Source organism: Channa argus, chromosome 19, assembly GCF_033026475.1.
Source record: "Channa argus isolate prfri chromosome 19, Channa argus male v1.0, whole genome shotgun sequence".
Taxonomy (NCBI): Eukaryota; Metazoa; Chordata; class Actinopteri; order Anabantiformes; family Channidae; genus Channa; species Channa argus.
This window is the reverse complement of record NC_090215.1, coordinates 16,246,551-16,390,729: the sequence shown is the minus strand read 5'-3', so window position 1 is coordinate 16,390,729 and position 144,179 is coordinate 16,246,551. Positions and strand designations below refer to the sequence as shown.

At 40.5% G+C, this 144,179-nt stretch overlaps 3 protein-coding genes across 9 annotated transcripts; 1 reads left to right on the top strand and 2 right to left on the bottom strand.

Annotated features, from left to right (window-relative positions):
- Positions 1-15,134: 15,134 nt before the first annotated feature.
- LOC137104985 (carbonic anhydrase 1-like) lies at positions 15,135-19,712 on the bottom strand. Its single transcript, XM_067486913.1, has 7 exons — positions 19,517-19,712; positions 19,056-19,253; positions 17,572-17,690; positions 16,905-16,997; positions 16,732-16,794; positions 16,485-16,640; positions 15,135-15,563 (listed from the first exon to the last, which is right to left on the bottom strand). The coding sequence occupies exons 1-7, from the start codon at positions 19,545-19,547 to the stop codon at positions 15,444-15,446; spliced, it is 780 nt and encodes a 259-aa protein (XP_067343014.1). The 5' UTR covers positions 19,548-19,712; the 3' UTR covers positions 15,135-15,443.
- Positions 19,713-19,872: 160 nt separating this feature from the next.
- Positions 19,873-25,850, top strand: rbis (ribosomal biogenesis factor). 2 transcript variants are annotated; one of them, XM_067486915.1, is made up of 5 exons: positions 19,873-19,898; positions 20,905-21,013; positions 24,622-24,737; positions 24,870-24,986; positions 25,074-25,850. In XM_067486915.1, the coding sequence occupies exons 3-5, from the start codon at positions 24,627-24,629 to the stop codon at positions 25,140-25,142; spliced, it is 297 nt and encodes a 98-aa protein (XP_067343016.1). In that variant the 5' UTR covers positions 19,873-19,898; positions 20,905-21,013; positions 24,622-24,626; the 3' UTR covers positions 25,143-25,850. The 2 variants fall into 2 exon arrangements, with proteins under 2 accessions (XP_067343016.1, XP_067343015.1); XM_067486914.1 differs by lacking the exons at positions 19,873-19,898; positions 20,905-21,013 and adding an exon at positions 21,509-21,661.
- A 20,591-nt stretch (positions 25,851-46,441) lies between these two features.
- Positions 46,442-135,442, bottom strand: LOC137104739 (RNA-binding Raly-like protein). 6 transcript variants are annotated; one of them, XM_067486373.1, is made up of 10 exons: positions 135,246-135,442; positions 98,277-98,550; positions 60,292-60,367; positions 59,221-59,268; positions 57,174-57,355; positions 52,156-52,272; positions 50,924-51,093; positions 49,994-50,039; positions 49,312-49,350; positions 46,442-47,966 (listed from the first exon to the last, which is right to left on the bottom strand). In XM_067486373.1, exons 2-9 carry the CDS (start codon positions 98,530-98,532, stop codon positions 49,325-49,327), a joined length of 921 nt encoding a protein of 306 aa, XP_067342474.1. In that variant the 5' UTR covers positions 98,533-98,550; positions 135,246-135,442; the 3' UTR covers positions 46,442-47,966; positions 49,312-49,324. The 6 variants fall into 6 exon arrangements, with proteins under 6 accessions (XP_067342474.1, XP_067342473.1, XP_067342475.1 ...); XM_067486372.1 differs by lacking the exon at positions 135,246-135,442 and adding an exon at positions 134,506-135,199; XM_067486374.1 differs by lacking the exons at positions 52,156-52,272; positions 135,246-135,442 and adding an exon at positions 135,048-135,223.
- Between the last annotated feature and the right edge of the window lie 8,737 nt (positions 135,443-144,179).

The window sequence follows — 144,179 nt, the reverse complement described above, 5'->3', positions numbered from 1 at the left end:
CTTTCAGAGACTGTGACTGTGTGTTAGCAGTGAGGCTTTGGATTAATGCTGCTGTGGGCTATATTAAGATAATGAGATCTGCTTTCTAAGGACGGATCTTGGAAACAACCTTGACTCATAGGTGAGAGCGTGACAAGCTCAACCTGTTTATACAATGGTTTTCATTGTGTCTTTTGGAATCATTCAGCAGCGAAGGAGTGTTACGTTGATTCAGCTTAGCTTCCCAGGAACAATAACTAAGCCTCAGGTGAAAAACCACCACTGAATTAACACAGTTCAGAGCTTTAATTGTTGCTTTAATTATTGATAAATGCAGACCCTTGTTAATTCATAATCATCTTAAAGAATATGCGGGTGGTTTAACTAGAAGAAGTGGCCTGCTGTAATTCCTATAAAACGGAAATTAGAGCTGTGTTGCAATGCAAAATATTGACCTCTGAAGCAATAATTTATATTGCTGCTAGGGCATAATAACAAGATCTTTGTTGGATGATTGAATGATTACTACGATTATGCCTTTATTGGCTGTTTGCAGGAAACGTGCTTGAAGGTGATGTATCTCATTCAAAAAGTTCAGACAGATTTGATGTAAAAAGTAATTATTACTAAAGTAATACAAAAACAGATATTCATGTCACCGTTATTGTTATCCTCCGACCCAGAAAACAATTTGCTGAAATAGCACCCACGCATGTGGAGGACCAGCAACTGATGAGGTCGTTTTTCACCTTTTATCACATGTGGTGGTTTTGCTTCAGTTCCTGGTGTATGTCACATGACTCACTTCTTAGTTTCACACTGGACTCGGAATCCGGTCTTCTGGTGGAAAGTCTTCTGTTTTGTCGACCCATCTAACTGCCCCACTGACCTATTTACAGAAGGACAGTTTATCACGCACAGTGCTTATACATCACTTTGTGAGGGTTTGTTGATGACAGACAGATTGTGTGTTGTTGCATAATGAGGCTCCAGGAGGCACATGCACATCGGTACATGTTCGCAGGTGTTTGCAGGCATGTATGGAGATACATACATCCTTTAAAAATGAGTGAAGGAAACAAATGTGATTCTTAAAGCAAGGCAGTTACCAGCAGACATTCATACACCCATACAAAGCTCCCATATCTTATGGTAACTTGATTTTAGTCCTTAAAATGTGCAGACCTCTCCCTGATATAAAATGGTCTCTCACTTGTCCAAGATTACACTGATCATTACGATAGTTCTTCAAGTCCAACTACAACTGCAAATGGTCTTCATTGAGCGAGGCAGACTGTCCAGCGCGGAAAATGCAGCAGGTTAGGTTCGTGCAGTGGTGCAACAATGCAATAGTGATTAGGTCCATGTGGAGGGCTGGATTTTTATTTCTATCTTGTCGGATGCCAAAACGCAGTGACAATGCAGTGACAAGTGAGTTAACAAAAAAAAACCCAAAAGAATCCAAAAGGAATGTGTGATGTGTCATGACCTTTCCATTACATTTTACTCATTTAGCAGAGGGTTTTATCCAACACACAAACATTCACACACACGCACACACACAGAGGAGCAATGCAGTGTTGGGCCAGAGGGGCTTAGGTTTGAACCTCCCTTCACAGCTCTCTGGGGAGGAATTGTATGACAATCTACAGTTTTTACTTGGAAAGATGGAGTTGTTTGTGTTTCCTTTGCCAGCACTGAGACTCAATCAGTATCTGCTCTTTGAGCTGAGCTGATAAGGCATCTGGTGACGTCAGTGTAGACGAGAAAAATGTCCCACAAAAATAAATACGCTTTCTATTAAAGAATCAGTTAACTGAATGTTGAATACATCTAATCACCTGTACACACTGGAATCGTGCAGCTTTTAGCGGAAATAGGAGCTTTTGTTGCTGACGAGAAGCTTCAAGTATTACGTGTGTGTGGAGCAAGAAAAAAAAAAATCTGAACGCAGAATTCATGTCAGCAGCCTTGTCGGTGGAATAAAGAAGTACAGTGCAGTTTGAAGCAAGCTCCACCCAAGCAGTTTATTACTGCATGATAATTAACTGCAATCATCATTATCTGCAATGGGATCAAGGAAGCACCAGAGAGGAAACACACGGTTCTGCCTTGCATAATTTTTGATGCTCTCATTTCGTAGCACCCCTTATTGGTTTGCATCCAGTCGAGATTTACATGGCACATAGGCAGATTAGTAACATCCAGTCTGGCTCAGTGAAATGTGTGAAACACTGGGCCTCATGCGAGAAGGTTTTTGTATTCTAGTCCTGGATTTTTCAGGTTTTCTCTGTGAGATGTGTTTGTACGGGTGTTCCAAGAGAGATTCATCTGACTCTCTAAGCTGCTCAAGTTCGTCCTCTAAATTGTTCGTTTCAGGCTGATTTAGACGCACATAGGTTACGTCCATGCGGCGAAGCAGTTGACAGCTCAACAGCACACTCACCGTCTATGTCTCTCATTCACTCACAAACACGCCTGCAACAACATCCCGCCGATTTACAGCAAACCCCCGAGGTCCTCCCCGTGTTGTGCGATTTGTCAGAAAAACAACAAAACTGTCATTTCGCATTCACTTGCACAGGCACTGCAGGCGAGGGACTTGTAGATGACACTTCACTTGCATTCACTTTTTGCAAGACTGCACACACATCCTGTGTTATCCCTTCCAGTGTGAGCACACATTGCAGTTTTAAAGCACAGCAGAATGGAAACGTTTGCTTTCCCCCCGGTGAGGTAGTGAACTTGCTGCCGCTCTATGGACACATAGTGGAAAGAAAGTAAACCAACAATAGCAAGTTGTGTTGTGCATATTCAAACACCTTTGATTTACATAACAAAGCAGCATCTCACATACAGTATGATGAACGAATAACTGAGATAATAATTCCTGGTTCTTTATCGATGCTGGTAAACAAATCTCACCATAAGATCTCTTTGCTTTCGCTCCCGTGAGCATCACATGAGCTTTTGTCTCCTGAGATTCTTGAGATAATTTCGCTCTTGAGAACATCAGGCCTTTGTGTAATTTGCCGTAAAGAAACTGAAATTTGAAACTCCACCTGCTGAAGAACAGTGATGTGTTTAAAAACTCCTAAATGTGACCTTGTTTTGAGGTTAAGTTGGTGAATTTATGTTTATGAATGAATTATGTTTATGTTTCAATTACAGAAAGCAGTGATAAACATTCAAAAGCATATTTTGTTGGATAATTTAATTCATTTGATCCCAACGCATATTTCGCATTTATTTTATGCCCCAAAACATCCATCACCCATGTGCGCAACCCTTTGTTTCACGTCCCTCTAGATGTCCAACGAGATCAATCAAACATTTACACAATTGTTCCCATTCAGTCTCATTCACACTGTCATAACTGTGCTGCTCTCAGCATCAAATGAGATGCAACTCAAATCCAGCTTAACTGCATTCTGATTATCACAGGTGTGTGAAAAAGTCGCACTGAGGAAAGTGTTTATGTAACAAATATCCGTAATTTCTCAGTGAGATGCAAATGTCAAATGTCACCTCAGTTCCTCATACACTAATTACCGAGAATAAGTGTGGGTATCAGTTTTAGTACATTTAACAAGAGGCTTATCTCGGCGGATGGCACACTTGTGAAATGGACCCCCCCCCCAACTTCCTCTGAGGCATTAGACACTTCTGCTTCTGAGTAATGCTGAGTGTTGTAACAATGTCGCAGAAATAAACAAAAGTAGTTGCAGATGATAAATGAGGGGCTGTTAACAGTTCGTACTCAAACATTTAAGAAAATAAGAGTAGACAAACATTTAATGCAAATGGATGCACAGACATGTTTTTACAAAAATCATCCACAACTACAGAGCCTCCGATGTTTCAGTGAAACCAATCTGTTCTTACAAGACTTCCAGCACAAATTTTAGTGTTTAGTAAAAACACATGTTGTGATCCTTCCTTCAGTGTTGATGGGAGGCTGATTCAGGCAGCAGAGTGTACTCTTTGCTTTGCTGTGGGTGTCAATAAAAGCAGCCTGAAGTGTGTTAAGTCAGTCAGCTGATTTATGAGAGGATGGCACAGATCAGAACACAAGTTCACATGAATACTGGACTTAGATAGGGGCTCATGCAGCTTTTGACTGTATACAAGTCAGATATTACTTCCAAAACAAATTCAATGAATTTCAATAAGCATTTTACGTGATGCTTTGAACACATTCCTGTACATGTTACATGTACTGGGGGTGTGTGTATCACCTGTCGTGGGAACTCAGGCACTGAAGCTGTATTTTAGTCTCCGTACACCTTATGCAACTTGTCATGCAACCACCCATCATATGTATCATTCCCATCATTTCCAGGCACCTTAGGGCGGCCCAGACGATAATGTCTGCCTTTTTTTCCTCCTGATTTAGACCTGCCGGGACTCATCTTGGTGGGTGAATACCCGCGTTCAGTAAACAACCAGCCAATGAATTGGTATGTAAAAAAAATAAAAAAATAAAAAAGCAAAACGTGAAACACTTTTTAAGCTAGATGTCATGTTTTCATGCTAATGAGGGTTAAGTGTTTGCGTTTTTCTTCTTTTTAGAAAACTCCAAAAAGATTAAAAAAAGAATTTCACGTGGCACCGACAGATTTTTCTATCAGTTCTAATGGTCAAATAATCTGCATGAGGCGATGATGACTAAAACAGTAGATTACACTAATCTCCTGATAGCTGGAATTTAAAAGACATAAATCAAACATGAGATCTTTAATATACAACCCAAAACAAATACATACACACCTTTAAATATCAAAGGAGGTCAAAGTCCGAGCTTTTCACACAAAAAATAATCAAACATTAATAAAGCTGGAAAAATCACCAGAGAAGGAATTTTTCTGTCATGTTGATGGCCTGACCAGCTGAACGGCAAATGTTTCTCCGCTCTCACATCACTGAAACACTTCTTTGCCTTCATCGCTAAAACTTTTTAGGTGGTAATGTGAGAGACATGATCTCCTGAAGCTCCAAAGGCAATATTAGTCACATGGGTAATGCTAGCTGCATACCTTTGAGATGAAATCCAGCCTGTGTTTGGTTTAATTTGACTGTGGTCAGGAGCAATGAAAGGAGGTAATGGATCCATGAAGAAGTTTTTTTTTTTCTTTCTTTCTTTTAGGTTGAGTGACAGAGAGGAAAGGAGTAAAGGAAGTGAGGACTGAGACGCTCAATAACCCACTGTTGTTATCTATTCAGGCGAAACATCCCTCCACCGCAAGAGGCTTACATTTCTTGTGTGAGGAAAAAAAAGTGAGGAACAAACAGCAAGGAAAGAGTCAAGAAACGAACAATCATATAGACAAAGAAATGACTGGGGCTGGTGCAGAACTGGCACCGTCTCACTGAGCAAACTGCCAGGCTCACTGAACAGGCTTGTTCTACTTATCAGATTGACCAGTGGAGCAGCTGCAGGAGAAGGCGCCGAGGTTCTAGATAAGGTTTTTTTTTTTTTTTCTGTGTGGAACGCCTTTCTACTCTGTGGAAAAAAACGACCCGCTCGGGTGATGCACGGTTAAAAAGGCTTAAGAAATTACTACGACAATTCAACATGAAAACATGTGCGATGAGGGAACTGTTACATGATCAGAGCTCCACAAAGTCAGTAACTGCATTTTAACACCATTTATTGGAGATAAACAGCATAATGAATCCTGAATCCATCATGAATCCTCACCACCTCACGCTTTGGCATATCTGACTTACCACAACGGCTGTATAGTTAATATAAAAGACAGAAATTACAACATGCAGAAGAAGCATGTGCATCTCTGAGTGGAAATTAGTTCAGGTGGACCCACTAGCAAAGCTGCTGTGCTATGAAATGCAGTGGGAAAAAAAAAAAAACAACACAAAACAGTAAAATACTTTGCCACACAAATGTCAGCATGAATAAACAGCCTGAGGATTATTACACATGCAGGCTACAGCAGCAGGCTCATATTCAAAATGCCCAATCATCATCATCCAGTCTGAACATGACAGGAATGAGTAATTAACAAAATATCAACAGATGCTAAGTAAAGTGTGTCAGTGGACAGTCCATATGTCACAAGAGTGTGTAATGACCCATGGGGTAATCGTTGGAGATAGTTTAGTTCAGCAGGAGCATGACCCTGCCGTTAACAGGGATTATCCCATGATCTCATTAAAGTTAGAGCTACAGTAAGTAGACTTGTTCTACATCGTGCACAATCATGGTGAAGCAGAGCAGCAGAAGAACGTCCTTGTTTGCTTTTGTGCTTTTTTTCCTCTGCATCCATTTATAGTTTCTTTTCCCTCATATTTTTATTGCTGGCTCCCATGTCGTGGTTCATTTCTTGGTTGGAAATAATTCAAGTTACTATATTTAACAACAAAGCCGGACTATTTGGCAGTAACACATTAGATGAGTGGAGACAGAAAAAGGCCACAACGGGAGATGATTCATTTCGAGGCTAAATATTGATTTTAGTTAATGGACAAGACAAAATAAATATTTGTCTTATTTTTTTCCTCATGAGTAATTATAATGGTTTGTTTATTGACAGAGAGCATGTTTTCTGTCCACCAGCATCATCCCCATGGAATTAACATTTATAAAACACTGTTGATGTTTAAAGGAGATATCCGGTGGTCCTACAGTGCCTTGGCTGCAAAAGAACCCCCAAGAAAACTTTGTATTTATGTCTGAGATTTATAGTTAGATACATTTACAGGGAAATAAGCTATAGATTTCCAATTAACTTAGAAATAAATATGCGCTTATTAATCGTCCAAAACGTTTTACATGTTTGTTTTCATTCTCCCATGCACTCACACACACACACACACACACACAAACAAACACTGATGGCATAATCTGCCATGCAAGACGCTTGTCTGACCCACTGGGAGCAATTTGGGATAAAATGTCTTAATCAAGGACACTTTGACATACAGACGGGAGCAGCCAGGGATCAAACTACCTCACTATCTCCTGAGACGCAGCCGCCGACAATTTTACCTATGAATGATTTAGTGTTATTCTCATTCCATTTCCACTCACTTGTTGAATGACACACTCACTTTCCCTGTAGAGGACATTTTTTAAATGTGCCATGTCCTGTACAAACACCCATGCCATAAGAATATATTTGTTTAAATTAGATCTTTCTCGTGCATCATATGGTTGGTTTCAAGGTACAGTAGCTGTGTGTTGAAACGTTTATTTCCCAAACAAGCAAAAGAATAACGGAGAATCAAATAAAACACACTTTGGCCATATCTGGAGAACTGGATATTTACATAACATGACAAGAAAATGGCAAATTTGATGGTGATCAAGGTGGGAAATCCGAAGGAAATTTGCTATTAAAATGTTTACTTCGAACAACAAATCAACAAATTGGAACTACAAATTCTTAGTGCAAAGTGAAGGACGTCCTGATTGCTAGATTTTGCACGTGAAGGCATGAGAAAATCTGCTTCAGGAGCAGATGGGAAAATAATGTGACATGTTCTATTTCAACATGATTCCCATCTGTAACAGCAGCAAACAGGAGGAAACGGGCTGGATTCACACATACATCTGATGGCTGTTCAGGTTCATAAAATGAAAAGTGCACTTGGAGTTCCTATATGTCTGCATGTATGTCTTCACTCTATTTTAAACCACGTTAACTCCCTCCACGTCTTCTTTTATAGCGGCTCTCTCTAAACCAGCCATAGAATGCAAAACACACACTGTTTAAAAAAACTGCTGTAAATCAGGTGTTGGACCTGATGGATTTGGACCATCAAGTTGCTACAGTGAAGCCCTGTAATATAAAAAAAGCCTTTATCATCACCCATCAGGTTTCACACACTCTGTCTTCTTCAGGCTATTTCCCAGCACACGCCTTAAACAGACACAGATGTTGTATGACTTCCTCAGCATAACATGATCAACACCACGTGACCCCTCAGCACACATGCTCTATATACGTTCAAAAACCTCACAGTCCTGCCAGGGATGACTAACATTTCGGCAATAAATGAACATCATGCTAACAGTGCCATTATAGATTAATAATAATAATGTGTAACCACATACAGTAAGTCTGAACTGGCAAGTAGCAGAGGAGCATGAGGAAAGAGAAACATTAGTGAACCGAATCTGATTAATTATTCGTGTTGGTTTTGGAAGGTACAGACGTGACGTTCCGACAGCTTAGGTGTCACAGAGAACACATTTGTTTGTACCATCCTGGAGGACCCACACAGTGAGTTACCCTGCCACTCACTTTGGAAGACTTTAACAACTCAGCTTGATTCCCTGGAGTCACTGGGTATTTTAAGGTCTTTCACCATCACACACCCTCACCCAGGCAACCGAGTCAGGACTGTTCGGACCCCAGCTTGTGTCCCAGGAGCTCTGGACACGCATAATACACAGTTAACAAGTGCCACAAGCTAAAGTGGGAAGACGAAGTGAGTGAACTATTTGGAGTGATTCACATTTCTGTACAAATGGATCTTAAATCCGTTTCACAGGCGACGCGCGGTTTAGTGCTGTTTTAAATAATAAAAAACAAAAGTGAATTTGCCATTTATTGTTGACGTAAAATGTTTTTCTCAGCCGAAGACCACAAGAACTTGGGCAGACTCTGTCTGCGGGTCCCCAAATCTGCATTGGTGCAACTGTCCTGACTGCACCAATTTCGTGCACTGCAGTTAACGTTAAGTGGTTATGTTACCGTTATAGTTTAAAGGGTTGCCTTGGGTTGTGGTGTGCATGCATAAAACGTTTTTTTTTTTTTTTTTTCAATTCAGTGGTTAATTATCAGCTCTTCTCAATCCAGCCCAGAACTGTTGATAGATAATTCTGCAGTTTCCGACAGATCTGTTTGACTGAAGAGTTTCGGAAGCATTGAAAATTATCACATCTGTGATACTGAAGACGTCCTAAAAAACAAATTAATCTAATGCAGGTTCTGAAACGTTCTCATGCCTTTGAAGTCCCGTATCTCGTAATTACCAGCGCATTTCTTGCAACCACAAGATAAGGATCTCGATTTTACGAGAAACAACTCGTAAACACAAGATAAGGTGTCAAATTTTTTTTTTTGGTGAATGCATTGTGGCAGTGCACTAGTGATTTAAATGGCACTGAATAGTCTTCAGTAGCACCTATTAGGTTATGACATTAGTTTTATCAAGCACCATGCTGCACCCAACCAATGAATGACCGTGGAGCAAATACACTGTCAGCTTTAGGCACAGAAGCATCAGGGACAGGTTTAGCAAAAGATCATGATGTGGCAATGTCACTTTGAAGCGGGAAACAAACTGCTGTCCCCCTAAAAAAGTCAAGTTCTCTGCCTTTAAAACAAAATACTTCTGCTTCTGTAATACTGTGACTGCTGGATGTTGCCTCCCTATGGCAGAACATTGAAAGATCACCTACTAAACCATAAGTATGGTCAGATAAAAACAGGTAATGCCCAGTGTGAAAAAATGCCAATTTGTCTTCCCAATGCAAATCATGGAACATGGTCATGTCCATGGAACCATGCAGAGAGAGCCCACCCTAAACAAACTAACAAGCCCATAAAAGACATCACTGTGCTTCAGGTTAGGAATGACCTTTAGAGGGCAACTCACTGCAGACATATTAAAATGGCTGAATGAAGCAGCAGCTAGAGTTAGTACAATCTGTATTAAGTGCAATAAGAAGAGAAAACATTTCACCCATTTTATCTCAATTGTCCTGGTTATCAGTCAGACCTTACACTGACCTCTTTTGGTTTTCAGTATTCTCCACAGTACCCACATACCCACATTCTCAGGCCCGCGTTCACTTCCAGGCACCTGCAGATCTTCTGATAAATTCCTCCACATTGTGCTCACCCCAATCTGAAATCCAGCCGCAATCAAATGTTCTTTACTGTGCATTTAAACTCTTATCGTTTGCCCACACAGTTTCTTTATAACTTTCTTTATAAGTTGTCTCATTTCCATACATTAGTATTTTGTTCCAATGTCCCTTTACCTTCTTGGTTACTGTTTGATGCAGGTTACTCTTCCTTTAATCAGATGGGCTGTACCGCACGTTGGCCAGCGCTGCGTTGTTTTTAAATGCGCTCTACAAAATGACCTGACCTGACTTGAAATTTCTATTGTGCAAAGCGTGCAAGTCTGATCCACAGCTAGAGGAAGCCCATATTTGAGGTCGCTGCTGTCAAAGCAGGTCCGACCAGTTTTTGCAATGGCTCGCTTACTTTTTCCGTCAGCACCACGACTGTTTAATGTCCGTGTTTAGTAAAGACATTGCACTGCACTGCACATGTTTGAATGCATTTTACGCCTAAATGCAGTTCACTTGCCACTTGGTGCTTGGTGCCTTCAGGCGATCAAGGTATCAAGCATTGATCCAAAGATAGCTTCCTGAACAACAGGACATTGACATAACCTTCACTCTGAGAAGGTAAAAACAATGCCAAATCAATACAAACTGTGTGATGTCACTGCCTGTGCTCCCTGCCCTAATAACTATGCAGTGCATCCTCTGCATTGCATGTTGCCCTTCATTTCCATTAACATCTGAGTAACTATTAAAGGTCTTTAAGGTCCTCACTAAATGGAATTAAGTAACACTGTGCTCCTATAGTAGGTCGATGCAGCATTTGCTCTGTGGAAATTGACGTCACTGCCCTTGACTAGAGGTCAGATCCCACCCTGGCTCTTTATCACACAGAAGTGCAACGTCAGAGGCATGAACCGCATACTGCAGCAGTGTGCATTTAGATTGCTTCCTCCTCCGACTCCCTCACCCTCTCCTCTCATAGATTATCTCTAGCCCTTGTCTCCTTAATGTATGTCGCCCGCCCGCCATGGCGGATTATGCAACAAGCTGCGGCACTGGACAAAAGCCTGGAGGAACAATGTGAGACACGCTGACCTCGGTGTGTGTCAAATCTCTGTTACAGGCTGACCATGAATGTTTAGTCCTGATTTATTCGCACGTTCAATACAATCCATTTTAAAAACGTGCATTCATCCTCACATGTGAGTCACGTGGGGCTCAGACCAGTGCCATTATTAGAAATCGGTTGCCACATCGACGTTTCTGACCTTGACAGTCTCATGCTGCTTAGCGATGTGCTATACTCTCATCGGTTTAGGAAGGCATGTGTTGATGGAGACAAAACGTGTTAATTAGCGTCGACACATCTGTGTTACGTGATGGCAGCCACCAGGAGCTTTTTTTTTTAACACAGCTGTCACAACACTAAGTGAGATGAGGACAGAACACCAAGGCAGCACCGGAGAGACAACAAGACTTTGAAACAGGAAGCTGCAGTGGAATGGTAACGAAAATGAAGGTAATGAATGTCAGGTATTTAAATAGCCTGGCAAGAAATCCGGTTTAAATCTCACCTTTGTAAAACAATCGACTGTTCACTAACAACACTAACTAACCACAACAGAGTGTGTGTGTGCTCGTATTTTTATTGTTTTGTTTTGCAGCTTTTCTAAAGACACAATTGACAACGTGTAGAGTACTGAGAGTACTGCATGGGTGACGAGGTGTGTGTACTTGCTCTGACTTAATCCCCAATTTTTAGATTCGTAGTGACCAAGAATCTTCTGTAATGGCAGGAACCGCAAATGTAACGGATGATCGAAGCCCCTTTCAGGATGAACACCGTGTGTACAAAACACAGCCACAAAGTAGACAGCTCTGAATTCTCAAAGGCCTTTTATTGAGTCCTCTTTGCCTTGTTTTTTGGCATAGTGGTGTATGAAGGTGCTTTTTTTTAATGTAAATAAATGTTTACTCACTTACTTGAGATAGTTACTGGACAGAATTTAGCTTTCGTGTTTTTGTTCTGTAAACTGCTACACTAAAGATCAAGAACGACCTCTTGCAGCTTGAGCATCTCTATTGCGAGATAAATCTGCTGCTGTTACTGTCGTAAACTTTGACAGGCGTAGCAACAGTACCTATAGGGTAGGGCTTAGCAAACAAGTTCATTTAAGGATACAACTCCTTTTTGAAAGTTTACCTCTTAAGGCGTTTCTCATGCTTCACAAAATAGAATGATGTTTATTTTATGGGTTTGTGGCTGGTTTTGCTTCCACTCGAGATAAATGATGGGAATTCATGCATCGCTAGCAACCGTTTGTCACCTGCCGTCACCTGCCGGCGCCAAAATGGCTGGTGGACTAATGCATCTTGTTATTAATCTACTCTCAGTCACATGTGACTCCAAACTAAGTGTTCAGTTTAGAGTTGCATCAGAGGCTTTTTCACTAGATAAAGGCCATTATTGATTGTGACTGGCCTAGTCAGACACTGCAGCACTTACAGTTACTTAGTATTTTATTGATATTTTGAAGTACACGTGCTACATTGCAGTGACTGAGGCCACATTAGGGTCTGAGGATGTACAGGGAATGAAACCAGCTTTATTCAGACGCCTGTGTCATGGTGCCAGTTTGTCCTGTTATCACAGACCCACATTCCCCCACAGAACATCCAAAAAAAAAAAAAAAAAAAAAGATAACACTTACTCTCTAGCCAGTTGATTAAAATCTCCCTCGTCTTCTTGTTGAGACTTTATAAGCAACCTGAGAAGTGGTGCTTGGCTCATTATGCACTCTGGTTGTTTAAATTAACACTTCAAATTGAAATTAAAGCATAAAAGGTGCTCATAAGATTGGGATTAGTTTAAACAAGCTTGGTTATGATGAGGTCGCAATGCTCCTGTGCAGAAAAAAATACCTTCGCTATTGCCAAGAGTTTCATTCAGCACGGAGGAGCAAACATTTTCACAAGTACTTACAAACTCCCAACAACCGGAGCTGCTGTTTCTAAAATACAGTGGCTGCATAGTTGTGGAAAGTTTAACGGCATTTCAATGTGGTTCGTCAAATCTCGTACTCAAGTTGAAATTTTAGGTTTTACAGCTATAGCTTTGTGTCAGATCCGTTCACCCAAATGATTTTAAAATCATATAATAAAAATTGTTCATTGTAAGAAATTACATAAGTAAAGTTTTAAATGCAGGGCTTTTTGCTTGCAATGAAGTACTTTTACATTGTGGTGTAGCAATTTGTACTTACAGGAAGTTTCATACTGTGGGGAAAACACTTATGTATTACTAATGCACACTAATATGAAGTTACAATAAAAGCAATATGACCTCTCCATTTTATTCAATCCAAAAACGAGATGAGTCAGATTAAGAGCAGCAGCTAGGTGTATCCCCTGAGCGCTGGGTCTAAGTACTTGCCACCATGGATGGATTATGATAAAATGGTCGCCCCCCCCCCCCCCCCACACACACACCTCCTCACCCTGTTTTGGGACATTTTGTGTCTATTTTAGGATGTTTGGGTGAATTTATGGTCATTTATGTCTGGCTTTGCTTCTTTCGCAGCCCTTTTATTCTAACTCTTTCAAACAAGAAATTTGAACAGTAACATCCTGAACCTCTGTCCTACAGGCACCCTCACCTTTTGTGTCAGCAACACAATCACACTTTCACTACTGCAACAACACTGCATAGGAAGAGGTGTTTGCATCTATTAATAAGTGAACTGGCGCAACACAAGCATGGTTACACAGAATTTCTCTGTTATAAAAGTGCAAACTGCACATGAAAACCTGCAGTAGAGGCAGAGTCTGTGTCTATTTCCCCAGATTTCATTTCTTCTACAGCCTCAATTTTCAGGATTACAACTTTCCAACTAGCTGTCCAACTGTTTCCCTTCCTATTTAAATTTAATTTAGCTGAGATTTTTTTTAACAGCATGACGAAATGCCACAGTGTGATAATATGGAAGGAAATTTTTTTTTTTTAAAGTTTCAAAACCTTTAAGCTAGAAAAACACACGGTAGGGCAACGCGTGAGTAGGTGTAGAAATAGGACAAATAAAATTATTATCTTGCAGATTAGTGTTTGAGCAACGTTTCATTTACACTTCTGAAAGGCTAATCCTGCTTATGTTTCAGGTGTTGACAGGTGAACACAGAGTGAAAAAAGAGCTTTAACATTTTGAAAGACAGAAAGCACAAGACACATGTTAGTCATAAAATATATTTATTGTACTAGTAAAATATATAGTTCCAAAACAGAAAAAGCTAAATATTTTCCATAGAGCCCCTAATAATTACTCACATAAGGCGTTTTTCTCTTTTAAACTAATTACAATCTTTCTAGAAATACATCACTTTTGTCTTTCATGTTACAGAACTACTTAAAAAACCTGAGGTCCCAAAGCTGAACAAATGCTCACATGGCTTTTTGTTAATTAGTCTCCTATACTGGGCCTGACACCAGGCTGACACCATAATCTTCTCTTTTGGCAGGTTCTTTTCTCCCTTGGCTTTGTGCATTAGTCACTATGGCATCGCCCACAAGGCGACTGTGCGTTTTTGAGCATTAGCACTTGACACACTGAGGTTTCAAAACAAAATGTTAAGGGATTTTTCTTTACACAACACATCTCAGTTTTACAAGGAGGATCATTCATCTGTATTGCTATATTATCAGGGCATCAGAAATGCAAAAAGCTTGCGTGTAGGAATTACTTAAGACTTAGTTTGCATAAGCTGTCAGGATAACAAAAATCCACAATAATGATAATAATGAATAAAAACAAAAGACAGAATGACAAACACATGGAAGATCTAAAGATTAAGCTGTAAAAACAAAAATAATCTGTTGCCCTGATGTTCAGTTGCTAGCACTACCAGCAGTCTGTCCTGATGTCCTTTTGTTTTTGCTGTACATTAACTTCAAATCAGTAAGCAGGTCAGCACCTATAGGCATCATGTCTGCATCAAACTGTGCATGCAATCTCATGTGTGTCAGTGCATGTGTGTGTGCGTGTGAGTGTGTGTGTGTGTGTGCCAGAGGGGGATTTTCTGACCCAGTTGGTTGTGATGGAGGCGGCTGCAGCGTTTCATTAAGCTGCTGTTGTGCAGAGGCTGTCAGTCAGTCAGAGATTACAGACTAGGAGTGGGGCTGTGTGTATCCTGTGTGTGTGTGTGTGTGTGTGTGTGTCTATTATCTGCACCTTACCCTCCCCACAGATGGTGATATAGTTTTATCCTCCTCCTGCTTACTGCAAGTAGCTTGTGCTTCCTTCTAGCTTCAGAGCACCATTTGGATGATAATTCATATTTATTTATTCATCCGTTTTTTTGGGGGCAAAATTTATCTCACTATAATGTGAAAGCGTTTGTCTTATAAAATAGATTTGGACAGAGAATCTGTATTGGCTTATCCAGATGTAGAAACAGAGATGCATATCCTGAAAGTGCTTCATCTTGTAGCTAGAATGCCCTGCACAGAAAGCAAGGGAATTTCATTTATTTCAAAAATGAGATATATGCACTCTGGAGCTCACTGCAAGAAAGGTCACTCTGGGAGTGTGACTAAAGGAAGGGGGCAACAGAACAGAAAAGGCAACAGTGGAGGGGAGGGGTATTACTTGAAGGAAGCCCGGACGGTGCGACCATTGAGGGGCTGCGGTGGGCGGTAGTTGTCCACCATGTGGCACACGGCCTCGCCTTCACCGGAGAAGTGCAGGGTGCGGAATTTGGCCATCTGTGAAAAGGGAGAAGACGGTGTCGGGGTTAGTCATTCCTGCTGACCTCCTGTGACTGCCACTCACATAACACATCGGTAGCCTGGCCGCTGACTCACTTGTATGAATTTACAGCCTTGTAGTGTGGAGTTAAGCTTGGTGATGCTGAAAGGACCATGTTTTTTAAATTTGTTACAGGAGTGAACTCACACCGCACTCATGTCTGTGATGTAGCGATTGGAGTGAACTAATGAATTAGACCATGTAATAACACTTGAACGTGCTGTGCGCTGAGTAACTATTCACCACTGTAACACAGTAGGTGCCTCCAATTACAATTAGACAATGACCAATCATTAACTAACCACATGTATAGCTGTTTATGAATGACTTCTTCATTGTTTACTGCTTAACCAGTCTGGGATGGCACTGAGTCTAAAGGTTATATTCACATGTCTCACATGTTTGCACTTGAAACACCTGCCTGTTACCATGAAACAAACATTTGATCAGGCGGTGTTTATTTTCACCTGGCCTGAAGGACAATCACAAGAACAAGCCTCACGAGTCAAATAACCATTTCTGTGGTGAAGGATTAGGTGTAACATTAGAAGAAATATCTTTGCAAATGCAAAGTGTGACGTGCCAACATACTGTGTTTGCCCTGTGTAAGATCACACACACATACACACACATCCACACACACTGAAGCTTCACCTACTGGATGTGATGCATGGTTGAGATGGACATTTCCTGTTAACTTCCTGGTACTGCGTTACAGAGGTTTATTCTTGTTTCAGGTGTGCAACTAATCTCAACAATTAATCCCCAAGATTTAAATAGTAGGGAAAAGAAAGGATTTGCTGACATGGCTATTCTAGACTGCAGGCACACAGTCGGTACTTGTGCTCCCGCTGAATGGGCTCATTGATGAGTCATACCTGTGTGTGGCTGACATGGATTGGCTCCTTGCACACAATCCAGGTAACGCATTCGTTCAGGGGTGGTGTGGTCAGAGAGCCCTCATACGTCCAGTAGGCCAGACACTCAGGGAGCAAAGTGGCTGGGTTGAAGTCGGAAAACGTGGTCTGCGTGTTCTGAAGGTAACACAGAAAGTGAGGAACAGAACGGTCAAGAACCTCATCATAAATCAAAAGAGTGGAAAATGTGTTTTTTCTAGCACAATACTTTGTTCTGGATGCCGTTAAACGTGTCTAGAAGCTTGTGGAGGTGGGGGTTGTCATGACCGATCTGCAAAACAAAAATACACACAAAGATTAATTCTAAGAGAATCAGTAAACAGTACTACCTGTACCACCTCATTACTCTGACTGCAACATATTTGTATTGCTGCCTCTGACCTTTAGGAAAACTCCAACAACAGCAAGTCCATCGGGTTTGTTAACAGCTTCACCAAAGTTTGCATATTTGGTGTTCCAGTGCACCAGATGGAGCTGCAAATTAATCCCACAGTTAAACAGAAAGTAAAACACGTCAAAAATAATCCACAGTTACGAAATCTTGTAACTTCTGATCTAATAACGCTTCTGATCTAATAAAGTGCAGTTTGTGTGGACTATTTAATGACATATAATAAGACTGTGAAGCTGACAGACAGACTAATTCCAAATGTTTTAATTAAATACAATATTGTTCCATTACGTTAAATACTTTTTGATGCAGATGGCGGCAAAATATGACACTTGCGCTGACATTTTAGAAACATTTGTTGCATTTAAACTAATTTAAATTGTCTTATAGCCTCATTTAGAAAGAAATAAAATTGCACCAAATAGCAAAGGAAGCCTGCTACTTTATGAGTGACAACTAACCTAAATCCCAGAATCACTGTTTCTTTCCCCCCCTCTCCATTAACCCAATCATTACGAATCTTTTTCTCTAACTGGAGCTGCTATGCTCCTGAGAAATGTGGACAGTCCACCATATAAATAAAAAAGCTTTGGCCTTTTTCTCTCTGTCAGTATGTCTAAGTGTCGTGACCGTGGTCAGGGCTCAGCTGATTCTGACCTCTGCAGGATGCTTATGCCCGTCCACAGTGTGCTCAGAGCCTTTGTGGTCAGTGGCTCCCCAGTGGAAATGAAACTGCTTGAGCCTGTAGGTTCCTGAGATTGGTCCCCCTGTCAGAGCTGCAGAACAAACACATACACACATCAGATCAACCCACACTCAGTGTGAGAAACACTGCAGTCGGCCATGATGAGGCTTCGATCTGCAGCAGTGTTATAAAATGAAGCATCCTAAGTGGAGGAGAACACTGTAGAGGAAGTTTTTTAGCAGCAGCTTAGCAGCAAATATGAGAGCACACAGCACTGGTTTACACACGTTTGTCACCACTGCATGACTAGGTTCCAGTTTCCAGTCAAACTAAGATTCAGTCTGAAATAATCTCCAGGTACTGTTAACATCAATCCGCCTTTCAGTGTTACATAATGGATCTATTTGCAGTTTAGAAAGTAATTCAAACGGCCCTGGATATCAAGTGCTGACACATACATAAGCACAGAACGCCCACCTCAAACAGGATATTTGATTCTCAGGCTTCAAATGATAAGAAGGAGCAGGAGTAACTTGAAGTATGACTTTACAGCAGTAACCACCCAGCAGTAACTAAAAAGACGTTTCATGAGTAAATGTTCATCAGGGAACACATGATGCATGACAGTGTGACAATGACACGCACACTGTCATTAGAAGGGCAGAGTGGAACAACTACCAAAAGAAGACTCACAATAGCAGCCCAAGCCTCATTTTGCTCACACTCTTAAGTTGATTGAGTTATGTTGTAGGCAACGTCCGACTCCTTAAACCTCTAAACATGCAAATAGAGGGGAAACCATTTAATCTGGGGATTAAAACCCAATCAATTTTTCACAATATAAGTCAATGCAACTGATCTCTAGATTACGTTACAGTCAGGTGTTTTGGTTTTTTTTTTTTTCTTCTGCTAACTCAAATCCCATTCAGGTTCAGCGCATTAATTGTTAACCAAGAGCGGTCTCTCTTTGCAGAGCAGCCTTCAATTTGTTCGGCTTTTGACCTCACTGTCAGCAGAGAGGAGTCAGCGTGGGAATATGTCTACTTACCAAGGGTCATGTTGCCAATTCAATTACTATCTGCGTGTCTTGTGCCTGGCTTGTACCTATCCATTTATCAGTCAAATTACAAAGTCTCTCTCATTAATAAAATTGTAGATGATGTATAGGCATCAGGGAATGACTCATCTTAATATTAGCATATTGATAAAGAGTTCTGTATTCTCTATGATTGCCACATTTACTGCAATCCTGCAAATAATGATCACAACTCTCTTCGTTTTGCGAATTACTTAGTGCTCTGTTATCATATCTGCAAACCCTGCAATAGTAAATCTGCACAAATGTGCGCTTTTTCAAGGTTGAACCCACATTTTACAATGTGCACAATTTCAGCCCATGTAACGTCTAGTCACACGGGCTGCTGGTGCTGTTTGCACACAATATTCTCATACTAACTTGAGGAGTCGGTGTCGTCCGCGAAGGACACTTGGAAGGAATGGCCGTTGTTGATGATTTCAAGGCAGGTGGACGGGTCGTATTTCAGCTGGAGCGGCTTCAGCGCCGGGTCGTGCACTGCCTGGCTTCGCACGATGTCAATGGGAGACTGACGTGGTCCGTTGGCGATGGGAAAGTCATGAGCCCATGTGCTGGGTCCTAAAATGAGTGAATGAGAACAGTGTCATTGGAAGAATGGTTTTAATTCATGACATAAATTGCATCCATCATTTCATTTGGGGGATGACGGTTCTCTGTCTCTCTCTCTCTCTCTCTCTCTCTCTGTGTGTGTGTAAAAGCTTCACATGTTGAAGAAAAAAGAAAAAAAAAATCTCGGCAATGTCCTTCTATTCAATCAGCGCACTGACCGCACAGTAATGTCACCTCTACATTATAGCGCGTACATGGACAGTGCGCCTTACCGTTGTCCTTTTTGTATCCCCAGTGAGGCATCGTTACAGGTCGGATCTATGGGTATTTAGTGCTGGAATCCCAGTAAATCGAGTCGTCGCCCAGCGCAGAGCAGCCAGTGTCTTTCACCTGACAGCTGCAGAGTTTATATAGGGTTCCCAGCGTGCGGCGGATCTGTCAGGCTGGTGTTGGCCACATGATGTCCGCGCAATGACCGGGAGGAGTTTAGATGCGCCGCAACACTGTAATACCGTGGATCAATGATTCTCTCTCTCTCTCTCTCTCTCTCTCTCTCTCTCTCTCTCTCTCTCTCTCTCTCTCTGCGGTGGTAAAGTCTTCAGTATTCCTGCATATTCCTTTTCTTCCCCACTAACCGGTTCATCTGGCTAAAGCGTGAGTAATTGCATGGGCGCAAACAGCCGTTCACCATCAGACATTATTAAACGTATATTAATAGCACATCACTGACACACCGAAACTGAACATCCCACACTGTAGGCATATGCCTATGTTAAATGGCCAAGTAACCGTATATAATAATGTGGAACTACTTATACAAGTTTTATCATTTCTCCACAGGCCTACTAATAAGTGTGGCACAGAAACGGTTATTCTGTCCGTTTGGCTTCGTTATGGCTTCGTTCAATTTACAACCAAAAACATGATCAAACAATAAGTGACTGGGTGTGTGCCTTGCTCAAGGGTATCTGGAGATACATCACAAGTAATAGCACCGAAGGGACTGTAATAGGAAGTTATGACTAAGTGTGTGATTATAAAAAAAATCTTTTTTCCCTAAGTACAACAAATATAGATCATATGTACAAATACACGCCTACTGTACAAGTTACTGCGTTCAAAACACACGTCTTTGCACTGTAGGGAAGTTCAGTCCACTTATTTGTGCAGTGTTTTTGTGGTATTCGTGCACAGCTCTGCAAAGCAGATAACATGGACTGAAGCCTGCATTGTGCATGATTTGCCTATCGGTGATGATCAATCAGTGATAGTTGCAGGCCATACAAACAGTAAGGGACACAGCTTTACGTGGTTTCCCACCAAAACAAATAATATCCAAATATTTGCACGATACCTTTGCTAAAATTTCTAGATATGAGAAAAAAATAATGTAGCACAGGCCCTTAGGCTTTGCACGCTTTCTGATACACACTGTATTTTAAGATTAGAGGTTCAGTAGTTACAGTCTTATAAATGTTGAGAAGGACGGAGGTTAGTGTTATAATCGAAGGCAAGAACCAAGTGCTGTGTAAATTGCAGCTATAATAAAGAAAATCCATCCTAATGCGGATCATTTGACGGCTGTCAATAAGGGCCATGTCTTTCCTGTAGCTGGGCTGAATCCTAGCGGCCAGTTCAGCTCACTGTGTTTTTTACTCAGTGTTTCAGACACCGACAGCCTTGTAATGAGCACAATTACAGTGGTATTAGGACGTCACCTGCTGTTGGCCGATGAGACTGCAAAGCAAAATGGTCAACGCTCATAACAGGTAAGTGCGTCTTTTTTGTCCCGTTCCCTTTTTTCCGTCTTTGACATGCAGACACACCCGGTAACAAAGTTGATTTGGATTCCATTTGAATACAGTTATCGTCTACAATAAACGTCGTTGGAATTTGAACGCAAAACAAAGGCAAAAACAAATAAAATCGATAAAAAATGGACCTGACACACATTTCAGTATTGGTATGTGATGTCAGACAGTGGGTGTGATATCCATGCTCATCATCACCTCTGTTAAAAATGTGCATAAAACTTTGTGCTTGTAATCTTGGACATACACACCGGAAGTCTTGTTGTCGTTTTTTCCCGTTACTTTAGCGCAACTGTCATCTCCGAAAATACAAACCTCGATCTCATTTTAGCGTAACGACTACAAATTAATCACAGTCCCTTTAACGATTCAACACTGTATGTAGACGAACACTGTGAAACACTGTGAACACTGAAACACTGTGTCCTTGAATATTTACAGACAGTTTCATGCAACTCGATTTCCGTCACGCCCTCTTTCGAAATAAAAGCCCGTACGCTGCTCATGCTTGACGTCGACTGTCGCACGCTAATGACGTAGTAGAGAGGGGACGTCTGCAGCACACGAGGATTAAAAAAACCCATCGACAACATTTGCCACGATCGGGTATGTTTTTAACCATCTTTACAGTTACTGTGGTAAATATAACAGCCAGCTTTGAATTTATTGTTTTACAATCATCTATGATAAAGAGAAAACCTCCATTTTAGAAGCAGGGAATAGTAAAAGTGTGACGTTTCTGTTTAAAATATTACTAAAACAATTACTCTATTTGCCAAAGTAGTTGGTAACTAATGTGCAGCCAGTTGATTAATTGCGTAATAATCAACTGCAGTATTTTGTCTACTGCAGTTTATAAACTTTCATCTGTTTACTATTAGCTAATACTAATATGTTTACTAATATGCTAATAATTTTACATACACGTGGAAGCAAATTTTCAGTTCAGTCTTCATAAGAAACGCATTACAGTCTTTTTCCAGGAAAGTTGTTAAAGATATGTAGATAATTGAATTTGGTGATTTGTAAATCGTTTGCTTTTGTGAATTGGACGTAAACATCATATTAAATGTCAAGACTGAGAAATTTGATAGTGTTTTGAAACATATTAGCTCATTTTCAATTTGATGCCAAGAACATGTCTCAAGAAAGTTGTGAGAGGATCATGTTCACAACTGTGTTGCATTGTGTCTTTTTTTTAAGCATTTGGAAACTGAAGATGCCAGTTGTTTTAATTTTGCCAGCAAAATGTTTCACATTCTTGCTTGATATAAAAAATCACTTACTTCAGCAGTTTCTCCTTTGTTATGTTTTATGGCACAATATGCCAAATATTTTCCATGGGTTGACAGGTTGGCTAGTTTAGTAGCGTCTTACTATACAATTGACTACAAAACTCCTTTTGAAATGGCCAAACAAATAAAACAAAGAAATGTTTTTGAACATAATGTTTAATGCACATCTAGCATCATCAGAAACAAAAAAAGAAGAATCAAGGAGTGTGTTGGGTTCTAACAACAACAACAGCGCTGATTACACCTGGAGATACAGTTCAACAACGGTGAAAAAACAAAACGAGTCGACTTTTGTCTTTTAGTTGCACACGGGGAGCCCGGCGGGGTCTTCGTGACTTAACACTTCACCCGAACTCAGCCAACTCCACCGGGCTCTTCCTTGTCCACACTACTTATTGGAAAACAGAGATCAAAGCAGATAGAGAGTTCAATGCAGAAACCAACTCCTTATAAGTACAGGCCAATGAAAAATGCAATTCATCCACATAATGATAATATAGCGTTGCACTGTTTCCTTGACCACTGGTCAACAGACTTTAAAGGTAAACTACAAAGGCATCTATCAAAGGCAAACTATCAAAGCTATATGGTGTCACTAATGACATCATCAGTACACAGACACATCACAAACATACATTACACACAGGCAAACATTACATTTAATGTTGGCAGCAATTAACAAACCCTAACAGAGTGTAGCTTCAAATCTATCCAGGCAAGTCTGTAGACTGGAAAAGCCACAGTGAAACATTCACCATTTTTCCTTTTTAAAACATTCCTGAGTTGACTTTGCTTTGGATCAAAATCCTGTTGCAGGATTCACTGCCTTTTTGATTTGTAGCTTTTTGACCGATGGTAGGAGGCTTTACTTGGGCTGCAATCATTCTTCCTTCCACATCATGCAGAGCTCCAGGGCCTGATGTTGACATACTCCCCCAAAACATCAGCCTGTCTCCACCCTGTTTGACTGTGGGAATGCCTTTCCTCTCCTAGGAATCATTTTTTTTTCTTGCCACACACGTATGACCAAACAATTCAACTATAGTCTCAATAGACCGCATAATCTTGTCTCGAAACTCATTTTGTTTGTTTACATGCTCCTTAGCAAACTCCAATCGTCCTGCCTTTTGTGGACTTTTATCTCAGTCTTTACGGATTTTGTCAGGTCCCCTGCTGTTTGTGCTTGATTCTTACGTAGCTCTTGAGGAAGTGTCTTTGTGTTGGTATTGCTATCGCTAAATGCTGTGAAATATTTTTATGTCTCATTACAGCTTTATGAGCGTTTACCAATTTCTTTTCGAGGTCTTCTAAACCCTCTTCATCTGAGAATGCAATCATTGTCACTCAGCTGCATGTTGTCTTCAGTCTTTTTTACAATCAAAAACACTTTTCAAAAGATTAGTATTCGGTTATTACTAGATTTAACAAAACATCCCAAGTTTTCTGGAAATGAGGTTTTTACAAAATAATGCTAATGCTATTACTCCGTTACCTAAAGGACAACTAATACTGTGCATATTCAAAACTCGACATTCACAGTATGCGGCACACACGCACACACACACACACACACACACACACAAAAACAAAAAGAACCTAGGTTTCTAAAATCAAAGTTGTGTAGATGGAACCAAACAAACAAATAATTAAGTAAAAGATATTTATACTCCTATTAGCAGTATTACCACGGTGATAAGAGTGTGTGCGTGTGTGTGTGTGTGTATATAAACTCTTCCATCAGTCTCTCTAAGTCTAAACTAGGATGCACAATTTACTGTCTGGACTGTGGACAGATGAGTGTTTTTCCACTCCAGTTTTGGTTCTCACATTCCCACTGTAGCTTCACAAACTGCAAGCTGACAGGAGTAAAAGGCAGGAAGATGTGCTTCGAGCCAGAAGCATCAGGTTTTTAAGAGCTGTGTTATTTTTCTTTTTCCTTTTTTGTGATACCAGTCACCAACTTCCCTGTTTTTCACCCTACGACTGAGATGGTTTGTTTTTTTTAATGGTTCAGCTCCTCATCACAGTCTAGACAGTGTTGTGCAAGAAAATGGGAAGAGGTCAGCTGGAAAACTGTAAAGTGCCTTAATGTTTTTTTCCAACATTCAGTATAACTTCAGATTTTGTTCAGACGTTATCTGAACCTCTTGACCCAGTTCAAGTGCTCTGACTCACAGACTCAAGCAGTGCGATTTTAGCATAAACAGCCATAGAAATTAAAACTCGTATGAATGTACCCAAGCTGACTGGTGTTGTGTGTTCTCTCTTCAGAAAACATGGCTAAGAACAAACAAAAAGGGAAAAAACAGAAGAATGTCTTTCAAGTGGCAAACAAGCACTTGAAACAGAAGAAAAAAGCCAAAGCTGTCACGACAACCCTCAAACACGTAATATCTCTTTCTCGTTCTTTTCTTTCCTCCCTGTTTTTTTTATTTCATATTTTTTGTACACTGCTTTTGGATTCTCTCTTGCATGGGGTGTTGGTTGCACCTGCTCAAGCACAATTTGTGGCTCCACAGATAAATGCCGTGAAAAATGAGAAGGTGGACAACCTCAATCAAATCTTCACACAAGTCCAGCGGGATGTCAAGAGCGTTTCGAAATCTGTTGCTCCCAAGCCAAAGAAACAAACCCAGGTACAAGTTTGAATTTGAAGTGGACATTTGAAAGTCCAACCTTTAAATTCTCTTGACGTAATTAAGATTTTTTTTTTCCTTTTTAAGACCGTCAGAGAGCCACCGAAGGAATCCGTAAATGTCGACATTGCTGCTCAACTCTTCTCCCAACTATGAAAGGCCAAGACAGAAGGACTGTCAGAAACACTTGTGACAGACGGCAGTGAACTGCTCCTCTTCGTTAGTGTTTGAAGCAATAAAGACTTGGAGGGGCTGTCAGTGGGCTTTCAATACATTTACACGTCATGTCAGAATGAAGACTGCAGATAAGACGATGGCACAACAGTATAGTCTGTAATTAAAGCATCCTGTGTACTGATTGGAGGGATATGCACAGTTTACAGACTTATGTCCTGTAATATTCATTCTGCACATATTTGTTTTTGCAGACATATATTCGCCTTATCTTATCGCAGCTAATATTTGCTGATAATTGTCTCGATTCTCCGATTCACTGGTGATGGATGAAATTGTGAAACCTTGTCCAATATAATAATGGATGCATGACTGAACAGCCAACAGGACGCAGGCCCAGGGCCAGAGCCTCTGAATTACCTTCATATTTCCTGTTTCGAAGAGCTCAAAGAAAAGAAACAAAATAACCACAGCAATCACATGTAACCAGGCCTACAACTATCAAAAGAGTTGCATAATGGGCAGAAAAAGACAAAAATATGACGAAGCTGGGATCAGAGCATGTTTGCTGTTTGGAATTATCTTTCAGCCGACGGTGGATTGACTGAGTATTTGTTTTAGTGTAAATACGTGCACTTCACCATCTTGAGTCTGTATGCAAATAAAGGCAATCTATAAATAATTAAACAACACATGTTCAAAAAATTACTTAAGCATCTGTGAACCTGATCACACCACACTCCTGATGAGATTTGTTTGCCAGGCAGCAGCTCAAGGTCATGCTTTGGATGCAGTGTACACGAAATCACAAAGGAAACCATTTTAAGTGGAGCTGTAAATGATGAAAAGTGTTCGCTTTGAAGAGCTCTGTTACCTATGGTTTTTATGGAAATTTAATGTAGAAACTCTGTTGGTTGTAGAATATTTTGCAAACGCGAGATTCATTTTAAATATATTTAAGCAGTTTTCTAATGTAACACCAACATCCTTCAGTATATTGGAATTTTAAAAATGCTATAAGTTCACTTTATTTAGCAGTGTTTATCCAACAAATTTTTAACTTCACATTTTGTGCTGTTGCTCTGTTGCACACATTTCCTCCCGTGTACAAGCTCAGTTTCAGGGCTTCACACTGTCATTTGTAATAGAAGCGGAACCTGAGGATGAAGTATAGATTATTGGAGTCCTCTTATAAGCAGCAGACAGACTCGAGTAGGCGGCTGCTGCATCCTGCTGTAGAGATTTGACATCGGAGGTCACAGGTGCATCAGTACCTGTCTCTGTCCTGACATCTGACTGAGGCAGTCGGTCAATAAGTCGTAAGAAAGTCCAAAGCATGTGTGAGATAAACGTGACATTGCTGGCATAAAGAAAACAATGAAATTCCCAATGTCATTTAAGGTTTTAATCCATTTTTTACTTTTTAGTTAACGTCACTGGAAAATCTTAACCCTGCAAAAACACATTTTGGCCACATGGGGGCAGCAAAAACAAGCCTAATTATGTGACTCTGGTTGCTGATGTATATTATATATGCAATAGATATCAGCTTATACTTCTGCTGACACACACATTACATATTTATACATACACACACACAGACAGATAAGGCATAACTATGACCACCTGTGCAACTGAATGCAATCCAATACAGTGGCTCTGCCATGAATTCTGCCTAAAACCAACACCTCTTATAATCCACACTTGTACAACTCCAACTACCCTCTTTGACCCCAATAATAAACGCATAGTATAATTATCACATATCACCTGACAGTTTCCATTTAAAACCTGAAAATTATATTAATCTTGTAAAAGAATTCATTGCAGAGCCACTACTTGGGTTGCATTTTAAATCTTCTGGAGGCTGCTGAAAACATGCAGCAAACCCCCTTTAGCTCCAACGAAAGTTCAAAGAATGACAGCAAAATCATGGCAAATCTCAGCAAAAATGACACATCTGAGAAATAAATGTTTATACGTTTTGGAAGAAAATGCATTTCGAACACAGAGAAAAAGACTAATGGCACTGGAAGTGACTGGTGAGGAGAGAGTAGCAGATGCAGAGGTAAGGTGTCAGCCAGCGTGCAGGTGCTACCCACTGGGATCCAGATGGCTGCACCACAGCACAGGCAGTGGGGGTTGCACCACTATACACCCCAGAGAGACATATCAGATATGGTGGAGCGAATGGTGTGTGTAGTGTGTTGTGCCAGCATGTTTTTAGTAATGCAAGAATTACTACGTAATGTCTACATGTTGCTTTAACACATTCACATTTGAAGCAGCTTCAGACTTTAAAATAAATCATATCAATTGTTGGCTCGGTGTGTTTCAACAAAGCAGACAGACAGATCTAATGGTGTTTTGCTCTATAATTAAAAGCAAGTAAGAGAATTGGTCTCATAAATTACAATCATTGTGTTTTTAAAGCGAGGAAAAACAGACTCCCAGGTACTTTTGATTGAAGCTGATTAGTCAGTTGCTTAATTGAATGTAATCAGAATTGACATTTTAGACAAGCACCCAAGATGGAAATGCCCACAAGATGGTGCTCTGGATGGAGCTATCAATATGCATGGTGACAAGCAAGGAAGTGGATCTGTGTGTGTGTGTGTGTGTGTGTGTGTGTGTGTGTGTGTGTGTGTGTGAGAGCGATGGGGATGGAGTCACAGAGAGAAGTGTTCACTGAATGCCAATAAGAAGCTGAAGGCCTATTTGCAGTATATCATTCCCACGGCACAGCTGGGTTTTTCACTCTGACAGGAGTCACAGCAAAAGGTTACAGCACCTGCCCTTCTCCCAGTGACAGAAATGAGAATCACGGGTTTTGTCTGGGCAAGAAAAGAGGGACAGACGCGGCAAGTGTGTGTTTGTTGTGTGCCTGTGTTTGCCTATGCAGATTTGCTATTCACAGCCATTTCGAATCACAGCAGTCTTCACCACCCAGACACCGGTGCTTTTCGGAGCTGTGATGGTTATGTGCTCATCCTTTAACTTCTTCACATCCCCGCCTTTTCTAAATAAAAACGACTGCAAGATGGAAAATGTCAAGGATATACATCATTAGCTGTAATGTCCAACTGAACACAACAAAGCCCACCTGACTTTGGAAAAAGCCAGCTGACTATTTGGATGAAATCATTCCAATTAAATGATTTATCATGATGCAAATGGTAAAAATCGCAATAGCTCTGATTTCTCACAATGCAGCAAGAGCTAAATAATGAATAATTCTGGTTGAGATTGGAAACATTGATGTGTATTTATTCAGGTTTTATTACTAAGACACATTTTTGTTGAGGACTGCTCAATGATAACCAGCTATTGCGGCTCTTTTCCTACTCATTTGAATATCTGTTTAAAGTCTTTAAAGGCAATTTGCCAAAAGGTTAGACAGCCAAGATTCAAATTATGATTAAAGTTTCTCTTTCGACCACAGTAACCAAATATTCCCCTCACGCTCTCCAGCCTGCAGATTTAACTCATGTGACTCTGTATAGTTTTCCTCAATCTTGGTGTTGAAGTCTGGGCTTTTCGACTGCTCCTGTGCCCTCGGTGCGATTTGCTGTTTGATCGAGAGTGTGTCCCCCTTTCAACAGTAAGATTAAACCCAAGCCTTTGGTACTTTCTCAATGAAACACCAATACCGTCACAGGCAGATGTGATAAAGCTGGCACAGAGCTAGCACTGATTTTCCTATTCATGTTCGAAATGAAATCTACGAGAAGCAAAGAAGAGCAGAGCAGATAACCTACGTTGGCTGCTTCATGGTGCGATTTGAGGTGTGTGCAGGAATCATTCTCAGATCATGATCCTGAGGCCAATACCTTCAACATCCTTAAACTAGTTTATTTACAACCCCAATTCCAAAGAAGTAAAAACAGAATGCAATGATTTGCACATCTCATCAACTAATTAGCAACATATCAGATGTTAAAACTGAGACACTGAAATGGTAAAATTTCACGTCATATCACACTTTTTGCATCTTTTCAAAAACTTTCTTCCTGAGCATTTGTGATTATAACTTCATTAAAGCTTCCACATGTGTCGTTCCTAAAACCTGGGGTACGGTTGGAAAGTCTTGATTAGGAGGGCTCCTCACTGAGTTAATTAAAATATATAAGTGGTATCTGTGATTAAAATTTCAGAATTCTCTTAATGCCAGCAATGAAAGGTAATGGACTGTTTCTTTTTTGTCTCGTTTGGCTTCAGGCATGCAGAGGGAGGTTGGTATCCTGCAATTCCTCCCTCCAGAAATATTCCAAAAACAAGGTCTTTGCAGCAAGGTCAGGCAACACAAAAGGCTACACACAGACTTTAAGCACATTTTGAGATTAGGTGGTGTTGTTTTCCAGGCAAAAAATATATAGTGTTTATATATGGGGTCAATGTAAAACATAAAAAAACAAAAGTTTTATAATAAAAATAGATATTTTACTGAGCTCAACAAAAAGTAGAAAATATGATCATTTTTGGCTTGTTGGAGTATCATAAAAACCAAACATGAAAAAGTACAAGTGAAACGCAGGAGATGTAGTGAATAAATTATGACGTACAAGAATTAAATGTCAATCAAACTTCTGCTATAATGAGGAGACTGTAATAGTCCGTGAATTCACATTTAATCAAAACTAAATGGTTTCATGTTTACTACATGGCTTTAAATTGTGTGATTTTGCTATACCCTCTTCTTCATGGATACTTAAAATGCATCTGACTGGGGAAGTGGCATCGCCAGCTGTTTATTTCAATAGGCCCAATTTGTATAAACAGCTTTTTTTTTAAAATAATGTTTTAATGGGTTGAATCATTCAGCTTCCCTTAAACTTTCGTGCTTCTTCCAGCCTATTACTTCATGTGTCATTTATGCTTCAAAAGGGTCTATAGAGTTGGGACTTGATGCCGTTTATACATTTTGACTTATGGTGTTCACAATTTTAAGCATTTTTTTCAGGTCATCTTCTCCACCGCTGTATGATGCCTAGTGATCTAGCTTAGCTTTAGTAACTTTCCTTTTGCTAATATTCTTGAGCTTTGGGTTCAAATTTGACCACTTCTGCATGGGAACTGTTCTGTATTTATAAATGAAACGTTTTTACACAGAGGATATTTTAACATGAATCCTTTCCTTTAATAAAAACTCTACTTTTTTTTTGTCATTCAAAGGCTTATTTATGATGATTCATAAACTCTTACAATTTGCTGTAAGTATTAACAAAATCCCAAACTTGTATTTAGGACTGGTCAAAGTCTGGGACTGACCCCTGCGAGTTTATAGGTACGAGCTTCTATTCTTAGCCAAGTCAGGAACCCATCAACTTCACGCCACATCTGGATCACAATCAAATGCCAAAACAAACAAACCCGAGCCTCTGCAGCTCCATTTTCCATCTGCAACAAACCACCGGAGCGGCAAGCGACTGCAAGCTGTTTGGCTCATAGGGAATGAAATAGGCTTTACACTTGAGAGAACACGGCACACGCGGTTGCTTTTTTAATAGGATGCTGGGCACGTTGCTCGAGTGGCCGGTGAGGTCCCACCTGCAGCTGCTGTGGGCTTGGTTTATGGCTTAGGGAGAGCAGAGGGTGGAGAGAGGCGTGCAGCGCAGCGGGCTTGCTTGTCGGTGAAGTAGAGAGAGCTCTCTGATGCACCTGTCAGGCACATGAACAAAGTACATCTGTTCATTCCCTCCTCCTAGATGTCACTGTCTAAAAACAGGGCTTTCTAAAAACACAGCACACTTATTTCTGCCTGCTGCCTCTGTCTCTTTGTTTTTTCACACGTGCATGAGCACAAAAGCAGACACACACTTAGAGACATGCTGGAAAATGTGTACAAAGACACAGAGCCACAATGCACACATGCAGACTGTTAAATACAACTGTAGCTTTATGGATTTTGTCCTGTCACCAGAGGGCCACCGTCCCTCCTCTCTGGTGCTGTCCTGGTTCTACATTTACTCTAAACCTTTTCTTAGGAATAAAATAGACATTGCACGTGACATATTTAGCTCGCATCATAATAGTTTGTGTGCTTTCTTGGTTCGGTCACTGCATTTCATAATATGTATGTGACATTTTCACATTATTAAAAAGCCAACTGCAAAAGAAAATATACCACTGCATCAAAAACAAAACCTCTCCACATCCCATTGTTGGTTCCTTTCCAGGCATAACAGTTCCAGCTAAAGCTCGTCTAGAACCAGTCCTTAGCTCTCTAAAGCAGGATTCGAAATGCGGACTGCAGTTGCAAGGTTGTAAGAAGATGAATCAAGCAGCATAAAGTGCTAATGAAAGGGCTTCCAGGAGAGAAAACCCTGTTCAACCTTCACATTTCTCGACACGAGTCTGCGGGAACGTGTTTTGCTCCACATTTACTGCAGCAATTGCACGCACAGCAGGGTGAATTTGAAAACTTGTGATCTGCTGTGCCAACATAGAGGAGTATCGAATGCTTTACTCGTGTTTGCATAGAATAAAAAAAAATAAAAAATTACACGAACAGGTGGTGCAAGTTTACATCTTCAGCTATTTAATGTAGATTTACTTATTGCATTGCAGTTTAACTGCTCACAGGTTTTACAAAAACATCTCTTATTGTGTTTAAAAAGTAAGAACTGTTTCTATTGGTTTTATTTTAACTGCTTAACTGTTTCTGATCAAACCGCAGGTGATGAGACAGTGTTAACTCTTAATATTACACAATACTGTTTTTTTTTTTTTTTTAAGTTATATAAATTCTCAAGATGTAAAATCAAGCTTTAGGTAAAGATTTTATTTTATTTTTTATTTAAAAGTTTTTTTTTTTAATTCATGTTTTTCAAGATGTTAACACTTCACATTAAAAGATTGAATTATATTAATTAATTATATGCATGCTGAAAGACTGTTATGTTTGAAAAAAAAAATCTAACAAGATGAAATTCATTTGAGATTGTTTTGAGGAGACCAGGTTAAGGTTATCTCATATTGAGTTTTCACAACTTTTATAACACAGCAAGTACATTTTACTTTTAAAGTTGGCTGCAGTGTTTGGCATACTTAGCCATACTTTAATATCAGAACATTTATTTCAGATTTTGGCCACCGGTAAAATCTGTTTCACCACCCCAGGAGCCACCCTGTGTCAGGGTGACAAGGTGGTAACTGTAATAGAAAAGCATAGACAAAACTTTTTTATTATGTACTTTAAAAGTAGTTTCATATATTTTAATCACAAAAAAAGTTTTATAGCAGTTTAAACCAGGCAAATTGTCCCCGCAAAGTTCATTGTTCATTATCATTCGTCCATGACTATTTGGGGTTAAAATGGTAGGTACTGTAAGAACAAACGCTTCATAAACACACTGTTAGTCTTTAAATATACATTTCATTATTTATTTGTTTTATTTGAGTTTAACACCTTTTATACAATCCTCCAAATGTGTAGCTACATCTTGTGGCCCAGGTTGGCCACCCTGACAAAAAATTCTAGGTCTGCCCCTGGTTGTGCATCTGTGTGTTTAGGCTTTAGTTACATGCATTTAATCCAATGTGAGTTTCTCATTGGTGCTTCTGCTGAATAAAACCTCGGATCTGTGTGCTAAATTCCCCGATGATCTACAAAAACCTACAGACGGGAAATGTGGGATGTTTCTTTGCCTCCAAACAGATGCCATAAAAGCATCCCTGAGTACAGAGAGTGCTAGTTGGTGGATCATTTTAAGGGCAGTGCAGTGGATAACAAAACAACCATAGGGAATGTACAAATGAAGCTTGTGAATAAGAGTATGCAATCTCAGCAAAAGCTTCCCGAGTGTACAAAAAGTATAAAAACCTCCTCATCTCTGTCCACCAATTCGTTATAACAATACACGCGCAGTTTATGTTGTGCGTCAAACATTTGCTGATGTGGCAGACGAAATCGGACTTGAAATCACCTCAAAATGGTTGGTTTGTGAACCAACGGAAAACTGATGGCTTTTTAAGTAATCGCCAATGCCAAAATTACGAGCAACCAGCAGTTTGAGAAAAACAGACAAGCTGTGTGCAGGAAAGGGACAAAGGGAAATGTTATTCATTCACTTCCGTAGAAAGACATTTTCAGTGTTAGCAGTGGAGGGCAATAAGGGAGCGAGGTCTGTGATTCAGGAGAGAAATGGAATGACGTGAAGTGCTTGTTGATTGGATGTCTCAATGTCTCAGTGGTTAAAAAAAAAATAAAATAAAAAAAAAGGAGACTCTGCTGTCTCAACTGGGATGAGCAGGCCAGTCTCTGCTGAGGATCCGGGAGGTTGAGGTGCTGAGCCTCCTTGAGAACAGAGGGGAGGTTACAGCAGGGAAGGGGAGACTGAGGAGCCTGGCAGGAAGACAACACGGAGCTGGGCCTGGACTGTAGCCTGGAGGTGATGTGCCAAAACTGAATTGTATTGCTAATATAACGGTTCATTTTGAATAGAAATGATTACCGAAGCAACAAGAGATTATCTGGATTAAAACAAACTGTGAGATGAAAATGAAAAAAAAAACTCATTAAAGCTTCTGTTGAACTAGTTTGTAAGAGTGTTGAAAAAGAAGTAAAATACAAAAACTATGTAATGTCTCAAACATGAGATGCACATATTCAACTCAAGAACAAATATGATGTATTATAACTTGAGTTTTTTTACCTGTAACTCTCTCACTGTTTTTATTTGCTCTAAGGCTTTTTACAACCATCTCAAAGTCTCATCTTATGCCCTTAATGACCCAGCTTCCGTATAATTAGACACATTTTTTGCCATTTGGATGAGATTTATTTCAGGTTATTTTTCTTCAAAAGCTTGCATTTGTTACCTCACTGGACCAGTTTGGATATTATCATGATAGCCAGAGCTAAAATAAAGCGCTTTGTTCTAATGCGTTAGGTTTTTATCGTTATCTTTAAACTTGTAGATTAAGAAAAAAGAACAATTTGGCTGAAAATGTTTTTCCTTTTTTTTTTTTTTTTTTTTTGAGGCTGCAGCATTCTTTGTAAGAAACAGATGGAATCGAGCCGTCACAGCCACCTACAAAATCTGGGAAGCAGAAAAACAGAGGGAAAATGGCACAATATTACACATAGCATTTGATTGGCAGGCGATACACTGCAAGTGATTGCTTGGCTGCTATGTAACCAGGATGTCACCAAAATAACTTAAATAATTTCAGCACATATGTTGGTACCACTGTTCTACACTTGTATATTGGGTGGAAAATGTGTGCGTCTGTCTTGGATGATGTTGACTCCATCAGTGAGATCTATAATCCTGTCTTTCTGCCTGCTGTTTAGGCCTCTTCAGACCCTATAGTTAAGAGAGGGATGTTTTTGACCCACAGACAAGCAGAGAGGCGATGATGACAGCAGGGCTCAGCTCACCCCAGGGAGGTGAGGAGTCCAGAGGAGTTGTGAAGAAATGGATTTCAGGGGCACAGCTGTGCCCTGAGGAGAGGAAAAATGGAGGAAAGTGAAGATGCACACAGGTAAACATCAAAGACCAAATAGGAGGTGCAGCCAAGAGTCTGAGAGGGGGAAGAGGAGAAGAATAGGAAGAAGTTTCAGATCAATACTTGCAATCAGTATCCTTTCCCTCTCCTTTCCTAAGGAGAGGGAAAGAGATGCACCAGCAAAGAGCAGAAAGACACATTTGAAGTTCACAAAAAATGAACAACACTCTCTAATTTTTCATCAGTCTTATCTTTGAATTGTTTAAGTAGGCCCCTAAGTCCTGTTATGTTAAACCTGTGTTGATTTGTCTTCTGTAGACGTGTTTGGGGAGTGAAATCCACACTCCCAGCTTCAGCTTTCCCTTTTTCAATGACTAACACAGAATAGCAGCTATTCTGTGTTAGCTTTAAGTGATATGAATACTATGGAAGCAAACATAGAGCTGCTCAATGGAGCTCAAAGTTATGTTGACCTTACCTTTATCGGCAGCACACTTGTTAGCTAAAGTGGGGTCTTAAGCCAAGACTTTGTGATTGGGAGGAATCTGCTGTCGAATGAGCCACAAGGAAAACAGCTTTCACACCTGCAGCTTACAATCTCCTGAGAAGTCTAATCAGCTCAGTGGCAGACACCTGTGTCAGCAGCGAAAGGGAGAATGACTGATTTTCAAAAGATATAACTTCTCTTTTTACATTAAAATGCATCGCGAGTAGCTAAACATAATGATATGCAATATGTGTAACCAGTGTTTAAATTAATGAGGAACGTTTGAGTGAAAAAGGGCTTTTGGCATTCAGTTTAGGTTCTCTTTCCTTTTAATTAAGAGTCAAAGCTCTTAAGCTCAAATTCCAGGATATAATCAGGGTCTACGGAGACTTGTTGGTGGGTTCTGATGTGTAAAATTTGTGTGAAAAGTAAAAACTGTGAGCCTGCAGGCAGTTTGTTCTTAATGTCTTATTAATTACTGCTTCCCACTTTGTCTCGCGTTAGGCGAAAACAAAAAGAGGCAAAATGCAAACGGTGTAAAAAAAAGCAGGCACCTGAACGCATCTAAAGCTAAAAAAGTTTCTGTAGGTGCAAAAGATGTATCCAGTGGAACAGGGGAGAACAAATGTCTAAACGAAGCAAAAACGCACTTCACTGATGCAAACACATTAAAGACAAAACGGACGTTTGTAGAGGGAAAAAACACATTTCACTTTTGATATAACTCTGTATAACTTTAAAAATTGAAGGTTTCGTTTAATCACTCTGCAAAATTGAACTGTGAGATATAAAAAGGCTACGTATTCTTGGAAATTAAGTGTTTACTTTATATCAGATTGACCTTTTCGTCTATTCTTTTATAACATTCAAAATCAGCTCTCAACAGTTCCAAAGTATTAGAAATGCCAAACATACAGCAGGGTGTTTAGAAATGAACTAAAAATTTCTTTTTGCTCTTCAAATGGAAGCTGCCAGACTTTTGCTTGTGAAAAATGTGAAAAAACGAAAAAAGCTAAAATCACTCTCAAATTATTTTATTTCTTCTTTGTGCCTTTATGGCTCCATGGTACCGATTGAGTGTCAGGTTAATGCATCTTGGGGAATTGGGAAAAAATATGAAATGCATTTTTTATTCATGGTCAGCAGCTGGCTGTAGGTACTGATCAACACTTTACATACAATGTGTGGATCAACAACATTTAATATCGAATCTATCGATTCCACAATGAAGATGATGCATTACTTTCAATGTGTAAGTTCTTGATGTGCAACAATAAGAGGAAGAACACCCATTGATATTACACAACATGCTTCAGCACTGTCTCCCTGTCTCACAGCTGTGGTCTTCAGAGCCACAGCGGAGAGTTGCAGTTTTCCATACAGTACACGACTCATCGATGCACACACATTGTATTTTCACAATTCTGTTCTCCGAAAGCAATCTAAGTAATGAACTGTGTGAAAACCCATCTGTGTTCCATTTTCAATTTGGCACATCTTTGCAGTGCTATTAATGATCTCGCCAACGCAATTTTATGTAACGTTATTTGCAATGTGGCATCTTCTTTTCCCAGCACACAACATATTGATGTGTGGAATCTCAAGATTGGATTCGAGATAAGGTTGACCGTGGTGTAATATCTTCATGAAAAGGACATTTAGAAGCCATTTTCAGCTCAATGAAATCTTTGAAAAAGAACGAATAAAAGATGCAATTGTTAGTTCGAAAAATGTTTTAGCTACATTCAAAACAGAGAAAAACTCTCAGAAGTATAAAACTACTCTCAGAAATATATGGGTAAAAGTGCCAATAAGATACTAATTGGTCACATTTACGCATATATGATAAACAAATTACTTTAACTAGCAAATTCTAATTCATGTAATAACATTTTTATAAATCTCTGGAAGGGTACAGTGTCTTATTTGTGACAGATTGCTAAAAACTGTGTGTGAGCTACAGCTACAATACTGAAACTGAGCAAGTAAACAGAGCCACCAATGAGAAAACTCAAAGACATACTCAAAGATAAAGACGCCAGAGTGCAAATGGGAAAAAAAGCGGCATAGAAATACAATAAAAACATTATTATACAAGATGGGTCAGAGCCATTCTGAGTCTGTTGATACTGCTAATGTGAAAATGAAGTGGGTCAATACGTCTAAACTTCATCTTTAATGTTGGCAGAAAATTAATCTGTCATGCAACACTGCACGAAAATGATCACATAATTAGGATTGAGTTTACCCCACGCAGAGAAGCACAGCCATATATTTATATATTGGCTGGGAAAATGATTAATGGTTAATTAATGTTTATCCAACACACTGACATAATAAACTGCATCACATGGTGGGAAAATGAATCTTGTAAGTTATAATGTCCAAACCCAGGTTGCAAGTATTCAACATTCATTGGCAAAAGTACTGAAAATGTCCTTTTTTTTTTTGGCCTTTGGGGACAGAACTGTAAATACAACACTGACAGCAGAAACAAAGTAATGAAATGAATTAATTTGGCACCGTGTGTCTGCCACCTGGCAAAAGTAAGTCTGATCTTTAATCTCTTATTAGCTCTGTTTTGGTCTCCGGCTAGGAAGGTGTTGGTGGATTCTTCAGGGCTTTGGTGTGACGCACAGCTGCTGCTGCTGCTGCTGGACAAAAGATCACGAGGACATTGAGAGTAAGTGAAAAAGTGGCGCATTGTGCGCATGAACCCAAAACAGTACGCCGAAAAAAGGCCACATTGCTCTGCAGAGCTACGGGTGTGATAATTACAGGGTTCCTTGTTGCAAGAACGCTCTTTCAAGGCGATGCCTCCAAGTTGATCTGGAGGATCGACATCAGCGTCTCAGCCCTCAGCCTCCGATCCCTCCTAAACACTGAACCCCAAATCGCTCCCGGTGGCTCGGGTGAGCACTGTTAAAGCACTATATAAGCTGAGCACTTACCATTTATGCCACATCCTTAGCAGATAACATCCAGCTAGTAACTCTTTATCCCGTGCCGACTGCTAGTTTGACTGTTAAAATGAGAACGTTGCAGATGGCAAGTTGTTGCAGCCGTCACTAGTCACTATTAATGTAGCTGGTGTCACTCAAGTGTCTAAGAGAAAATGCTTTACTCTGTAACAGTGTACATCTGTATGAGAAATGTGGATAACTCCAGAATAAAATATTAATAAATCTTTAGTCTAGTCAGGTCAGACTTGATATCAGCAGATACTAAAGTATGAAAGTCAGACTGTGGCAAAACACTTCACTGGGGCAAACCTACAGTTTTAAACGATATCTTTTGACCTTAAAATCATGCTCTCAATTTGTGAAAAAACACATTTTGTTTTACAAATAGTGGGATCAAATCCATCCGCTGATTAATCCACAAACATATTACCACAAGTTGAAAGTCTACCTCATTATCCCCTGTGGCACAGCAGAGAGATTGCAGCTGTGTTTGTTTTGACAGTGGAAGGTGTAAAGGTGTGAGTATCTGTACTGCAGTATTCAGTTCTAACTACAGCAGTCTGATCCCACCGCATTTTCCTACGACGTTCTCTTTTCCGTCCACTGAAAAGCAGCTGCTTCACCCTCCTCCGTCTCGTTGTCCGGAGCTCACTCCTTTACTTGCCCATAAAGTCCTCTACATTACCCAGAGCAGCTGTTTGGGAAAATCAAATTATGCATGGAGATAACATTTGAATTCAGCGGCCACCTTCGCTGTAGCTCATGATTTATTGATACTTTGCAGCAGATATGAATATTGTCGTTATGCTTAAAACTCATCTGACTCAATTTATGATCCGCTCGATTTCTGATGTCTTCATTATCTTCACATCAGTTTGCAGGGAGGTTAATCTTGTGTTCGGGCCACAGCGATTGTCAGTCAGTGGGGCTTGTACAGTAAGGCTTCCCTTGTTACATCTAACCTTTCGAAAAGGTTACCCCGTTTCATCTGACATTTCAGAAGCAGCCCATTTACTTCGACAGGTACGCCATCACCGAATGACATGCCCAACTTCTTTGTTCAACCTGCTGCAAACCCCCCCCCAAAAAAGAGCATTTTATTTGTTTGCAGAGTTTCGCGAAAGCAAAAATACCTTGTAAAGTTCTTTGGCGATTAATGTTCTTCGATGATGACCTACCATTATTCGAGCATAATGTACTAGATAGTGAGAAGCACGTAAAGAACTATCAATCCCAAGGTGACAAAACACAATCTTGATAAGCACGTTTTGTTTTTTTATCAATACTCTATTAACAGTTTATTTCAAGTATGTCTGCTGAGTGTTTTGTGAGCAAGGCTACATCTACCCACTTCACACCATTCCCCAATGTCAGCTTTTTACAGACACTTTCTAATTGCACTGGTTCGAACTGATGTGTTCGTAGCAGTGTATGTATGGGCATAGGTAGAAAAAGCATATTCAAGAAATGAAGAAAAGCAACCTATGTCTAAAAAATATTTATATTCCCTCATTAAAGCTCAAAAAACTTCTGCAGCCATTAGGCTGCCAGTAAGCTGAGCTGAGCCAGTCTGAGCTACTTCATACAGTGCTGCTACTTTAATATGTTGTGCAGTCTTTATCATTAATGCCACTGTTGAATATCTGTTCTATTAACAACCCTTCCAAACTAAATGACCAAATAATCTGTCCCTGCCCTCTCTTATGAACCATGAAGTGCTTGTTGGAAGAGCGCCCCCATCGCAGCAGGCCTCTGTTCAAATGGTCACACACCTGTCCCTCTTTCTGTGGCACCAAAGTACCAACTGGCAACTGGTAACCAGTTCATGTGGTATTTACATGTGACAACCTTGTGGTTACAATAACAACAAGGGGAAGTTGATTCAAACTCCGGCCTCCTGTGGGAAAGTCGTCCCCTTTTCTTATATGACCTCCTCTTTGCCAACATATTTTTAATGTCATGTCATGAAATTAAATCTTTGTCTCGATAACTTGCTGTGATGTTGAATCTATGGTGCCAGGATTGTGGCCCGGCTTTAAATAACAGCAACCAGGATACTTTAAAAACTCCACCTGAAAAAGAAATCAGCTTTTGCAATCACATTTCCAAACTTGCCTGATAGTCGGATTTGAAAAAAAAATAAAAAATAAAGAAATGGGGTTTTGAAAATCATCCAGCACTCATTCAAACCAGTGAAAGTCACAAGACACAGTTGAAAACTCTCTCAGAGAAAAGAGCAATCAAAAGGACTGTTCTCTCACTGGGTCACAGTAGGGGGATTTTCCTTTCTTCTACTTTCTCATACAATACCACAGCCTAAATCCTTGCACTGCCTTAGCCACTAGTCCTTCATTCCGCTCTGCCAATATTGATTGCATCAAGTCCCTCCAAACGGATGAATGGAATAACCTTCCCCTCTGTATCCATTTCCTTTTCAACTGATGGCAGCAACATGGAGGGAGTGGGTGGCGCGGAGCCAAAGAAACAAGGCAAAAGATTTGGTCTTTGTGGATTCCAGCTCTACTGATCATGTGCATCGACTGCCGGCCTGACAGCAACCTCAGACAATCATCCTCATCCTCTCTCCCCATCAGCCTAGGTTTGGCGCGGCCGACCACGGGCTGCACAGAATCAATCAGCATTGAGATATGGGCGGCCGACACGGCGGTGACCGATTTTGGCATGCAAGGCTCTCCCTTAATAGACAAAGAGACGGAGATCAATAGCCAATTTGGCCTTGGAATGGAGCTGGAATGGATCAGGGAAAATTCATTTCATTCTCCCTTTCTGAGCCCAGGGAAGTCAGGAAAGTATGATGAACGTTCATGACTAGTACAGTAAAGAAGTGAATCACTCATCAGCCTGTGACCTTGGCCGTGCAGAAACACTGTAAGATTACTTCTTTGTGATCTGTGATACACTGTATAATGTGTGAGAAAGACAAAAAACCAAAAAACAATGCATTTCATTAAACCCGGTGTAGGTATTGCCTGGTTTACTCTGTGAGTGTCACTATCCAGAACTTTGCCTTGTTCCCTGCCACTAGCTTGTCGCAGCACTGCTCTTTTATTCGAGTTTTGCCCCTAGTTTTCCTTTGGCTCCTAAGTTCAGTCCTGGTCCCTTCACTCACCTGCCTTCAGTCATGTAGCCACCACGCCAAATAAGAATACTGCAAAAAATGACTAATCTAGAAGAGGCAGGATGTTTACTTGTAATAAAATGGTATTTCCCATTGTAGCACTATTGCTTTTAGTTACAGAAAATATCCCAGTACTTCTTGGAAAATCACCTCTTTGTGTTTGCAGATGGAAGGTGGGAATACTCCCCGTTAGTTCCGAATCCACAGTCATCACCTTCTTTAGAATTACAATATTACCTTCCACACTATATTTTTATAGTTTTTGTCTTACTGTGACTAATTATGACGGTTGGGACTGAAATGACAATAATTTGTGGCTCTGCATGAATGGACACTGGCCTCTCGAGAATGTAATTGGAGCAGGAGCAGATTCAGTCACAGAACCTGAAGGCTTCCCTTTGTGCCAATTCGCTGCTCATAATTATAATGTGACAATTCTCTGAACTATGTTATCATGTCTCCATTGAGATGCATAATAACTTGTTTCCGTTAGGAGCCTGTCTCCACGGAGGATTATCGGGTGGCGATGGTGCCCGTACACAGTGTTAGCGAGGGAAACCGTGGCCTGCGGGCCTCGGAGCTGTTCACGTCGCCATCCTCAGGCTGTCCTCAAACCTCCTTGGCCTCGCCACAGTATAAAGGAAGGGATTCAATTATGAAGTGACACCTTGAGGCATGTAGCAAAAGCACACAGCTTCAAAAGAGATCGCTGAAAATGTTTCCTCTGCCTTATCTCCCTCTGTCTGCCTGCCTCACCCTCTCCCTCTAGTCAGGGGCTGTGGAAAGCATAAAACACAGATAAATGTCTTGTTTCTCGTAAGTAAAGGGCTCACAAGGTCGTGATGCCCTGAATGTGACTGAGAGCTTCTGCTCTGGATTAAATAGTTTTATTGATTCAGAGCAATTAGTGCAGAACTGGAGGGATAAATCAGCCCACACAGCCGCATAGGTAATAAGGATTACTTATTATTCTTGTTTCCAGCAGTCAGAGCTTCCACTATGCTTCATCCTCTTTCAAGTGTTTGTGCTGGTTGCGTGCCTTTGTGTTTGAGTTTCTCCTTTATCAATTTTACATTTCGTATTCATAGTATTAAACCCTGCATTGTATTTTAATACATCTATGTCCTACTTGTGGACTGCTGTAAATATAAACCAATGCACTATGCAATTATCACATGAAGCATGAATTCCTTTTTAGCTCTACGGTGTTTTAGGGGTTTTAAGGTCTCTAATAAGTCTGGGTCATATTAGGTTGACTTCAAATGAGCACTTGTTATAAGAAGGTTTTCAACGCGACAGACAGCAACAGGAGCAACCTATAAAAGAAAATGAGCTCATCAAGTATCATGGAGCTGATATGAGATTTGCCTTTCAAAACTACAAATCCAACCGGCACAATCTCCAACGGTGTGGATTTAACACAAAAAACTAAGCAATCACAGCATCCACAGCTCTACTGTGCGTATTTGTGTTGCACTAACTTTCAGTAACTTATCTAAAATAAGCCACCTTAAAGTCACCTGACTAATCGATCCTCTCCAACGTTCATATGCTGTGTTCTCAACGGTTTGGTAGTTGTGCTACTTCTTCGCTCCTCCAGCTTCTGTATCAGGATCAATAAAGTTTTTCATCTTGTCTTTTTGATTTTCAGTTCTCCTTTGACAGTTTATTCATGCTGAAACTGCACATTCAGATCCATAAGGCTGTCTGTTTCTGACTTAGATGCAACAGGATTAACCTTCCCATCTTCTCACTCTACCGTTGCTGTACATCACTGTGACATGTTTTCAATCTGGAATAACCCTGTGATGGATGTCATTTCAGGAAGCTGATGACTTGCTCTTTGCTGATGCTTAATCAATGTAATATCATCCAATCATCCAAGCCAATCTGAAGACGTGCTATTTACAGTGAAATAAAATTTAAAGGCTTTGATTCTTATCAAGGCAGCACATGCAGATAATGTAGCATAATACTTATGGTTACTTGACTTATCTATCGTGATTCTTCAACTTTGCAGTCAGCAAAAAAAAAAAGCATTGTCAAATCAACAAAAAAGTGAAGATCAACTATGTATTTCACTCAACAATGAGGCTCATCATTCACAATGAACAGCTAGTGTTAGCATGCCTTCACACCAAAATTCATGACACTGCAACAGCTCATCCTTCACCAGTGTCACAAATTCTACTGATTTCATTAAAGGCTCTGCAGAGATGGAAATCAAGACTCTTCACTCTGCTTTTTGCGGCCCGACATTCAGATTATTGGCTATGCAAATTCATGGTGATTGAGTCTGTCGGCTGCTGTAAAAACATGCAAGTTAATGGTTCTGGGCCAGACCGAGTAATACATTTGTTTAAATTAAAAATATATGCACACTTCCAAAGATGTCTGCCAGCCCAAATCAATCTAATGGCCAACAGCAGCAGCAGCACACATTTTAATCTATGTTTTATTTCCACAGCTGTGAAAGAAAAACATTCAATATTGCAGAAGCTTAACAGCTCCAGTGTAATTAAAATCATGTAGTCAATTTCACCCTAAGCCTGACTATCATGGCTGAATATCATTTTTCCTTCACTTCAAGAACTCCAGTCATTTCTGTAAAGGCTAATAACTTCCAGTGCATTAGGCAAGGGTGGAAAGTTTTCTTTTATATAGGTTAAACGGGAACAGTTGTGTGCAGTCGTGCCTGCCACTGGTGGTGTGGACTTGGTACAGTGGGCTAATAGTGTTTAGCGGTGATGTTGGCCCTCATTAACCTTACTGTATTACCTCTGACTGGGGATAAATGGTGCGAACTTAAATCAGCTATCTGTTGCCGCCCAGCTTCGTATAGTGCATCGCTAACAGAGTGGAAGTCACACCCCGAAACCTTTCAAGGACATTACAGTAGCAGTAACAGGGAGGGAATCTCTAATAGGACAACACAATTCCTGCAGAGCTCAGGCTGTACCCTGATTTAAGTCTCTGCAAAAATTCACTCTTGGAAGGATTTGCTTTAATGTCACAAGCTTGTTTGTTGCGTTTGGCTTCCAGTGATATTTTTTCGGGCTTTTGTTGCAGCAGCTGTTGATGCTGTGTTTGCAAAACACCATATGTTTTGTAAAGGCATAAATTATCCTTTATGTGAATTGCATGTGTTATTTTTAGACTAGTGCACTTGAGATTAGAGCGATGGACTCAACGTGACAGTTGTTTGATTTGATTTCAGTGACAGGCAGCCAGGGGAATCTGATTTTCAGGAGCAAACACAAACAAAAATAGAAAAGTCTATGTGGACCAAAAAAACCCATCGAACTGTGAAAAGGCTGCGGCTCACACATTGAGATGACTTGGAGAAAAGGGAGTTGCCAGTGGACAGAAACTGCACGTAGATGCTCGTCCCAGCTTTAGCATTTCACTATTCTGACACTCATTTGGGAAATGATGAGCACGCACACAAATTTGAAAGGGTCCTGATCAGCCTTTAAAATCGCATTGCATGTTCCAATTTGATGCATAAGAAGTGGTCTGTTAATCTAACTGAGGGCAAGATTAATGAGTTTAAAGGCCACAAAGGCTCTGCAGGGAGAAAGTCACAATCCTTCCCTAACTAACCACCGATAATGACCCACTGGCACTAATAGCCTGTGGAGCAGGTACATACTGGCCCATAGCGAGAGATAATGGTCATTGAATGGCCTGATAGAGTTTGTGGACAAGATTGAGGTGTCACAAAAGCAAATACTATGTTGATTCATGAATTTATGCCACTTATATAGGCATTATAATTTATTGCCCATAATCGCTGTATAAAACTGACACCTAGATGATGAAAACATGATCCCAAATAGAGTTGTGGGTTGCTTGTAAGGACATCTTTGTATAAAATGTCACTTTTTATTAACACAAGCTTCCAGATTCAATTTTACGTATTGGGTTTTAAAGTTCATTACCTTCAACTAGACATGTGTTACGTCTATTCCACAGATTTTACTGACAGTGCATTTGTCCTACATTAAACGTAAAAACCAAAACCAATCTATTTGCATTGAGTCCTGCACTAAAACCAAAACATATTGTCCAAAAAAATGTATTTTCAATTAAGATTGGATCGTTATTGTTACCTACTTTGAAACACTGTTGCTCCGTGGTTATTTCATATTTAAGGCTCACAGTCGTATGAACACATTGATATTAATATGCACTGCCATCCGTTGTGACTGGTGCCATTAGTGAAATACACTATGACAAGCTGCTGTTATGGTGTCCGGTTTTTCGATGGTAATTTGACATGTATTCAAACACTGTGCTCTATAACTCGTTAAAGTGACACTTTGATGTTGAAGAGCGGCACATGCAAGGCATAATCAACAATATAAATCACTATTAAATGAGCAGCTTGCATAGCGGGAATGCATCGTAATAAATAGAATTTAATAGAAATAGTTAGGCACCAAATATTTACAACCCATCTCTATGTGATTATCACGTCTGGAGTTATGCACACCCCTCTACAGTAACACCAGGAAGTCTTTGTCCTTCAGTTCATGTTTATTTGTAAAATAAAATGTTGATCATTGAAACATTTGACTAGTTAAATATGACACAAACATTATCCTGACTGATAAGAACACAAATAGTTATGTACAAAGACAATGAGTTTTCTAACGTTACAACAGTTGGAATATACTGTTTTTATACATAACTGAAAATACAAAGTTACAGTAAACATGCCCTTTGATAAAAATATCTTTACAAAAAAATGTACATTTCTATACAACAGTGTTGTCAGTTACACGTCTCTACAAGCCCCACGATTCTGGTTAAAAGCTGCAACGAGTCCAACAAACTGTCAGTATATTGTTTCAGTATTATTTTAAACTTGATGGAATTTCTCTTTCTAGTCTATTAGTACTTGAAATAAACATAATATAGACTATATACATGGCAAAGTAAAAATAAGTGTGGAGCCAGAGATGTCGGAAAATGGCAACAGGTAAAAGTTATGGTATTTTTTTCGATTTCTTTTTGCAAAACATTTGACACGTCACCATACTGTTCATTAAAGAAGACTACCAGCAAAAAAGAAAAACATGTAGCAGAGCCATTTCCCCTTAAACATGTTTTTGGGTACAAAAATAGTGCTAAATATTACACATTATCGTCATTAACCAGACATATTTTGAAAGAGCTGCAGGACAGTTGTTTTGTTCTTTTTTTACATGTTGTTGTATGGGTTGTTTCCCCCCCCCCCCCCTCCCACTGCCGGGGGGGATTAGTGTGTTCATGAAACTGTGCGAGGTGACTTAACATGTAAGAAATCTGGTTTAAAGGGTTAATTCACCTACGAACGTGTTCTTACTTTCAGAGCCGATTGTACTGAATTCTTTTACCCAATGATCATCAGCCAGACTGATGCTTCTGAGCAACTGCCTGCTCTAGCTCCCAAAGAGCCACCTCCCAATGGTCAAATCGTGGTGGAAAGAACACAACTTAACAGTAGATCGTGCTGGCATCCAATCACCGGTGACGTCATTCATTTTGCAGCCGTTACTTTATATCAGGTTAATTATAATTGTTCAGCTGAAGCATGTTAGCAGCTCCACATGGCAGCGAGTGACGTGCTGTTGCACATGGCAACGGACAAATCGCGGCTGGCAGAAATCTCTTCATTGTTGTTAGTTAAAGAACATCAAGTCATTCAGTGTTCTAGCTCTGCTTCCTTTTGCACTTCACTTTAAAATCGATCTTTATGGGCACGCTACAGTATGTTCTGTGTTCAGGTTGTTTTAAGGCAGACTATTCCTCATTTGTTCACAAATTTAAGCCATCCGAGTCACGGATTATGTACTTTGATAAGATTAGTTAACAGAAAGCTCTCCGTGCTCCTTGGCCTAAATAAAACTGAACTAATGCAGAATGCAGAGGCAGACAGTGCAGGAGATAGAGAAAGGGCGATGGCGGCTGAACAGCAGCAGTCCATGTCGGGATTCGCAGGCTGTGCAGGGAGCAGTGCCCTAACATCTCCAAGCACTCCTCCCTGGCAGGAGGCCTGTGCCAGTGTTGGCTCTCTACCACAGGAAGCCCTTTCTGCTTCTGAAAGTTGGCAGGAGTTGGAATATATGATGGAACAGCCCCACAGGGCATTTGTGTGATAAATGGATAAAGGATAAAACTATGCTCACAGCTACTGGCTTGCGCACAGGAGTCAAAGCCCAACCAGACGGCACCGATGTTTCATTTATTTTCTGAATATTGTACCGCGGTCGCAGATTTTTCTGGTTGTGGTTTATTTATATGATTTTTGAACAACAACAGAAATGATAAAAAAAAAAAAAAAAAAAAAAAAAAAAGCTGTTTGTGAAATTACAGCGCATTTTTATAAAAAGCAGCAACAATTGATTCCTGCAGCATAATTCAATTAGTAAATCTGAATAAATCCCTTTAGCACTTTTAATTCTGTGTTTATTTTGATTCTTCAATAACAGGTTTAGCACATACTGTCAGCCTCTTGCAATGAAATATAAGTTGCACAGAATATCCATGAGGTCAACTCAGGCCAATGCATTAAAGTGAATCTTGAATACTTAACATTTTCTTTAGAATGCACATCACAGTTGGTTGTGCTGCACCGCCGGGCATCTAAATGTGATTCAGCATCTCTTGAATAGAACTTACAGTCCAGAATGGGTGTCTTGATCCCTCAGAGATCCTTTTCTGCCTCTTGAAGGTGATGATGAATTCTAATACCACTGACCGGAGGGTTCTGCTTCCTCAGCCTGAAGCGATAAAGGAGAAAACTGATGAAAACACATTATAGGACTGTGTCTCCTCCTCAAATGTGGTGGCTATTTTTAACGCTGTAAATCTGACGAGGATTAGGCTGAGTTTTAAAGCTTGTCCGTTACGAAGGGCCTCAGAAATATCTTGGGATATGCAGCAATATTTGCTTGTAATGTAATGTTACATATTGTTACTGCCTCATATAAAACACCAACATACAAAAATCGAATGCAAATGCAACAATATTTACAAGCTAATTGTGGGGCAGTCTACAACTGTCCATTGTCCCGCTCAAATACACAACAGAAGTAAGTTACAACAATTATGATTCCCATGACTGAAAGACAAACATGTTGCTAAAGCTGCTTACGAAGGAGGACTGGAGGCAGCTGTTCAACATGTGTTCAACCAGCAGCTTGGAAGCTATTATATTCTAAGCTGTATTCTTTGTTCCAATAATACAAAAACCAACAATAACTAAACAATAATTACAGCCTCTTATAAACAAATATATTGTTTAGTTATTGAAATGGAAAACAAGTTAATGGAAATTACTGTCTACTAAGACATATTTTATACACTATTAAGTTATGGCAGATATAGAGTTAAAGTCTACTGTGCCGAGAGGAAAAATTGTGGGAGTGATTTCACAAATGTCTTTTTGTCTGTGTCGACCAAAACTGGACTAAAATGTGACCAAAGCTATAAATAAATGAAGAAAATCTAAAACTAGAGAAACTAAAGAAAAAAGTTGACACTTGACTTAACAGGGATTTGCATCGTCTAATGAACAGAGATTTCCCTTTGCTCAACCCAGAATGAAACAACACTAACAGCGCTTAACTCAATATTACATAAGGAGCCTGCGACTCATAAACACTGCCAAGCACCCCTGCTGTGCAGAGCCAGGCCGTGCTGAGCCAACTGATGATGTGGCTGCATCATTACCCCCAACCCGAGAGGCGAGTGGCAGGGAACTCTTTACCTCAGGCCTCGCCATCCATACCCCTTTTCACACAATTCAATTAAATGAATGTTGTTTATGGGCAGTTCTGGCCCATTGAAATGCCATTATTGCTCCCTCTGTTGAATTCAGCATTAGCTGCCCTTCACTGGAGCTGCTCTTCCAAATGTCACGGAGCTTATGACTTAGGAGACGATTAACAAATATTTAGAGATGCTCAAAACACACTTCGGTGGTTCCCGCTCTTAATGAAGACCGCATTTAAGGTCTGTTAATGAGGACTGGCTGTAAAAGCCTCCAGGAACTTTAGCTGCACAGAACAAGCTCACAGGTGCTGCAAAGGACATTTGAATCAGAATGAAAAACAAAGCTCTTACCTGATTTCAGTTGTCAATATCCGATACGTGATTCTCTATCTAGAAAAAAGAAGACAGAGAGGATGTTAATATTACAGATAACTGAGCACGCACATTGCATTTAATCTTCTCTAAAGGTCATTGGCGATATTTGCTCAACGCGACCAGTGATGCCAACCTGGTCAACAGTCTTTGTGGTATATTATCACGATCTGTGATCAACGTGACCTTCAGAAGAGAAATAATTTCTTTCTCCATGTCTATGAAAAATAATCTCTCGCACTAGCGACAAAGCTTTCATCCAGCTTTCATTAAGACTAACATGCCCGTGTCCTCCTGGTCAATGGCTAATGGTCAAAAGCATAGCCGGGGTGGACAGCTGAACCCAGATCAAACCAGGCATGATTGCTTCGACATCACTGCGTGAACTCGACGAGTTGCGAGATGCAAAATAAAACTTTGGTTCCATTAAGGCTTTTTGAAAACCTGCTGCATAATAGGCACTGCGGGTGTTTTGAAGCCCCCAGCATGCAGATCATTTGTATTAAGCCGAAACATTATTTCATTAAGTTAAAGGGCCAGACATATTAACCTTACACAAGAGTGTAACAGTAATAGGGTTCTTTTTATAAAACTCAAAGCACAAAATATGATAAACCACATTTTACATGCCGACATGGTATTTTGAGGTAGAGGTTCTTACTCAGGCAAGTTATGGCCTTTTGGTTTGAAGTATCAGTTTTGCAGCCCTGTAAGCCAAGAAAACAAGCATTGTGAGGACATTATCTTGGACACTAAGAAATGTGATCTTCACGTTTTCTGGACCACGTTTGAAATAATAAACTTATGGCTCGCATACGCAGATGTGAGTAAGTCTTAAAAATTGTGAAATTTTGAGTAATGGTAACTTACTGACCGAGCATGAGCTGTGATGAGAAACACATTTACTGACCTGAATGAGCCCTTTTATTATCATCTTGTAGTAAGGCAAAACATTTTCTGGTTTGTTGTGAGAATTTGTTGGTTTTATGCATCTTTAATGTCCTTTTAAACTGAAAACAGACTAAACAACCAGAAAACGGACTAAACTGATGTTTTCTTGGGCTTCTAAAGTCTGTAATGGAGATTTGAAACCAGATTTTCTTTGAAAAAACAAATAACCACATTTAAAAAAATAAAGATCGGCTTTTATTTTTTTAAAGCTGTTCTTTGCTGGCGCTGTTTCTGTGGCACCTTCAGAAATACAGCTCCTCTGCACAACCACCCTTTCACCGACAGATCACCAGTCACCAGTCCATGCAGGTCTTTTCTTCTGTCCTCTATATGTCTTAAACCATGTGCTTTAATTATAGCATGTTAGTGAGTGTGTGTGTGTGTATGTGTGTGTGTGTGTGGGCCTGTGAAGAGCCTCGCTGCCACTGTTTGAGCCGGGGTCGACAGGGAGAAACTGTCAGTCCAGATGCCCTCACCATTCAGTGATGTGAAGCCCCGCTCTCTCAGATCTGCGTCCATGAATAATTCTGGAAAATTAACTCTCAGAAAGCAAAGACAGTCTGCCCACTTGAGATCTCCCACAGTGCCTTGCTCTCTCCCTCCCTGTCAGCCCTGTCAAACGTTTTTTATTTTCTCTTACCAGATGGTGACTGCCCTCCTCATCGTAGTCGTCTTCGCCCCCATCGGTCATCTCGCCCGCCTCCACGTCCAACGCCCCCTCACCGGCCTCCTCCCCAGAGTTTTCTGCCGTCTCTGACACAGACTCATCATGCATGGAGTCACAGTTGTCCTCATACTTTCTCTGAGCCTCTGAACGAAGGGGGGGCACAGAGTAAAAAACACAAGTGACATTATGGTAGTAGCAAACTTTACTTGGCTTCCTTTTCTTTGTATTCCCAGTGGGATCAGGATGGAATGGGTTTAGACACTGATGGAGGACTGGAGCTGCTGCTTTCACTCAGCAGGCAAGGTGTTATTGTCAGAGCGTTTTCTGACTCGTTTTCATTAAAAGTTCCCATTTTGATAGAAAATAAAAAGTGTTGGGGGAAAATTAATTTTGGGTTTGCTTCATTTACACAAATTCGACTTAATAGGTTTATTTATCCAATACAGCAACTGTACACCTGTATAGAAGTGTGACAGTAGATATGACTAGTAACTAATATCAGGATGTTTTTTGTCTGAACACCACCAGGGCTTAAATGTAATTTAATTTGAAGTCACATTAAGTAACATTTCAAGAATCATATAACGTGACAATTTGTATACAAAGTGAATGGAAAACAGCTGAGCTAATCTCAAGTGTACTTTGAAATCACAAGTGACAAATGAAATACAAACAAATTTAATATTTATATAGTGTATAATGTTTGTGAGCATCATCTCTGACTGCAGCCTGAGCTTAGATAAACTCACTATATCTTTGGTTGAGTCATGTTTGCTTCTTCTTTCCGTTTTCTCTACCAACACAATAAAAACGTAGCCAAACCTTTATTTTCTGTATTAACCAGATTTTTCTGAAATTCTCACAAAACCAGACAAATAGTTGTCAGAGTAGAAGGGTAAGTTGCCCCAAAGATTTGATAAACTGCAGCAAATGTGCATTTTGCGGCACAAAGTCTCAGTGACCTTTGGAGAGAGCTGCACTCTGAGACTGTCCTGCGGTGCAGGGCGTCCACAAAGACCTCTCATATAAACCGAGTCAGCGTGTCGTTGACACCTGTCGGCTGTTATGACGGAGTGCTCCGCTGCTCTTATCTCCTACAATGTCACGAAGACTTATGGCCACCGTGTTTTTCTTTATTTCCCTCCCTCGGTGCCCGTCCTTTCCCTTTTCTTTCCCTGTCAGCTCTTATTGTTCCGTCTTCTCACCGGACTCGGCTCTCTGCTGCTTCTCAATCTTCTCCAGGCGTCCCAGCAAAGAGTCGATCTTCATCTTGATCTGAGTCAGCTCCCGTTTAATAGTCTGTAGCTGGTCCGTCTTCACTGCTGAGGCACAGAAACATAGAAACACATGTTTCTGTCATTTATGGTTACAGGGAATGGATTTTACTTTGTCCTAATTTCATTTTAACACTGCTTTGACTTTGTCCCCCTAATGATGGCTGCTTCATACAGTTTATCACAGACTGCATGCTGTCTTGTGTTAATTCTCTCGGATTTTGGTGGCGGATATCGTATCATCACTCTGAGTCACACTTTCCTCGGGGAAGAACATCTCAATCTGGCCAACTGCAAAGTTAACCAGCTGAAACTGTGGACCTGCTGCTTTCAATTTGAAGATTAGTACACAGCTTACGCCCACCACCGTGTGCAGTGCTGCTCAAGTTTGGCTCAACAGTGCCAATATATGAAAAATGTTATGTTAGTTTTCAGTTGGAAGGAGAGCTTTTTATAAATCGAGGTGCTTTTTTTTTTAACACTTCACGATAATGTGAAGCAAAACCTTTATATTTTTACGTTCTCATGAAATCCAACTCTGTACTTATATATCAACTGACATTCCTCGCATTTAAAGTTACCTTTCTTTCAATATAGTCATCTTCATTTAATAACATTTTTATGTCTCTGGTATCCACATCACCGTTTACTGGTCTCTAATGCAGTACAAACAGTGCAGCAGGTTAGTACCAAAGCAAACTGTCAAACTGTAGCTACTTCACATTAAACGTATTTACCAAGTCAAACAGGAAGAGCTGCTAATTAGAAAACAGAAAAAGTCTATACAACTAATAATTTTAATGATGATACCCAGAATATGATTATAATAACTATACTAATTACAACAGTTTCTCTAATAACAATGTAAATGAAGCTATGGTTTCAATTGGTACGCTTCCTTATGAGAATACAATTATTTGGCAGTTTCTAGAGTATTTATTTCAGTGCATAACAAAACAAGCAAATTCGTTCTACGGACGAGAATCCAAATAAAGTGGAAAAGTAAAACTGGAATAAATTCTTTTGTGTGATTTATTCTCGATAGATAAAGTGTCTATCTTCTCAAAACTTGACTGATCGATCTCTTCCAAACATATCACAGTGAAAATTAAACCATAATTAACCTTTGCAAAAAAGAGGAATGTGTCTAAAAACTAACTTATTCCAACTTTATGGTGTAACAGTGTATAAATGTATAAACATCTGTTTGCAATAACTTCCTCCTAGTTTTCCGTTTTTAAGATAGACACTCATAGACACATAGACACTCTCCATTGTGCTGGCAGGTCTTACAAAGATAAAACATGTAAATACATTTTAAATGACTGGCTATGACCAATGAATTATTATTTCATTGCAGATGAATTGCAGCTAATTTTCTATTTAAAATAACCTAAGTGGCAATAGAAATGTCAATAAAATGCATCACAAAACAGCAACAAAAATAATGTGTCCTTCTTCTTAAATGTATTAGATTTGCTGAAACGTTGCTTAGTTGCTGCACAAATTTTAGGGACGCAATTTGCCGTCCCCAAACTTTTACTGCTACCGTTTACTGCTTTATGAATAATTGCCGTCTCCTTCACACATGACTTTGGGCTCAATGTTTACTTTATGATACTTATCCCAAGCTTTGAGCTGTCAAACTTTGAGTCGTATATGTCAAGTGCAAATAGCATCTGGTGAAAAAAATATATTTATCCAAAGGACGTCACCATTAATTAAATTTGACCTGTCTCGTGGTTGCTGAAATGAAGGTGTCCTCCTTGGCAGCTTGAGCTGAGCAGATTAAAAGAATTCAGACCACAGAGTAATAAGATAATCTTATTCCTTAACCCTCGGCGGCTGAAATTTGTCATCTTTTGAGAGGAGGGGGAAAAAAACAGAACCAAGACGCTGAGATGAAAACAGAAAATTCTCTTTGACACCTATCATATTCTGTCAGGTCTGGAGCAGGAGTAGATGAGTGCTTGGTAAATAAACCCACGAGTTCCTCTAAAGCTTCAGCTGGAAAATCGGACGCAGGAGACACGCACAGGATCAAAACATTACTTGTCTAGTATCATGTCTGCATGAGGCTCTTTAAGTTTGTTTCTTTCATGTACATTTACACCCACACTACATCACAATGCAGAGCCCCATCCTATGCTATGTATGATGCATAAAACATCAACAGCTACGGTCAGAGGAGACATGAGTGCATGATAAATATTTCTGACATATTAGCGTGCTGCAAACTAGATTCCGCAAAACACATTTTAATCTGTCACTAAAACTCACGCTGAAAAACAACAAATGAAACCCTGGGTAACATTAGATGCACACTATACAGTGCTTGTCAATGCATGCGTGCCTAAAAAGGGAGCAGGAGGATTAATGTGTGCATCAGGAAGTGAGAGAAAAGGGATGTATAACACCACACTGAAGACGATACATATAGGTAATATCTGTGTAGAATTCCCAAGAGCTGATCTCATGTTGGTTTGTAAAGCAAAAGTCAACCCAAAAGCTACAGAAAAGCAGAAAATGAACCTTTCTGAAGGTGAAAAAAGGGAGAAACTGTACACACACAATGATATCTTGATGGGGGACACACGCCAAAGTGCCTCTATCTCCATCTCTGTTATCACCTGCTCCCATGTGTACAAACTAACACCCGTGAATGCACAAATACACAGTATATCACTCACATCCTTATTCCGACATTATCTGAGCTCACTCTCGGTAGCATGCCAGCCGTCTTTCAATGATAAGAAAGTGTGGAGCACTTTCTAATTTATCGCCGCCTCCAGGCCTCACTCCTTTTGTGCTATCAGTCACATAAGCTGCAGATGGAAAATATACACATCCTAATCCGACATCGTTTCATCGACACAGCATCTTTAGATAGTTTGGGTTAAAGGAAAAGGGAAGACAAAAAAAAATCTCATTGTTATTTAATAAGCATTAGGAAAAATTTAGAAATGAGTAATGGGTCTAATTTTAACTGTCGACATTTTTATCTTGGAGACACTGAGAAGCTCCTGAATCACTGGTCTATGAAGACTAAATGGACAAAGGGTTTGGGGGCTGGCGATGCTGATGTAATTCAGACTCCAAAAACTATACAAGTTGTAAAGTTACCAGCTTGCACATATGAATGCTACTGGGAGGGATGTGGGGAGAAATATTTATCATGAGCTAATATCTATACACTCAGTAACCTTATATGTTGTATGTATGTGTTGTACCTTAAATCCACCAGGTTGAATTAACGTTGTGGCTGGTTTGTGTATAATAATACACAATAATGCATGATAATAATTATTTGATTTTAAACCACCATTATTATTTGCTACATGGATTAAATTAGGAATATTTTATTTACATATACTGTACATGCTTTTAGGTTTTTTAAACTCATAACACACAGTAGCCTAAGTACTCAGTAGTACATGTATTTGTATGGCACAACACTGCCTGTGCTATATGAGGAAATCTTTCTGCTTTTAGCTGAAAACCATCTCCAGATGATGTTATCTCATTGCTCACACCACCGAAGGGGTTTTTTATGGTCAACCCGCTCTTGACGAACTTCTCCGCTCCTGATGACGAAGAACTCCTCCTGATCACGTCATGCGGAGGAGATTGTCAGGTAGAAGCGGAGAAATATGAGGCGAGGCAGAGGGAAGATTAAAAGCATGAACGTACATGCACACCCTAGTCTAGAACCACAGGATGCAAGTTCCTCAGAGCTCCAATTTGAAACTGAAGCTACGGCGCTACCCTGAGAAAATCAATGCTCTCTGCTCTGCTGTGCACTGTGTAGACCCTAAAAGATTAGACGTTATAAATTTCCAATAAATAGAAGTAGAAGTAACAAAGTTGTTGGCAAATCTCTCTGCACTGCTGCCAGTGGTGTTCAATGAGTCTGAGTCACAAGCACCACAGACAACAGCGCTACACATTGAGACAAACTATCATACAGCAACACATACTCACATACTGCGTGCAGTTAATGAAAACCCCATGAGATGAACAAAAACCCCAGACCAGATACTGCTGTTTGGACTTGGAGAGAGAGTGTGTGTGTGTGTGTGTGTGTGTGTGTCAATGACTGACTGTATACACAAAGTATAGTGGCAGTTTCAGTTCACGTCATTATCATAAATTTAGCACTGAACAGCTGATTCTGTAATTACTACTTGTAGAGAACACATGGTTCAAACTGCCCACACTAACCCAGCGTGCTCTTTGAGAAAACTAACTTTAAAAATATGTAGGCCAAATCCAACGCATGCCATGATTTTTCATGGTAAATTAGTCTCCAAAACATAGAGCAGCACTGCTCAGACAGAGGAGAGAGAACTCATTTACTCCGTCCAAAAAGAGGATGGGAGACTGGTTTCTTTTCCTTCTGTATAAAACTGCAACTGGGTCCTGCGGATAGAGCTCACCAAGCTGCTCATGCTGATAACGCTGGCCTAGTCAGGCTACAATGGAAAACACAGCTGACCACAGCTCCACAGAGATGCCCCCAATCTCACACTAATTACATTTAGGATGTTATAATACATCACCAGTTAATCACAGGACCAAATGAGATCCAGATGGATCCTGGGTGACGGGACAAGCACTGTTTGCCAAATGGGTGCTTCTCAGAAAGCCCTGGGTTTTTATTTGTGTTTGCGATTTTGCTCTACATTGCAGTGCGGCTTGTTCTGAGCTGCTCGAGTGAATTAAAAAGCTTTTTATAGTGGCGTAGCATAAGTAGCACAGCTGAATCATGCCACTGCTTTGTCTCTCAGAGGCAAGGTTTTGAGATTTGCATTAAGCCTTCGGTTTTTGAAGAGGGCAGAAAGCTATTAGTGTAATTAGGCTGCGTTGTTTGCAAGATATGAATGATAAAAAAAAAACAAAATCTGACTAGTCTAATGTAAACACAAGACTGAGCGCCTTATTGTACGTACGTTTGAGCCCAGAGGAGGAGGAGGACGTGGGAGGTCTGGAGGACGAAGAGGAGGAAGAGGAGGATGTTTTGATGGGGAATGAGGTCTTCCCACGGCGGGAGGAAGGAGCGAGCACCCTGGAGCGTTTAAGTGGGATCACGGCTCTCGGTGGGGGGGCCACTCTACCATGGTAGTCAAAGAGCCTCAAGAAAGGAGAAAAACCTATAATATCAACATCACATCTTACGAGTCACCATCTTTTATAATTGATTCCAAAACAGTTTTTTCTGCAGCTTCACCAAAACCTTTTCCAAAGCTTATTATCTGTCCCCAGTATTGTATTTGAACGTTTTCTATGGCTTTGTCTCGAAATCTTACTCTCAAACGGCATGTAACACATAAAACAAAAGGCAGTTATCCTATCCAGGCCCTAACCTGCTTATAAAGAATCCTCTCACACATGTGTCTTTTAAAAGTGAAGAGGATAAAACAGAAATGGGTGCTAAATGTCAAATGAAGGAGTCAGCTGTGACAGATCTGTGACAGTAGAGGCTCTCAAAGATTTCGACATTTAGAAAATGTCTCCGTCAATAAGTGTCTCCGATCACTGGCAGATAAATGAGAGAGAAAACAAGTGTTCCTTTATTAGTATGCTCGGTACTGGCTCTGTTCGGCCATTTGACTGACAGCCAAGTTGACTATTTGGAAGTACTTCTTGGGTTACTTAATTGTATCCGACAGGGGAGACTTTTAATGAGTTGCAGACTTTAGGGGAATCCTATTGACCATACAGCAAACTCCCTCATCTGAACAGGTAAAGTCCACTCACAGCTGAGAAGCTATAACTCGGCATGACAGGTTTGTCAGGTTTTTGGATTCTCCACATATTGAAGCCTCCATAGCTTTTCAAACCCAAAAACCCAATAATTAAAGAATGAGGAAGGTTAGCTGCTAAATTTTGTTTTGGATTTCAGGAAGTTTGCACTCAAACCTAAGCCAATGTTACCTGACTTCGCAAAATAAACAGTTTCCTCTAATGTTTAGCACCATTCTATGAATATAACCCTAAAGTTCAAACTCCTTTTCAGTCCTCTGACGTCTTTTTTGATGATTGCAGCCACAAATGCCTGATTTTCAGGCTTTTCTAAAGAGAAGGAATGTTTATTGGATTTTTGCAATGAAACTGTGGGAGCAAGTGAAAGTTGCAAAACTGGTTGCTTTTTCTTTCCGAAATTCATAAAAAATTAATAGCAACCAGTTCTGTAATTTATACTGCAGCGGCCTGGTGGATCAGCGGGTGCAGCATCAGCCTGTGTGTCCTTGAGTGAGACACATTATAACAGGCAAACATATACATGTGCTCACTAATGACAATGATTCTTTTCTATACCACACTGATGTCACCACTAATTATTCTTGTTTATTCTAACTCACCTTAATTCTGTCTGCACTTGCAAAAGACCTGAATGCAACAGCCTGTGGCACAGTAAGTTGTCGTCTGTTATCGCAGCATTTCAGCCATTTTCCGAGTGTGTTTTGCAGTAGAAAAGCGTTAGTCAATTCCAGCACGGGGTTGTACATGGTGCAGAACATGAGGGAATTGCTTTGCACGGCCTTTAGCAGCAACTCTTTCAGCCAGTCAGCCTCTCTTAGAGGTTCTCGTCTCTAGTCTCCACTGCAAGGGGTTTAGAGCATCAGATGGAGTTGCATAAAAGTTCTGCAAGTTCACACGAAATATCACGGAGGGTCCGCCTTTTACAGTGTTCTCTTTTCAAAAAGTCATTTGAAAGACTGGAACATCTTCCAGACCATCTCATGAGACTAACATTACCTTAATTACAGCTACAGGGGATTCAAAACTGCTGGTTGCCATTTCAGCTGCTGCAAGTTAGATATGAGAAGACTGATTTTCTTTGCATCTGTGTGAAATCAAGGACCCTCTGTTTGAAAATATACCAAAAAATCTGAGAACTGGTGTTGCTGATTAATGTACGTGAAGGAAGAGAACGTCTGACCGATTTTTAGCTTTGTTAAAATATGTATGCATATATATTTATTTGATACATACCTGCTGTAGAAATCATCCCTGTAGTATTCGTAATCAAATTCGTAGCCACTGTGAGAGAGTCAGAGGGACAGAGTGGGAAGGAGGGTGCATAGAGACATCCAGTCAAATATAAAAGATAAAGAAAAGGATGGGTTGTTTTAGGACAAGCCATTTTGGATCTGTCAGCAAGGAAAGCATGCAGATCAATCTTAGCTGTTTTGATTTGAATGGACAGGTTCTTGTTTATGCCTAAAGCTCACCACAGGTTAAGCAGCAAGCCGGGCATGCAAATATTACAGAGCAACAAAGAAACAAAAAAGCTTAGTCAGGGGATAAAAGTTAGAAAAAAAAAAAAAACATTCTTAGATCGTCGAGAGGAAAATCAATGTTGAGTACACACTCAGGATATCAACTAATTTGGAATTCAGTGAGGGAAATAAAATAAAGACACGTTGTGAAAAGAAGGAGCCGTTTTGTAATTTTGCTATTCTCATAGGAATTTTAATTAGGATTAATGTATAACTATTTCAATTTAGAGTAGTGTGGTTTCTTTTTTATCCTATTGCAGGTCCAGAATTACCATATTGCATCCTGTCTGTGTTCAGCTGCAGCTCTAAAATGCAAATGAGGGTTTATAATAACACATTGCACAAACTAATAAATTAGTAAATAAGACAGACAAGGAAACGAACCAACAGTTCAAAAAGGAGTAAATTGGTGGGAGTACAAACTCTGCCAATGCACGACCTATCAGAACACACACGTGTGTCCCAGTGAATACAAAAACATCTTTGGCCCTGTGTTACATTAGAAGGCAGTAAACAAGAACTGCTTTGATCCGTTTATGTCCAGGAGATGTGTGTACGGGGCAGAAAATCAGGGTCACGCTTAATGAAGCTTATACAACGGCATCTCTTTGAGATTCACAGGCCCGTGTGGAACCAACTCAAGTCAAGGCAGGGAAATGTGAAGAGCTTTGAAAACTCTCTAGCCACCCTTCATGTTCGAACTCCACACTTACATCTGCAGGAGCAGCAGAATGTGAAGGTTTGTTAACACTCATCACATGGAGAAAAACAAAACAAAACGTACCTGTAAACTGCCGAGAGTGGCCGCTTGGAGCCTGCTTTGGGCCGGTATGGCTTGGGCTCGCCCGCCATGTTTATATCTGCAAAAATACACACACAAACAAGTCACTATTGCCCACAGTATTTACATAAATCATATGATATAATTGCAATGGAAGGCCATGATAACTGTAATAATAATTGTATTAACAATTACATCTGTAACTTTGAAATTTAACCACTAATAATTTTTTTTAACGTACACATTACACTTCCTTTCAAAAACTGTCTAGTGAATATTTCTGCCCTTACACATTCAGCTGTAAAATGACTGAAAAACTAGTAGTAGTGTAGTGGTATTATAATAAGTAGTGGTATTAGATATACATTTTGCAGGTGCTGCAATTTGTAATGTATTTTCTTTGTAGGATTTGTGAATTAAATTTCTTTGTTAAATATATAGTAGATATAAATCTAATTGTTGTATTTATTACATAATGATGACTATTTTCTGTATATTTGTATTTAGTTATACACCTGTAATCCCACTCTTTTTTGATTCAATGTCAAAAATTTTAAGTCCAAATTGTCTAATTTTGAGAAACGTTAGAACATGTTGTATATTACATATTGCAAGGTATTCATACAAATACTGCAAAAAAGTATTCACAACCCTTGAAATTGCCCATATTTTGTTATGTGACAACCACAAATGTAAATGTATTTTATTGGGATGTTATGTGACAAAGTGATAAAGTGGTGCATAATTGTGAAGTAAAAGGAAAATGATAAAGGATTTTCAATTTGTCTTTACAAGAAAATATCTGAAAAGTGTGGCGTGGATTTGTATTCAACCCCCTTTACTCTGATACCACTAATTAAAATCCAGTGGAACCAATTGCCTTCAGAAGTCACCTAAATAGTAAATAGAGTCCACCTGTGTGTAATTTAATCTCAGTATAAATACAGCTTTTCTGTGAAGCCCTCAGAGGTTTGTTAGAGAACAAACAGCATCATGAAGCTCAAGGAACACAGCAGACAGGTCAGGGATAAAGTTGAGGAGAAGTTGAAAGCAGGTTAGTTTATAAAAAAAATATCCCAAGCTTTGAACATCTCACGGAGCACTGTTCAATCTATCATCCAGAAAAGGGAAGAGTGGCACAACTGTAAACCTACTAAGACGTGGCCGCCCACCTAAAATGACGGCATTAATCGGAGAAGCAGCCAAGAGGCCCATGGTAACTCTGGAGGAGCTGCAGAGATCCACAGCTCAGGTGGGAGAGTCTGTTCACAGGACAACTATTAGCTGTGCACTCCACAAATCTGGCCTTTATGGAAGAGTGGCAAGAAGAAAACCATTGTGAAAGAAAGCTATAAGAAGTCCTGTTGGCAACAAGCCACAGCAAACCTGTGGAAGAGGCTGCTCTGGTCAGATGAGACCAAAAGAGAAAGTTTTGGCCTAAATGCAAAATGTCATGTGTGGCTAAAACCTAACAATGTACATCACCCTGAACTCTCCATCCCCACCGTGAAACATGGTGGTGGCAGTGTCATGTTGTAGGGACGCTTTCCTTCAGCAGGGACAGAGAAGCTGATCAGAGTTAATGGGAAGCTGGATGGAGTAAAATACAGGGGAAGAAGTAAACCTGTTAGAGTCTGGAAAAGTTTTGAGACTGGGACAGAGGTTCACCTTCCAGCAGGACAACGACCATAAACATAAAGCCAGAGCTACAATGGAACGGCTTAAATCAAAGCATATTCATGTGTTAAAATGGCCCCGTCAAAGTCCAGACCTAAATCTAATTGAGGATCTGTGGCATAACTTGAAAATTGCTGTTTACAGACACTATAGCTCAGTTGGTAAGGCATTTGTCAAGGGACCACAGGGTCAGTGGTTCAATCCCCAGTCCTGGCTATATGTCAAAGTGTCTCTGGGCAAGATGCTGAACCCCTAACAGCCCATTCCCATCCCCAGCTATGTCCAAGCCTGGTAGAAATTGGGGATGGTTGCGTCAGGAAGGGCATTCAGCTGTAATTGTAGCAAATGCTGCTTTTATAAAGTACTGACTCAGGGGTTGAATTAATAATTATGTACCCCTTTGTGTTCACATATCACTAACATCTAATAAAATACACTTATGTTTGTGACAAAATGTTGAAAATGTCAAGGGCTATGAATGCTTTTGCAAGGCAATGTATGAGGGGTATTACAGGATTTCATTCATGCTGTCACTCTTGTTTCCTTCAGTTAAGTGTAACCTAGTTTAAAAAGCAAGAACTAAATCAATGAAAGCATAACCAGTTTCCTTCTTCAAATATCTCAACTCAGAGCATCAGCTCAGGATGGTAGTTGCAGTATTTCATCTGGCTTGAGGAAGCACGAAAGCATAAACACACAACAGAACTTCATAATAAACAGAGTAAAATATCAATTCAGGCTTCCAGGAAGCTCTGCACTTTTTCCACCGCAAAGCCTTTCAGGCGGCATTTAAATAAGCAACACACTGCAGGACAAATCCACTAATGTCGAGGTGCATTGTGAGAGCCGATTTTCTAAGGCAAGACTGGTGACCTTGCTATTGTGGACTGAAAATATTACCAAATGAAATTCTTGTTGCAAGGCAGGAGAGAATCTGTTAAACCGTAAAAACAATGAAAAAGAATAAAGTCCCACAAAACACTAGGGGAGCTTTGATTTATAGCCAGCTGTTTTTCTTTGAATTAAGAAAATGTTACATCAGTTGGACAGTTTTGTGACCAAGCCATACAATGATGTAGATAAAAAAAAAAAAAAAAAGCGCATTGTTAAGGATGGTGCAACCTCTTTGTATTTTTTGCACAGACTGAGTAGCGTCTGGGAACTTTGCCAATAGGTCAAAATAAGCACCTGGTTCAAAAGTAGAACCTTCCAACTGGCAAAAAACTTTATGGATGCAGACAGGAGGCCATATTCCCAACGTTAAGTCGTGCCTGTAAAAGCTGCATGCTTATCTGAGGTCAGGTTTTAGCACAAACATTATAGCCAAAGACCACCCGAAGGGAGGCTGAAGAAAAAGAATCGCTTGTAGAAAATTGCGACAAAAATACTTGATGCTTCGTCGTCTGGCAAAGGGCAGTAAAACCCAATCATCTGCATGAGAATAAAAGTTTAAGACCGAGAACAAGGTGCCAATCAACAAGGTGCCCTTCAGAAGACGAAACCCACCCAAACCACTTCAGTGCTGTTGAAGTCACTCTGAATAAGAGCCTGGGCTAAATGCCATAACAGTGCATAGATCACCTTATGTGACAAAATGTTTTTTTTTTTTTTTGTTAAATGGAGCCATGTTCTCGCACTTTGTCCCTTCCAGCAACTCCCATATGCTTAAATAATTTATGCGTCTCTTCTCCCCCCTCCTTACTCTTTAACACCAAACAAGTGGAAGCACCCCGATTGCCCTGGAGTTGAATTGCACGGGGGTGAAAATAAGCTCCTGGCAAAATCTTGCCTCCTTCTCCCAGTGGCTGCTCTCATGAGAAATAGGATTAAACCCCGGTTTGTTTGTATACTACCTACTTAGACATGCTAACACACACGACTTTCTAGGCAGCGCTGCATGACCAAATGACTGTTCGAGTGTGTATGTGTGTGACTGTCAGTAATTAGTCATTCAATTTACATTTTATAATAATAATTGTATGTCTGCATGATGTCAGAAAATTGTGAAAAGAAATGCTCAACACAGTTTCCACAGTTTGGTCTGTGCAATATTGAAAAGTCAAAAGAGAAAAGCAAATTGTTGGTATTTTTGAAGCTGAAAACAGAAAATGTTTAGTATTCTTACCTGATAAATGACTTAAATGAAGGAGAAGGAGCACATAATAGTCACATAATGGATATATTTTGAAAAAAAAAAAGGTAATTTAAATAATCAATCTACCCAATCTATCTCCGAGCCGACATACTGAGACAGCCAGTCATTCACAATTTAGAGTCTCCATTTAACTTAAATCTATGTCTTTGCACGGTGGGAAGAAAGTGACGCTAGCACAGGGAGAACAAGCAAACTCCATGAACACTAGGACGTCATCACCAATAATAATAATAATAATAATAATAATAATAATAATAATAATAATAATAATAATAATAATAAAAACAAAAAAAACAGATTCAGGACATATCATCCCTCAGTGACAACTTCCGCTTTTCCATGACATAAGTAAAAGCCACTGTCTCACTTGAAGAGGTTAATTTTGAGATCATAGCTGAGGTGACACCACTGACGACATAAATGACAGGCGTGTGCATGTGGGTAATGGTGGATAGGCTCAGTATGGCTGTAAATCACCTCCCCGCCCCCACTCACTATTTAATGCGCCATTTTGTGGTAGTGTCCGAATGTTGAGCGTTCAAATCTATCAATGCTAGTGATGACGCAACGTGACAATGATAGGTAAGTGTCAGAAATGTCGCTTGATTGTTCACCAATGATAGTGGACATTATTCAGAGAGTAGGGAATGAGGGAGTAGGGGGTGATTTCGGGCATAGCCTATGTTTCTTTTCCCCAAAATATGTATTATTATCGTTATGACTCAAAGCTGCATCTCACACAGGTATGGCATTCATTTCTGATGATGTGCACACATCAATGCCGCGGCTCCCAAAGGGGTATATCTCGACCCTTTCACTAGTTATTTTATTTTTTGAGCAGGGTTTGAGCGCGTAGAACACTGCTGTGTTTCTACAGTACACTTCCGTTGGCACTGAATGAGATGTGGGCTGGATCAGGGAGGAAAACTGGGTGTTTTATTTAATGGGTGTCACTCATTTGCCTTTTAACCCCTTGGTTTGTATCGCTGGTTTTTCTGCTTCAGCAGGTGGGTCAAACAGGGAAGAGGGGGGCAGAGCCGTCCATGAACGCATTGCAAAGGGTTTCTGAGGTCTGTTGCTCCTCTCTGTCTAACCAGAAAATAAAACAAAAGAGGGCTCGACCTTGCAGTGCACACGATGCCAGTTGAGTTTTGGAGCACTGAAATTATTTATAGATATGTTTGAGCTCGACTCTTCGACATCTCTCTGACAGGGAGTCTGTTTGTCTTTCTATACATACAGGAACCAACGCAACCAAGGTATGAATATTTAAAAGAACATTGTTATTGGCTGAGGAACTGGGAGAAGACGTTGTTCTCGAGGTAAATTGCAGCGAAAGATGCCGGGGCGCAGAGCATAAGTAATCACTGAAGACAGACCCGTGTTCTTCTGTCGAGAAAACAAGGATCCATGACTCCCCGAAGGAACCTGCCCGTGTGTTTTATTGGTCTCATTTGTTGCCTTACATCTCTGTCTCCCTCAGCACACTCTTGCTCTTGCTTCCTTTTCTGCCCTCGGCCTCAACCTATCTCTCAACGTCTCTTTCTCTGTCTCTGCACCGCTGCTCACTTTCCCTCCCTCCATCACCTTCCCTTCTCCCACACATGCACTCACAAAGGGCAATATCTAACCCAACCTCGCCATCCGTCACTCTCTCTCACATCCCGTATTTCTTCCTGTGTCTCTATGTGCGCAGAGGAAGCTCATTATGAGGCATTTCAGTGCTGAGCATCACCTGTGGGGCCTTTTCTATTTGACACCTGTGCTGCCAACGAAAGCTTTGCAAGTCTTATTTCTCCACTCCTTTCATTAGCACGGGATGAATAACAGCAGAGCAATGGAAGTCGAGGCTTTGAATAACTCAAGGCTGCAAACTCAGCCATATGGTGACATATTTCAGGAGAACGGTTGGGATGAGGAAGTACTCCTGTGAAAATCAACAGGGCCTAAAAACATAAGGACAGGGTCTATCTTGAGAATGCATGGAACAGGAAGCCCCGCACACTCCTGGAAGGAATATGAATGAAGTACTGGAGCAGGTATAAAACCTGCCGGGCCTGCTGAAGCCACAACAAATCAGACTCTAATCTTCCTTTTCTCTTCCAATCTCAAAGAGAGGATAGAAATCCAGCTAACAGCCAGAGGCTTCGAAGGAGAGCTAACAGGCCCATGTAGCAGGGGTCACCACAAGGTCAGGTCCCGGGAGAGATGGGAAGATTGTGTCTCTGTGAGCCAAAGATCTACTTTTTATTAGTGTGGGCAGATGGGCGTAAGGGCAGATTCCTGAAAATCATTTTCTCCAGCAAGATGCCGTTCACATCAGCCATAGCTCCACTGGGATATAATAACAATCCAACAACTCTGCTCACATCAGCTCGTTCTGCACAAGCTTGTCTTTAAAATGTGGTGATAAAGAGTGTTGTCTGAACATGTGGCGAGCCATGTGCATCAATAAACTTTCAACATGCATTACTAATTATATACAGGCTCTATATAATTTACATCTAGATCGGAAATCAAAACCCACACATGACTCATGGCCTTATTTATAATTACACCATTAATGATCAAAGACACAAAAGGAGCAGTGATTAGCGTTTGACGGTACCTTCTTGTTACGTCAGATTTCCACAGCACTGCAAGAAAACCCAGAAGCGAACAAAATAAAAACTAAATACACAGCTGATTTTGTTGGTTCCTGGTGCAGTAAATGACCTGTTTGGACACCTGCTGTGCTTCAGCAGAGAAGTTATAATTCACAAAAATGTGTTTGTGTGAGTCAGTTATCACCCTTTAATATGTCTTCGGCATCATGCAGTACCTAAAAAATAAACTAGAAAAGGAGCCCGGCTTTTTCTAAAAGACACATTCCACTCAGAAATATAGTTTAAAATCTGATCTGGTTAAGTCCTATGTGTTTGAGCCAATACCTATAGATTATGGGAATTTTCCAGCCATACTGTAGCACAGGAATCGTTTTAGATACTATCAATATGGTGTGCGGCTGCAAAGTGGAAAGAGTTATTTTGGGCATCCTTGGCTTTGGAGATAAAAGTTGTGTTGATTTTGTGCTTAGACAACATCAGTTGAAGCTCCTCTGAAGCTTCAACAGGCGTGAAAGTCTCCCAGGTGAGTCACGGGTGCAAACCATGGCAACTGTGTTTGAAACAGAAGTAGAGCGAGCACACTCTCCTTTTCTAATTATCCCTAAAAACTACGTAAAGCCAACATGCCTTGATGATGGACCGCCAATATAATAAAATCCATCCTGACAAAGATAGGAATGTCTGTAATGTAAATGTCACAGTATTGTGCTGTAGAGACTGTGTTTTCAAATCCTGACACCATCTCTGCTTTACAGTAAGTAAATGTATGAGGTGGAAAGATGTGGACAAATGCACAGTTCAGCAAGTAGCCCTGGATGTGTTTTCCTGCGTCGCTAGTTTTAAAGGCTACGGCAGACAGATAAATCTCACATTTGATTACAGGCATGAAAAAACATTTGACTGAAATGAAGTTTCGTCCGAGCCCTCTCAGACCCAGACCGGTTGCCACTGTACTGGATTTCTTGTTTCCCTGAGTCTCTAGAACAACACTGACTCTATAAAAGGCACCATACCAACTTTTTGAATGATCTGGGCTAATTCTGAGACATATTCAGGTCCCGATTGTTGCGCCTACGTGCTCCCAATGCACTACAGCTCTGAATAGCTGAATATTTATATGTCTTTATGTTGAGCAATATTGATATTAATAAAAGAAAGTTTGCTTCGCTTAGTCATCCAGTTATGTCAAAGGGATCAGACCTGGGACGTTTAATTTACAGTGCAGCGATGCCAAAGTACAATTCTCTGCCACGATCAACGTACAAAACGTCTTTTCTCCTCTTGATTACCTAAAAAGCTTTGGTGTCTTCTTCTGAGTCATACAGCAGACATGCAGCACGGCAACTGCAATACGCTCCCTTCCAGTCCTATTAGCCAGGACATTCAAGGAAAGAGAAACGTGTTCTTTCCTTTTCTCTAAAACAGAGGAAAATTCCCCACAGACCAGAACGAAGGTTTCTTCAACACATTTGTCACTTTTTCCCTCTGCGTGTTTTTTTTATTTTTATTTCATTCTCTCCTTGCAAACGCCGACTGTCTACTTGAAGAGATAAACATTAAAGGAGAAGCCGGGGGTGTGTGGGGGGGGGAGCTGCCGATCACCTACTCGTGAAAGGAGAAACTCTGGCACCAATCTCCCCAATGTCTTAATTAATTGAACAAAGTAACTAATCATGCAAATTGTTTCTCAATGGGGGAGATATGAGCAAAGAGACAAGAACAGAGTGAAAGAGCTGAATTATGCAGGTACTGGATGTGCAAAAAGACCAGGCAGGTATGTGGGAAATTCACCTCCACACTACCTTCAGCTTTGACGGGAACTCCTCTATGAATTGTGGAGGAAAGCGGGAGGTCTGAGATGAAGAATTTGTCCCATCTAATACCCAGTGCCGTACATCATGACCTGCAGGCAAGAGGCTCGGACTGCTGTGGGCATCATAAAATGCCAGCTTCAACTTTCATCTTTCCTCCTCTGATTTATTTCCAAGGACTGATAAAGGGCATATTACAAAGTGTGGACTGACACCTTATTGACAGATTTCCACAAAATCTCTGAGTGAAATACAAATATCACAAATATTTCTAACAGTGCACAGACAGGTTTTCATTTTCATCAAGGCCGCCCTGCTGCATGCTGAACCAGGTTTCGATTATTTTGTGAACCCCCCCCCCCCTCATATGGACATATCATATGGCTGTATTTTTCATCATTGCTGGGACATTTTAAGCAACTAAGCTACTGACATCACTGACAATCATTTTATTTGGAGGGCAGAATGCTTAAAGAGCAAACAATGTAGCTCCGCTGGCAGAGCTGTGGTTCACGGATCACAGGGTCAGTGGTTCGACTCCCAATCCTCTTGGCTACATGTCAAAGTGTTCCTGGCCAAGACATCAAAACCCCAAAGTCCCGTTGAATAAAAGCATTTCAACTTGTCAATGTAAATGCTATTTCCTGGGTTCAAACCCAACCATGATATAATATATCCTGTCAGATCTTAACTTAGCATCTGCCTAATAAAAGACAGAAATGTTTAGATTCAACTGTTCTATCCTTCAAGTTAGTGCGAAATATTTAAATTCATATTTTAGGTCATTTTATTTAGTTGACTCTTAACTTAGAGGTATTGATATAATGATGAGCCCACGTTTTTCTCGCCTTTTGAACAAACATTGTAACCTGTGTTATATCTTTGGTGCAATCACCGAGCAGAACCACGTCATGGCAATTTAGATTTCTATACGATTTCTGCTTCAGTGCAATGAAGCACTGTATTTTGGATTTGTTAGGCTCTGCGACCAATAAATCCCTTATCTTCTGTTCACCTTCTCAGTTTGATTTTGTCTGTCTCTCCCTGACACCACAGCACTATGTAGAAATGTGCGAGAACTCAGCAATGCAGTTATTAACAACGAAACGGTCGGACGGGTTCAAAATGTTCCAAAATCAATGAAACAACTGGAAAATGTAGTATTTGCAGAAGATACATGAACCTTCGCACGTTCAAGGTGACACAAACTTCCACACACAGGTGCATTTTTTACGAGGTCTAACTATCCCTTTTCAGAACAAGGTTGTGTCACACTAGCTGCCTCTTCACTCTTAAAAACATTTCTAATTTGTGAGAGAGTCTGCCACAGCAAATGGCAAACCTCCGATAGTGTCCAAGTTCATGTTTTTAACCCACATTATTTCAAAGGTTTTATTCACTTGCCCAAATATGTAAAACACAACAGAAAGTAATTATTCAAAGTGTTCAGTTGACTAATTGAGAAGTAAAACATGAAGAAACCTCAGAAACCATCCTTCTTTTGGCCTTTTTTCCATTTCCATCCCTGGCTTGTGAACAATGACCAGTGCTTCAAAAACATTCACACGTCCACTTCGCATGCTTTCCCCCCTTTATTACAGTTCACCAAACAGCCATTTTATTATATATGGCTACAACATCTGAGCGAACACCCGTTTTCAAACCCGAAGCATCTCTTTGTTTGCAAACACCCAAGTGTGACTTTCCGTCTGCTGCCCTGCCTCGGTGCCTCATTCCCGCGGCTCCATGGACCAAAGTCTACGGGGATCAGCTCCTAATCCCCGGCCCCTTCAGGCAAAGGGCAGAACAGATAAAGGCATGGCATCGCTTTGAGATCCCATCCGTCTGCGTGACCTGTAAAACTCAGTGAGCCGTCTCACACGAGTCAACAATAGCGCACTTCAAAAAGGATGACGATTTCGAGGTGACGTGCACAGTGAGGGGGCTCAGTGGTGCGGAGTGAGGCATGAAAACAAAGCAGTTATCCGCAAACATAAGCATTTAGTGTTTTCTCTTAAAAAACTGCTTTGACAACCGTTGATAATCAGGTTATTGCCTTTGACTTTCCCCATTGCTAAAAATGGGCCCAGTTTGGCTCGTTGGCGTAGATTCTACATCAGAAATCTTTATATTTCATCTAAACCAGACAATAGAGAGAATTTCAGATTGAGCGACACTGAACAAGCCTTTTGGTGCCTACATCCTCTGTGCATGTGAAACACAGCAGCATGATTAGAAGAGTAAGATGGTAAATGGTCTTTAATTATTTAACTGCTCTTGCCAGGACATTAATGTTACTATTCTTTTGACTTTGTAAACTATACACATTAGATCCAATATTAATAAATGCCAGTCAAAGCCTGTTGCTGTAAATATTCAGCTTCTTCACAATAAGAACACAACAATTTGGATATTTCGCCTGCAAAAATAGTCTTATCGCACAAGAAATGTGGATAATAAGGTGTCATTGGCTTGTGAGTGTTGAGGTTTTGTGTGTGCGTGTGTGTTTCACTGAATGCTTGTCTTTATGTCACGCTGATTGGGGCTTCTCCTGGCAACAGTCCAATCGGCCTTTTACGCCACAAAAATGCGCGTGAAGCTGCTGGTGGCAGAGACGAGGACACTCAGGCAGCGACATCTTGTGACAACTCTGTCACATTATTTCATCATCGATAGAGGAGTCTCATTAAGTCCCTCCTGACACACGAAATCACATTTCCAGGAGAGAGCTGAGTGTGATGCAGTTGTTTGTCCAGGTCAAAGAATAAAGAGAGAGAGAGAGGGGCCATAGCTGCTGATTGGTTTTCTAAATTACTTTTTGGCTTTTAGTCTTTATTTGAAAGTGAGTAGCAGATAGGAAGACAGCAACTGTGGGGACAGACAGTGAGAGAGAGTGTTATGCGCAACAAAGGTCCCCGGCTGGACTCGAACCCTGGGATGTAGCAGTTATGTGGTATGCACTGTTCGTTACCACGCCACCTCAGGGGACGACTTCGAAACCGCAACTAAAATATATGGCACAAATTATTTTCTGTAATTGGCTGTGAGTTATTCAAGAGAAGCAGAGCAACAGACTCCACCAAGGATTGTGTTGCACATGATTTGTATTCCTTCCCACGGACACTGGAAACAGAAATTGTGGCCACTAAACTACAAAAACTAAAATCTAGTCTGGAAGGCAGAACAGCACACACACACCTTCCATATGCACAAACTGCCCTCGACACATGGCTCGAGATACACGGAGGACATCTGACAGAAGATGTAACTACCTTCCTTATGTGCCCGCCCCCCCACCTCAATTCCCCAATTAGCAACAGACGTACACCTGCATCTGCAGCACAGAGAGACACATTCACATGTCAAGTCCTACAGGCTTCAATCATGACCGAAATTATTACTGAAAGAAGACGAGCTCAGACCCAGAAACCCTGGTGGGGGGAGGGGATTTAAAGGTAGCTTCTTTGTCTGATCGATTTTCATTTATCAGGCTTCAAAGTTGTCAACTGCTTGAAGATGAAATCGCACAATTGCATGTTGCGCACACACACACACACACACGCGCGCGCGCGTGCATGCACTCCAAACAAATCCTGTTGTGCAGAGGGCTACAGCCCCATTTGATCTCCAATGATTCCTCAGCTGCAAAATCTTAAATATTTATAGACTTCAACTCCAATCCTCGTGCCTGGACTTACAAGAAAAAAAGTGGAGATGTTTTCTTTTCCTAATTAAATTAATCACCATTGACGACACCATAAACACGCTCATGGGCACAGCGTTTACCTCAAGGTAAATAAAGTTAAAAGCAAAGAGACAGATCTCGTAGTGTGTATTAATGAAGGGAGATGGGTTTTAAACACAGCATTCCTAAAAACTAGATATGTATTTACTTATTAATTCCCCTCTAATTAATACACAATCCCCATTTATTTATTTTTAAATGTTTACATTTATGTCTTATGCAGCACTGCTACGGAGCACATTTCAAAATAGGAGCTGATAGTGCCAAAAAAAAAAGAAAAGAAAAGAATAATCCATCACTAGAGTCAAAAACTTTCCAAAACTTACACCTACACAAGACTCCTCACAGTTATATGTCAATCATGTTTCCATTGTTCCGACTCTGCTGAATCTACAACATATGCTGCAAAAAATAAAGAATAAAATAAAATAAAAATCAGAATTTCAGCTTTGTCCTTTCAATCACAGCGCTGATCTTTGCATACATGTTTGAAGACATCATGAGAAATGTAGTTAATCCGACCTTTCGTATAATTCTGACAGGTCAGTCTGCTCCTACACAGACAATGAGCTTGTGTAATATACTTGTTGGCGATCTCTGTGTCTCATTGGCTCAATAGCTGCAGACAAAGTCTAGAACAACCTCCTAAATGAGCTCCACATTTTCACCAGCCTGAGCCCACACAGAGAGATTCGTTGGGTTTTTTTCTTCTCCTCACTCTTTGGCTAAAGAGCTCTTGGGTTTCTTCACCTTCTGTGTCTCTTGACACAGACTCCTTTGTGCTCAGTTTCCTCCCACCTCGTATGAGCTGCATAGCCAGAAAGTCATCCAGCTTCATCTCTTCGCACCCTGTAACGCTGCATTTCTTCCGCTGCTTTTTCCCCACCAGACTACCTCACAAACCTCGAACACACTCTGGCTTGATTGTGGGATTTTGTCAAATTAGCAAGTCACCGATTTGACACACATTTTCTTGTTAAGAAGTGCATTAGGCCGCACAGTATGAGGCTCATCATCTTCTGGATGAGAGATCGTGTCATCATTTGTCCTAGAAAACATCAACTCATCAACTAATGGACCCAAATTTCTCCATACAAATGTTTTCATTTCTCACCTCAAGAATACATTCATTAGGCAAATGGAGATACCAACCTAAACGTGTAGCACTAGCAGGACACGTTTTGTGTGGAAACAGCTGTTTTTAATGTCCACGCCTGGAATAATGCATTAAAACGGGACAGGAACCTGACTGTTTACATTAATTATAGCCTGGATAAGTAAAGCATAATGCATGCTGACTACAGGGATATGGATGCCCTACAACACGCAGCGGAGCAGGTGCGATGCTGGATTTTCAGTCTAATCGCTCGGTGGAAAAAAAAAAAAAAAAAAAACTCGGTCAGCGCGCAGAAGGTGACTTGACTTCACATTTAACTTCACCAGTCAGGGGGAAAAAAACAACGAAATCACAGCGATGGCGGTTTTTCCCCCCAAAACTTTGCCATCTCCAAACGTCCTCTACGTAAAAGCATATTTCATGCAGATTATAACTTAAACCGGCCTGCGTCCGGTTTTAAAGAGACTCAATAGTTGCAACTTGTATCTTCTGCAAAGAACCAGAGCGACATCAGCATAAAGCAAATGTCCTCAGCGTATCGTTAACCTTTAATGATGCTGTGCAAACTTACATCGATGATTGCGACGCTTCCCTTTGTACATGGTCATTATGTACGGGTCCAGCTTTGCGCTCTTTCAGATCCTCTTCCAGGCGCCACAGAGACACGGGGCTCGAGGACTTTGGACGGGCTGCGAGACTTTCTGACTAGAAATAAATTAGCCCTTTAGACGTAGAATTGGAGGCAATTCTTGAGCGAGGATCGTACCATGCTCGGAGACAGAGGAGGGGGGTGATGGGAGCATCCCATGCGTGCGCACACACAAAACACACACACACACACACACACACACACACACACACACACACACACACACACACAGGCAGCTGCTGCACGCAGAGCAACGAAGGAAACGAGGAAGAAATAAAATGAGTAAAATGGGGACAAAACACTGTGAGATTACGCTTCATTCTTCTAAACATATCTCCCCACATTTCACACGAAGCACTGCTTGGATTCATTGAGGACGGCGGGGATTGCTCTGAATTTCATATTGTTTTAACAAAACAACCCCCATTCTTTAAATACCAATTTGTCTTTTCATGTGGACACATTCTGTGGTTGCCCTGTACTCCTCTCAATAGATTTTACTGGGAAAAATATCCTTGATTACCAATAGAGAAATTGTGATGTATTACTCAATGAAACCATCTAATGATAGATTTAGGATGGTTAATATACAGAAAAGATGCACAACACGCAGAGCTTCAAGTCAGCAGTGGTAAATAAAAAAAAAAGTGGGATGTTCATTAACATCAGAAATAGAATGGGAATATGATTTATGCTAAAAACTATAATACTGAAGTGGGCTTCGTTTAACAATTAGATTGAGCATTTTGTTCTTCTGCCAATGTGGGTGCATCCATGCTTTAAGGTTATCTGTTATATCTGTTCGTTTGAAATCGCCAAAACTGCAGCTCACTGGGGCTTTGAACATGTTTGTGTGCCAACATATTCCCAGCAACCATTAAGTATAGTCAGGTATGATGTCCACCATGTTCACCATCGGAGTTTAAGTGTGTTAATGTTTAGTAATGAACACCACATCTGAGGCAGATGGGAATGATGAGGGAACGAGATTGATGGAGCACGTGGGGCAACAATTGCTCCGTTGGTAGAGCTGGCGGAATTCCTGGTTTCTTCTGGCCACATGTCAAACATGTCTTTGGCAAGGCCCTGAATTTCATGTTTGTCCTTCGTGTTTTCCTTATGACTAATCGTACATGAAACCTGAGAAAAATCCATGGAATTCGATGCCAATTGTTGCACTTCGCTTATTAATTAGCGCATCAACAAAGCCACAAAGATAAATCTTCCTAGCACCACAGATATCATCCGTTGCCCTTGAGAAGTTTAAAACAGCAGAGACAACTCTATGAAAGGAGTTCCAAGTTTATTTGGACCAGCCAGACCTATAGGGTGGTCTTCGTAACTAGGTTAGCTTTGGTGCATGAGGACCAGTACTCAACGTGACTACATCACGTGGACACTAGTACTTAAACATAACATAGTAGCAAACTAAAAGTCACTAACAAAAGAAATGAAAGAAGCGCTCGGCAAAACACAGTCCAGACATTCGAAGACTCAATCATGTCAACTGAAGTCGTTGAGGAGCCTATTAAGGCCAGGGTGGAACAAAGGCCTACTCTGCAGGATAGAACTGGATTCCCTGGATTCACTTTTATTCAGACTGAAGAAGCTGCCTGCATATGTGGCGAAACGTTTCTAACCAAGAAGAGAGAAGTCTAGTTGACATGATTCAATCTTCAGATAACCAAACCTGGATGTCTGAGACTTTTAACCGACAGTCGAGACGCTGAGCACCAAACAGTCAACAAACAACCACAGGGCACGTGAGGCAGTGAAAACTTGGACATGGTCAGGGACTATGTTCATAGCAAAACCAGCACTGACAAGACAGCAAGAACATTCAAGGAGGGAATCTCCTTGACAAACCAAATAACGTTATGGCTGAGGACCAACAAGAGAACCTGATGAAAAGACATAACATCCCAGCAATGAGCGACTGCAGACGGTGGCCTTATATGCAACTGAGACAGGTGACTGACTCAAAACAGGTGAGTTAGAAAAAAGGGGCAGGGTGGAGCTGAATGAGAGAGACGGAGAGTGTGTGGGAATCAAAATCCAGTTCCAGTCACGATGTGGATCATGACAGAGGACCCAAAGAAATGCCACATCTTTTCAACAGAAAAACAGTTTCAAAATGATGGCACATGCTTCAAGTCTGACTTAGTGATGTTCAACGCCGCTCTGCACCGCAACAAAAACAGGCAGTAAAACTGCAGCACAATAGGAAGTGCATGATCAACTTGTCATAAACTACAACTCAGCCTGCTTATTATCTTACTCCACACGTTACTGTTACATCGAACATAAAAATTACATTTGCTCTCTCCTCAACCTCCGGGCAGACATCGTGAAAAAAGGTGCATCTCATCTTACTTGCAAAGGGGAATGTGTTGCTACGGAGACAAGGATAAGGAAGTGGTCTGTTGATTGATGTTGATTTTGTGCGATTCCTTTCATTATATTTCCTCATTGTTGTGCAGGTTGAATGACACTGCGTTATTTAGCCTCAGATGAATTGTGCCGTGGAAACAAACAACTCTCAAACCCAATTGCATGGAAGTAGCAGGGATTTAATCAATAATGCTCTCCACCGAAACTGCGGGGCTCTCACACGCTCCAGAATGACAAATGGTGCTTTTCTGTGTGTGTGTGTGTGTTTTCACTTTGAAATGTCCCTCAAAGTGAATTTTGTTAACTCTACTAAATCAAATAAATCAATACACTGATGCACTTGACTTTAGGCCGAGGTTCTTTTTCTTGTCAGAATTTCCTTTTGGCAAAGTGAACCTGCTCGTCTTTAAAATTTCAAACGGCTTTTTCATGGAGGAGGAAACAAAAAGCAGATGTAATGAGGTTACAACCATCAGCCACTGGCACTGAGAACATTCTGTATTTAATAGTAGAGCAGAGACATCTGCTGTCCATGATGAATTAATACAGCAGAACATGCTCAAGATTACTATAGGAAGCATTTGGTCAACATGGCACAAAGGGAGGCAAAGTAACTCATGGCAACAGCTTCATACTCCCACCATCGCCTTCTCCTGGCCTCCTTTTTTTTTTAATATTTTCATTTACATAAACATGTAGTAATTTTGATTAAAATTTCCTTTGTGAAACAGGCTTTAGCAGATGGATATAGCTTAGAGAAAACAACTATTTAATAAGCAAGCATTTTCTGCCGGATGCAAAATGCTGGATATTTTAAATGCATTGACTCATTATGTAATATTGGGAAAATTATGAATTCATGCACTGCCAGTGATTTCCACAAGCCAAAAAGTTCAGATATCCACTAGACTTATAGTAACAGATTAGTATAAGTAGGTGGACACCAAAAACAGAGCTTAAAGGAACGTGAATATTTACACGCACAGATAAACGTTAACGTTGTTCTCCATCTGCTGGATGTCTGAACAAGCTTTGGAGAAGCTGTGTTTCCACTGCCCCCAAGTGGCCAGAACAGTTATTGCAGCATTGGCTCTTTTTTTTTTTTCTAAAAGTGTTTAATCCCCAATGTTTTTGTGTAATGTTTAACATACATTACCCATCAGTGCTTTGTATTTTCCACAATCACTGTCCATCACTGCTTTTATTCTGGTGCCCTCCTCTTAAGTAGCCTTTATAGTTTTACATCACAATTCATGTAAAACTATTCAATTCAATTCAACTTTATTTATAGCGCCAATTCACAACAAAGTCATCTCAAGGCACTTTACATAATGAGGTCCAGACTATACAAGTATGTAGAGGCAACCCAACAAATCCCCCTAGAACAAGCCCTAAGACCACAACTCGAATGTGACCATTTCATAAAGAAGAAGAATACTGTGTACCCTCGGTCTGTTCGAAGCTCATTGAGTCTCCCAAGCACTACGCACATCATTACCCTTTTAAAGATATGAACAGCTTCTGAGATGAAGTAAATGCATCAATCTAAACTGCTCTGCATTCTCAGACAATCTCTGCTGCCATCTTAAACACACTCCCCGTTAACAAATGACCCTCATTTATAGCAGAGACGGAGAGATGCAGATGCCCTGCGGGGGAGATTTTCCACATGATGGATATAAATCTGCTCAAGCCATCACGTCTCATTGGCCTATGACTTACAGCCTCCTTTAGCTCCTTAGACAGGCGCTGATTTTGGCACAGAGTAATTGCAAACATATCTGGTGTGTCAACTGCTGCAACTGCTTAGCAGTCTGTGACAGCCCATCGTCTCACTTCAGTAATACTCTACTTACAAAGTCTGAATAACTTGTTTGATTGGAATCAATCCAATCTGACAAACTAGTGTCCAAAATTACAGCAAGGCAGGAGAGATTTTTTTCTATGCTGTATTGCTCTACAAAACCGCACGTTCTGTTTACTGAATTGTTTGAATCTACACAGAGTATTTTGCCCTTTATGCGCTGCCGCTGCCTTGTTAACATTTTTGTACACACTTTATGTATTTCTTGCTTTTCCTTTCCAGTCTAACACGCACAATTTAGCTGACAAAACACTGAAAAGGGCTATAAGGTCAAAGTAAACCTTGCTGAAACCTAAAATCCTACTAATAATACACAAGAATCTTTCCTGTGTGGGAAAACCTGCTGGAAGCCTGTCAATATGTCTCCAACAAGGACAACAGCCCAAATCTGGAAAGGAAAATTGCACACTCTAGTGGAACGCAAACAGCAAGACAGCGACGGCTGCTTCCAGCTGAGGGATTTAATCCACAGTAAACACAGAACAATTTCTAATTTAATGGATTAGCCTCATGTACGAACCAAACATCACAGAGGTGGACTCAAGCAATTATATCATATAGGTAGTTAGAGCTGCTCCATAGACATTAAATAACCAAACAGATGGTGTGAAAGCAGCTCAGGTGATTGTTTGTGCATGACTGCACCTTCCTCTTTGGCTAATTATACCTCACATTGAAATAAACCTCCATCAGACAGTTTTAATTTCTAGTTTAAGGAGAATGGTTCTGTTTATGGTGCATTAGACTCTATTTCGAAATAATCTGGCTTCTATTTAATTAAAAAAAAAAAAAAAAGGAAAATTGTACTTTTATTTGTATGTTTCCTTCTTTGTTAATTCAGGGTCATTTGGGGCTGTTGGCTGTTCAAACATGCCAAGGACCAAATGTCAGCTGCTGTTTTTCCTAACATTCAGTTTAAAGCGATAATGGTTTGCATTTGTACGTTCTGGCACTGCAGTCGAAAATCACATCAACTGTACAATATAAATCCTCGCTAACAATGCCTTTTGTTTAAATGAGCAGACACTGACCATTCATCCATTCAGGATCATGTGGTGGCAGAATATATGCCAACATGCCTCAAGCCATAGGCAGGGACAGGCCTCCCTGCCAGTTTTTTAACACAGCACACACAAAAAAAGCTTTAGTATGTGGAGTTTGGGAGAAAACTGAACGGATCTCAAGAATCTCAAGTGGATGCATGGAGAGTGAACAAACCAACAACTGAAGCCCAACAGCTCCTTGCTAATCAACACAAATGACTGAATCATGGCCCTGGTCAGTTGCCCAGTATCTTAAAACTACAGCACAACTATTTTTTAAAAATCTAGTTTGTTACAGAATGTAGTTGAGATTATGTTTAAAATGAAACACACTTCAGTTTCTCGTAGCTGAAGTAAAACCTGATCTGACACTCGGTTTTAAGTCTCTTTTACTAAATTTAGCGGTGTGTTTTTCTAAGGCCGGTACAGAAATAAACATTCTAGCTCATCCTTCTCTGCAGCCTCATTTAATCACATGTGGACCTATTCATGCATGACCATGATGTAACTTTATCCCGCCCACCTCCTCTCAAGACCTCATTAGGGTTTTATGTAAACCCTAATCTGCATCATCCCTCCCTCCTGCTTCCTATTTCCCCTTATTTTTCCTCCCTCCTTCTCTCCCTTTCTGCTTCCTGCCCTGTCTCTCCATCTGTCAGGGTCAGCAGAGTGCAAAGAATCACATTAAGAAGTATTCAAATGTTGAACTAGTCTCAATTGCTATTCATACATGCATTAAAGGCTGCCAAATTTAATTCAGCTCAGATGCTATCATTGCCGCAGCCTTTCACCCAGTCGACAGAGATAATACAAACCACACAGGGTAGCAGGGGATAGAAAAACCCAACGCTCAGACAATAATGTCTCCTGAATATAAGAGACACTATGGCTATTGCCTATAGAATCATGTTAACAAAAGGGGGGTAAAAAAAAAAAGAGGAAGCATAAGCGTTCATGTCTTCTTGTCGCTACTGCAACTGAGATTAACAAGGCTGTGATGTCGCTGCCATGAGCTGGAAAGCAGCACTCATAAAGAACAGAGTGATTAATGTAGCAGGAATGATAAATGGCAGCTTGGCTTTTAAGTAAAGACCCCTTCAATTTCGCCGGAGAAGTAAGGTTCAGACTGTAGATTAAAAACAGACAGGGTGATGCTCTGTGTCAGAAAAGCAAACGGCAGCACAGCAGGTGGAGCCTCTACTAACACCAATAAACATACATGTAACTTCTGTCGTCGGTCTAATGTTCCTTCACTTAATAGTGGAATCGGAGGCTGTGCACACGTTATTTATACTGTTTCTCCTGTTAAAAGGTCGCATGGCTGCTGGAGCTTATGGAAGGGGTCTTTGGGTCAGAGTCAGGTTTATTGCAGGGCACAGAGTCTGCTGCATGACTAGAGTCAAGCTTTATTGTCCAAACTTCTGAATGTTTCTGTCCCGAAAAAAATCTCTTCAGATGTCTGATCCCTCCGGAGCAATTTTGACTCACCGAGGCACTTTTTCTTTCATGAGGGGGTCACTGTTTATCTTTCCAGACACATCTCGTTTTACAGGTCTGCAGATTAGATGGCTATTAGCTATGATTTTGCACATTGGTGAAGTGGGAATTTCTTTGTAGAAAAACACTATTTTGAGCTTTTGAGCTTTTATTTTAACTGATCATTTATGTCAAAACAAAGGATTCAGGTTTTGGGGCACAGGTTGCTGAATGCAAAGAGCATTGTCCAGTCCTTAACTCTACCCTGAAGTGTTGCGTAACAGCAGCCACTGTGAACCTTAAGGGACAATTAGAGAATATTCACCAAACAATGTGTAGCAGCAGCACACAATCAGAGATGAGGTGAGATTTCTCGTAATGTTTGTGTTTTTATAATGCTAGTATTACAGTAACTACAGTAATGCCGATTCTAATCTTAACCCCCATGGTCACTGCGGCCGGTGGCCTTCACAATACTATATGCACACGTCATTTTGTTAAAGTAATGCAGAATTTTTCTTTTCCAAGGTTTTGACCACCCTATTAAAAATGAATGAGGGGGCCACAACTTTACAACCACCTCCAGTACAACAGTTTCAACTTAAGCTCCTGTATTGGGTTGCATTAGATTGCACAGGTGTAATAATACCTAATAAACTAAATTAGAAAGTACCAACATTAAAGTGTTCTTATCACTTTATATTAAGCCTTTTACCATGGTCGGCAAAATAATCATGTTTAAAAGATAAGAGTGTAGTAGATACAGGGGAAGAAGTGGAATAGCTAATGAACCCATATTTATAAGATTTTGCCAGAAATTTTGACAGAAACTAAACATAAATAGAAAAGAGTTCGCTCATTCAACTCAATGCAGAAAACATGACACACAGACACAGCGTTCACATACTTGCAGCTCTCGGATGGTGTCAGTCACGAGTGGTAATACCAGCTGTGCACCACTGTGTGGCGCTCAGTGACCACAGTGTAGGACCCACTCCAGATGCCATTTACTCCACTTATGAGGAGACTAGACTGACACAGTCTTGACCCATCATTTCAAACCAAATTAACACTTAATGAATTTCCACTTTTGTCATAACACTCAATCGTCTTGGCTGAAGCCCAAATTTCATTTGACAGGACGGCTTCCACAACTCAAAGGAATGAAGGCAGCCCATCTTCCCCTGTTAGGCAAGATGCATAAATACAGACACAGATCATTAATAACTCTGTCACACAGGTAGGCTACGGAGAAACCGGTGACACACTTTACAGCTCAAGCACTCTTAAGTCCCACAACTCATTAGCTGCAGAGGCCCACTTAGGTACGATCAGGTACTGTAGCCTGAAAATCAAGTTTAGCACTTGGTACTGATCATGTACGACTACAGTCACACACAGTTATTCAGCCTTTTCTTTATCCCTCTTTCATGTATTTGAAATCGAGTCGTCTGTGGGTCTTTTTTTTTTTTTTTTTTTTTTTTGCACAAAATCTCCTCGTATTTGACACTTAATGTTTCTCATTTTAAGTGGTCATTAGTTTTGCAACTTGGTTACCTCTTGGGTGGATAATGGAATAAGGATGTATGAACAAGCCGCAAGGAGTTGTCAAGGGCAGAAATGCACTTCAAACCAGCTGCTATCTATTAAAGACAACCCCTCCCTGTGCATATAAAGCTCGCATTTGTCAATTTTCCTTGGAGACACAGAGCAGACAGCTGTGTGTTCTTCTTCCCCTCCCTCGACAGCTGCATTAGACGTTCGGTCATCCCGTTAGCTCGGTAAAGTGGGCACCTTCTCATTGAGTATCTCTTATACAAAGTGACTTTAAGGGGAGCAGGCAGTTCACCGTCCTAATCAAATCTCCACTGAATATGCAAAATCTTTTAAAAAAGTCGTAAGTCCAGGTAGAAGTCATTATCCCCGGCTGATTTCTCTAATTAAATCTATGGCAGTCATGAGGAGGAGACGCAGATAAAGAAGAAAAGGCTGAGTTTGAGAAAAGGGGTTTTGAGATAAGCGAGATTGTGCAAAAGCAGGAGAATGTAGCAGATGTTTTGTTTAAACAGTGAATTTTCAATTAGACATATGTTTGTATTGGATCCTCTGACAGGAGCAAATCTTTGCCATCTCAGTTGCAAAACAATCCTTGTAGCTGCTTCTTTGCTTCGCCCAAAATAGCATAGGCCTAAGGTCTAAGAAGGCCAAGTGACCAGGTTTTGTGATGCACCACTGATCTAAACAGTGCTCTGAGTAGCTTTGGATGGTTACGGTCTGACTGTAAACACTTTCTAGAAAGTGTCAGAGAGGTTAGTCCTGGCTGCGGCTAATGCAACGTGTTGGATGCAATAAATTGGAGGTAGTTAATCGCCATCATGCTTGGCGTGTGACCTTTATTGGACAGTGGACCCCAAGGCCTGCTTCCGTCCTCCAGCTGTGAGTCACTTTTCCACACTAACGAGTGGATGTGGTGATTCACAAGCCCACAGCTTTGCAGCATAATTGGCAGGGAGGCCTTGTGACTAAGAGGATGATAGAATGGGTATGGGTGCATGCAAACTAGCACAAGAGAGCAAAGAGATGGAGGGAGAAGAAACGCCAAAGTCAAATGAGGGAATGTGAGAGGAACCATAAACACACGTGAAGGCAAGAGTCTGCTCGGGGGGAGTTTTGGGCTGCGTTTGAATTTTATTTTCTTCATACTGTCCATCTTGATACAAAAGGGTGAACGCCCAAGTGCGTCTTTCACAGTGATTCTTATTCGTGCACTAAGCAGGGGGGAGTCAGAGGGATTACGTGGCAGAGCCCCCGTGAGAACGGGCCCCCAGAAGCCCTCCACAGCAATTATCGTTGCAGGTGTAATCACAAATCAGGAACCATAGCTCACATCATCAAAGCATCACCGTTTATTGCCACGATGTCTCCTCTGTTATGCGGCCTGAGGTGCACATTGACAGTTAAGAGACATGGCCGACTGGATCGATTATTATGGAGCGTTAAAGGGCAGATTTTTCCATTCTGCCGGTCTGTGTCGGGTCTATTATGAAGCTCCGGCGGTTCGGCTGATGCTCCACACAAAAGGTCGCACTGCAGCGGCCTGTGCCGTGGCAAAGACTGCACACTTGGCATCACAGGTTTCCTATTGAAGCATTATCTCTTAGCTGGCACACATAGAGCATCTGTACGAACACTAATCCTGCAGAAAGCGCTCATTACTCTTGATACACTTAGCTGAGACAACTGCAGATAAAGTCAGAGGAAAGACAAGCCTCTTTAGTTAATGTCCCTATTCAAAATATATTGTCTAAGCGGCCACTTTGCCAACATGCATAAGTCGCATTCAATTCTTTCACATTATAATAAAGTCCATCCAAAACCCTCTGTCTGCATCCGAATGGCCTAACGATAAACCTAAACTCTCTGGGGTAAACAGGCATCTTTGATTATGCATGGGGAACGATCATCTGTTCTTCTTCAGTGGTCCAGAGCTGCTTCCTTTCGCTGTCAGTGCATCTCCCTCTTGCTCTGTTGCTCCGAAGATGGATGTAATATTAATGAACACGTCTTAGCCAGGGTGCTTGTTAGGCTTCAAGCTAATCCTGTTTCTCACTGTCCCTAATGTTCACCTCACCGTGGGCTCCCATCACTTTATTTATTAAGTGCTAAAGAAGGGTCCACAGCTTTAGGGATGCTCATACAGATGAAGGTGGCTGATTGGGCAGCTGCATTGAAGATGGACTCTGCTGCTGACTCATGTCTGCCTGAATGTTACACTTTAGTTCTTTCTTTCTCATTAGCTGAGGCAGGGAAAATTACACTCTTCCGAAAAATTCCTAAGCAACTTAAAGCAAACTTCAAAAACGATCCTATCAAAGATCTATCCTATCTTGCTCTTAAACTTCTTTTCCTTTCGTCTGTTCCCTTCCAGGTGTCGCCACAGGGAATCATGTGCCTCCATCTAACTCTGTCCTCTGCGTCCTCTTCTCTTACACCAACTAACATCATGTCCTCCCTCACTACATCCATAAATCTCCTCTTTGATCTTCCTCTAGACCTCCTGCCTGGCAGCTCCAACCTCAGCATCCTTCTACCGATATATTCACAGTTTCTCCTCTGAACATGTCCAAACCACCTCAATCTGGCCTCTCTGACTTTATCTTCAACACATCTAACATGAGCTGTCCCTCTGATGTCCTCATTCCTGATCCTGTCCATTCTCGTCACTCCCAAAGAGAACCTCAACATCTTAAGCTCTGCTACCTCCAGCTCTGCCTCCTGTCTCTTCTTCAGTGCCACTGTCTCCAAGGCGTTTAACATCGCTGGTCTTCTTCACCTTCCTCATACAATACCGCAGCTCCTCTCTCTGCATCCTGTCATACGCTTTCTCTAAATCTACGAAGACACAATGCAACTCCCTCTGACCTTCTCTGTACTTCTTCATCAGCATCAGCAAATACTGCATCTGTTGGACTCTTTCTAGGCATGAAACCATATTGCTGCTCACAAATGTTCACCTCTGCCCTTAGCCGAGCTTCCACTACTCTTTCCCACAACTTCATTGTGTGGCTCAGAAAATCTACTGCCACCTCTCCTAGACACTTCCATACCTCCACAGGTTTGTCATCAGGACCAACTGGCTTTCCACTCTTCATCCTCTTCAATGTACTTCTCACTTCACTCTTACTAATCTTTGCTACTTCCTGCTCTACACCAGTCACCTCTTCTAATCTTCGTTCTCTTTCATTTTCCTCATTCATCAGCTCTTCAAAGTTCTCCTTCCATCTTCCCATCACACTCCTGGCACCTGTCAGTACATTTCCATCCTTATCTTTAATCACACTAACCTGCTGCACATCCTTCCCATCTCTATCTTTGTCTATCTTTGTCTCACCAACCTGTACAAATCCACCTCTCCCTCCTTAGTGTCCAACCTAACATACAAGTCCTCATATGCTATTTGTTTGGCCTTTGCCACCTCTACCTTCACCTTACGCTGTATCTCCCTGTACTCCTGTCTACTCTCCTAAGTCCTCTCAGTCTCCCACTTCTTCTTAGCTAACCTCTTTCTCCGTATACACTCCTGAACTTCCTCGTTCCACCACCAGGTCTGCTGGTCCAGTTTCCTCTTTCCGGATGACAAACCGAGAACCCTCCTACCTGTCTCCCTGATCAAATTAGCTGTAGTCTGTGACTACAGAGGGCAGTGAGACATGGCAGGAGATTTCCTCCCTGAAAACTACACAACGTTCTTCCTGTTTCAACTTCCACCACTTCGTCCTCTGCTCTGCCTTTGTCCTCTTCATCTTCACCACCAGAGTCATTTTACACATCACCATCCTGTGTTGTCTGGCTACACTCCCCCCTACCAATACTTTGCAGTCACTGATCTCTTTCTGATTACAATGTCGGCATAAGATGTTGTCCACCTGAGTGTTTCTACCTCCGCTCTTATATGTCACCCTATGTTCCTGCCACTTCTGGAAGAAAGTGTTCATTAAAGCCATTTCCATCCTCTTTTCAAAGTCTACCACCATCTGTCCTTCTGTGTTCCTGTCCTGAAGACCAAACCTGTCCATCACGTTCCCAATCACCTCTGTTTACTTCACCTACATGTCCATTAAAATCAGCACTCTCTCACCTCTGGGGATCATTTCATCTTATTCACTCCAGAATTGGCCATTGTTGTTAACTCGGGCCCCAGCCAATCTGGTATGGAAGTCAGATTTGGTGTGGAAGACATGATTCGCATGTTTAATTTAGAATGTGTTTTACGTCGGATGCCCTTCCTGACATTACATTCTGTTTTTATCCAGACTTGGGACTTGCACAAGAAGATGCTGGCTTGTGCCCCTTGTGGTTGCATTTGCCCCCTTGTGGTTGCATTCTGCTGTTAAACTATTGAATAAAAGAAATTCTATATGTGCTATACTACACTTGCACCTTACATATAAGTCATTTTAGATAACAGTGTCTGCCAAATGACATGTAAATGTTTTTGGTACAACATCATAATATAATATGAATAAAAATAATAGCAAGGGCAGGGCTCATTAAACTCACAACACACAACATACTGGTACCGTAAACTAACATTTTTATCCCTGCTGAGGTGACAAAAAACAGAAAGTATTATTACACCAAAGAAATATGCTACAGCACTAACTTTGCAAAAAAAAAAAAAAATCCATATTTAGGGTTAGCAGTCTAACATTTTTTAGTCTGTCCCAACAGATTTAATACATATTTTTATTTTTCTGATCAAAGCCTTACAAAAAAAATCTTAAAAAAAAAAAAGAAAAGTCACGAGGAATCAAAGTATGAATGATAAAATAGAGCTAAATACTTTGGGCGCGGGGCTCCGGATGACCCAAGAGAGAACATAAAGCGATAAAATACATTTATCCATGTCTGCAAACGGTGTGATGTGAGACTCTCGACAAGACTGTAGCTCTCCTTTCAAAAACAGTAACAGTTTTATTTGCGTCAAGCAGAGTTTGAGTGTTTTTCTAATTAGCAGCCTTTTCATCTGTGTGAGATTACATAAGATTTTTTTAGCTGCTAATTTTGTTTCACGGATGCAAACAGATGTACTAAGAAAAAACAAAACAACCACAACTAAAAAACAACAAACCGACCACAATTAACCATTTGAACCTTAATTAAAAACCTAATTAAAATAAAGGTGGTCTTAGTGGTTTCCATAAGTGACAAGTAATGTGTATTCACAAGTTCAGTCATAAAGCATATACACACACGGATAGTTTGTGTTACTATTAACATGAAAGTGTCCATAAGGTTTACATTTTGTGTCTTCCTTTGATTTTAAATTGCTGGAATATCTGGTGGCTATGGATGGGGGGTGGTGGTGAGGTGGGGGGTATTTTGCGACCGCTGAGGAAGCAGCTTCTTTTATTTTTTAAATTTTGCTCAAGGGCAGTTTAGCACATTGGATGTTGCATAAGGATCAAAAATGCAATGTGCCAGCAGATCAACCCAAGTCCTTCATGAGTAGGATTTATAGACAGTGCACTAAATGTACTGGCCTGTTGATCTTTTACAGAGGTGAACGGAAATTTAACTTTGAGGTGTGAATTTATTACTGAAATTGTGAATGAACCACATATTCAACTACGTAAAACCTTAACTACTGCATGTACAAGCTGAACAAACTGAGCCACGTGCAGACCCAACATGTTATCATATGCACCCACCCACCCACACACACACACATGTAAGCCTACACACACACAAAGGTTTTTGTAGCCCACTGAGCCTCACGCGCTGACTCTGATTCACAGCTCAGTGTTTCGCTGCCTTCTGAACCCAGGTTTCTAATCAGAGAATTAGCTGCAGATTCCCCTGCCAAAGTCCACACAGCAATCTATCTCACTTTGTCCACACCGTGGCTCATGTCCCACTAAAGCATTTGTCAGTATGTTTGAAAGAGAAAGAAAGAGCGGTAGATAAAGAAACAGACAGAGAGACAGAGAACGAGATCCTGGCAGCATGGGAAATGTGCTTTCCTGGTTTCCTGGGTGGTTTTATTAAAGCCTATTAAGTGCACAATGACAATCTGTAAATTTGTTCAGTATTGTTTCCACAGAAGAGCAGAGGAAGAACCCATTCCTGGATTCTGACTGCATCACAGCATTGAAAATCCTTTCCTTGGCTATACTGTTGAAGTTATTGTATGACCGAGAGCCTTCACGCTGCTCTGTACCTGCTGTTATGGATGTTTTTGTCAAGCGCTGGGTCAGACCAACTGTGCATTCAACGTCCGGCCCAGTCTCTCAGAGCGTGATTAATGAGGGAGGAGACAGACAACCCGGGTGCATCCTAATCACCCACAAGGACAAGAGCAGATAAACGGCACAGAGAGAGGAACTATGAGAGCAAAGAGAAACGGAGAAATACATCATATATTGATATTACACTCTTTGCTCACTTTAAAATGTTTCTGAATGGAGCAGAAACCTGTATTTTTCAGTGTTTCCCAACACACACATGCAGACACGCTCATGCTCAGACACAGTGAATCCTCTAACAGGCTACGAATCAAACCGAGGGACATGAAAGACAGAGGGGGCCTTATGGGGTTAGCTTTGCAAGGCTCAGTCCAGTGGATCAGGAAGAACTGGCCCCATCTAGTTGCATAATGCAATACCCAGGAGGCCTCTCAGTCAGGACTGTTCATGGCTCTGAACCTGGCTCTCAAAATAAAGTTACTGAGCTGTGCAGTTATTGTAGACATAGTTGGAATTATCTATGCAAATTTCAAAATGAAAACAAGCCTGTGAATGCTAATGTGAATGACAGAGAGAATTAGAGCAGGCAGCTGAAACAGATGCGGGAGGATTGGTTTGGATAGACATTAAAGACAGAATCCCCCCTGGGTTTTCATTTAGAATGTTAGTCCTGTGATTTTTAATACCTTCAAGTTACCTGTGGTCTGTGAGGAAGTGCTGCAAGCTACTTCAAGTCCCAAATACACATCTCCCTCTCTTTTCAACACAACTTTGAACCGCATTCAACTCAAAACAGCAAATCTACAGAGAAAAACCTTTGCACTGTTTATTCCGGTCCAACTTTATGTGATCAGTTTTAAAGCAGGTGATAATATGTGACAAAATTCAAATGAATGCACTGAGAAGTGTGAGCGTCAGTACAAGATTTGAAAGCCAATCGACCGATCCGTAGAGCTATTCCCTTAGTGTGGCTAAAAATAGCTGCAAGCAGAAACACCTCCAATCATACATCTGCACAGCTCAGTTTAAAAAAAAAAAAAACTCTAGCAAAACAATAAACTGGCTTTGGCCACAGCACTCTTAGGGTCTAATGCATCAAAACCTCAAACAGAGGAGGAGGATTGTGAAGCTGATGTTGGGCAGGAAAAAGAAAGCAACATAAAAAGCTGATGTGTGTTTAAGATAATTATGCCGATAGCATTAGCATTATCTTAGCTCGCAAATGTATCAGGCATCATTTCATGTTGTATTTTAATGGGCCGTTTCGTAAATGTGGAGCTTTGACGGAGCCTGTATTTTGTTGGCGAGCTTCAAGCTTGGCCATCGGTGCACTTCACTCACGGCACATTACAATCCACCCTTTTAGATTCCCGAGAATAAATCTCACCACGTCACGATTGTCAACTTTCATCGGAGATGGGCCAAAATTGTAAAGGTTCTTAAAGAGAAGAGAAGGCTTTCATGCCATCAAAGTTCTCTGCAGGTGTGCTGCAAAATAACACCGAATAAACTGTATTGGCCGAGAATAAAAAGTAAATATGTAAATTCAGACATCAAAATGAATCCAGAAATACAACATAGGCCTCCAGCGGGTGTATTTGTGGCCACAGTCAAGCAACACTCACTGCACACTCTGCTTCTACCTGCTCCTGCTTAGTCTTTTCCCTCTTCCTGTAGAGTTTAGTTTCTGTGTCCTGTGCTGCTTGCTATGCATCGTGTTGACCCAAAATGACGATTGATTGCAGTGCCACTGCTTTTGTAATCCGCTTAGAATGGATTTTGCATCTAAATCACTTTATTATTTATGTGCCTAACTCTTGCTGATGCCGTTTGGAGGCAGTATGATTGGTGATCCATCACACATTAGCCTTCACTGTGGTCATTAATATTGTAATGGGATGGACCTTCACCATGAAACTTCTATGTGGAAGGGAATGCTGATCTCTTTGGGGTCAGGGACTGAAAACAGGATTCAACGGCAGGGAGATTATCAGGTGTGCTTGCTACCAGACAGACAGCCTCTCCAGAGACGCTGTTAGTTTGCCCTCTCTCTGCTATTAACCTCGCTCCTCTCCTCTCTGCTCCCAGGTTGCACTGCAGCAGCTTGTATCTTCATACATGGCCTCCAACAGAAAAATATGGGATGTTATTCTTTCATTGTCCTTTTCCATCAGGGCTTCAATCGCCACCTGTCTATCATGCACATCTACTGCCTTGAGGCAAACACACACATGAGCACACGGTGCCACATCAGGACATAGTTGAAACAACCACCTTTGTAGATAAAATAACAAGACAAAGTAAAAGACAGACACTCATCTTCCCACATAAAGACCAGGAGTGTTATGCACCATGCAAGTAGGTTTATACAATTATACAATACAATCTCTGAGTTCAATTTTAGTTGGTTTCAATGTACAGCACTGATTATTCACTTAGCATAAAGATGTAAGTGTCCTGTATCGTTTGGAGACCGAGCACTAACATGATCTGGAGTGCTTAGGGCCAAAAAGAAAAAGAGTCTGTCACTCTTTGTCTCCATGACAGGACACTGAGTCAAGTGAAGTACAAGGCCAGAGTGATATACATAGCGGATAGATCTCGGTGGGGAAACTGCTCCGATGCATTTGAGGATTATGGATGCCACCGATCATCTTGTCACCGTGTCACTCGGAATTCCTCCAGTCAGCTTTTAACCACAGAGACGGTGAAACAAAACAACACAAGTAAGATACAGGGATATTTGAAGCTTATGCGACCCGCTGACCTCCCACAGACACACACTAACTACATGTGATTGTCATTAGTGTTATTGAGAAGCGGAATTAACTTGTTTGAGGGGACAAAATGAAGGGATACTGGTGCTGTCTCGCAGTTACGGCACATTCAACTCATATTTTCAAACGTTTTTCAGTATAAAGCGAAAATCAGTCACACGCCATAATGTCAAGAATGCAGACTCTATTTAGTGATCACACTGGTGATTTTAATTATTTTGGCTAATTAGACGACCTCTCAGGATCTTGATTGCATGTACACTCCAAAACATTGGCACTGTGCTAGTTTGAGCTGGACTAGTTAACACGTGTGTTTTACATGGTCTTTCATAGCTGAATACAAATTGAAAAGGTACTATGGTGTCTCTGACAACACAAGCTGTTCGAATAAGAAATTAAAATTTATCCCGGCATCTCCGCTACGTGCTGCAGTTTGATCTCAGTGAATAGGGATTTGTCATCACCCCGTTGCCTGAATCCCATTTGATTTTCCTTTTTAGTTTAAAAATTCCAGTGGAATAAATAGCACATTAAATGTAAATGGACCACAGCCAATGATTCTCGGAACATATAATAATAATAATAATAATAATAATAATAATAATAATAATATATTAGTAGTAGTAGGATATGGAGTCTTGTAGTGAGACATTTCCAGGAAAAAAAAACCTAATAAATCAAGGCCCAAACATTTTGCTGACATTACACTAGTAGGAGTGCTTGTCTGGTATCCTTTAAAAAAATGTTTTAATTCCCTGTACACTAACTCCAAAGGCAGTATTTTATGTAAATCTGTGTACATTATAGAAATAGCTATAACACAGCCTGGGCTTTAATCTTTCAGCACCATGGAGAGAGACAAGAAACTAACAGCATTAAAATTAAAATCAGCATGCACCAAATTTCCATGTTATTAGTGTTAATTGTCACTACTGTCCTATCATTCAATGCACAAAGCTAACGTTAAATATACACTCACATGCCCTTCAGCCACAACATTAACATTAGGGTGGAAGGGTCAGCATGGAAAAGATTTAACCCTGGCCTTGATTGACAGGTGTCACAACACACAGTGCGCCTATATGTAACATATTAGGTACATCTGTAGTCTAACTTTGTTAAATGGGAAACAGCATGGAGTTTAAAGCCTCAACACCATAGACAGGACCAGAACAGATACATAAGCTGAGCCCAGACATCACACATCACACAGGTTACTTGTCCAGGTGTGGACAAGTAACCTGTGTGATGTGCGATCGACCAAAATAAAGCCAACCAGGTAACCTTTGGACTGTGGGAGGATGCAGGAGTACATGGCAAGACTCTGAACTCCGGCCAGCAGGTGACTCAGCAGTATTCTCAATCAAAATCAAAAAATGGGTTTGTTTTAAATTGCTTCTATTTCAAGTTTCACATTTTTATATCGGCCTGATTGATCCAAAATAGTTTAACCTTGTTGTGCAAAGCCCTCCAACCTAAATGATGCTATGCAGTATGTTGCTGGCCTCTCCCTCTCATACAACCCACAGAAGCATTTGTTAAAAGACCGTCTCCACGCCAGCAGGCATCTTTTGAATTTGCACTCTGTTGGCACAGGGCACCTATATGAAGCCTGCCATCTCTTCCAATGGCACCGAAACAGGAGGCTACACCCACAAATGCTGAAATACGACAGCACAAATGCAGCGATGTGGTTAGGTTTAAGCAAAAATAAAGCCGTGTCAAGGGTAGGCCGATAAACCACAACTTCGTTAATATCATACAATGCACTTCCTGTACGCAGTGTTGTGCATTTGAGGTGACGTCACACTCGTAACTGCGTTACATTTACAATAAAAAAAACAGCAGAAAATTCACATGTCTAAGTCAATCTGTTATGCACCCATTCACCAAGCCTGACCTACTACAGCTGCTGGATGTCACTCATTAAAATATAGTTGTTTTCTGCTGCTAGTACAACTGACCCATGGAGCCATATTTTACATGTGACATGTCTCTTAGTGTGTGTAGTTTCTCTTCAGCCTATCATAGTAACCGAACCTATTAAACTAACAGACTCAATGGCATCTCTGCACACACGCTTACAGCTGAAAAGCATGAGGAGAAGCTTTTGCCCAATGAGACTAACACCATGTAAAACAATATAGTACTTAATATTTGAATACTTTCTCTTTACTTTCAGTGTTTCACCTTTAGGGCTTTCCAATAGTTTTAGGCCGATCTATCGTTATTTTCTGTTACTAGTGCCACTATTTTTTCCAGGTTTCTGTGTGTTAGAATATTTACAGCCTTTGTTTAAATCTTTCAGCACCACACAAAGACATGTGATATATATGATTCAGTATTCAACAACTGCGTGCATGTGAAGAGCTTCTAAAAAATGTCTTCATGCTCATAACTCTGATTTGCATAGATACTGAAGTGAATAGCATTGCATGTACTCTTATTGCTGTAATGATTTCCGCGCTCAGAATCCTTGATGTGTTCTCGTGAATGTCTATTCATATTTAATAAGGTAATGAAGCATCCATTTTTCACTCAGTGGCAAGAGGAGGAGGGTGCCGCCAGCTGTGTTATTGTAGAAGTTTTGCATTATATTACTTTACACACAAATACAAACACTTGCACAGTCACAATCTCATCTTCTGTGGTGGCGGCAGACTATGACCTTTGACACGGGTGCACAGATTAGTCATCGCCAGTGTATCAAGGCAGCCGAAGTGGATCTCTGCCTCCATCACCACATTTTCTGCTTCTGTGTACAGTGCCTTGAAGGAGAGTTCATACCCCTTGAACATTTCCACATTTTGTCACGTTACAACCGCAAATGTAAATGTATTTTATTGGGATTTTATGAGATAGACCAACACAAAGTGGCACATAATTGTGAAGTGGAAGGAAAATAAAAAATGTTTTCTTCTTAAATTAATATCTGAAAAGTGTGGCGTGCATTTGCATTCAGCCTCCATGGGTCAGTACTTTATAGAACCACCTTTTGCTGCACTTACAGCTGCAAGTCTTTTGGGGTATGTCTCTACCAGCTTCTACAGAGTGAAATTTCTGCCCATTCTTCTTTGCAAAATAGCTCAAGCACAGACTGATTGGATGGAGAACATCTGTAAACAGCAATTTTCAGGTCTTGCCACAGATCCTCAATTGAATTTAGGTCTGGACATCGGCTGGGCCATTGGGAATGGGATAATGCTTTGATTTAAGCCGTTCCATCGTAGCTCTGGCTGTATGTTTATGGTCGTTGTCCTGCTGGAAGGTGAACCTCTGTCCCAGTCTTAATTCTTTTCCAGACTCTAACAGGTTTACTTCTTACCCTGTGTTTGACTCCATCCATCTTCCCTACAACTCTGACCAGCTTCTCTGTTTCACGGTGGGGATGGAGAGTTCAGGGTGATGTGCAGTATTAGGGTTTAGCCACACATAACATTTTGCATTTAGGCCAAAAAGTTGTATTTTGGTCTCATCTGACCAGAGCACCTTCTTCCACAGGTTTGCTGTGTCCCCCACATGGCTTGTTGCCAACTGCAAACAGGTTGTCCTGTGAACAGACTCTCCCACCTGAGCTGTGGATCTCTGCAGCTCCTCCAGAGTTACCATGGGCCTCTTGGCTGCTTCTCCGATTAATGCCGTCATTTTAGGTGGGCGGCCACGTCTTGGTAGGTTTGCAGTTGTGCCACTCTTCCCATTTCTGAATGATAGATTGTACAGTGCTCCGTGAGATGTTCAAAGCTTGGGATATTTTTTTTATAACCTAACCTGCTTTAAACTTCTCCACAATTTTATCCCTGACCTGTCTGCTGTGTTCCTTGGACTTCATGATGCTGTTTGTTCACTAATGTTCTCTGACAAACCACTGAGGGCTTCACAGAAAAGCTGTATTTATACTGATTAAATTACACACAGGTGGACTCTATTTACTAATTAGGTGACTTCTGGAGGCAATTGGTTCCACTGGATCAGATATTCTTGAAAAAGTTTCCTTTCACTTCACAATTAGGTGACACTTTGTGTTGGTCTATCACATAAAATACATTTGCATTTGTCATTGTAATGTGAGAAAATGTGGAAAAGTTCAAAGGGTATGAATACTTTTGCAAGGCACTGTGGGTGGAGGATAAACTCAGTAAACAAAGCAACTGATGGTTAAAATACCAACCATCTAAATGCAATCCCTCTGGTAACACAGCTATGTTGTCTTTCCTACAGACGTGATCTTTGAAACTAAGGCGCAATCAGCCTGCTGGTAATAACACTTTAATGAAATGTTTTTAAACAGGAAGACAGATTCTTTGCTGAGGTCATTCCTCAGCTCCAAATCATTATGTGGCTGATTCATTTCTCCGCCAAGTTAATATAAAAAACATCAGCTTGGGAGGATGAGACTGAGGGTGTCTTTAATTGTCAATTACGGATGTCTCTTTCAGTCATACCACCACATAGCTTGTAGTCTGAGTGATAACAATGAGGGCAGGATTGCCTCACTGACATCAGTCTGAAATGTACCCTGGAGTAATGAGAATACTTTCAACCATGTTTGCTTTCTCAAGCAAACACAAGCAAAACACACCTGAGGAGAGACTAATGGTTTGCAGAGAAGTCACAAATAAATCACCGATGCTATGTTATAATGGATATGGTAGAGTGCTCGGTGATGATTTTAGCACTAACTGGCAGGGGATTGGTTGTGTCTGGCATTTAACAACCAGTGTGTTTATTGATGGTTACCACATCTATTATACAAAAAGTTGAACTTCTACTACAAAACCCCATTAACCTCTATTAATCAAGAAAAGAGACCAAAACACGACATTGTTAGATTTTATTTGAGATAGGATCATAAAGTGGTTTGTCAGAGAGCAGCAGAACCAACATCATCTACACAATCGGAAATCAAACTGAAGAACAATTTAATCACCCAGCAAGTTGATGGATTTTATAGGAAGCAGGGAGACTTAAGTCCCTCTGTTTGTTTGATGTTTAGGTGGATAAATGCAGTCAGGAAAGGCAGACCGGTAACTGATTGATGCAAAGGGAACACAACGACCTTCAAATCAGCTCGGCATCTTGTTTCTTAATTCTAAATATTTAATTTCGATTCCGCACATGAATGCGTTAGCTACGGCTAACGCATTGCCCTTAAACTCCGATTGCTTGTGTTCTCTCACTGCCAAACCTCTAATTTGCCCATTAAAACGAGGAGCCGAATTGCAGAGCCAAAGTACTAACACACGTTCTGCAAAAAGTTCCATGAAAACACTGTTCATTCCAAAACCGTGTCTGGACTGTGAATGAATTAAACTAGTTGTTAATTAAACCGCCTCAGTGTCCACCTGTTGTCTCCAGATATACACCATATTCCTTTAGGGGAGATTTGGAGTCTATGTTTCCATAAGGTAGAAGTTATTATATTGTGACTTTCCAGACCCTGCCGGGAAAGCTCGGTGGAGCAACAAGAGTCAGAGTTAAGATGCAAAAATCTAATTTGACACATTCTCCATTTACATAATAATCCATTGCAGGTCCTGGCTGAACCGCACTCCCCTACGGCTGAGTGATCATTGTTACTCCAAGATGCCTACAGTGCAGAGCTTGGCCACCATTTTCTCTGGTTGAAGCACCAAAAATGTGGCCAACCTGTCTATGTTCTCTTACGAGAGAGTTGTTGTTGGCACTTTCCAATTCTTTTGCGGCATGTTTGACTTATGCTCATGATACTATAAGGTCAAAGCCTTCATGCCACAATGTATCAACTATATCAGTGATCATCACGTACAGTTCCTGAATGATCACCTCCACCCGACAGCCTGCCTTTTATTGATGTACCCTCATAAGGTGTGATGTATTCAAAATCTGGAAGCCTCATATCAACCCTGCACATATTGTTCATTTACATAATAATCCATTACACTTCTTGACTGCACTCCCGTCTGCTCTCTTTGATTATATTAGGATATTTTTTATTCTGTAACATACTGACACCCAGTGATACTTGTACTCTTAACACACTGAACCCTACGTTCACTAGCCGAAACATATGGTTTCTTTTTAGCCATGTAAAAATTGTTTATTAAAGCAGTAGTGTCTAGGATTGTGCTCTGTTGTGTATTTGTTGCTCATTCTTATGCTTCACGAACATGCTTAAACAAGATAAGGCCTAGGACAAAGCCCCTCTAAGGCAACTTCTGCACTGAGGCTTAAATGTTGGCTCTGTTTGCTCCTGGGCGTAAAGTCAGACACATAAAAACCTACACTTCCTTCATGCATTTCCATATTCCCCCTAATTGTCTAGAAAATTACTTGATGAATCGCATCTTTAAATCTGACAAATATTCTGCCTCCCAGTCATCGGCAAAACAAATGTGAGTAAAAACCATTTCACAGTTGGCATTCACAAAATCAGCCCTTCACAAAGTGCACACACACTAGAAAAATCAATTCTTGCACAGCATTTTGTTGCTGCCTCCCATGCCACTTAACATATTCTGCTCTGCTCTAAGTAGTGTGTCACAGAAACTTTGACATACTTTTTGCAAGTAACTGCCTGGCAAATGTTGAAATCAAACTGTACTTACATTCACTAGTGGATCAGTTAACAGATTCAGTGGGGATTTTCTCCAAAACAGTATAACAACAAACAGACACTTCAGCTTTTAGATGGCAAGAGAGGATCTAAACTAAAAGTCTGAGATGCCCGAGGAATTTTGTCCTCCCAAGAGAGACGATTCATTCCTCTAGCAAAGAACAGGATTTAGCAAAACATTCTGCGTTTCAAGGGTAAAGTTTTTGTGAAGTGCCTTATAGACTGTGTCTTCCTGGCTCTCTAGGGTTTTAATGGCATCCACAATGGTGGAAACATAAAAAGACGAAATATAAAAAAATCTTGTTAAAGTGAGAAGAAAGAGAAAGCAAAGAGGACTCACCAAGAGGCTGTCCAGCAATAATGCGTGCATTCTCTCCTGCCACAGCTGCTCTGGCATTCCTCTCATTCAAGTACTGTACAAAGGCGTAACCCTTGTGCACGGAGCAACCCACTATCTTGCCATACTTGGCGAAGATGACCTCTATGTCGGTCTTCTTGACGATGGCTGTGTTGAGGTTGCCAATAAAGACTCTGGAGTTGAGGGAGCGTGGATCATTCTTGTTCGTCACGTTGCTGGTCTGGGTTTTACCAGTCATTCTCCTCCAGTTGCCCTCCTGGGACACAGACAGAGGAAGGGGGACAAGTCTTTAGAGGTGATGGACAGGCCAACCCCAGCTAGTCTGCTCCTAAAAAAAGCACTACGGAGCCACAGAATTTTCAATTAAATATATAAACCAGATCATGACATATTTAAGCAGCAAAACATGTATACAAGTCAATAAATTGTCAAATTATAATTAAATAGATTTATATAAATTTAAATATAATATATAACATCCTAGATACTAGCCAGTTTGTCAGCTTAAGAAACCACTGCCAAAGAATGGATTGTTCTCTTTAACAAATTGGCTCTTCATTGTGATGCTGAGTTTGAGTAAGTCAGGAAGCTAACATGTGAGGCTAAACATGATTAATTAGAAAAACCTTAACCTACTTAAAAAGTTGTCAGTGAAGGAACTAGCTGGTCCTAAAACTTTAGACAGGACATACAATGGAGCCATTTTAAAAATATTAAACATGTTGGTATTGCATGGTCAAGATTTATGTATGAGAAAGGACCCAAGCGTAGACGCCCTAAGAGGGATTTTAGTATAGTCAACTTTATTCTGAAACAGCGGGGAAAAAAATAATCAATTCAATAAACGTAACAAAAACAAGCTGACAGGCTGTAGATTCAGAAAAAACTAATACATGAACTAAAGGCATTACAAACTTGGACGGGAGGATAAGGAAATAAACCACAAAAACCTGATCGCATAGAATGTTAACAGGGATCAGTGAAACAAACAATCCGAATATGACCTAAAAAGGGAAACTAGGGCAAGTGATACTAAGAGTCTGAGTGAGTGTATGAATGCAAAAACTAGGGAAGGGCTTTGACTAAGCTGCGTAGAGGGGGCCTGGAGGTGGGCTAGAAATCTATGGATGGAGGTAGATGGCTCATGGCAAGAAGTTGTGTAAGAAGAGGAGGGTCTGGTGGATGGTTCGGGTCAAAGATCCTCAGTGTGTGACGTATCTTAAGAACCTCTGGAGGTGTGACTGGAGGTTAGTGATGAAGGGTGGACACCTCTGGAGGATTTGTCTGCAGGCTGGCGGCGATGGCCGAAGCCCTCCGGGGGCTGGGCAAACTCAGAAGCGAGGCCAGGAGCAGGTAGGTCGTCGAGCAACTCAGGATCCCAGGACAGGTAGGGTGATGGCCAGCCTAGGGGCTGGAACTGGCGATGCGTCTACCAACCCAGAGCCGAAGTGATCTGCTGGCCAACTCGGTAGCATCAACAGGTTGGAAGACAACCAACCCAGGGGCAGGTCCAGGGGCAGGCGGGCGTCAGCTGGCTCAGAGATGGGGTCAGGGCCAGGACAGGCCAACCAGAGGTGGATGCCAAATTCCGTAGAAAGACTCAGGGACAGCATCAGCATCGGCATCAGCTGAACACTAGACAGGAACAGATGCAATGGAGTTGATCATTTCTTTCACTTGGTGTGCCTCAGCACAAAGAACCTCAGGAAGGTCTCCATGGTTTCTCAAAGGCTCACTAGTAATTAATGGGTATTGATCTTGCTGGTTATAGTCTAGGACTGGTTTAGATGGCAATTCTGTCCTGTGTGTGATGTTGGAGAGAGGTGGTTGAGGTCTGGGGGAGCCGGAGCGGCAGGATTTCTGACATCTGGCTGACCATGTCCTAGGTCTGTTGGTGTTAATTAGCTAACCCATTTTAACTGAGAGTGGTTGAGGGGTTGACAGATCGGTCAACTCCCAGACCAGAATTGGGACTGGAGAAGGAGGTGAAGCAGGTATAGGTGCTGGGGCCACATTGGCGCTGCGGAGGAGCAGGACCAGGGACTTGGAAAGTAGCACGGGCCAAAGCAGGATGCAGGAGAAGATTGGAGGTTGGCTGTCTCTAGACCTGGAACGACCAGATTGTCAGCCAGTAGACCAGTGTTGCCAGTTGACTCACATTCACTAGGGCTCTGTGATTTGGGATGAGGTTCGGATCTCATTCTACGTCTAAGACCCTTAAAATAAGGGAAATTTGCCGCTTTACAAAACAGTGTTGGGGGTTCTCCAGAACGTAAAGCTGATTGTTTGTCTTTGCTCTATAATGAAGCCAGAACTTAACTGCTTCAGAAGTCTTCTTCAGAACTCCCTCCCATTTGTCACAGTGTCTGGTTTTGGCCAGATCCGGCAGCCAAAATTTGTGGACCCAAGAGTAGACGCTATGAGAGGGATGATAATATAGTGAACTTTATTCTGAAACAGTGGGGAGAGGGAAGCAATAATAATCTCACTAAACTCAGCAAGAACAAGCTGACAGGATGTAGATTCAGAAAAAACTAATACGTTAACTAAAGGCAATAAACATGAAAAATGAAAATTGAGGATAAGTGTCAGTAAATAAACCAGAAAACCTGACCGGGATCAGTGAAACAAAGAATATGAATAGACCTAAGAAGGGAAACCAGGGAGATTGATACGAAGAGTCTGAGTGCCAGTATAATTGCAAAAACTAGGGTAGGGCTTTGTGAGCTCAAACCAAAAGAGTTTTTAACACTAACCTGAATGTGGGAACCAGATGAACAGGTCTGAAATATAAAAAAATAACCTAAAGAGAACAGGGCTAACCAAAAATCGGTATAAACTGAAATGTACCAACAAACGGAACAGTTCGTGAACAGGTATAAGGAATAAACCGAGTGTGTGGATGATCAAGACAGATCAAGAAGGACTAGAAAACAACAAACCAAACAGTGCGTGAAGGAGGGCTTATTAAGGAACAATTAAACCTCAGGTCAAAGGTAAGCAGGCAACAGAGTCCAAATAACAAGACTCAGGAGTCCAAATGATCCAGAGTCAGGCAAATCAGAAGGCAGGGTGTTCCGTCCGGGGAGAAAGACACGGATCTGGCAGGGAACTGTGGGGAGAGCTGGGTCTGAAGAGGCAGGGGGGCAGTTGTAAACAGTTGTGAACGGTAACAGAGTGGTGAAGCTGGTGGGAAGGGAAAGGGCTACAAAATAAAAGTCCAGTACAGGACTTGAATTTGAAGGGCCAGATCATGACGTGCACACACTTCTTCCAACTTACAACCAATTTGATCAACATTTTCAAGTACTTTTAAATGTAAATTCACAATTTTTGGCCAGTCAGCTGTTTGCCTAAACTATATTCTGCATGGCTGAAATGTTGCCCCTGGATGTCTGACACTGGGAACTGGAGGGATCAACAATATGTAAATGTCAGAGCAGTTGTCTCTGCTGTGTGAGAAACTAAATGCAGCAGCTGTCAGTAAAAAAAAACACCGCTATCTCAATAGCCATAGTGTTGCTTCCCTAATGCTTTGTGTGTCATTTCAGGGATCGCAACATGTGTAGGCTGTAAGGCTTGTAACAGCTTTATTCGGAATCGTTTGTGCTGTCAACCTATCAGTGTACATCAGCCTCAGCTTTTGCGGGTCTCCCCTGCAATTATTTCTATGTGACCTTTCCATGATGTTAGGTTTCATGAAAGGTGATTGGCTGCAGGATCAAGGAAATTATACCTACCCAAGGAAAGGATGCACCATTGAACAAATTAAGATCTGCACGCAATTACAGTCCACACAGATCTTCACACAGGCTTCATCATAGTTTATTTTACAAACTGGATTACATTTAGTGTATCAAACACGGTGAAATATTGCGAGGAAAACACTGACTAACCAATATTTGCCTCCTCCGAGTCTCTGTCCCTGACACAGGGTGATAACAACTACTCAGCTTTGAGACGAAGAACCTAAATAATGGATCCAATCCTCAGTAAATAGGATTAGTAACCACGGTAACACTGATGTTGTTCGAGTAGTGCATGCACACACACACTTTGGTACCCACTGGCAGTCCCCCCTCCACCTTTAGCCCACTTAGTTTTGCAAGAAGCCATGTGCCGACACTGTGTGGCCTGATTATCTTCACATTTACATTTTTGGTCGTTATTGTGAAGTGCTATCCGTTAACGGCTTTGCTCGGCTAAATATAGCGTAGGATGGGAATGTGTTGAAAATGCAGTCCAACATGAGTATGTAATTCACAAACTGAGTGATGGTTACATTCCATTGTAAGGTCACTTGTTCTTTACCTACAGTAGATGAAGGAGCGAACTGCCCAGTCATCCAGAAATATGAGAGCAGCCATGTGATTTACAGAGTAGAGATTCTCTGTCAGGCATCCATTACACCTGAGACTGTGAGACATTCAGCTGCTCATTCATGGATAAACACATATTATTTCACTTGACAGCACATGTTTTTAGCATTACATCACCCAAAGTTTAAAGCTACTCGTGTTCCCATGACTATTCCACATCCACTACGGGGAGCTGAGGATTCACCACTCCTGTGAGCTCATTGTTCACAGTGCTGCATTGGTGTGTGTTGTTGGGCATAGAAATAAACCACTGCTCGCAATCCCTCAAGTGGCCTTGACATTTATCAGCACCAGACAGTGAAAATTATGGTGCGGGCATACGCACACATTGCAGGCTCCACAGCATCCACCTAATGGTAGTTTAAACCCACAATCTGACACCCATCCCATATTGATGTCTGTCGACAGGTCACATGACAAATCAGTGAAGAAGTGTTGAATTGCCTCTCTTATCGTATAAATCTCGAGAGGAATAGTCACCGAGGCCTATTCACCGCTGCTTACTGTTACATTTCACGTTGTCTTGTGTTGTTTTCTTTAGAGCAGCACACTAATTAATTCCATCAGTGGTTTTCCTGCTGACCTTGCCTTTTAGTTTATTTACGACCTCCATTAAGCTTCTCGTCCTACGAGGTCATGGCACGATGAGGAAAAACATAGAAAAACAGCACAGGAAGTGAAATGCATCAGCAGCGTAATTGGCAAAATAATTGTTCCGAGGATTTGACATTTGTTACAAAAGAAAAAATAAAAAATAGCAAAAAATCTGGTGTTCAAAACCTACACTTTAAAAGTGATTATAACTCTTACGCTGCTGCCTTTTTTCCTTTTAACTTTTGTGCCAGTGTGGCCATGTCGGAAGAGGTGTGGGTGTCTTGCTTTGGGAACCCTTCACGGAAAATCCTGGCATGGTGTGTCTTTAATACAGTATGTATAAATGTAAAAAAGCATCCCAATTGTATGCCAATAATAAAGAAATATGGATAAGGTCACCAGACAAAAAGCATCAAGGTCACCAGGCTGAAAGCACTGCTGTGTTGGGGCTGTGGTTAAGTGAAAAAAGAAAGGATTTAGTGCGGAAATATTCTTATTACTCAGTTCTACCCTACACTGTAATGTATTGTGCCTTGGTAGACAGGCTCTTAAAAGGTTGTTGTTTGGCTCTGGCCACCTGCCTGATTTAAAGACATTTTTTCATGCAGGGAGGGAACTCATTGAATTGATTCCTTTTGTAATTTCCTAGCACTCCACCACTGTACATTTCTCTTCGCCATGCCCCAGCCACTCTCGTTGTTGCCAAGGCAGCTTGATGGGCTGAGGAAAGGCTGGAGAAGCTGCTCACTGAAACAGAACAGAGAAACGTACCCTGATACACCTTTTCCAATGGTGCTGGCTGCCATGTACTGCAGAGGTGGAATAATTGCCTCACGGATTCCTTCCATTTATATCTTGTCTCAAAATGTGTCTCTCTGCCAGTGAAAGCAATGGCAACAACTGAGAAAAGAAGTCGCTTTATTTGTAAATCAGCGCCTCCATTTGTATTTGTACAGTTGGCTGCAGTTGGATATTTCTGAAGTGTGTACAGAGACTGACATTATTTTGCCCTAGAGATTCTTTTGCAATATTTTATCTGACTTAAAAGTAAAAACACAGTTAAGGGGTGTTGATTTCTGGACAAGGGGCTTTAAAGCTATTAATGTCAAATAGAATACACAAGTTTCTAGCTGCGTTTTGAAAAATGTATTTTGTCTTTCAGGTAAACCCAATTTTACCCACGTTTTCCATTAGTTGCTGCCCTTCTGGCTTTGTGGCGCACAGGGTTGCGGTGGAACTCATCTTGGTTAGAGGACTCCTAAAATGAAGGAGGAAAAGCCTAACTATGCCACCCAAGGGTCCTTGAAGCTCGACAAAAGCATAAATGAATCACAGTGATTAGGACGTTTACGCAATATCACCATTTACTTCAATATTGCAAGTCATTACTCAAGGATTTTTATGTTGAACAATACTTAGGAAAAGACAATATAATCTCACGAGATACATGCTTCATATCTCTAATGGTTTGCTGCCCATGTTCACTTTGGAAATACCCTCAATCAGAATTCAACATGCATGTGTGTAGCAGTGGAAATCATTTTGGTAGGATTGTTAAGAGTTGTATTTTTCTCACTTTAATGTACTGTATTCACTTTTCTTTCTAATTTATTTTCATTTAATTAGGAAACAATTTCGTGTTATTTGAAATGAGGCACCTCATTTCAGTGACACATTTCTGAAATAATTAGATAGATCAGACTGCAGGAAACCATTTGCCCAACACAAGACATCTTGTTGTCAGTGCTAAAAACCAGCTAACTAGGAGTTTGGAGCATTTAAATGCTAAAGAGACGACAGTGTAATGGATATTTCCGCTGGAACCCAAAGGTCTCTTGAGAGACCAAATTAGAGCCAAGCGGTGGGAAATAAATAAACCACTGGGACATTTACACAGTATCACCGTTTATGTTTCTCTGTTTTGGGCATGTAAGTACATAATTGTTTCTTAGCACTTTCACAATGCCCCAAATCTATACCATGATGTGTCAGTGGTAGCACAAATACAAACTACACCTCTTGTTGATATCATGACACTGATGGCTCAGTCCGCCTCGGTACACATTGTGGGCAAAATTAAAATTACTGACAGTTTATTCAGGTCATGAATAAGATGTACTGTGGAAGCAACTGCCAAACTGTGAAATAATTGTAAACTTGTATTGTAAAAATCTCCAAGCTGCAGTGAGGCACTTTATTGGGACACTAAACAGCGTAACGTAGGCAGACTCCAAACCCAGGGTTATGGAAGGTTACATAAAATACACTACAGGATTATTGTAGCTTAACGAGGCGTCCTGTGCTATGTACACTTCCTTACCAAACATAAAACCTAAAAATTGCCGGAGGTAGTTCACCTGATGTCAGTAGGCCAGCTCGCTAAGTGATGTGTAATGATATCAAACAGCTCGACTCTTCACTTCACTTGTGACTTCTCCAAAAGCAGCGGAGGTGGCCTGTGCTGATGTTAGTGGTTTCCAATGGCAAGCAGTGGCTTCAACGTGTGTACTGGAAATGAGAACTCAGGTTACTGAGGTATCCAAACATTTCAAAACGGACTCCTCAGTAAACGAAACCAGTCATTTGGTTCTGAGGATGCACAGGGGTCTTCAGGGACTGTCTCATTTCATTGTGGGATATTCCAGCCACTACCCCTTGTGACTCTGTTTCGAGGGAAAACTTGAAAAAGAGGGTTATAAAGATTGGGTCCCAAATGGTCTGGCGACTATTCTCTTTTGAAACTACTACTGTGCATCGAAAAATTTGATTGCCATCTAAACCGTTGAAATAAATTTCTATAAGTATTTTTCACATCCTACAATCCTACATAGATGGTTACTATACTATGGAAGAAAGATTAAACCGTATGCAGCCTATATATCTATTTGACTCCAATACCTCAGCCTTGAATCGCAGAGCATTTTCCCTTTACCTGCAGCAAACACATTTTCACCACAAATAGCGGCTATAGACTTTGCAGCTCCAACTGTTTTTTATTCCTTTCGAATTCTGTTCTGAGGAAGCTCGTGACTATTAGAAAGCCTGGAGCAATAATACAATTAGCTAAGATGCAAATGGAGCAATTTCCCTGTTTGGCCCTGATTCACCTGCAGTGGGGAAATGGGTAATCAGTGGGAGACAGTCCTGTGTGTCAGGGGCATGGGATGATATATACAAACGGAATTTGTAATTATCTGTGGGGAGTCATTTGTTTGTGATGGACAAGGAAACATCAGACAAGATTTCATTTATTTTTATGGTTGTATACAGCTGCATAGAGTTGAAACTAATCTGGTCAAACACAGTGAGGTGTCGGGTGCAGAGTAGATCAATCTCTGTCTGGTTTTAATCCAATTTGATCGGTAAGGATAGCACCGAGGTGTTCTATGATATAAAACCCACTCTGCATGATTGTTTTGAAAGCTTTGCAGAGGAAGACTATCTACGGGATATTTAAAAGCTCTCTCTCCACAGTGCAGTGGCACATACCCATCTTCTCCAAATGGGCGAGCAGATAAATGGCATCTCTTTCTGAGATACTAAATAAAATCACAGTATTTATGAGCACATCAGGCAAATCTCCTTTTGGGATTGAATCAACATAAAGACACTTAGGCAGTGATGGAGACATGCTGTAATATTTCACTTTGGTACAAATAGCAGGACAACAATGAAAACATACTCAAGGTCAGGTGGCACTGAGTCAGCTATTTCGTTTACTGTTGTTACTATAGCAATGAATCATGCATATACATATCATCAAAGTAGCTTTCTGTGCACAGAACTCCTACTCAATGAAGACCGGATTTCACATGCACTTTGGATTTGTCACATACTCTGGACACACTGTAGAAAAACCCACAGTAGCAATTAATTAAAACCTTCAAGACTGCTGAGTTTAAATTAGACAGATGGCACACTGCTGCCAGAGATTGTTTTTGTGTCTTTTTTATAATGAATTCATAAATAAAAGCTGCCTCAAAAAACACATATCCATACAGATGAATTATGAAGAAATGCAAAAATGACATATCTGCAACCAAAGCTGATAAATATTTTAAAGGTGTGCTGTGATATAGTTCGATTAATGTATTTTGCCGTCGACCTTTTTGCTCTGCTCATTAAATCTGGATGTTTCATCATTAGTTCCAACTTGCAGCTGTAGCTGGGACACATTTTTTTAATGGGGGCAAATTAGCTTTCGTCAACATCTACTCCAAAGTAGAGCTACAACAAAGTCCCAGCTCTCCATTAGGAACACTAATCTACACTTTTAAAAGGTGTGTGACTGTAATAAAAATACAAAATGCAGCCCAGGCATCAGTAACTAAAACAGTCATGCAGGCCATGTAGCCAGCAGTATGCTTTGTCAAAGGAGGGGACATTTCATTTAATCTTGTTCTCAGCTCCCTACAATTAACAGTTTGCAGAAGGATATTTCTTATTTATGGGCACCCCTGTGTGTGCCGCGCTGTGCTCAATAGCCTGTATTGTAAGAGGATGACAGGCAATTTTTTGGCTTCAAAGCTTGGCAACAGCTCAGTGGAATTTAAATGACCTTAAAATTCACAGGTTTTTGTTTATGGAATTACTATGCAGAAAAACGGAATTATTATCTGTATAATGTCATCAAAATAAGCTGTTTCTTCCCCGATTTTATGCACTTTGCTCTTATTGTGGCCTATGTATATGGATTTTGTTGGATTTGTTGTAAGTCAAATTCCAAAGCAAGATATAATGGCCATGACTGACAGTATGTGTCAGCAAAGGCCTGTTCGGCTGCCCTTGCCTGTAGCACCGGCTTGTGCTGAAGCAGTTTCCTGAAAAGATGCTTGTCGTTTGTGTGCATATTTCTGTTGGTGGTGTAGCAGGGCTCTGTGACTTGGACACGCAGAGGGACACAGTCCTGCTGTTTTGTCTGCTGTGAAGTGCGGCCGCCCTAGCCATGCATTCACCCCGTAAGCCACACAATCAATCAAGTCAGCGGAAATTCATTAATTTCATATTGAGGTAAGCAGCCAGGGAAGCTCGGCCCACAAACACAGAGTCGGCCAAGAAAATTTGGCCAGTGCTGTACCACTACGTGGTCATCGGGCTTCAATGAGAAGGTTTTCCAATGTCAAACTCATTTTTATTCATAATCATTCTGCCTGCCAAGTACAATATGGATGAGAAGTTTATTCTTGTCATTCACTGGTTTGCACATAACAAGAATAAACATCCAATAACCACCGGTATTTAGAAACAATAATTTTTAAAATCACTTGCTGGACATTACTAGAAAAAACAAAGCAAAACATATTTTAATATGAAGAAGCGTTCACATAGTTTCTTTCTGGTAGTGCCCCAGAAGAAGGAGGGAGGTGCTAATCATTTAAAACAGCACTGACAGCTCAGTGTGAGATGTGCGCTGAAAAAAGCACTTCGATGATACAAATCTTCTTAATGTTATGTTTATCCATCTGACGACCACCTTCTCTTATTGCCAGGCTAAATGTTCAAAGGTAGCTGAAACTTTATGTAACACATTGGCAAAGTAGAAAAAAAAAAAAGAGAGAGACAGAAACGTGCATCGCAAACTTCAAAGAATTCCCAACACTTCAAACGCTTGTTCATGGTTTGGTGACTAATCTTCAAAGTGGTGCCAAGGATTGAACTGATAGCGCAGCTGTGTATAGCAGGTACAAACATCCTTGTCAGCGCCAATGAGGTGTGAGGCATAGAGCAAGGAAGACGAGATAAAAGCTAATTGAGTCAAAGTCTGTCCCTTGCCTGTGTGAAATACAAAATCCCGGCTGAAGACATTTCATAATTACAACTGCCACAGAACCAAACAGTCAAATGAATACGCCATTATAAGTCGAAGGAAGACATTAATGGAAATTGAAGGATTATAGGTGATCCTGCAGGTTTATCCCAGTCATTGCAGAATGTATGGTGGGTCTATCTGATCTCTTTGCGGCCTTGTGGATCACAGTAATATCAAGAAATTATTTGGTGAAAATGCACAGGATGTTCTGCCTTGAGAGAAATTCTTCTTATTGACAGTTTCTCTGTCTTTACCAAATGACATTGGCTACATCTGTTGACCAAAAGAGGCTGAGCTAAGTCGGCACCAGGCTACTTTATGCGCTATTGAGACTCTACGTAACTTAGTGTCCATAGTATGTGAAGAGCAGTGGTACAGCCAATAAAATCTTCTGACTTGGCTAAATCTTTGTGCTAAAAAAACTTTCTTCTGGCATTTTTAAAGCGATGGACATGCTCAGCAACAGTACTCAGGCAGGCTGCGGCATTTAAATGCTCACTTGGTGCTAAGGGACCTAAAGTGTATAGGAAAATGCAATGAGTTAGTGGCATGTTTGCATTAATGAGCTGGTGAGCATGTGTGCTGTACCTAATGAAGTGGCCAGTGGGTGTATGTGCCCATGCTTTGAAGGGCTCACTGTCAATAACCCACAAGTCCCAAAAGAGCTACTACTACTACTGAGAAATATACTGTAACAGATCTCATATTCTCGCCAATGCACACGCTGGATTTAATGTCAATACATAAGCATGATGGTGTCATGCAGACGAACGTTTAAAAAAAAATGCATATCATAAAGTAGGAAATTGAAGTTCTGTGTTTTTGTTTAATTGTCCATCCCACCCATCTGTAGACGCTTCATCACGCCCCCTTATTTCATTTTCCTTTAATTTTAAAGCGTTTGTAGTATAACAGAAAAGTGCAATTAAAACAGTCTCAATATTTTCTGACAGCCGTACTGTTTAAAGAGTCCACTTGCCGTTTAAATCATTCTGAATTCAGAACTGTGGAGACAATACTATGAGCTTGATGAAGGGGCTGGTATCTCTCTTTGTGTCTCTCACAAATGGGCCACACAAACACAATTTCAGCAGGTAGTAATTGCTGCTAATTCCGCCTATTCTAAACCAGACAAAGCTCACTTACTCCAGCCAGTAATTGCAAGGCACAGTTGCTGAGTTTTAAAGCTACTTGGAGCCCAAGGGAACCCTCAAGGGCCTCCCTGGGCAATGAAGCCGTCATCACGCTTCATGAGGTGTAGCGCCTTTTTTTTTTCCTTCTTCTTGCTCTGGCATATTTCCATTTATCAGGTCCACTGTCGTTCAGCATAAGAGCCGCAGACTTCAGTAAAATAGATCAGAGGGTACAGTTTGTCAAAAGGAAGCAAGCAAACGCACTTAAATGCGGACCCTGTCAAAAAGTGCACAAACATAAGCACAGGCATAGTCAGTACAGAACACACAAGCACGCACACCTTTGCATAAACGCTACGGACGTAAAAGCGACGGAGAACCTCACACAGCAGACCGACCACAATTCTTGATGTATAGGTTTAGACAGTTTGACAGCACATGCTGTCTTTTGTGTAGCAGAAGAGGCTTATGGAGTCTGTCTGCTGGCCTCGACACTGCTTCTCCTCTTAATAATAAAACAATAAAACACGTGTACCATATGGTTTTGTGCATAACTCTGCTCAAGCTTGGGAGGCTTCCATTGCAAAACCAACAATGAAAAATAGGAATAAAAAAAAATAAATAAATCCCAGCTAAGTGTTGTTTTTTCACATGACATCAGTCATGTGGAAAAATATACCTGGCTGTCATATAAATAAGGGTCAGATAATGTCACGAGCATATTATATCTGAGAATGGAATCATATCAGTTTTAAAAATGGATTTCAAGGACTTTAATTCCTTTTAGTGTCACACTGGATGACACGAACGCTTTAAAGCCCGGTACAAAAGCCAAACCACATAACAACATACTCCTGTAGCTGCGCTTGAACACTCACTTCCTCTTACGAGCAGTACATGGATTCGTGAATTCTTATGAGGGGAAAGCTGCACGGAGAGTGAAGGGACACTTTTTAATGGAAATCATCTGCTGGCGTGACAAGGATTTCTCATTCCCAAGATGAAATCCATCTCCATGTCTCCGCATTCTGAATAAAGATGAGTTGAAAATGACTTTTTCTAAAATACCTCAAAAAATAAATAATTATAAAATTTGTATTTTATCTAAAAGGATTGAGGCTCTGTATGTGTAAAATGCTAAAATAATTTAAGGTGAGGTGAACTGCGAAACCTTTGATCCGCCTCCCTCTGCCTCTGTCTCCCTCTCAAGCTTCATCACATCATCCATTTCCTCACTTGTTTGTTGCTGTGAGTGACACCTCGTACTCAGCCTTATACAATATCTGTCAGATTACATTATTAATGCTGATTGAGTGCCGGACGAATTGTCATGTGACTGCGGGGCTGTGGTGCAGGGGGAGTGCAGGAGAGGTCACAGAATGATCAAAGAATGGTGAGGAAACGGATGACAAACGGGGCGTTTCTGCCTCGCCTCACCAACCTGAGGGGGTTTAAAATACATAGATAAACAGCTTTTTCATGGAAGACTGAATCCTGTTAATTTGCGGTGCTGGTGGAGTAATAACACGTATTACACAACAATAAGCCTCCCATGTGGATCCCCCCCCTTTTTTTTTTATTTTGCCACTTGATGCAGTGTTTTACAATCCCGTAATGAATCACCTAAAAATCTAATTCGGGCTTATCACGTAGTGCTATTTGCCTGGTTGCAAAGTTATGGATTTACTTTAATAAAACTATAAACACTGTCATATGATAATCACTATGTGCAGATTCCCTGCTTCCAGAGCTGAAGAGGATTAAGCCTGGGTTCCCTTCATAGCTAACCCAATAATATGTATGACAGAGCTGCAGGCGGCTTAGTGTTTACGGCCTCACATCTCTCCGAGGAGCCTGAAAGTACAGCATAGACAAGCCTGATGTTTTTTTCATCACCTCTGCTCCTTCTCACGCTAAATCGCTACTGATACCAACTGCACTGCACCCCTTCTCGTGTTCCTAAAAATGGCTGTCTGACTGCACAAACATATGGGTTTTATTCACTGTGGCAGCGCTGTGTAATTAGCATACAGTGTTTTTCCCTGTGAAAAGTTCCTTTCTACTGTAATTCGTGTTTTGGATACACAACCGGTGCCGAGGAACAGTCCAAAACGACAATTTTTAAGTGGCTCAGGTCAATTTGTTAGCTTATCATTGCATTTAAAAATGTCATTTAGGTAGTTCAAACAAAAATAAAGAAGAATGTTACAAAACTTACTTATCAAGCAGAAGAACCTGACATTCTCTGATTGGTTGGAAGGCCGAGCCTTGTTTAAACACGTTTAGACCTGAATCTGTCTGCACTGGTGTCAGTGCCACCAGACCTGCCCACTTTAAATGGTTTTATGGTTCTAGTTTGAAATCATCTGGAGTTTTTTTTTTTATCCTGTTGTGATGATGTAATCTGGATGTGGTCTTGGTCAACTTGCTCCTCCACAATTTGTCTAGTTGAAATCATCTAAACTAAAAAACACCTCAGGTTATGTCATCTGGAGGACGATTTCCACAAAAGAGAATCCATGTAACCATTATCGTTAGCCTGCTATTCTGTTCAGGCTTCCCAGCTGTCACTGGGTGAAAAGGGGACAACGGCCTGTACAGGTCGCCAGTCTATATCAGTGCCAACACAGACAGACACAGACCAACAGACACCCATTCACACCTACAGGCAATTTTAGAGTCACCGATTAACCTAAGATGCATGTGTTTGGACTGTTGGAGATAAGCACATGATGGAAACCCATGGAAGCCCAGGGACAACAAACGCCACACAGAAAGGCCTTCGCCGGCCGGGATTCGACCTGGGGACATTTTATCTGTGAGGAGGCAAAGCTAACCACTCCAACGCCATGCTGCCCTCTAAGAGAGACACAGTCTCACATTGATATCACAGGAGAACTACGGTGAAGCATGGCTACAATGATGAATTCACCCTTTATCACATACTGTGGCTTTAAATATTGTTTGGAGCAGCTTTAAAATAATATTCTATCAGCATGAACTGCTTAACACAAAGGGAGATCCAAGAGTCTATTCAATGGATTTTTGGAGCACTCATCATAATTAGCTATAAATATGGGATGGTGTTCAGCTCATTCTTCACAGATACAACACATTTTCATTGCTTACTGGATTGGGAGGTGTTTGGGTTGTTCTTTGCCTTCCCAGAAGTCCTTAGCTACGTGACACACATTCTCCAGTCTATCATACTTGACAGCAGCACAGTGGTTATTTCAAAAGACAGCAGACGTAAACTGCAACTGAGGGATTTCTTTTCTTCTCCTGTGTTCAAAAATATGATGCTTCATAATGAAAGTTAAAGAAGAAATGTGGAGCTGCAGTTTGTCAAATTCTGATGTATGCCACACGGATACACAAAGAGACAAATGTGACTGTCAACAGTGACTTTAAGTAAATCTTATACTCTCTTGCCTTGAGATCCTGGCATCATTTTTTGTACTTGAGGAAATGCTTTAATGTAGTTAAAATGTGAATGCATACAGCCTACTAAGAGAGTCTAAATGGAACAAAGCTTGACAAAAGTGTATTTATTTTTTGTCTTTTTGTCATTGCTGTCGGTTCAGATTACATCCCGATGGCACGAACAGTTATTCAGGAAAATCAGATGGCAGGAATGTTTTCACAAAAGCCAGGAACTTTTCTTTCAGTTGAATTGTTTTATCTATAAAACAACTGAATCTGACAGAAACAATTCAGGTGTTTCACTGAGAAGCCGGCCTGTCCTGCTGAATTCACCGGGTGATGGTGCAACTTGGTTAGGAACATTTTAATGAGAAATATGAGTAGAACTGGTTACATTATGAACTTTGCGGAAAACAAAAACTGTATGACTAATGATTCACCTGGGAGTTTATTCAGGAACGTAACTTACACGCAAAGAAAGAGGATATGTTGGCAAAAAACTGAATGTTACATTTAATATTTCATACATGTTTCCCCAGAATTTGGCCTAAACTGGTATTTTTTGGGGAAAATGTGATCTCACCATCGGACTTGGAGATTGTTGGCATACTGTATATAGGAACAAGACTTGCTATACTTTCAGACAGAATGTAAGCAAATCTCAAAGGAAAATCGTATTCTAATGTGTCAATGTACGGATGCAATTGAAATGCAGCTTTGCCTCAATTGGTATGAAGTAATGCAAAAATGCTGAATTTTAAAAATGCCGAGCAATAAATGTCCACCTATCCCATGGCATTATGAATCAACCTTATAAATGAGAAGGAACACACAGAAAGGAAATAAGAGGCTGAGATAAATACAATAATACAGTAATACATCCATGGTACAGTTTACTGTACAGGTTGCTGTACAAAGACATCTGAGCTACATGCTAATTTCAACATGCTGATGTTTAGTAAGTATCATGTTCACTCTCCTACCTGCAAGCAGACAGAATCTTAGGATTTCTAGTGAGAGGGATTTGTTCCCCATAAGGTCAGTTTCTCTCTGCATATATATTTATGACTTACAGATATGTGGGGTTTTGGGGTTAGATTTTCTAAAACCAAATTTACAATCTGCTTCATTGCTTTTCTCAGTGGTTATAATAAAATGCATACAAAAAGAAAAACCCTTGTCATTTAGACGAATCAGTCAAGAAGCCTGTCATTTGTCACTGCTGAGCCTGCTCCCCGATGTTTACTGCTGAGGAGGCCATGACCCATGACTCCAACTGGATGATGATCTGGTGGAGGATACCTGCTAACTCTTTTCATGTTTTCCATGGAACATTTTCAGGCCATGTCCTGATTCTTCGGAGCGGGTCTACCTTGGAAAAAAACAAGATATTGATTTCATGGCAGTTGTTGGCTGTAACAGAGTTGTAAACAGCAGCTATTTTTGCAGCACCCGTTCAACAGTGAGGCTGACATACTGTACAGTGTACGGCCTCTTTAGCACTTTGCCTTGTATTTTTCTAAGCTGCTTTCATTGTAAACTTTGAGAGTATGTTACTTAGGATGTTTTATTTTTAAATGAGTGCAGTGAGTTCGAATCTGATAGGGTCCACTCTCCTCTGCACTGACATGGTTATACAAATACACTACAATACTTTGACTGTGTCGCTCTGCTGGTCTCAAGTCCAGTGATTATGAGCTGTCAATGCTTATGGATTTTATCTCATCTGGCCACGAATACATAAATCATCCCCACACGTCTCACATTCTCTAAAAAGAATTTCAAGGACAAGGAATTAGAGAAGTGTGGTTCATGTGCTCTGTGATATTCAGATATATTTGTGTATTTATTCTGTTTGTAGTCCAGTGAGTTCACTGTATACTTTTTATCACTGTTGTGTGTGTTAGCTTTTTCTGATAATGATGTCTCATGATGGAACGTTCGGATCACAACCAATTCGTACTCTGACTACTTTGCTGCTGAGGGTTTTCTGAACATTAGTGACCAAGTCATCAAAAAGCTTAGACTGTATAGCATTGTCTGAACCCCCCCCCCCCCCTCAAAAAAATACATATTACATAATACACTACTGTATGTTACGTGCAACATCGTGGGCTCGTTATAAAGAGGATGACTCATAACCAGGACAGTAGTGGGTATATAAACATACTCATTGATTTCACTGACAACAGTCTTGACCATAGTCCTTCACCATAATACATCTTCATAAAGCTCCTTACATTATGGTATCACGATTTGCCATCTTTCAGACTAATTGTGGTGTCATGTACCCACATGATGCTCAGATATAGTAAGTAACAGTTAGTGAAGAAAATATGGCTGATTTGAGGGCGTGCAGCACAAATGCAACATGAAACATGAATGTTGATCTTGAAAAAAGTGTGTGATTGGGATTTGAATTTGTGAGCTGACTGATTTGTTTTATGATTCTCAAATGTAATGAGGATCGGGATAATGCCAGTGTTAATTCATTACACTACACCTTAATAAGTATTTACTAAGCCACGTCGTCTATGTGTCTCTGCTGCACCGGATTGTCCTCAGTGTCAAACAATTTAGAGGATGAACTGGCATTTTAAGCCATTGCATCACAGTTTTGTTAAATGTATTAACATCAAATGGGTGATGTTGTAGAAAAAAAACCCCACCTTCTATTAAACTGTACAGCACATCAGAAAAGGAGAGAATCTTAATGTTCAGCTGAATGTACCCACTAGTGTCCAATGGGGGTTTGTTCATCAAAACCCAACTATGCCTCTAGATGCTACAGTCTTTACCCCTCTGCCAGTAATCAATATGAGTGCTGAAGTATGCTGGTTTGTGCCGCTGGGTCATGTTTACTATGCACTGTATATAGTTGACTCAAATCTCTAGTTGCTGGCGTAAAGAATTTTTATTGAACAGCTCAGAGGAGGCAGAAATAGATACTGTCTGCAGCTCAGTGTTTCTCTACTGCAGTTGTCCTGTGTATACTGTGTAACACCTTCGAGTTATGTTACAGCAACTCATCTAGCAACGCAAGAAAGTGTTATGGAAATAAAGATACACGCAGTGCTGACACTGAAGCGTCCAATGTGTTCAGAAAGTAAAATCACACCACTCCTCAAGTGGAGATTTGATTATGCAGTCGGCTTTGACTTTCTGTTAACGGCTGTATATTAATAGTTCAATTGATGCTAAAATCACAGTAATCACAGTAGTTTTATGCATTAACTCTGCCATGGAAATATTGTAGGTCAGTTTTTTACAGATACATCTTTTAATTATTATTTCTTTTTGCCTGGGGTGCAAATTCAGAGATGACTTGAAAGCTCTTAGTGCGGTAGAAAATACAAATACATTGACAGCGAATTATGCTCACACTACCCACACTAAGAGTCAATGAATTGCCTCCACTTATTGATAATGTCGATCACTCCGCAACCTGCATTAGCTTATTCGTCTGTGCCGTAGACCTCTTTTGAAACAGATGTTTTGTTCCGTTTTTTTTTACTACATGAGAGGGTTGATGCCTCGTCTGTGCATTAAGGAGCTGGATCCAGAGGTTGAATTGCTTTGTTTAGAAGAATTTTGACAATTAAGACTATAATGAAGCAATAGTATTGCGTAACCATGGCTACCCCCCCTTACAGATAAAGTCAGTTTCTGCTATAGGACAATAAAAATCTTCTAGTGTTTCTAACTCCATGATAGACACTCATGAAATATTTATAGAGCCTAGCAAACAACAGGATGTGTAATTATCATCAAACACAAGAGTACACAATGGCTGCAATCAAGGCACTTCTGTCTCTCTGTCAGTCAACCCAGGGAAAGGTTAAGTTTCCCTCCTACTCCACTAATTTCTGCTGACCTTTCCAGTGTGACGTCTCAAACTTGGCAGAGTTTCTCCAAATTTCTCGACACTTAGATCTCTCAGCTTGCAGTCGGTTCTGGGACTTTCTATAAATAAACATTCTCCTGGTGCTGTGAGTGCAGCAATGAAGTCACTGGTATGCCCTGAACCCTGATGCAGCCCATGGGAGCGTTTCATGAACCACTGGACCTTCCGTGTCATGGGTGCAATAATAAACATGACACCTATTGGGTCACAGCACCCTGTCACATGGAGACACAAAGCGAGCTCTTAAAACAGTACTGCGAAAAGTGCAGCCTGGAAAAGACCATGACACATCCTGACATATTATTATGACACTGGGAAAGATCCAAAGCAGGAGACGAGACTTGAAAGCACAACAAGGCCGCAGAAAACCATCTTGGGGGTTTATGTGAAGTATTTTTGTTTCTTTTCATATATTAATTTCCCGAATGACACAGCAATGCTTGAAAAATATTTAGCATTTTTTTCTCGCTTCCAAAACATTTTGCTGGGAAAATGGGGGCATTAAAGTTACAGATGTGGGCTGCAGAAATGCCATGTCATATCAGAATTGTAAAAATGTGCATCAGTACACATATAATTAATGCTCACTCCTTCTGTTTTGAGAAAGTAGGTGATGCTGCAAATGAACGTATACTGTACAGTAAGTGAGGCCAAACAATGAAAGCGCATGATAGAATGTGGGGGTTTGCAAGGAAGTTAGATTGAACAAGAGATGCAGGCACAGATGTGTTGTGTAAGAAACATTTTCATATATTTAGTTTCTCTACTATGAGGCAGCGCACAATATGGAAAACATTATTCCTAATCACATTACTATATATTGTAACTGTAACCTATAATATTGTCACCTGGAGTGAAGTAATATTTTATTGGATTTTATCATCAGGATATGCTTGCCAATAGTTCTGAAGATAATAAAAAGGAAATTCTTTGCTTTGGGCAGTGAATTTATTTACCATTATGTCCTCGTAATGGGACATCTCTATAATAATGTTCATCTTGACATACTGAATCTAGTTATGTGGGTTATTATTTGCAGCCGGTGTGTTGCTGCAGCTGAGTCGGGATCGGAAAGTGGGCTGTCTATGAATGAATGAGTGCATGCTGATAAAGAAATTTACAAGAGGCTCCAATGGCCCAGACTTTGCCCTCATCAGTATTGTTTGTTTTGCTATTTGTGCAGCAAGCTCATTCAAGGAGGCCTCAACCGATATTGAACTTGCTTCTTTTGGATCTACATGCAAATGAATGCCACTAAATGTCCTTCTGACTTCTGATATTAAAATATCTTTCAAATGTTGGAAAAATCCCTCCAGACGACATCACTTGGAAGTACCTTCAGTCCAGGTTATGTTAGCTCGTTGCTCACACTATGAATGTTGTAATTGTGGTCAACCTGCTTTTGGGGAGCTCCTCCAGATGACATCATCTGACCTGCTGATGGTGAAAAACTCCTCTGGGTGATGTCATGTCGAGGAGTTTTTCAGCTAGAACCAGAGAAATACTTTAATTTAGGGAAGTCAGAGGGAGGTTTAAAATCATGAATGCACACTTACACCCTAAATTAAAGACACAGAAAGCAAGTTGAAAATTGGTGAAGTTGCCCTTTAAATAATCCATTGTAGGGGAAAACACAGTTAAAAAAAAAAAAACAGTATAAAAAACCATCAACAAGCTACAACATTTTAAATTAGACAGAGCTCAGGTCTTATATCAGACTGAGTGTTGAATATGTTGCTGTTTCTCCTTGACTTCGAATTTTGTTTGCCTTGTACCTCACTTGTGAGTCGCTTTGGATAAAAGCGTCTGCTAAAAGACAAAAAATGTAAATGTAAATATGTCACATCGTTATTTTTTTTATGGATATTTTTAATTAAACAACATCACATTCCGCATCCTCTAACTACTTCTCTTTGAAAAGAAATGCCACCTATAGCTTCGTGGAAATTGTTAAGTCAAGTGTAGTGTATAATAATGTGCTACTATGCGAAACTGCTGTAACTGGAGTGAACTTTATAGAGAGTTACTGTTACTGTAATCGTTGGGGGATGAAGGCGCCATCTTGGGATCTTTCTGTTGGTAAAGTTGGAGGCTATAAAAACTTCTCCACAGTATGTCAGTATAAGCCTGCTTACCTTCGTGAGTACTGTGCTGTCCCCGTTTACCGGCTTGTTGGTACTAGTTTTACTGAACACCATTGTCTGCTAATGTGATTTTATTCTTCTAGGTGGGGTCCTAGTTCTTCTTCTTCATCTTTCCCCATGAGCATCAAATTTGTGTGATTTAAACAACCTTTTAGCCAGAATATGAAAATATGCAGGTGACCCAGTCTAACCACTGTGGCAGACACGTGTAAACAGATCACATAGATCACAAGGTCCCCTAACAATTAACATGGTGTGGCATAATTTTTCATTCTTTCAAGGGTTCTTATTTTTTAAAGAATCACAACTATAGGGGTCAACAAGCTTCTCTTTCTTCTTTACACGCTGAGCAATTATTAAATTCTAACTTTTGGTTTATGCTCAAAAGATGGAAGATGGCATTTTTACAGTGTGATTTAAAATTCTGTTGAAATATTTGCCTCTTACAGTATGTGCTGGCACGTGCTGAGTCGGAAGCTGGAGCAATTGAGGTAAATAAAATTTACATCAACTCATCTAAATCCAATTTAAAAAAAGGCCACCTTCTTTGGTTGTTGGCTGTTTGTGATAAAATACATATCGATACAAGCTGTGCTCTCTCACTTATTTAAGTTCATCTTTTTTCGAGGGCTTAACAATGTAGTGGCAGAAAGGTCCAAATAAACCAAATTTAATGTTTGAGACTTTGATGTCCATACCTGGAGGCTACAGCCAATCCCAGCAACCCCTGTGGCACATTGTTGGACCTGCTCTTGGCTATATTACACTGCCCTGGGTAAAATAACTGTCTATTTAGGATCCACACAGCACTCAGAAAAAGTAATGATCTGAATTACTCCTTCACAGTGCTTCACAGCCTTAAATTCCCTACATTTAAGGGGCTTTTGAGGTGATTTTTATGTACTGTGTAATAATGGAATTGGTTTTCACAAGTAAATCAGAAAAGAATCACAATTTCCAACCTTTACCCTGTATTGTCTCATTTGCATTACACTTCTTCCATCTCGCTGCATTCCTGCCACAGTAACATTAAAGTAGCATACATTTTTTGAATTGCCCTATAAAAGGAATGCATTTTCTTTTTAGAAATAAGGTAAGTAAGGTGTGTTCACAATCCTCTGCAGAGACAAAACAGAAGACGTTGAAGTGGCAGCCAGCAGTGCATTTCCCACTTTGAACTGAAAGCTTGTACTTGACTATTTACCTTAAATCATGACCTTTCTCTAAACTTATCCCAGATGTTAACGTGCATAAATCTTAAGGGGGTCTTTGTGCGTTGTAGGTTCGGTGCCTCCACGTTCGAAGGTTGTGGCTTTGCATTAATTATTGACACTGTGCCCCATAGCACGATAAAAACACACTTAACCTGCTCTTACTGTAGGAAGTAGGTTGCCATTTAAACTATAATTGTGAGCTGATTGGAACTGGTAATGGCCTAATAAATGGACTGATAATGTCATTATCTACTTTATCCCCATTAAAACTCTTCACAGACACCGATTCGATGTTGTGGTCACCACAATGAAACCACAAGATGGTATCAGAAGGTCACTGATCAGTGTATATTTTCTAAATTAGTTCGACGATAATAACTTTAACAATAAAATGAACTGAAAAAAGAGACTGACATAGAGCAGAAATGCAGTCAATGATGCATAAGAGGTATTGGACTACAGCTTGCGCATCAGTGCAATCCTCATGCTTGGTGATAGGATTTAATTATAAAACCTCCAGTTTTGTAGGGATTAGAGTTTTTTGGGTTTTTTTTTTTTCACTTTGATGCTGCAGTCAGTACAAATGTTACTAAGGTGACCTTCTCCACATCCTCCCACATATGAACTTTACGCCAAGTGGCTGGACAGGGACATGTATGCGCCCGTCCTCATTAGGTGCCATAAATTATAGCAGTAGAAAAGAGAAAAATAATAAAGCAATGAACATAAGGTTGTGTGTGTGTATATAGATAAATATATATATATATATATATATATATATATATATATATATATAAACACACACACACACGTATACATAGTGTACTGTGTCCACACTGCCTTTCATTAAAACCACAGCAGTAAGTAACGAGACAGGTGAATGCTCTGGCTGTCGGCAACCCTGCGGCTAAACCACAAACATAATTACATTTTTCTGAGTTACATATTGACCTGAAAAACGGATAATGTTTAATAAAACATACTTTAAAAAGAAGCGAAGTGTTAAATTTCCTAAGCCAAATCACGTCACATGGAAGGTGAACAGCAAGCACCACAGGCCTGAGTACCAAGGTTATGCGTGGGCAAGAAAACTGTTTTGGTTGAGGTCCGAGAAAGGCTGTGGCTTTGTTTTAAGGTTAAAAACACAAACTTTAACATTTTATTACACCAGAACCTTTACGTTCCTTCTAAAATGTATTTGTGTTTGCAGTTGAAGTTGTAGAAGCATCATTTTAGAAGGACGTGTCGCTTCATAACATACACTCACTGGCCACTTCATGAGGTACAAGCTAATGCAGTTCAACACAGCCGCTCTGACATGAATTCTACTTTTGCACAGTTCAGCTGTTTGGTTGCCACATTGGTAGAATACGCATAAGTGATTTTAGCATAATAGACTTCCCCAAATTACAACATGTGTTCTTCAGTGATTGATCCGGACAGTTTGTGAATCACAGCAGCAGCCCCTTCAACTTGTCCTCCCTGTTGTTGACTCTTGTCTCTACACCTTGCTTTAAAAGTGTCTGAAGCCTCTTTCAACCACTTCCACATCCTCTGTAGCCCCTCACCACTTCTCTCTGTGCCACCGGATGCTAACAGTGTCACCCGAAGGCTGATGGTGGCAAATCTGTGTGTCAATATCAAAGAGAGACGAGACCGGGTCCTCCACAAAAGAGTCAGGGAGGAGATCGGGTAGATGAGACAGCTGAAGCCGGGGAGCGAGTGAGAAAGGCAGTAACAGGAAAGGACTGTGTGCAGTTTGTGTGTGTGTGTGTGTGTCTGCCTGCATAGAAATAGATGGAGCTAAATTGGTTAGTGTGCTGGCCATCTGCAAAAACAGCTGGTATGATTGCAGTATAAATTACCAAAAAATGAAAGGCTAGAAATAAAGCCCTGAGGCATTTGTCCCCATTTCTGTGAGAACTGACTTTTTGTTTCCACAGTTCTGTAAACATTTGTATTGTGATTGTTAGGTGTGTATGTTAATTCATTAACTCAGCTCATGAGCACATGTCTTCCATATGCTACTGTGCAGCCTATTTCCATATTGTATGGCTCCAATAAAAACATTACATCCAGGTGCAGTTAAACACCTCAGTTCGGTTCATCGTTTGAAATAAAGTGATTATTGTTTTTCATCTGTGAACACGATGTGCAAACTGAATCTGGCAGGTCTCTCACTTTCAGCTCCTTTGTCAACGATGTTACTGGATGTGAGTCTTATCTGCAGATGTGCTGCTGTCCTGAGCCTTTGAATCAGAGCTAACACAGAACAAGTGGCTTGCCAGTGGACAAAGAGAAAGAGACAGACGGTCTGCAATGGCCTGGCAGCGGAATGTAATTACAGAATGAAGGGACAAAGCATCTGTCTTTCTGGAGGTTTGCGGTGGGATGTCTGAGGATGGAGAGACGGGCAGTGCTGGAGGCAGGTGGAGACTGAGAATCTGGTGGAAATAGGTGAAATAATACTGTAGAGAGCACAGTCATATCAGTCTACTTGTGCTCTACTGTCAATTTGATTTGGCACGTATACGAAGCAAAAGGTGTCAAACGTCTGTGTGTAGCACTTCAGAGTGAGGTAAGAAATAAGATTCTACCAAAAAAATCTAATTTCACTTGGATTCCATTTAGATCTATAGCACTTGTGGGAAGGAACCACACTTTGTTCACTATTTGTCATTTATGCTAATGGGAACTTAAAGTAGAGATAAATGTATTGATTAACAACTTCATCGTCTATTTGGAGGCTGAACAACCTAATACTGGATGACAGTTTAGTAATACAGTTGTTTTTCTGGAGGTTCAACTCATTGGCAAATTCCAGTGCCCTCATTTCCAGCTTAACTGCATTATTATGTGTTGTAAACCCTTTGCTAAACGTCTTTTTCCGGCTTGTCAAAGCTAAATAGTTCCCTGTTGTATTTAGGCCCAAAAATTAAACACTACATTTAAAAATAAGTTCAGTAACTACAACCTTTGTCCTTTAAAACACTATGCAAATATGTTGCAACCAATGTGTAGATAGTTAGATCGATAGAAATATGAAAACCATACCTATCATGTTTACACATGTTGCTACCTACAAGTCTTCACCTGGAACAAAGTGCCCGTCATGCCTCCTTGAATCGAAAGCTGTTTACATGATGATTCCCCACTGTGAACTTGTATCATATAACTTGGGCCATTGGAAATAATGTGTTTTCGCGTGCATTGGTGCCATTGTTGCATTGATTTTCAAAAACCCGCAGTAATCATTTCAAAGACAAAATGAACTTTTGAGTCCTTTTCACGTGAACATGTTTTTAAGATAAAAATGCCATTTCTGCCATTTTTAATTTGTTTGATTATAGGATCACGCAGAAGAAATTAATTCAGTTATCGGTGCCCTTAATCCAGCACTAAACAACAAATCTGGTGCATAGTTATTGCGCTATTGTCAGAATAATTAAACTACATACATTGTCACATTTTTAACCCGGTGCCCACAAAGCAGATTTATGTGAATTGACGTGTTTAAGGTCTAATGAAGGTTCTTAATAATGTTGCTGTTGTGTTTATTTTTGACATCTTATCACACACCTTTCTCCAGGAGTTATGAAAAATGAAATGTTTTTAATCACATCACTCCAGTTGAGCCAAAATAATCATCACGGTTTCCAACTGTGGGCCAGTGTTAAGTGTTAACTGTCTAAATGTTAGCTTAGTGTACTGGGTCTGATTGTTTAGTGGGCTTCTGAACGGAGTAGACTCCCTCCAGCTGGTTACAAACTCCCCTAAGTGGTTTGTTTTGTAACAGAAAGTTGAAAGAGTAGTTTGGCTTTCATCTGACCCTGTGAAGCACTGAATCGTCTTCCATGCAGTCTGTCAGCTCTGCAAACACATTCTGACCCATAAATCTTAAAAAATAACATCAGCTGAGGTTCAACTTTTATGGTGAAATCTCTCTCTCGGGTTGTTTCTGTTGGTCGGCTCAAGGTGCCGCGGTAAATTTTCCTGTGTCCTTGCTACCACTACAAACATTTGCATCCTTTTTTAGTTTCATTATCTTAGTGAAGAGTGAACTGGAAACTGAAATTGCTTTTCAAATTGTTTCAGCTTGCATTGACTGACCTAATTAGTTCAGTGATTACTTTCACTGGGAAGAGATCCCTGCCTAAATGATGTGACTAATTTATTGAATATTTCAAACCCATGTCTGCAATTACTGTAATTTACATATATAATGTGTCTGCTTGATTACCTAATTATGTTTGTATTCCTTCATGATGTCATTGACAGGTGTCTTTTAGAGTGAAGTAAAATAAGAAAAGATCCAAGCAGATGTCCCTGTTCATTTAGCTCGTACCGATGTTGCAGTGGCTCTACCTGTATTAGAGAGCTGTCGAGCTCCTGTGGCTCGCAACGACTTTACATCTACCCCTGACAAATATATTCACTGTCATCCACTGACTTGTCAGAATCTGACAGAAATGGATTTTCTTTGCAGTTTGTTCCCCGTGGCTCAAATGGAAAAAAAGAAAAAAAAAAAAAGGGGGAAAAAAAGAAAAAGGAGTCTTTCTTCTATTTTAGTTATTTGGTCACAACAATTTTGGACTGTTGTTGAGGTAGAACCTGGAACTAAGAGCCCTAAAAAAGGCTCATGGAAGTTGTTTAGGTTTTCAGCTGATTTGTTTTTCTTCAGTTTTAAATTAGTTTTTCATCAGTTTATGTCATCCCGATTCAAATGTCATATTTTCAACTTAAATGACCTGAAATTACTCATAAGCAACAAGCCTTGTAGAGAATTACAAAACTGTCTTTACTCTTTGTGAAATACACCCAACATCCAGCTAGCTCAGCTTAGCATAAGTCCAAAAAGTCCCTCAGCTTTAATGCTTATACTTCCTAGTTGAAATAGCGCTGCCATGAGCAGAGGCAGACGTCAAAATTGCCCCTCCTGTAATGTCCTACTGGGCTGGATACCACTGCTTACAAAAGAACCAAAATGGCGACCGCTTTCGCACTTGTTCTTTGCTCTTAACGTTCTACAACGCGACACTCAAACTGCACATACACAGCAGTTTGGTTTTGGGTAAGACACTGAGTAAAGATGGTTTCTTAATAAGTTGTGGTCTTCCCAGACAATCGTTACCTCCTTAACATCATGTCGCATGTCACATAGCATGTATTATGTGGGTCTGGTCGGCTGTATGAAAGTTCAGTGCCTCCTGAAAAACTTTGAAGGGTCTAAATACTACTTTGTTTGTATACTCTCTTTTTTCACTATATTCTCATAAAGGTAGTGTCCCTGCCACCTGAATCCACACAATTTTATTTACATTGCAGATTTTGTACAGATTATACAAACATGCTTTGGAGGTGCTACTGTCTGGATGCTGTCACTTGAGTGCAGAGCAAGGCTTGTTTTCAACTTTCTACTCTTTATGCTAAGCTTTGCTAAATGGCTGCAGACAGAGAGCGTGTTTTAAAATGTGCTACTCAAAAACACTAACTACTCAGCAAAATGGCTAAAAGAACACACACGCCTGGACTACTTGAGGTGTGCAGGTGCTTTGTAGCAGATTGAAGATCATTTGAGATTTTCAATAAATTAGGCGTAAATCTGAAGTATGTCTTTGTGTGTGTGTGTGTGTGTGTGTGTGTGTGTGTCTCATCATCTTTGTTAGAGAAAGCGATGAAAACAGACTTAAAGGCTGCGATAGCCACCAGCATCCGCAAGAACACACAGCAATGAGCTCGTTGATTTCCTCGGATGTCAAAACCCGGAGGAGAAATCAATATGGCGACTGAAGCCTTATTTACACACCCCACCTAGACTGTGGCTCATTGTAAGATGTCAACAAGCTATTAATGTTTTAGGAGAAGATTGCTTTTTGCAGATAAGGAGGGAATTAAACGATGGGGTGTTCTATTTTTACCCATAAGCACACGGGTGAGTAAAGCCACATTTTAGTGAGACAGATGTTTTTGTCTTTGTATTTTCTATTTTTTTTTTTTTTTTTTTTTCCAGATTTAACTGACACGGCCTCTGTAGCCTGGATGTAATCAGATAGACATTAGCCTTTCTTAATCTCAATCCAGAAAGCATGCAATCCTCAACATGCTCCACAACTGTGAGGTGGTGTGTGCAGACACACACAAGCACAGAATTGGAATTTCTGGCCTGACTTTGTGTCACACGCCAACAAATCAATCGCCGATATGGTAATAAAGTGTAATAAAGAAAAGAAAACGACACATCTCTGCATTCCACTGCCCTTAATAAAGATTCTGCATAACAAAACTCTCCTGAAGGCAGCCGACGCTTCTATGGCTATGTGAAGCTTGAATGAAAGGCCCCAAGTCTGCCCATATGCTGTAGTCAGTTAAGGATTCCCTGTCAGGCTCAATCAAAGTTTGAATGTGGAGCGGAATAAATTTTCACCATCACCAACAGTCCCTTGCTACCCCTCAGTGAACCGTTTGTTGAGAGACACATAAAAGGTTTGCTCGCTGGACATGTTTTTGCCCTCAGGGGTACACAAACTCAATAGCTAGCGAGCTAGCTAGCCGTCTCTCCTTGAGTGCACCTGTGCTTTCCTAGTGGCAGACACTGAAAATTGAGGTCATGATCCTCGTGAGTGTGTGAGTCAAGATGCCTCTGTGTTGAAATATCTCTCTTTATTCTCCGTTTCAGGGTACATCTCCTTGAAAAATCTATTCAGCTTGTTTCTGCATATAGAGCTTCTCCTGTATCACTGTCGAGAATTTGCAGCCTGCTCTGAACAATTTCATAGAAAACGTAATTATGGCGATACTGTGACAATTAGAGTACCATATGCTTAATGATTTATTAATGATTAATAAAGTCAGCAAAACTGGTCATTTCCTGTTTTGGCACCATAAAGTCAGAGGTAACTAAGTGCATTTCCTCAAATATTGCACTTAATATAATATTGTGGTTGTACTGTGTTGGAGTGCTATTTATATTCAATTAAAATAACTGTGAAGCTATAGTTATAAAACACTTTTGCAGATTAAAGTTCTTAATGCAAAACAAACTGATGTATTACTAGGGTTTAACCACCCGTCGGTACATAAATTGGCAAATTTTACAAACTGTGCTGTTTTTGTGCTACACCAACTTGCTAGGTAACACGAGCCCCTGTTTTTTTTTATTCATAACTGTAATTTTTCTTCGCCTTAATGTTTAACTTTCAGTGCCTGTTGAAGAAAGACTTCTTGTTTCTGTCATTGATTTCTTAGAGGAGTTGTTGTACTTTACTACTTAGAGAATTTAAATTGGTAGTTTTACTTGCAGTTGTGTATATATATATATTTTTTAGAACTCTTTCCTACTCTGCATGTAAGATATTTTATTTTGAAATAACTGCAAAAATATGATTGATTGCTATTAAAATAAGTAGATGGCGGCATAAATAGGTCGGAGGTTTTGCTTTCCAAAGCCTGGACCACTCCGTGTAAGGTTTGGTATCCAACAGGTGGAGTGCAACAGAAAAAAAAAAAAAAAAACTGCTGTGACCAACCAATTTATCAAAACAAAGCCACATGAAATATTTCACTTTTCTCTGCCTCTGGCATTCTTGTCATAGAGGGATGTCTGTTGATGACTGCCCAGGCTGGTAAACATTCATTTGTGACATGATCTAACTCCATATCTTGTCCTCTTCCTGTCTCACACTGCATTATGAGCAAGGATAGATTACAAGACAATGGGCCCCTGGGCAAAGACTTGTAGGAGTTAAGCGCCCGGACTGTCATCATTTTAATTTTTAAAAATAATTTTCATTTATTTTGTCTCTTCGCAGTCATTTTGTGTCTTTTTGTCTTCAGTTTGTGATCGTCTTTCTGCAAACTTTTTGTAGTTCCCCACAGCCAGTTTGCAATGTCTGTAGTCGTGTTACATCTTTTTAAAGTTGGATTGTATCTCTCTGTGGTCATTTACATCCTTTTGTCTCTGTAGTCAGTTGATGACTTTCCAACCGGAAATATTTCAAACTGAGGCTCTCGCCCAGGGTATCAGAGGAGCCCTTGGGTCCATGCCCAGTAGACCCTGTCACAATTCTTCGCATCCTAATGAAAAGTGCCTTCATGCGTACACAATATAGCTTGCAAATATGGCTGCCACAGCATAGTACAGCGCAGTATATCATGTCTGTTGAGACTGTGTTTTTTAAGCGTGCCAATGTTTCCACAACTGGTTGCGAGCAGGTGAGAGACAGCTGAGGCCAGCAGGACGACGGCAAGAACAGCTGATCCCTGCAGAACCAGCTTGGAGCTGACCCAGATGAGGACGCTCCACTGTAATCGGGGTCCCTGAGGTAATCTAGGCAGGACATTATCTGCTTCGCTGCTTCTCTGCAGCATCTGGAGGCCTCCGCCACCTGCTCTTGAAGGCCTCACGCCGCTCCTCTGCCTTTTTTCATTCCACAGCAAGTTTGTTTGTTTACTTTCCGCTCCTGGTCGGCACAAACATCACACAGCCGCACAAATGTGAACCTGCATCTCGTCTATAACGCCACTGTGTTCTGACAGTCTAAGACACCCATGCACTAATTGTTATGAGTAGCAAACAAAGTTGATCTCCCCTGAATGTTTTGCATGCATGCTGTTCCTCCATCCTCTGGCCTAAACTGCCAGTAGCACTTGCTTTTGCATCCTAATGTTAAATTAATTAAGTGTGCCTTATAGGTTGCCTTTGGCAACAAAGACTGTTTTTAAGTGTCTCTTGTTCCAAGTACAGAAAAGAACCAGAATATTAAAGACTCCAAATTGACCCATAAGACCTGCACTATCTTATTTTTTTGATTCTTTCTTTTACTAAGTGTGTTTGTAATGCTGCATTTAGTAATATTGATATATAATGCATTAATATTTGTTATTTTTAATTAAGTTTGTTACTTTTATTTTAGCACATTTTAATGTGTTTTGCTTTTTTATGTTATACTGAGGTAAAGACAATATTTTACACCCTGATGAGGGTGAATAAATTTATGTTCCTTCAACGAGGCTTTTATTCCAGTTTCTACTTGTCTGCTCATTGCTGAATGGCTGGTATGAATGGATAGGGATGACAAAAAAACACATCCGATGGTACCAGGTATCAGACAGCAATGGTTATGTTTCCTTAATTATTAACAGGATTAAAACAAAATGCAATGAGAAGTGTTGCATTTTGTGCAAAGCAGTGCACAATTTGTAAAAGCAAAAGCCCGATTAGCCTCTGTGTCGTTCCCCTGTTGTGTGAGCTTGTGTATGTATTAGATTAATGATGTTTTATCGAGGAATATTGTTTCATTGTGTCTAAATTTCAGAAACAATACGTGTCGTCTTTCATGCAGTCATCTCTCTGTCTGAGAGTTAAACTATAATTAGATACAAAAATGTATTAATGCACCAAAAAAGTAAGTGTGATGAAACTAATTTGTGCATCCACAATGAGAATCATTCTCTCTTTTTTCTGCAATTCCTTAGCAGATGTTGCTGCAGAAAAGCTGAAAATGTGAATTTAGATGTTTTTGTTTTTTTTTCTGTCCACAAAAAGAAGGCATACGTGTATGAGGAGCAGGGTACTGAGTCCACAGTATGTGTAATCTGAAAACCCATTTTGAATGTTTTGACCCCATGTGTTGCTCCTGATGCTGCTGATGAACAGCGCGATTATAAAATTGCAGTGAATATTTTAACTAGATCTGACACAGATGTGCCCCGACAGGTAGGTAGGATGAGTCACAAAGTGTTAAATAGTATAAACTTGAATTTCTTCTATTATTAAACACATGCAAAAGGCCAGAACACATGCATGAAGGTATATGTAAGGTCTGGAGCATCTAGGATAAATTATTTCTTGGTGAGTCTGGGTTACCCTTATCAGACAGCACTAACCTCCTTCTAAAATTAGGAAAAGTAATTCCCTTGTGAATTTGTTTGCTCTGGATAAGGAAAACTTGAAGTAATTGCTGCTTAATTGGCCATTTGAAACGGCACTGACACTGCTGGGAACTCGCACACACACCAGCTCTCACACTTCCTCGTGTGCCTGTATTTTAATCAAAGGTCTGTTACAGGAACGTTCATTCACTGAGTCAGAGAGAAATTGGTGCTTTCCAACTGTGGTCACTGTCTCCATCGGGATCTTCTCAAGTTACAAAAGACTGATACACTCGAGACTAAAGGTACACAAAATGAAAGTGAACGCTAAAAGGCTCATCTATGTGACGCATCATAACCATGTGAGTGGTGGTGGTTTCCATTACACACACTGAGAAGTCATTTCGTCTGACCCTGTTCTTCAGATGTGGGTTTAATTGCCCAGAATGCCAAGCTTGGGATCCCCTCACTTATCAAATTAACAGCTCAGAAACGGACAGTAAAGTAATTAACACTTGTTTCAGCAGAATGAGTCGCACCAAACGTGAGCTGTTTGTCTGTTAAAGAGGGGGGAGGCGGGAAGAGAACACCTCGTTTAGCGAGTGAAACACGGGGTACGTGTCAGTGTCCCGTGCAGGTTATATAGATGTGGACGACAGAGTAAAATCTAGATGTTAGAAGCTCTGAGTCAATAACAATGTTATGCTCATTTGAGTCGCACTTGTTTCTGTGTGCTCACGGAAACGAAGCTCGAGGAGAAGCTGCAAATGATTCGACAGAAGTTTGCCAACCTGGATTTTGCATCTGAAGCAACACAAAGGCTGCACTTTCTAGTCGAGGTGGCTGGAGGCAAAGAAATAGTCTTTTCTCCTCTACTGATTGATTTTGAATCTTTCAGAGGATTTTTTTTAAAATATATGGTTAATAGTCTTTCTAAAAATAAAAAGTTAATACAGTCAAAGACAATCTTTGTAGTAAAGATGCACAGCAGCATTATTTATCAGTAGACCAGTCAATTACAGTAAGTTCATCTTTAGTCAATAACTGATATATATTTTATGTTTTCAGTGAAACCTAAACTTTCTGCATGGATATTTATAAATCGTGTCATACAGTATTCCTTCTTTTCTTATCTGGTAAATACAGTAAATGCAGAAAATAGCATTTGCTTTGTTTCCCTGCTTTCAGAATCTCTTCTCATCTTCTTCTGAAACCAAAACTGCGTCCTTGGATTTGAGTTATATGTAAACAAAACCGTTATCTGTGCACAATTGGAGACGTGCTAGAGTAAAGATAAGAGCTTGACAGTTGGGTCTGAACTTTGCAGCTATCATACATCCAGCTGATGTTGGCTTGTTTCAGGATTCCCCTCTAATGTCTTGCTTTGTCTTTCTTATCTATAAAAACGTTCACCCCACACTGCAGTTGGGTTCTTGTCTACGATATTTTCAGCTTTAACAGTTCACATTTGTTTTTTCATCAAACGCTCTTATACCGAGACTTAACATGCTGGATTGAAGTCAAGCCTGATAAAGATAGAAAAGAAGATCCATCTGTGCATCTTGCGTATGTCTCTTTAGGTTATTGTGTTTATAAGCATGTGCTTCTAAATCCAACATCCCGTCATAATTACACAACGAGCGCGTGTGTTTCCACTCACACCTGAGCTGCTATCTCAGTGGGACAAACTATCAAATCCCGTCAAAGCCCCGACATGTAAACATTCCCATACAAAGAAACACGTGGGCATGAAGGTGCACACAACTCATAGCTAAGCACATGCTTAGTGTGTACACCTTGCTCTTGTGGGATGTTTCATTGGTGGTAGGAGAGGCATAGCTGTGCATGAGCTATCATGTTTCTCCTGTGCAGGTCTGGCTTGGCCCAGATAACAGGAAGCCTGCCTGGAGGGGAGACACAACACTGCAGGATGTAATAGAAGCTATCATAATGCTTAGCAAGAGATGTGTCCAGGAGCTCATGCTGTGGTAGAGACGCCTTTCAACAAGAGATGCTTCAGTGTTTCCCGATGTGACGATTCCAGGTTCGAAAGGCAGAATTTGGAACCTTGGAATCGATGAGAATCTATTTGAACTGAGGTGAACTTAGATTATGTGCATCACTACCAGCAGACAACTGTTTACACAGCTAAACAATAGCGTAACAGCCTGGGCTTGGTTGATTTTTGCAAATCAACGCTTGCTGCCTTGAAAAAGTTGTAGAAATCCTCATAATGAGACAACAGTATGAGATGCTTTGTTTTTTGGCTACTTATAAAAGCCTTGGTTTTCAAATAGCTTAAACATACTGACATAGTCCAACTCTTAAAACTGTTTGATTGTTGATGAATGGAGTCATTTTAGCAACTTTCTGATCTGCAGAGTTCTTTTTAAATTCTAGGCTAAACGTGAGAATTGACAGTGCAGACGATGTCAGCATGAGAATAAGATCAAATATAAATCTACAGCAGCACTCTATTTGGAACAGCTCTGCCTCTAATGTACCTGAGATACAACAATCAGTGTTAAGACTTAAAAAAATATGTCTCTGTCTCACAACGTAAATGATGATTAAGATGTTTTATCATAATCACTCCAAACGATTTACTATATTAATATACATTCAGTGACAATCAATGTTTAGTGTAACCACGTTACATTATACTGATTCTGATCTCCCAGGGGCTTCTGGTTTAATGACACTGTGACTTAACAGTCTATACTATAACTAACCTATGTTCTGAATACATACGGGTCCAAATGATGCAAAAAAAAAAAAAAAAGCACGAGCTTTATTCTTACTCTGGAAAACCAACACTAAAGCCAGCACTAAGAGCAATAATTCAGATTAGAATAAGTGAAATGAGGATTACGGACTTGGGTCTTTTAGTTTTCGACTCATCTTCCCAAAGTGAGGCAAAGTTCATTGTCAGGCAGCATTTTGCAGGAACTCAAAACTCCCCAGTGTTTCCTGAGACTGTGTGATATCTACAGTGTTTACACCTTTGAATGTCCCGGAGTTAAACCGTTACTTCCCTCTCCTTGAGTCCATCGTTTAGTCTTGTCAATAGCTCGATTCATTTCCTGCAACATCGGCGTTGACAAACCCGACACTGATTCTGAACCTGGGCCTACAAACGCCTCTTTGACTTCGTGCATCGATAACGAGGCTAATTGGGTGCAGCGAGACACTTTGCTCATAACTTCGAGTCCTGTAGTGCAAAGTGTGGTGATGCTGTTCCTACTGTATGTCTCCAACTCGGTAGTGCTGCAGTTCAAAGCATCGCATGCTGCAGCAGAGGGGGTTGTTACGTCTAGCCCTGGCTGCAAGTCGGTCTGTGGACGGACTTTGGATACTTTATCTGCGGGGAGATCGTGCATCCTTCCGAGGGAGCTGACTGTAGCTACTTACATTTTTATTCCTCGGCTGCGACGGCTTGGAGATTGTTGAGCTCAAAACAAAGGAAACATTGTGATCAAACGAGCTGCGTGTGATTTCCAATCCTTGTTCTTGCATTGCTGAACACGTCACTTGGGCTTTTTTTTTTTTTTTAAATGAAGCTTTACGGACATATCGATCACATCAGGTAACCTTCAGATAACATTGGTAAAGATTGCCGTCTCTATTGAGCAATTTGGCCAGCCTTACAAAATAACACGTCAGCCACAGGTGCATATTTCTGTCACCTTATTCTTTATTGTAAATACAGAAACGTGTCACTTATCCACTCTTATTATATACCTGCAGAAGGGAAAACGTCTGTTCATCCTCGTTGATACAGAAAACAAAAAACGCATTGAACTCCCCCAAGAATCAAAACTCCCCTCGTCCACCCAGCATCATCTAGTCAAAAAGATATAACATCCAAAAATACTTGACACAGCCACCAGCAAAAGTATAACGAAATGGAGAAAAAGAGAGAAACACAAAAACAACAAACCTGTGAGCTTAGCTGCAAGAAAAGTATCAGGTTAAAATGTCACCGGGTTTTAAAAAGGACTCCATTTTTCACAAAGAAAAGAGGAACAAAGTAAAAGCAAAGGGTTTGATCGGTGGGATGCACCGAGACATCAAAATCACAAAACTCGAAGGCAACAAACAACACTGCAAAATGCAAACCAAAGCATAGCAACAGCAAAAGTCGACAGAAACAAAAAAATAAAAATGTTTCAAAACCACCAATAAATGTTTGAAAAATCTCAATACTGACAAAACCTGCTTGGTTTCGACCCTCGAAACAAAACTGCAAGCAAGTAAAAGCTTTCTCAAGACCGATAACGCACCCCGTTTACCCTCTTGGCACTCTCCATCAGAACAACTGCATGCTAAAAACTTGAAGCCTGGATGTGGAAAAACGCTCAAAACAACCATGTCAATGCTCAATTCAAACACCAGCAAAAGGAGGAAAAAAAAAAAAAGGGGGGAGCAATTAAAAAGACAAAAAATGGTTACAAAAAAAAAGCCATTGGAAATGTACTCACCGAGCGGGAGTAAAATGTTGCAATAAAAATGTGATATGGCTCAAAATACAGTATGGCGGTGCAAGCCGGAATGCTGTGCCTTTTCTCTAGATCTCTGCCTCCAGTTCTGTCATGTGACCGATTCAGCCCCGACTTCCAGCAATGAGAGACCAGTGTTGAACAGCTGATGCTGAATGCTCTCTTAACGGCTTGGCTCTCTCCAAAAGTAAAAAAGAGGTAGTCCTTATCATCCCACAGTTATGACCGAGCAGGCTGTGTGTTTTATACATATGTATATAAATATATATATATATATATATATATATGTACATATGCATGTATGTGTGTATGTGTGTGTGTGTGTGTTTGTTTGCTTGTTTGTTTTTTCCTTTTCTGTTTAAAGATGCACAGCCCAATGGGCATCAGCGTCACAGCGGGGTCCGAACGTGCTTTCATTTCAGTCGGCAAAAACATGGGATTTAATACACCGCATGTTTCTGTTCTTAAGACAAATCAAGGGACGGGAGGGCGGGGTATCACAGGAGGGGTGGGGGGTTGGTCAGCGGACGCATGCACGGCACATTTGAGTGAAGCATAACTGCATCACACGCGTAATAACGCGCGGCTCTGTCCACGGTGCTGAAATTACGGAAGCGTAGCACATTTACGACAAACTCCAACTGTCCAAGAGCCGTGATGTCAACGAAGCCCTGTCCGTGGTGCTGAAATTCAGCGTACGTGACAGGCACGCAACAGCATCAGTCAGTGGTACTGAGACAGAATGTAGTACAATGAGAAAAACAGTGTCAGGCTGTTAGTATCACGGAGCCCTGTTCATGGTGGCGAAGCTTAAGGCACTTTAGAGAAAAGAAGAAGAAGAAAAAAATACTAAATACAAATTCAAAACAAGACACTGTGTGCTAAGCACGTCCAGGACAAACAAAGAGCAGTATCCCATTGTTAACATCACACAGAGGTGGTGCACAGCAGCGGAGTCAGGCAAAGGCATCACATCATTGTGCTGGGTCCTGAAACTGCACGTGTAAATAACGAGGACAAAGAGGCAAACGCATCGCACAGCTAACATCACACAGCTCACAAGGTGACGTGGTGCTGAAAGTGGGGGAAGTGAAGCACGGTGGTGAACAGCATGATGTAGAAGTTGAGTAACGGTTACTGGACTTCGTTGTTTTCGCTTCTGCAACCTTTCACATTTCACCTGAGTAGCTGCTTCAGTCAGAATGTTGGTCATATCACATCAAATCCAATTAAGTTTTATTCACACATTACAACCTTTGCCTCTAAGAGGCTTTTACAATCTCTTATGAGAGCAACACTTCATCCTTAAATAGATTTCGGAAGATCTCCTCTATGAAACACTTAAGCTGGGAGCCTAGAAGAAGCCTAAGGAGCAGCAACAAAGAGATGGGTCATGGGGACCCATGTGATACATGTCATGTGTGCAGAGCTGAAAAATCATAGCAGACACACAAATATGGATCAAGGTTGGAGTTAGGGCATCTCAAATTTACCCTCCGGTCTGGTTTTCTCACCTGACCTGAATATGCTCAACAAAAGAAGAATAAAGCTCAGAATCTGACAAGGTCATTTTTTTTCATACAGAAATTAGCCTGTTTTCTATCTGAGCTGCATTTAGCCACAGCTCTTCATTACTGGACGTGGATTGTGCACGACTGTGCTGGATATGATCATTCTCTCTATACATTAAGAAAACACAGTGAAATCAGGTCGACATTTTGATATGAACAACATTTTGAAAGGTGGATGGGCTTTGCACAGCTGTAGTGTTACTAATCCGTTGTTCTGTCCTCGGTACTAAAAGTAAAAACTGCAAAGCGCAGGCTCTCTACAAAAACTTCACTATTTGCTATTTGCTATTTGCTACATAGCAAATTCCATGTATACTAGATAAACGACTTGTCAGATAACAACATCTAATTTGAGTCTAGGTGATGCTCACTCGGGTTGTTCTATCATCTGGCAGCAACCGATGCTGTGTTTATAGCTAAGTAGCAGCCCTGTCTCTGGTTCGGCTTCTGAATGGAATCGAAACATCCAAACAAATGGCAAAGTCAGTGCACAGCAGAAAGGGTGAAGAGAATCAGTGTGTGCACACAGATATCTCTGTGTCCACACATCGCACACACCCTCAAAGCGACTTTACGCAGTGGTGTATATAAAGTGTAAATGTGTAAATAAAGACAGGATGAGCTTGACCAGTGTGAATCCAGCAAACCAGCCAAAGCTGTTCGGTGTTGGCATCACTGTTGTTGCTCCAGCCCCGTAGTGAAAAGCTGCAGGTATGATGATCCATATTTGTGAACCTTTTACTAAAGACAATGACTGAACCAAAGTAGTTCTGCTCTGTCAAACTCTCCAGCTTCCACTGCCAAGGGCAATTTATCCACTCAAATAACATTTCTATGAATTAAAAAATTGAACCGTGTTTATAAAAGTTATTAAAAATGAAAAAAACTATGCTTGTAAGGAATTTGATGCCCCCTGACTCACTCCCTTTTAGGTCCTTTGTTGTAACGACATTAAGGGGCTTGGTAATTGACTTGGAGGACTAGCTCCACATGGGCCAGGTCATAAACAAAAAACACTTAAGAAATGTAGGTTATTGTTGATTGCGCTGGACAGGAGAGTTATAATGTGTTATTGATGCATTAGTATCTGACTGCAGTTGTCAGACAGAATTCAGTACAAGTTCATGCAACGCACAGCGCTGGAGACAACTGTCACCGTTCATTCATCATAACCACGGTGGGTGCACTCTTTCCACCTTAAGCACTGTCTAATTTAATTTACCTTTCAGATCACATCCAAGCCGTAAAAAAAAAAAAAAAAAAAAAAAAAAAAAACGCTCTTACAGCCTCTGAGGAATACAATGGATGTCCAGGAACAGTGATCAAACTTTCCTTGAAGGAAAATCTGGCACTGAGCGTTTACCTCTCCCTTCATTTACCTTCATGTGTTGCTTAGGCCACATACTCTACTCTACTCTTAGTTCGTTCGGTCTCAGTTTGTGTGACGTGTCAACGGCATCGTCCATCTTTGCTCTTATCAACAAATTTCGACAGTCAGTTTCGTTGCCATGCAGAGCACCCTATGACTGTAATTATCGCTGCCGGGGGGTGTTAATGACCCAACTCCCTGTCAGTGAGGTGATTCACAAAGTTGAAGAGCTTTGACTGAACAACTGGGTCGTAAATAGAAAGAGATAGAGGCCAACTAAGGTGCAAAGCAGAGATGGCAAAAACAATAGTGTCAATAAAAAGCCGACGGCAACATTTCCTATGAGCCAATACCACACTTTATGTTAGACTATGACTAATGCTTGACGTCCGTATTGACAAAGTCACTTTGATTAAAGGCAAATAAAGTAAATCATGTCTCACAGGACATGACTTATACACACGTGACTGTAAGATGGTGTCGTGTTCACAGAAATACACACTCAGGTTTCAGGGCCGTGCTGCTCATCAACCAGCTCGGTGCATCAGAAAGAGACTTGCGAGGTTAAAGGGATGAATAGAAGAAATAAGAAATATCAATCATATCAGCCTTTTGACATCAGCAGCCCCCGAAAAGATGCAACAAAAACCGACGCATTTCCTTTGCTTTTGTACTCAATTTAACATATAAATGATTCATTAAAAATACATTTATAAGAAAATAATGATGCTCATTATTTTACTCTATTATATTATATTTCTTTTTTCCAATTTTGTTACTTCTGATGTTGAAGTAACATTTGTAGAAGCTGAATGTGCATTAAATATTATGTTGATTTAAAAAAATTAAAAATTAAATAGGATATTAAGCTAAAAATTATTATAATGTATTGCCAAGTCGAAGTTGTGGTATGGCACAGAGCAGTGACCGCACATTGCCTTTGGCCAAAAACAGCCAATCAGAAGTAGAACTCAAAACATTAGGGCTTTTGGGCCTTTCCACAAATCCAAAGAGGTGCATTAATCAATATTTACTAGTGCATTATTAAAAGACTGTGAGCAGCATGTGCAACACAGAAAGCAGAAGAAAAACACGTAGAGATTCAGACATGCAGCTTCAGTTTGTGATAGGAGGTACGATATTATTGACAGGATGAATGTTTGAAACCTCCCTGAGAATTAAATCACAAAGTGTCCTCGGTGGAGGACTTTCAAGAAGAATAAATAATGTAATAATGCCCATTTCTTTCTGGTTTTGTCTGATTACTTTTGTGTGTGGAGTTGGTTAAACTTTCATTTCAGTATGAGGCAGCAGTGCACGAGAACCTGTCGCAGTACAAAAAAACAAAAAAACAAAAACAGCAACAACAACAAAAAAAAAATCCCAAATTAATTTGCCTTATTAAAGCAATGAGAGGATTTGTATTCTTTAATTACCATTTTTTGAAGGAGTCTGCAGAAATTGTGTGGGATATTTTAATCAAAAATAAATGTGTGCACACATAACTGCAAGGGGATTTAATGCTTATTAGAATAAATGGGTTACGTTTATAAATCTATGGCTTGAGGTGAAAGGATTATATAAAAGAATTCAAAGTAAAAATGAATTGTACAATAAAACTGAGTACAACCCTGTACAATATTAGGAAAACCATGGGTTAGTACTTTGAGTGAAGTATGAGGTATTTGATCACGTGTACTGTTACGGACTACATGTCCACAAAAAATGAAGAATATTTGAAACGTATTAGTTTTCAAAGATTTTCAAAGTGAAATTGCTTAATTCTTCTCGAGCTTTGGTTCAAGCACCTGAGACTGTGAGACATTAACTGAATTTGTAAATAACATTTTAGTGATATTAGCCGGAGGTGTTTTCTGTTTCGTTTTTTTTTTTTTCCTGCGTTGCTAATATCTGCTTTGGAATATGGGCTTAGTAAAAAGTGGTTGCACTGAAAGCTTTTTCGTCCACAGTTCTGCATAATTTAAAGGTTGGAAATGTGCTTCTGTGGGCTGCATCGGTTGGAAAACTGTGAGAATCGACGGAATGGAACTCTCATATGTTTCAAAATGGGGTGTTTCATTTCATTTTTCCCTGTCAATAGCTGTGCTCTGGTTCTTTACTGAAACCGCCTCCGGTACCATCAAAGTCTCATGGTTATGTTGAAAGACTCGCGGCAGAAAGTTGGCTTCAGTTAATTAGGAGACAAATGGCTAGTTCTTTACTTTGCTTTCAAGCTTTGTAGCACGGCTTCGCTTGTTTTTGAATTGGCTGCTTTTATCCGAAGCAACTTGCAACCGAGCAGCACACCAGCCAGGAGCCACGTGGTGTAAAGTACGACAAGCACAGAGTCTTGGACCTCTGAGTGGTCAACAATCTAAACTTACTCCTTAAGCAAATCCAAATCATATTTGCTTTTACCACCAGTAAACAGAGGTCTCCTAAGAATTAGCTTGTGTTGAATATCACTATTTCACATCATTGTCAGGAAATCAACTGATGACAACAGTGAGAAGACCAATGTGGTTTTTAAAGTGGGGAAACAGGTTGGGTTTTATTGTGAAATGTGAAAAAGACACTAATGAACTAGTCCTTTTCGCTCTCAGAGTAATATAATAATGAATGGAATTGACATTAGTATGAGGATAGAACAACGGACTGTCGCGTCACACAAAGAGAAGCATTATTCTTTATGGACGGCACTTTTTTCTGCTGTATAACCTTCAGCTGTAGCACATGAGATTCCCCCGCTCGTTGTAACAAGAGGATCCGAGATTTTATTTATTTATGTTGTGCTGGTGGTGCAAATTAAGTTCCTATACAACTAAACTGCAAGCGCTGTCGCGTTTTTGTTGCCACAGATGTGTTTCAAAGCGATAAAACAAGTTCAGTGTAAAACAGCTGTTAGATTTTCCTGTATAACACCTGCCTTCTTCCTCTGACCCTAACCAGCTCCTGTACCTGCCTAATAGCTCTTTGTCAAACTTCATGAACAGGTATTTCTATAAATGACTGTATTTGAATAGTTCCATAAACATTCATGAAGGACATTTAACCAAGTTGCTGTATTTCAACAGCATGTCAGAATATTTTCATGTCACATGCTTTATAAACGTAATTATGCCAAATGTAATGAGTCACTGTAAAGACCACCACCACTTTTATGACCTATATTTCTCCTGTACAAAAGATTGCTATGTTATAAAGATGTTCTGTGGAACCTTACGCATGTAAGGTTTCTAAGTAATAACGAAACGGAAAATAAGCAGCATCTATCACACTTATAAAATGTTTCAATAACACTGTAGTCAAACAAACTGGACGTTTTCCAGGGAAATGTAATCGCAATTTGCACTTTAGTTGTATAGGAACATAATCCTTAGGAGACTTAAGGTTCCTGTACATGGTGAAATAGGATTTACACAGAAATACACCAGATTTTAGAGCAACTACAAGCTTTACATTAGATCAACTTTCTTTTACACTTTAGTTTTTGATTTTCATTTTTTTGAAGAAGTCACATTCTCGTATCAGCATTTGGAGACACAAAACTTAAGATCTTAAATTTCGTTTTCTCAAGCCTGGTAAATAGAGTACTGCGTGTTCTGAGGTTTTAATTTTCTGTTAGTAATATTATACCTTAATGATTAGTAAAAATCTGAAATGATTTATTCTCAACTGGAAAGGCATTTTAAAATTCACTGAATAGCACATTCAATAGGTCACATTGTTTAATGTACTTACTGTACATTTAATTAACAGCCTAAAGTACATTTACTAATGTTTGTTCTCTAAATATTGAATGCTGTGGTTTATATCAGAAACATTTGTCATGAATTAAAAATATGTAATATTCTGCTTTCTGCTTTCCATCGCTGTTTGTACTAAAAGGAGTTCTCTACTAACTTTAGTCTGTTTAAAGGATATACAGGATACGTGAATCTCCTGCGTATGTTTGGGTGCAATCATGCAATAAAATAAATTACTACATGCCATCATAAGCATGTAACCGAATGTTAAAACTGAAAGGGGAAAATCTTTTTGCATTAAAAATGGTTTCACAGGCAGAGGTGTGCTGCCAGGACAGACAAGCTGGGCACATTTTTGGAGCTCTAGAAAGATTTTAGATAAAGGGAGAGACTCACATTGATACATTTGACAACAATAAACATGACATACAGTGCACCTGTGCTGCACAGCCCCCTAAGGCGAGTCTCTTCCATCATGTGTGTGTAAAAGGTTTTCTTTACAAAGATCTTTACAAAAAAAATCCCTTAAGTGATGTCATTCAAGGAGGTTTTGTTCAGGAATTGTCAAAATAAACACGCTCTGAGGGTGTGGGGATGGAAACATCTGCATTTACCAGACCTCGAAGTGCCTGCTCCTCGTCTGAGCTTGGAGCTGCCGTATGCTGCATGGTTTGAGTCGTAGTTCCTTCTGCATGACCACATGTCCTTGGAGAAGACACTGAAAACTGCTGCATCACCTGTAGTATGCAGATGTCCAAAAACAACGTGCCCTTAGGGATTTAGTCAGGCTCAGATTAAAACCTTTGTTGATCAATTATGGACGGATTTGCAATTTGAGGTAAATCTGTGTCATTAAATGCAGATTCATATTCTGTCTCTGAAGGCTTCAATTGGTTGTTTGTCTGTTTTCTTACCTGCCATATATATGTACTGGCGTTAAACAGTCAGAGTGGTTCTGATCAAAATTACAGTTAACAGCTGTAATTCTCATGCAAACCAAGGCACAACTCCTCTGTGATGTCTGGCTGTAAACATAAGACCCAATTACAGGTGTTCTGCATTCACTCCTTCCCCAGTTGCTCGTCTGACGTGCTGTCAAGTGAGGTAAACAAAAGCAGGAACTGACAGGTCAGAGGTTCGCACAACCAACCGACACACACACACACACACACACGCACACAGGCGACCGGGCCAACGCTTGCCAGTTTAGTGACAGCGTGCTGCAGTGTCGTCTCGCAAAGCATTTCCACTTCCAATTAGGTTAAGAGAAAGAGGAGTCTTGAGGAAAACGTTGGGCCTCTGCAATGAATTAACTGTGCTCAGTCAGAGACAAGACGCCGGAAAAAATAGCTCACGTCGTTAAATTCTGATGAACAAAATAATTGGCTTTGAAAAGCGAGGTAAACAGTGTCACAGCTCCATCCCGGGAAAAAAAAAAGGAGGAAGCAGCAGGACGTAGAAGAAGACGACAAAAGGGTTTGAACAGATGTGTGCACATCTGATGTTCTTACCTTGTTAACAGCAGTCAGATTAATTGTCACGTCGCACTGGGACATTTTCATTTCTACGCGACAAGTGGGATGACCTTTTCACCACAGAGTAGCAGGACTCTCCTGGCCAGTACACCGGGACTGAGACGGACTGAGTGTACAGTGCGCTGCATGTCCATTTCAATCAATCAATTAACATGCAGGTTCCATGGCAGTTCATTTGTTTGCATGCTGCATTATTCTACTTCTGTTTGCTACAGTCCACTCTTGCTCCGTGTCTTTACTGCGCTGAAAATCAGAATATATGCTGCAGATAGGACAGGACATGACCGCTCTAGATTCCTATTGACGGACATAGCAGTGGAGTTGTCCACAGATACACAACCATTTCACAAGTTTGGTCAATCGTAGAAGCATGAAATTGGTCCAAAAATGTCTTTACCTGCTCCATGTGCTGATTCTGGCATGTTTGGGAGCCATATTGTCTCAGAATATTGTCGTCAAGCAGTTTTACATTTCTATGTCCTTTTCTTTAACAACTCATATAAACAGTTTTAGTTTATATCACAAGACATTTCTCCACACATCAGTATGAGTTTAGCAAGAGATTTTTATTTTTCTTATTCTTCTTCTTTTTTTTATTTCACGGCTTTTCCTTTGATTTGAGTTATTAAGCCACAACGACATTCTTCTTAAGACGTTCTAAAAACGCACTTTAAAGATCTCTGCACCTAATACAG

Coding starts and splice junctions, on each gene's coding strand:
- LOC137104985 (XM_067486913.1), bottom strand. CDS start 19,547: ATGCCTCACTGGGGATACAAAAAGGACAACG. Junction 16,998..17,571: donor GGCATAAGCATCCTGCAGAG/GTCAGAATCAGC, acceptor ATTAATTTGCAG/CTCCATCTGGTGCACTGGAA. Junction 16,641..16,731: donor TTAACGGCATCCAGAACAAA/GTATTGTGCTAG, acceptor TGTTACCTTCAG/AACACGCAGACCACGTTTTC.
- rbis (XM_067486915.1), top strand. CDS start 24,627: ATGGCTAAGAACAAACAAAAAGGGAAAAAACAGAAGAATGTCTTTCAA. Junction 24,738..24,869: donor TCACGACAACCCTCAAACAC/GTAATATCTCTT, acceptor GTGGCTCCACAG/ATAAATGCCGTGAAAAATGA. Junction 24,987..25,073: donor AGCCAAAGAAACAAACCCAG/GTACAAGTTTGA, acceptor TTCCTTTTTAAG/ACCGTCAGAGAGCCACCGAA.
- LOC137104739 (XM_067486373.1), bottom strand. CDS start 98,532: ATGACTGGTAAAACCCAGACCAGCAACGTGACGAACAAGAATGATCCA. Junction 57,356..59,220: donor AGGGATGATTTCTACAGCAG/GTATGTATCAAA, acceptor TCCTTTCTTGAG/GCTCTTTGACTACCATGGTA. Junction 49,351..49,993: donor AAAGGCCATAACTTGCCTGA/GTAAGAACCTCT, acceptor TCTTTTTTCTAG/ATAGAGAATCACGTATCGGA.